The sequence below is a fragment of the Vipera ursinii genome (assembly GCF_947247035.1).
Source record: "Vipera ursinii genome assembly, chromosome: 1".
NCBI classification, from domain to species: Eukaryota; Metazoa; Chordata; class Lepidosauria; order Squamata; family Viperidae; genus Vipera; species Vipera ursinii.
This window is the reverse complement of record NC_139512.1, coordinates 65,462,877-65,607,055: the sequence shown is the minus strand read 5'-3', so window position 1 is coordinate 65,607,055 and position 144,179 is coordinate 65,462,877. Positions and strand designations below refer to the sequence as shown.

At 40.0% G+C, this 144,179-nt stretch overlaps 6 protein-coding genes across 11 annotated transcripts; 2 read left to right on the top strand and 4 right to left on the bottom strand.

The window, feature by feature from the left end:
• Positions 1-9,794: 9,794 nt before the first annotated feature.
• RAD51 (RAD51 recombinase) lies at positions 9,795-20,137 on the bottom strand. Its single transcript, XM_083350843.1, has 10 exons — positions 19,905-20,137; positions 19,472-19,579; positions 18,300-18,437; positions 17,117-17,234; positions 16,381-16,472; positions 15,092-15,186; positions 14,734-14,847; positions 13,558-13,687; positions 12,878-12,999; positions 9,795-10,537 (listed from the first exon to the last, which is right to left on the bottom strand). The coding sequence occupies exons 2-10, from the start codon at positions 19,556-19,558 to the stop codon at positions 10,414-10,416; spliced, it is 1,020 nt and encodes a 339-aa protein (XP_083206969.1). The 5' UTR covers positions 19,559-19,579; positions 19,905-20,137; the 3' UTR covers positions 9,795-10,413.
• A 6,527-nt stretch (positions 20,138-26,664) lies between these two features.
• On the bottom strand, positions 26,665-66,606 carry KNL1 (kinetochore scaffold 1; the record flags this gene model as incomplete). The annotated part of the gene is made up of 27 exons (XM_083349672.1): positions 26,665-26,724; positions 27,854-29,182; positions 29,305-29,427; positions 31,026-31,144; positions 31,969-32,078; positions 32,525-32,593; positions 34,197-34,297; positions 35,569-35,670; positions 35,762-35,801; positions 36,434-36,517; positions 42,390-42,477; positions 44,080-44,196; positions 45,885-45,975; positions 48,946-49,061; positions 50,676-50,774; positions 51,050-51,117; positions 52,641-52,788; positions 55,197-59,783; positions 60,721-60,770; positions 61,869-61,906; positions 62,304-62,343; positions 62,644-62,690; positions 63,261-63,322; positions 64,139-64,198; positions 65,473-65,512; positions 65,737-65,789; positions 66,418-66,606. 26 exons carry the CDS (start codon positions 66,604-66,606, stop codon positions 29,044-29,046), a joined length of 6,780 nt encoding a protein of 2,259 aa, XP_083205798.1. The 3' UTR covers positions 26,665-26,724; positions 27,854-29,043.
• Positions 66,607-71,366: 4,760 nt separating this feature from the next.
• On the bottom strand, positions 71,367-76,327 carry RPUSD2 (RNA pseudouridine synthase domain containing 2; the record flags this gene model as incomplete). Its single annotated transcript, XM_083358037.1, has 3 exons — positions 71,367-72,872; positions 74,319-74,615; positions 75,818-76,327. The coding sequence occupies 3 exons, from the start codon at positions 76,325-76,327 to the stop codon at positions 72,114-72,116; spliced, it is 1,566 nt and encodes a 521-aa protein (XP_083214163.1). The 3' UTR covers positions 71,367-72,113.
• Positions 76,328-78,522: 2,195 nt separating this feature from the next.
• On the bottom strand, positions 78,523-93,861 carry LOC310632302 (protein-L-isoaspartate(D-aspartate) O-methyltransferase-like; the record flags this gene model as incomplete). 5 transcript variants are annotated; one of them, XM_083349406.1, is made up of 9 exons in its annotated part: positions 93,391-93,861; positions 91,504-91,642; positions 90,589-90,693; positions 89,010-89,041; positions 83,749-83,853; positions 83,037-83,157; positions 81,931-82,016; positions 81,497-81,666; positions 78,523-79,948 (listed from the first exon to the last, which is right to left on the bottom strand). In XM_083349406.1, the coding sequence occupies exons 1-9, from the start codon at positions 93,499-93,501 to the stop codon at positions 79,816-79,818; spliced, it is 1,002 nt and encodes a 333-aa protein (XP_083205532.1). In that variant the 5' UTR covers positions 93,502-93,861. The 5 variants fall into 5 exon arrangements, with proteins under 5 accessions (XP_083205532.1, XP_083205533.1, XP_083205534.1 ...); XM_083349407.1 differs by having other exon boundaries at positions 91,504-91,640; positions 93,207-93,401; XM_083349408.1 differs by lacking the exon at positions 93,391-93,861 and adding an exon at positions 92,642-92,887 and having other exon boundaries at positions 91,504-91,640.
• Positions 93,340-107,044, top strand: CCDC32 (coiled-coil domain containing 32). Of its 2 annotated transcripts, none has more exons than XM_083349413.1 (4): positions 93,340-93,505; positions 97,527-97,785; positions 98,958-99,114; positions 106,531-107,044. In XM_083349413.1, exons 2-4 carry the CDS (start codon positions 97,539-97,541, stop codon positions 106,670-106,672), a joined length of 546 nt encoding a protein of 181 aa, XP_083205539.1. In that variant the 5' UTR covers positions 93,340-93,505; positions 97,527-97,538; the 3' UTR covers positions 106,673-107,044. The 2 variants fall into 2 exon arrangements, with proteins under 2 accessions (XP_083205539.1, XP_083205540.1); XM_083349414.1 differs by having other exon boundaries at positions 93,411-93,427.
• A 19,912-nt stretch (positions 107,045-126,956) lies between these two features.
• LOC310632493 (prolactin-releasing peptide receptor-like) lies at positions 126,957-128,522 on the top strand (the record flags this gene model as incomplete). The annotated part of the gene is made up of 2 exons (XM_083349713.1): positions 126,957-127,754; positions 127,996-128,522. 2 exons carry the CDS (start codon positions 126,957-126,959, stop codon positions 128,131-128,133), a joined length of 936 nt encoding a protein of 311 aa, XP_083205839.1. The 3' UTR covers positions 128,134-128,522.
• Positions 128,523-144,179: the final 15,657 nt, after the last annotated feature.

Sequence of the window (144,179 nt, the reverse complement as noted above, 5' to 3'; positions counted from 1 at the left end):
TAATAATAATAATAATAATAATAATAATAATAATAATAATACTTTAGTTACAAAAAAGTTTGCTTTTTTGTAACTTTTTTTTACTGGGATTATCAGATGTCCAACAAAAGGACATCACGTTCTCCTTTTTGTCTTCTGCCTGGCTGGCATAGATTGCTTGATTCCCAATCCATAACTGCAGAGGTACAAGCAGTGGTATGCTGATACACAGATGCAGTCAACGTTAAACAGCAAGAGATCGTTCTCTTCCCAGTCTTGCCCAGTGATGGCAGTCTCTAAGACTACAGCTGAATTCTAGTCTTTTGAGAGATTTGAGTAGAGATCATATAGCCCAGACATGTCAAACACAAGGCCCGGGGGCCGGATCCAGCCTACGAAGTGGTTTCATGCAGCCCGCGAAGCCATCCTGGAAACAGTGAGGGAACGGCCCCCACTGTCTTGGCCCTGGCCCAGAGACCCTCCTTCTGCCAGAGACCCCCAGATCTGTCCCACTCCTGCCCAGGCCCCCATAGGCACCCTTCATGTGAACGATGTAGAGCTGGCCACGCCCACCCAGTAGGCCATTTGCACTCTAGCCACACCCACCCAATAGGCCACGCCCACCCTGGCCATACCCACCCGGCCCCCTGAGGGCAACCGCAATGCTGATGCGGCCCTCAGTGAAATTGAGTTTGACACCCCTGATATAGCCTGTTCCCCCCCGCCCGAAAGACAGAAGGCTTCTCTAAGGGCAGCGCAATACAAAAACACGGTACATGTTCTCTCAAATCTTGCCTTTCGATACAAAAAAAAAGGTCACAGACACAATTGCCTTTACAAGAATCTCATACATTCTCTTCCTGCCATCTTGGCTGCTTCCTTCTTACAGTTTTCTCCTCTTCCTCGTAACACAGCATTTCTCCAGCTGGCCCGCTTAATGGCGAAACTGGTCAGCCTGTTATCCCCATTGGCCAAGTGTGTCAACCAGGGCTTTTTTTTCTCATAGAACGCTCAGAACGGAGTTCCGGCACCTTTTTTGGATGGAACCTTGTAGGATAGGCAAGCCAGGTTGTATGACATGTGTGAGTTCCGGCACCTTTTTCTTATACAAAAAAAGCACTGGTGTCAACCAATCCCAATTTCTCTCAGCCCTACAGTCTGCTTCTTCCTCTTGTGGCTGAAGGAAGCATGCCAAGCAAGGCACAAGAACAGGGGCTTCACATCTCTTTTTTCCTTTTACCTCTTACAAACAATGTGGCCGTATCCCATTATCTCTTACAGATGGTTTTTCTCTCTTACTTAAAAGTTTTACTCTCACTCTGTTTATCTCAGGCTACCTCTTAATTCCGGTTCTTTTTCCTATTTCCTTTCAGCAACTACTTCTATCCTTTGTGTCTGAGTCAAGCTTGTCTCAAGCCTAGTGAGGACTCTCTACCAGGTTCTTTGCACCCACAGTATTTACAGTATACCACTTCCCCTTTTCATATTATTTCTACCCTGTTGTAAAAGCCTTCTTGTTACTTGGTGCGCTTGTATGTTGTGTGTCCACTTCTGATTTCCTTGCAGGCTCTGTCTTGTTTGCTAAGCTTCCCATTATTTCTTCCCCATAAATCTAAACACCCAAATTAATATCCTTGCTTATCATGGCAACCCCCTGCCAATTATCCATTTCCCAACTCAACTACAGCTTCTCTGGGTTTACTCTGTCCCCAGCTGAAACCAGTCAGCTTCTCTCAGTTTCTCTTCTTGGCCCTTAAGCCACAATTCACCCCAGTTGAATCTGCTGAGTAATTTCCTCACGAGGGTCTGTGTGTGTGTGTGTGGGGGGGGGAATTCTAGCTTCTCTGGTTCTAAATTGCCTGAACTACTAAAATGACGGCCCAGAATTCTTTTACTTTTTGTCCTTTCTGCTTTATTTCTTGCTCAGATACAGCTTTTTTCTGCCAGCAAAGGGGGTGGGTGGGGGGAGGCACATCACAGCCTGGTGGATCCAGAGATTTCTCCTTTCTTATCTCCTTCTTCTGCCTTCCATACCTAAAGTTGTGGCCTTATATGTACTTCAGAGCCAGCTTTCCGCTTCCACCATAACAGTAGTTTCTTTCCCCTCCGTTTGGTCCCCCCTCCCTTGGCATGGCCTTTCAGGGCTAGTTTGATGTTAATCTGGAGCCAGCAAGTCTAGGAAGGACTTCCTATCTCTTCCCCAAATCTGTGCCTCTATTTACCTACCATCTCTGGGGATTCTTTTTCCTGCATTCTGCAGATTTTAGCTTTACAACATTGCAAATTTCTCTGCCTTCCAGCAATTTCCTGAACCACTGGGCTGTCACCCATATCATCTTAGTGTGCTCTCACCATCATTTTTGCACTTGCAGCTTTAACAAAACAGACATTTCTAAACATTCCAGGCTACTCTCATAAATAACTGGATTCCATTCTTTCAAATTTGCCTCCTCCCGGATGCATATCCCTCCATCCTTCATACTGCTGCTTGGCCTCGCACTAAAAAAAAGGAAAAGAAAGGGATACATACTTATTCAATTGATAATATCAACGTCCTGGTTCCTGTGGTTGATTATTTGCCATCAGGTGGTTTTCAGTTCCTAGCAACCACATAGATTCCTATAATGGCTGTTTTTAAATCTCACAGCGATGCACTTATCTGCAGTGAAGATGGGATAGGGTAATTGTCTCTAGAAAGCAAAGAAGAGTTTTTTAAAAGATGTGGCAATGTCAAACATCTCTAGTGGCTATTTTCATTGAAGGACAGATGACCAAAGATGAATAAATTAAGAGATGTATAAAGCTAGAGATAAATCTATAGCTACTCTTGTTGAGTGCATGGGGATGTCCATTTAGTTATCATGGGGACAACATATAAGTAGATTGCCGTTGCATGTTAAAATGTTGTATTTCTCTGATTTCCCAGGCTAAATATTACCCTGGGATTTTTCAATGTCCTCCTGTCCAGATACTAACCAGATCCAAACTGGCTTGGCTTTTTTGAGATCACACACTTTTGGCTAGATGCTGCCACCTATTGTAATAATCAAATGTATGCTTAGTATCAATTACCTGTAGATGGTACTGTTATACACTTTTTGTGCATGTTTATGTTTCTTGATTTATGTTTGCACAAAGCTAATGGACCAGTTGATTTAATACTTGTATGTTTCACTAACAGTGTTTAGACTTAAATTGTTAGAATTGTAATTTATTTATTTCAATCACATATCTGCATACAAAGTTAGGATATTTGTTATTTAAAAAACCCCAAACAAATGTCAAACTCAAACCCAACCCAACAACCCTTGAAACAAGGAATTGTTTGGGAAGAAACGATAAGGAGTTTTTGTTCAATTCTTTATTATAAATCATGCCTTTCAAGTGACTTGAGCTATAAAATGGATTAGTACGTGTACACATTAGGTACATTTGCGTGATACCTTGAAACAGATGGTGTAAGGATTCAGTGTGTCATGCAGACCCAGTGATCTGGTCATTTCTGAGCCAGGATCTTACCAAACTAATGCCAGTTTCCAAGGATAATCGCAAATTACTTTCCCTTAGCAAGGAACTTCTGTATTTAAGATAAGAATTATGTAAAGAATTAATTTTAGATGCAACCCTTTTTTCCATGTGCCAGCACAGAGATGGATATTATATCAGTCCAATCATATTGTGAGATTTCCTCCCTTTTTTGTAATGAAAAGGGCAGGGGAGCTAAAAGTGACTAAAAAAACTAGGATGCCATTGCATATGGTTGTTTCCATTTATTCCTGTAGGATTCTGTGTTCACTTACTACTGAATGACAAAGGACAACAGCCATCCAGGAATAGCAAGAAACTATGGAAAGACTAAAGAAAAGGCCAGCTAATATGTGGTCAAGATTTTAAAAAGAGAGCTTTTCATGCTTTTGTCTTTTTAAAAATCATATTGGTCTTTCTCTTTACATTTTGGATATTAAAAGATATAAAACAAGAGAGCTTTCTGATGTAAATGAATAAAACCAGAATCTAAATTAGGTACAACTGATGAATACCAAGAGATGTACAACTAGGGCTAATGTATCTGAACTGCAAGTCTGGACTATCACTAGATGGCAGCAGAGAGATACATATTTTTTCTCTATCACTTTGGTGCCATCTTGAGTTCCTCTATATTTTTGCAGTCTAATATTGCGGAGTACATTCAAAGGAAAAGAAGGGCTACATTTCTCAAATATTGTAACGACATAGAAATTCAAATCAAGATTTGACCATTAATTTTAAACTTACTTATAACTATTGCAGTAGTTGCCTTTCTTAGAGATGGGATAGGAGTGTATTCACTTAACTACAGCAATAAATAACTCCCAAACATATAGAAAAAAATAAATAAAATGTCCATCTGATCTGACCAAAAGACCATCCTTTGGCAAATTCTAGAGGAAGAGAATGGTATCAAGTCTTTTGAAAATTTATTCTGGATACACTTTTCCAGTCCTATCTTGGCAAACAGCAAGCTTTGTCTCTGTAAAACAGGGCTTGCACACTGTGTGTCCCTGGAGTATTCCTTGACATCAGGGAACATGCAACTGCAAAAATCAGCTGCTGTTTCCCACCATTTCCAGATGAAACCGTAGTCCCTTCTCAGTGGTGGAATTTGTAGTCCAGGTTGTCGAGAAGGATCAAACATCCATACTCAAAGAATAATTTAGGTAGGTACTTTGCTTCAAAGGGAACATCCTCTTTACCATCATTCCAAAGAGCTATAGGGAACAAGCTTTTCACTGGATTGTTGAACACCCGCTGGTAAAGGTAAAGGTAAAGGTTCCCCCGCACATGCGTGCTAGTCGTTTCCAACTCTAGGCGCCGGTGCTCATCTCCGTTTCAAAGCCTAAGAGCCAGCGCTTGTCCGAGGACGTCTCCGTGGTCATGTGGCCGGCATGACTAGACGCCAAAGGCGCACGAAACGCTGTTACCTTCCCACCGTAGTGGTCCCTATTTTTCTACTTGCATTTTTACGTGCTTTCGAACTGCTAGGTTGGCAGAAGCTGGGACAAGTAACAGGCGCTCACTCTGCTACGCGGCACTCGGGATTTGACCCGCCAGCAAAAAGGTATGCCAGCTTGGTCCAAAAGGGCCTTCCATGCCTCTAATGACATTCCCTCGATGTATTTGTGGGTCAGCATAGAGATTTGGATAACCTGCCAGAGAAAATAAGGACTTGCCAAGGGAAGAAGAAACGAAAATAATCTAAAAAAAACCAGGATGAAAAAATCCAAGCATCATTGCTAACTGCTACTTCAGAAGCATTCTGAGCCAAAGGAGGAAAGAGCTGTTTCTTCCCCACACGCCCACTCCGGGTGCTTTCCTTTTTCACCCTTGGGAGTTGCGGTGTGTATGTGTTTGTGAGGGAAGATGTGTTTGTGAGGGAAGATTAATCCGCTGTCGGTGCAGATTATTGCTGGCAGGAGGGCCTGGATTGTGACAAGATGGATAGCAGGGTTACTGCAGCAATGCCGTGAGAACCCTTGCGTGACTTGTCTGCCTTCTCCTTTCCAACCGCTTTCACCTTGGGACAGGCGGCCCTTAACTCTTTGCTGACCATTTGGAAGGGAAGGGAAGGAAGAGCCGGAGGGCCAAGCAGAGGCATGTCTCTCTTCTGAGAAAGGCAGAAAGGTGCCTGGAGCTTGGCTGTGCCACTGCTGGTGGCTTACAGGTGCCCGTTCTTGGCCTCAGCTGCCCATGTCATACGGAAGCACCAGCTCTCAAAACCAAGGAGCTGAGCAGCATAAAATCCTACCGTCTGAAAGCAATTTAAGGATATATGCATGTTTATGTTTATACATTCCTTCTTATTAGATCCACACACGCACACAGATCCAGTATATAAATATATAGAAAATGTGACCGGTGCCAGTACTGGCAGGAGTTAGCGCAGTATCTTCTCAGCTGTGACTGAGATTATAATTACACAACCCTGCATCTCTCAGTTTAAGACTAGTTTATAACTGCTCTGTAACAAGTTTGCCAAGAAAGCAAAAAAAGAAAAGAAAAAGATGTTCACAGCCCTTCTAAACTTGTGTGGAAGTTCGTTAAGCTTTTTCATGAACGTGTTTGTGAAGTCATCAGGAACTGACCTGGACTTGAAAATTTCTTTTGTATAAGGAAATACACACATTAAGCCATAATAGTATGTTTGGTCAATACAGTATCTCTGTAGGGAAAAAGAAACGGAAACCGCTCCATGCCTACAAAACTCCCTTTGCAGTTTCAAATTTTGGACCAGCTCATGAAAATAGGGCCAGCTCACTAAACTCATTTAAATGTTTTAACAACTTTGCCACAGAAGGGCTACAAAACTAATGATAAAACTATACCGATGGCCTTGAGAATGAGTGGCACAATCCATAGAATTCTATTAAATATGAATAGGGAAAAAAGGGAAAAAAATTGATCCAGGAAACTACAGACCTATTAGCCTGACCTCAATACCTGGGAAGATTCTGGAAAAGATAATCAAACAACAAATCAGCGAACACCTTGATGCAAACAAAGTCATCACTAAAAGTCAACATGGGTTTGTCAAAAACAGATCATGCCAGACAAATCTTACTACATTCTTTGACCAAGTGACAAAACTAGTGGACCAGAGGAATGCTGTAGATATAATTTACTTGGACTTCAGTAAGGCATTTGATAAAGTAGATCACAACCTACTACTTGATAAGATAGAAAAATGTGGGTTAGATAGCATTACCAACAGATGGATTCGTAGCTGGCTGACAGGCTGTACTCAGCGTGTGGTCCTCAATGGAACCGCATCTACATGGAAGGAAGTGTGTAGTGGGGTGCCCCAGGGCTCTGTTCTGGGCCCAGTGCTCTTCAATATCTTCATTAATGATTTGGATGAGGGGATAGATGGGGAACTCATCAAATTTGCAGACGACACCAAGCTGGCAGGAATAGCCAATACTCCAGAAGATAGGCTTAAGATACAGAAGGATCTGGACAGACTCGAACACTGGGCACTATCTAACAAAATGAAATTCAATGGTGAAAAAAGTAAGGTTCTACACTTAGGCAGGAAAAATCAAATGCATAGGTATAGTATAGGTGGTACCTTGCTCAATAGTAGTAACTGTGAGAGGGATCTCGGAGTCTTAGTAGACAATCACTTCAATATGAGCCAGCAGTGTGCTGCAGCTGCCAAAAAAGCCAACACAGTGCTAGGCTGCATTAACAGAGGGATAGAATCAAGATCAAGTGAAGTACTAATACCACTTTACAATGCTTTGGTAAGGCCACACCTGGAATACTGCATCCAGTTTTGGTCACCACGATGTAAAAACGATGTCGAGACTCTAGAAAGGGTACAGAGAAGAGCAACAAAGATTATTAGGGGGCTGGAGGCTAAAACAAATAGGGAACGGTTGCTGGAATTGGGTATGTCTAGTTTAACGAAGAGAAGGGTGAGGGGTGACCTGATAGCAGTGTTCCAATATCTCAGGGGCTGCCACAAAGAAGAGGGAGTCAAGCTATTCTCCAAAGCACCTGAAAGCAGGACAAGAAGCAATGGATGGAAACTAGTCAAGGAGAGAAGCAACCTAGAACTAAGGAGAAACTTCCTGACAGTTAGAACAATTAACCAGTGGAACAACCTGCCTCCAGAAGTGGTGAATGCTCCAACACTGGAGGTTTTTAAGAAGAGACTGGACAGCCATTTGCCTGAAATGGTATAAGGTTTCCTGCCTGAGCAGGGGGTTGGACTAGATGACCTCCAAGGTCCCTTCCAACTTTATTATTATTATTATTATTATTATTATTATTATTATTATTATTATTATTATTATTATTATTATTATTATTATTATTATTCAGAAGCAACATAAAACTATTGCAGAGCTTTTGTTATTTCAAATAGAAGCCGGGGATTGTCTCCAAGCTCTGTAATGCTTTTCCATTTGTTTGTATATTGTTACCTGGTGCTCAAATGTAGTGTCTCCCTCTCTCTCTCTCAACTATCTAAAACCGATCTAACGATCTATCATCTACGTCTCTAAAAATTCTTAAAATATTACACAACAGAATTCTGTGCAGAGAACACTAAGGGAAAATAAAAACATAAGGCGGCAGGTTGCATTTTTCAGATTGTCCAATAGAAAATGCCACACCTGTTACACATGAGCTGCATGTCTGGATATCCATTACATTATAGTCATATGTAAGCAAATATTAAACTGGTTGGTAAAACCCAGATTGTTGGCATGAAGTACCAATCTCTATTTTTACACAAATTAAGTTCACATATGGAAAAGCTTTGCATATGCTTCTGAAAATCACTTCTGTGGCCACACACGGTGATGATTTCAGCCAATTCTCTTCCCACAAATTTGTTACAAGATGTGGATTTTCTTTCCAAGAAAGAGATATTTCTCAACAACATAGGCTACCCATTTGTTCCTTCAACTGAGAGCCTGGCTCAGTTCCTCTGGCACAGCAGTTTTCCTCACATCACATATATTAGAGAGCAGCTAAATTTCTGTACAACATGCTAATTGTACAGCCCACTATGTTGCCAGTTCTCTTGAATATGTACAGCAGATGTGTTTGACCTCCACAAAGCAGCAGTGGGATGTTCGTGACTAGTAACTAAACCAGTGTACTGAAGCTGTTTGGGTCAGTTTAGGCAGAAGAATGCAGTTTCCCCTCCATCTCTCAATCTACTGTATTGTTTGAAGGAAGAAAAAAAACAGAAACTCATGCTCAGTTCATGGAGGGCTTATTAGTCAGACTTCCTCAGAACCTCTGCAGTCCTTAAGCATTAGTTATTAGTTATTTTAGATTACAGTCTGGAGCATATTCACTACATTTTGACACGCGATATTCAGCATTCAGATAACTACATCTAAATGTCAATTTAGGATATGTTCTAAGTGCTGAGTTGATATTTACATGTTTGTCTATATCCTGCCTTTATTATTTTTACAAATAAGATGGCAGACATATCCCACATTGCCCTCATCCTATTTCCCCCCCCCCCCAACAACCATTTGAGGTGGGTTGGGCTGAGAGAAAGTGAATGCCCAAGGTTACCCAGTTGGCTTTCATGGCTAAAATGGGACTGGAAGTCACAGTGTTGCCTTTCCAGCCTGGTGCCGTAGCCACAAGACAAAACTGGCTTTCTGAGCAAAGTTTAATCTTTGCTCAGTAGGTACCCAAGTCAACAAGAGATTTCTGTATTTTTTTTAAAAAAAAGATCTCTTGACCTTATGCACCTCTATTACATATTTGTAGAAGTGCAGATAATACTGTACTCCGTACTTGATAGCTCTGAAAGTTGCTGAGTTTGGTACTCCTTGCATTTTGATGTGAAAATTTTGTCCCAGTACTCATTGTTTATTCAGTACTTGGTGCACAAGCTAGAAGTTACCCTCGCTACCCTTTCCAGCCAAAACAGTCATGTGTTAGTCACATGGTTTGTTTGGCACTCATAGTACTCATCACTTCTCCAGGAATCAATTAATGACGACTACCGAGGTACCACTGTAAATAAAAATGGCCCAGTTTGTTTCAGGTGGTAGCTAAATTGAATAAATGAGCTACTCTAGTTTTTCCAGGTGTTTTCAAGTTTTTCTCTGTACCTTATTATCACCTGTAAGGAGTCATTAATTTGTGGAAATCACTAAGTAAAAAGTTGAAATGGAAATTACATTATTTGCATAATACTGCAGATAAAAAAAATCTTGATTTTTTTTTCCAGCTGAGATTTCCCACATTACCCATTCATTGTTTTGTCTCAAAATATAAATAAGAATCAGAACACAAATGTGGCAATCGTCAAAAGTGCAATCGTAGTATGATTAACTTTAATTAAATCAGCTATAATTATGAAAATATTTACAAATGGAAGACATGGAACATATCTTTAAAATGTTTAGTCTGCTTATAACAGCATAATAGCTAGCTCTTCTTGGCTGATACAACATTTCAATTTACAGCTGTGCAAGTATATATATATATTTATATGTATAAAGATACAACTCCTAGTTTGTCCTTGAAAAAAACAAAATTTCCAAAATTCAACAAATGCTGCTTTAATTTTATTAGATAGTTCCTTTACTGAACAAATTTCTTCCATTTTATTTTGGCTTCAGTCATAAAAATCAGAAAGTGTTGAATTGTTCACACTTGATATATCCATAAACTGCATAAATTCTGCAAACGTTATTTCTCAAGAGTTGTTGAGAAATATTGCACTAAAAAACAAGATCTTAGTAAGTTATCAGGTATGTTTTAGAAAGTCCAGGAGTCTTCTACAGCTTATCCACCATAACGATTTATGATTGTTTCTTCAGGTACTATGGCAGGAGTTTCATGAAGAACAGGATAATAGGGAACGAAATGCCTCTTTGGCCCAATCTTGCACCATAAATCAGAGAGACAAGTTCTTCAGTCTTTAGCATCTCCTATTCCGTCAGCATTAATAGCAAACATGGCTTCTGCTTCAGGGAGGCAAGGTGAATCGTAGATCTTACATATCCTAGTTTCACCACGACCTTTTCTCAAGTAAAGCCTAAGCAGACAAATTAATACAGTTATTAAAATAAAAAGTATTTATTCGACTTACATTCCATTCTATCAACCAGAGAATATTCTGGGCAATTTTCAATTAATTATTGGTGTTTTTAAGGTTTTTCTCATCTGTTACATATTATTGGAAACTCAAACAAAATGGTCAGGTAGAATAGGTAGGTGAGTTAAAGGAAAAGGCTATTGTGACAAACAGAAAAAAAATCCTACTTTATTAATACACAGTGACATAACCAAATCCAATGCTGAACACTAGTCTCTTGAATATTTTGCTGCTTTCTCTTACTCCGCACAAAGTGCTACAGTGAAGTATTGTCCCATGCCATCAGTCAAATAAAAGTTGGTTCCCTACAGAAAGTCGTGCATTTGACCTGATTGCCCCCAGCACAACAGCAGAGCACAGTATTATCCAAAATACTCATGTGTGTTTGAACATCTGAAAGGGCTAAAGCGACTGAATAAGTAGCCTTCTATTAAATCATAATAACGTCCACATAAGAACTTATATTTCAACTTACAAATATGCACATTCATATTAAATATACTTTTTTTGCTTTCAACTACTATTTTGCAATATATCATTATGACAAATTTGTAGGGTAATTTTCTTCATTATGTTGGTAGCTGAACATTCAAATTTAGCTTTATACTTCTAGAAGGTACAAATTGGAAGTCCATTATAGAATATAATCAGGTCCAAAGAATCACAGTAATTACTCCACCTGTTTTTGATCAATAAACTTTGGCTTTGTTTCTTTTACCATTCACAGAAACTGTGCCTTAGTGTAGGTTTCCACAAATGGGAAAACGATGGAGAACATTTTGACTTTGACTTGCAAACTTTCCTATGACTTATGTTGAGGGTTGGATAAGGTTGGACTAAAATGTTTCCATAGAAGAAAAAACAACATTTGATATGATCTTAAATTGTAACTCCTTTTAAATTATGCTGACTAGAGGGACTATGGATATCGGCTTCTCTCAACATTAATCAATCATGTGGGAATCTGCCAAAAAAGTTCATAGTGAATCTCAGCCCCTAAAAGGAAAGTTGCTATTCAGGATTCCATCCAGCCTAAAAAGGAAAATTTATTTGGAGTTCATGAACGGATTTCTTTCAATCAACAGAAAATATATATATGTGTGTATGTGTGTGTGTGTGTGTGTGTGTGTGTGTGTGTGTGTGTGTGTGTGTTTGGTTGTTAATTTCATCTTGCTCTGTGACCAAAGAGCTCTGGTTCAGCTCTTTTGTACCCTGAAAAAGGGGCAAATGTTTTACTGTCTTCATAATGTGAATTCAATTCCAGTACCCAATACACAATCTGTTAAAAAGCCTGAATAAATTAATTTCCTTCTCTTGTTTTATTTATAATTCAACATTTTATTGTTGAATTTCTCAACTATTTGAGGTGCTGAAAGACAGTAAGCAGGGCGCTTTAAAAAAACCTTCTCATATTAAAAATACTTTTCTATATAGTTAATTACTGTATTCTCCAAAGATTGCAGATAATTACTTCCCATTCATTTCCAAATATTTAATGAACATTTTGAAGACATCACATAACAATTGCTTATAATTATTATACAGTGTTCATAATCAGGACCACTTTTAATTAGATCTTCTGCAATTCCACCATGTAAGCAAATTGTAACACTTTCTGTCCTACTGGAACTTTATGACCACTGTTCATACTTGTAATTCTTGAGGCTATCATCTCTAGAACATCCTCTGAAATCTATGAAGTCTATAGACAGAGTGGACCTGAGGCCACCTTGTGGTGGAAATGAATTACAGGAAGCACAAAGATGATAGGTTTTGTACTACTTCTGTTTGTGTATCTGCTGTTTGTTGTAATTTATTTTTTTAATCTTAAATCTCTTGCAAAACAAAATGTACCTCTCTGTAATTTTTGTCTCTTAGTTACTGTAGATACCAGCTCTCTCCAACTTGATATCACAAACACAACCACCTAATTAAACTTCTGAATTTCTTTTATAAGACAAATGTAACGCACACCTGGAAGTTTTTTTTAACCAGTATGGCCTTATAAAATAAGCAGACTTTTAAAGAGATATTTAATAGCTTGAGAAGTATATTTTATATTCTGCTTTTTAAACTATTTAAAGTATTTTTGTGTTTTTTTATAAAAAGCATTCAGAGATGAGTTGAACAGACTACAAATCACCAATTTCTACAGTATATGGCTTCAGTTTCCGCAAAAAACTGACACCACATTGAAGCTTCGTCCTAATGTTCCCCAAATTTCTAATCAAATGAAAACATGAAAACTGTATGAATTAAAACTAGCATCTGCCATCCTACCTGGTTGTTGAAGCATGTGCAATAATATTCCCTCCAATAGGTTTCTTAGGATCTGCAGCAAACATTGCAGCTCCATCTACTTGTGCTACCACCTGGTTTGTGATCACAACTGCTACACCAAACTATTATGAAAGAAACATACAATAAATTTCAGCTTCTTCGCTATAAACTGGAAAAAAAAGAGGCATGCCAACCAAAAATTAGATGCCACTTTGGCAGATCAAGCCCTGGTAGTACCACTGGATGGGTTGAGCTCCCGTCACGTGTCTCTAGTTCCTGCCCAGCCAACTAGCAGTTTGAAAGCATTATTGTGACTAAATAAATAGGTACCACTTTAGTAGGAAAAGCTAGCTGTGTGAGAAGAACAGGAGAGGGCACTGGACCTGCCTGGACATGAGGCGAGATCAGCAGAAGAGGCCACGGATGATGTCATCAATCTGAATGCTGCTAGATGGTGCAAGTTAATTCACCCACCCATGGCGTGCTGTGGATAAGCATGCAGGCACAAAACCAAACAAACTAGCAATGAGGTTGTCAGGACGACTGGTGTAAATCTCCCTGACAAATATACACGAGAATGAATGAATGAATAAATGAAGAAAAATCCCCAGGTGGCTTGGGATTACATATTGCTACAAGGGTCTTTATGCAAAACGTTGCAAAAGGAACTAATGATTTACCTCATCTGCAAGTCGAAGCAACATGCGCAGGAATCTGGCTAAATGCATCTGCCTGGCCGATAATTCCCCTCGGCCAGAGTAGTCTGTTCGGTAAAGAGCTGTGGCACTATCCACTATCAGCAAAGCATATCTAAAAGAAAAGAGCAGAACACTTTTGTGTACCGATTTTAATTCTTGCTCTCCAAACTTCCTTTCTTTTGTGGATCGTCTGGCCAATTTTTAGCATACTTCAACTGAAGTACCTCAAATGCCAAAGAAGGAATACATCTTTACTGCTCCTCCTGAGCAAGGCAGAGCCGTGTTAGCAATATTTACTTACCAGGATGAGAACCAAACCAGCTGATAATTTGAGCACTGAGAACAATTTTTATTTCCTTCTTGGTATCCATTCAGTTTCACGCTAACTAAGTTGTTCTGTAAAACAGGCTTGCCCCCAATAACAACAAGCAGCCTCTGTACGGCTGTCCGTCATCTCTTGCCAGGATAATGTGTGGGAGTCTTTTGAGTTTTTTGAGTACCACCTGGACTAGTCCCTCCAGTTTTCCTGGCAAGATTTCAGAGGTGGTTTACCATTGCCTCATTCTTGCTAAGGTTAAGAGAAAGTGACCGATCCGAGGTCACCTAGATGGCTTACGCCTAAGTGAGAGTAGAATTAACTGTCTCCCAGTTTCTAAGCTGCTGCCTTTAATCACAACACCAAACTGGCTCTGTCAGGATGATACTGATAAAAACACAGTGATAATTGGTTAAAAATATCCTCACATATGTTAGAATTAATATCAGAAAATGCTATAAATAAAGGACCCATATTTCCTTGAAATATGACATGGGGGAACAATAATAAAAGGCGCTTTCATGCAATTCAACGTATGGTGAGGAAGAGTGTATGAAATTTATCAAAGGAATGCAGCTTGTTAACAAAGCTTCTACTGAACTATTGTAATACATAGTGTTTTGCCTTTAGCTAAGATTCCTAGAAGCAGGCAAACCACAGCTTATTTTGAAAGGCAATTTTATGAGCAGAACTTTCATAGGGAAAGAACCGAAGAAGGCTCTGATGTCATTATCTTTCCAATTTGTGTAAAATGATGTTTATCCTAAATTGGATGTCTTTTACATATAAACATTTTAATTTGTTAAAGAAGAAAACTCTGTTTCCTTGACTTTTTTTTTTACCTTGATTCAGTCATCATAGCAGATGCTTGATAAAGCAGCTGGGTTTGATGGTCTGTATTAAATCCTCGTGCATAAGCCACATTATCAAGTACATCACTACCAGATAAACCATATCTAGGGAAATAAAGCAAAGACAATCTCAGATTTGAATAAAAAATTAGCAATCCCTTTAGGCCAGAGAAAACATTTACTTTCTAAGCAAACATGACATTTTCAAAAACATATTTATAAAAAAAAAGATCAAATTTTACCAGAGTAGAAACAAATACATTACTTAAATACTGCCAACAGATGGCTCTATAATTCCTGTATTCGGAATTATATGCAATACCAATAATTTCCAGATAGAAGTACGGACCTCTCAGCCACTGCTAGCAAACGCTCCGGACGGAAAGTGCCTTCTGTGTCTATGTACATAGCCTTTCCTTCACCACCGCCTCGATCAATAGGAAGCTTGGGGGGAAAAAGACCAATTCAGTTTACATGTGAATTAACCAGAAATTCTTTCTATGATATGAATATTCCACACATCGTTTTTCCATTGTTATGCAAGGTGATCCTCTCCCAATCCAGTTACTCATCCCTTCTCTAAATTTGATGCTGAGGATCCCCCAATCTTCTAGGGCCAATCTGAAGTATGCATATATGATAAAGAAGTAATCTGCCCCATCAGTGAACACACATTGGATGCAATCCATTATATTTGGGTGTTGGGGAGTTGTCTTATTATCATCTAGAAATACAAACGGGTAGCCAAACAAACCAAAGTGTATTATTTTATTTGTAATTCTTAAAAGAAAGAATGTATTAATAGGTTTATTAAAAGGAAAATGAGGAAAGGGGTAACTGAAGAGACTAATTTAAGATAAACTTTAAATGGCAACAATCAAACTATTAAAATATCTGTAAGCCATCCAATAATGTATAGCTTATATACCAGAACAAATATTTATTTCCTTGATGCACTGTATGGGGCAAATTTCACCAGATAAAACATTAAAGATAATCGAGGAATACTAAATTCATTCTAAGAGCCGTCAGCTGAATGATGATATAGCAAATGAACCCACTGTTGTGGAAAGGGGGCATACCAGTAGAAATCATAGTTGTAGAAATAATTAAGAACCATTTTCCGTTTTACTTAAATAATTTTTTTTTCAGAGCGTCTACCAAGCCTACGAGTTCCCAATCCTGGATCTGTTATCAAGTATCTCATTTAGCTTTCAGCTTCTAGAACAGGAGTGTCAAACTGCCGGCCTGCAGGCTGGATGCATCACAGCAAAACCGTGCCCACCCCATTGCCGGCAATGGCAAAAAAGTCTTGATACATTGCGACACATCACGTGACATTGCGAGCTTGACACCGCTGTTCTAGAAGGTCCTTGTGCTTAATCTAAAGATGTCCTGCCTAACTGGCGTATTTGAAGAACTGCAGCATTCTCCACCTCAATGAAACCAAGACTTCCAAATCAGGGTCTTCAACCAAAGACCTAATTTAGCCTCCACAGTCAAAAGGACTACAGAATTCTAATCTTACTGCATAATCTTCCCAGTCATGAGAATCATGTAATTTAAACATGCGGAATAAAATAAATTCTAAAGATTTTTCTGCACAGTATTACACAAAGAGGAGTCACAGTTGCTTACTTGACAGGTTACAGCCAGAGTGTGACATAGCTGAGTTTTTCCTGTGCGGAATTCTCCAAACATCTCTGTTATTGACCCAGTTTCTATTCCACCTGGACAAGAAGTACAAATTTCAGGCATATCACAATAACTGTAGACATACAACTATGCCTACATTATCTATCCTACATTTAAACATCTGAATATCTTTCTTATTTCTGCAAATATATCCTATATTAAACAAATTGACTTCTGAAATTCAAAAATGTTTACATGTTCATTACAAGATACGTAATGAACAGAATTTAGATGGACATTATTTATTAAATAAGCCATACTGCACAACAGCTTTATTTTGATTTCTTATGAAAATTATTTAATATTATTCAACAACTAGATAAAGATTTCCATATGGCCTTACTAGGACGCTGTTATTATTCCATTGTTGAATGAGAATATTTTTGTAGCAACTCTTTTAGGAGAAATTAAAGTATGACTGGACTTTAAGTAGCTTGGGAAACAATCTCTACAATTTTTTAGCAATGGTTTACTATTTTGTCAGAAGTAAACTTCACTGTATTCAGTTTGCACAGCACTATAATATAAATATGAAATTCAAGGTTTATTAGACCTCAAAATACGCTTTATAATTAATGCGAGAAGCAGTCCAAAACCACTGTGTATATTTATGCCATCCGCTTTTGATTTATAACATATAATAATGAGTTCTGGACCAATTGTAAATCAAATGTTATACCTTGAAGAAGCTTATCAAGTTCCTTGGATCCAGTGGTAATTTGAATTATCTCTGAGCGCCTTTGATGAAATTCTGTAGCTGTGGTGAATCCCATTGGAACCAATTTTGCTGCTTCAGCCTGTGAATCAGTGAAATAAAAAGATTGTGTTAAAACTCTTGCATATTTTGCTATAATCTTTTTTTAAAAAATTACAATTTCAAAAAGTATATGATAGGATGAGCATGCTCTAGGTTCTGTCTCTTAAATGTCACCTAATGGGGACCCTGTAGGTGCTCTTTCTTGGTGGCTACCCCAGCCCTTTGCAATAGCCTCCCATGTGAGATTTGAGGGATCCCTACCCTTTTAGTCTTCTAGAGTAGAGGTTATCAACCTTTCGGACATCAGGGACCGGTTACATGGAGAGAGGTTTTTCCATGGCCCGGAGGGGGCGTGGTTTTGTGTGCTGCCTGCATCCTGTGGATGGGGCTTTCCTTGTTTGTGTGGCCGTTGCTGGCATTCCGCAGCCCGGTACTGGTCCATGGATAGGGGGTTGGGCACCCCTGTTCTAGGTCTGTGAAAAGCCGGCCCTCCATCATTAAGCTAGGATGGGGTTGAGCTGGGAGGCTGTTTGATCTAACATCCTGGAGAGAAGGGCATTTCTGTTCTATGGATTGTTATAAGCCACCAAGAATCATTATATGAAGTATAGGGCCATATAAGTCCAATCAGTCAATAACATAATACAAATAATACTCAGTATTGCATAAATACAGGTAATCCTCGACCTGCGACCACAACTGAGCCCAGAATTTATGTTGCTAAGTGAAAAATTTGTTAAGTGAGTTTTTAAGTGAGATTTTTACAACTTTTCTTGTCACATTTGTTACGCGAATCACTGTGGTTGTTAAATTAGCAACCTGGTTATTAAGTGAATCTGGCTTCCCCCTTGAGTTTGTCAGAAGGTCGCAAAATGTGATCACATGACCCCAGAACGCTGCAACTGTCATAAATACGAGTTAGTCATCAAGCATCCAAATGTAAATTGCATGACCATGGGGATGCTGCAACGGTCATAAGTGTGAAAAATGGTCATACATTACTTTTTTCAGTGCCGTTGTAACTTCAAACAGTCACTAAATGAACTGTTTTAAGTCAAGGACTATCTGTATACATCCTGAACATGTTTAAGCTGAGCAAGATTACCAGGATTTTATCTGCTTTAGCTTCACTGATGCCTTTAATATTGAGCAATTCCTTCTTTGGTGCATAGGCCACAGCTTCAACGGTATGAAAACCAGCTTCTTCCAATTTCTTCACATCATTTGCATTTATTCCACATTGCTATAGAAACAAATACTGTTATATAACAAGTTTAATGTAGAATTCAAAGAGTTCTATACATATCAGATATAATGATCCAAATGAAATAGGTAACAAAAACAAACAACATAATATTCTAATGTAAGAGAGAGCTCCACTGAACTCTGAGATTTATTCCTGCACTCTGCAAATAGCAGCTGATATTTATAAGGGTTTTAATGGGTTTTACATTGTGATTGTTTTATTGGGCAATTATTTAATCCTTTTTTAACTTTTGTATTTCTATTTATATGCCCTGTTCACCACCCTGAGTCCTCCGGGAGAAGGGCGGTATATAAATTTAATTAATAATAATAACAATAACAACAACAACAACAATAATAATAATCAGCTTCGTCCATTTCAATTATTTCCATCAATTTAAAGAAAAATAAAGCTTTAAATTCTTTAGCAAGTATAGTTTTTAGTAAAAATATATTCTAATTTTTGAAAATAAAACCAGCTAATATTTTTTTAAAATATATTTTGCATAATGAATCAATACCTAACATTGTCTTCCTTTTTGTTGACAAGCAAAAAGAAATACATTTAAGATTTATTTATCCATCACATTTATATGGCCTCCCATTTTGCAGGAGCAACTCTGGGTAATTTACAATAATCAATAAAAGCAATATGTAAAAACAGTCATTATAAAAGTATAAAATCTTTATTAAAATAAAAATACATTATTAAAAAATGCAAGTTATTTCAATAACACTAAGAGTTGGAAAATATAAAGATTTGGATGACGCTTAAGTCCTTTCTCAACTTCTTTCAAACCTTGCATAAAAAAAAGAAACAGATTAACTTTTGTCAAGTAAAATATTTTATAGTATCAGTACTGGTGTGGCAAGGAGCTTTATTTCCTAATTTTTTTTAAAGCTAGTATGTTTTCATTGAAACTTTCACTGAAACAGTATGAAACATTTGAAAATTATCAATAAAGAATATAAGATGGGACTGTAGACATGACTCCAAATAGTGTTTCACATTAATATAGGTTAGTTACATACCTCTAAACGGGAAATAGGCTGAGGCCCAAAGCTTTCCTCCTCCGTTGAGATATCTATGCTCTCATCACACTGCATTTGCATAGCCATGGTACAAAGTATTCGATATTCCTATCAAGAGAGAAAACAACTGAAGTTTGAACAAAAGGCACAAAATTACGTCAACGGTGTACAGCTTTTTATAATTAGCCTTTAATTTTATAAGTCATACGGTAATTAATAGCCTGTGTGTTTTCATACGTTTCACTGAAAAGTAATCCTACCTGAAAGACAACCCTCAAATACAAACACTGTAAAGGTTACGCATTTCTTGGAATACTGCGTAATTGACACTTAACAGGAGGGAACGTGAGGCTGATATTAAATAAGCGGCCCTCGATTTACTCCTGGTCGGAACTAAGCCCCCCCCGCTCCTTTACAAATCCCCGAAGAACACCTTTGGGTCCCCAAGTCTCTTCTTCCGACACGGCGGGAGAGGCCCAAAGGGAGACGGTCGATTCCCGACAGCCTGAGGCCTCCAACAGCCGCCTTCCGTGTGGAAAGTTGAACCAAGCTCGATTCCTCCGTGGAGCCCTCAATCGAACCGCCGAGATCCTTCGGCCCTCGAGGCCGACCCGCTTGCTCGCTCGCTCGCTCGTTCGCTCGCTTCCTCCTCCGCCTCCCGATTCAGATTAACCCGCCACAGGTCACATGACCGACGCACAGGCGCAGAGACGTCGCCGCGGAACGCGGGCTGGACATGAAAAGAAGAGAAAGGTACCTCTTACGCATGCGCGGTTTCTAGCGGGCTTGGCGGAGTGGAAGGAAAGCGTCTGATCCGCCGAAGAGTAGTCTTTCCAAGTTGTTGTGTTTTTTTTAAAAAAACACACACGCCCTATCTTGTTTATTTTGATTGGGGTTCTTTCCTTATATTCGCGGTGTGCAGATCGTTTATGTAGAGAGCCATAATTTTCAAAATGCCAACTTCAACCCGAAAGTTTCCCTTTGTGATTATTCATGTATGCCTCTTGCATCTGGATGGGTACAACTTCCTGAAACTTTTAAAATACATGTGGGAAAGTGAAGCAGGCTAATACGCGATGTATATTAATATTATAGGGGGTAGAGGAGAAAAAAATGTTTGTTTGTTTGTTGTTTAATTTCTATACCGCCCTTTTCCCGAAGGACTCAAGGCGGTGTACAGGGCAATAAAAATACAATATACAAAAGTTAAAAATAAGATTAAATAGAACTAGCCCATTACAATAAATAATTAAAAGTTACTAAATAAAATACCCCAAACCCATTAGACCGGGCCGGCTTGTTCAAATAGGTAAGTTTTCAGATCACGGCGGAAAGAGCGAAGGTCAGATAGGGGGTTTAATGTCTACTTGAAGATTTCCCCTTCCCCCCCCCAAAAAAAATACTGCATGCCCACGGAGATTTTGGAATGAGAGTTGCTCATGGGTCCGTAAAAAGATATTCCCTACCAAAGCAAGAACATTTCCTGTATTTAGTTACTTCGATAGACGGCAGATCCTACTAATTGAACATCTTATCTTTTCCATTTGAAAATTGCAGCAGGTGGGGACACAAAGCAAACAAGTGCGAATTAAGACAGAATTTCTTTTTTTTTTTAGATTTTTATCCCGACTTTATTACTTTATAAGTAATTCAAAGTAGCCCATATACACAATATTCCTTCCTCCTACTTTTCTCCACAGCAATCACCCTGTGAGGTGGGTTGGGCTGAGAATGACTGGCCCAGTTACCTAGCTGTTTTCGTACCTAAGGTGGAACTGGAACTCAAGTCTCCTGGTTTCTAGCCTCATGTCTTAACCCCCAGGTCAGGAGTAGGCAACCTCGGCTCTTTTATGACTCATGGACTTCAACTCCCAGAATTCCTGAGCCAGCTGGCTCAGGAATTCTGGGAGTTGAAGTCCATGAGTCATAAAAGAGCCGAGGTTGCCTACCCCTGCCCCAGGTTAAACTGGCTATTTTACTCTTGTGTCCTGCTTCCCCCCCACCCCCATGAAGGTATTTACTGAATAAACCAGTTCTTGTGAAATGCACGTGGTTGCAACTTGGTTCATACTGCCTTAATATATAGTTCTGCTTAAGCCAGTGTTTTTTCAAGGTTTGGCAACTTTTTAAGATGTGTGAACTTCAACTTCCAAAATATGCTAGCCAGCTTGCTGCTTGGGGAATTCTGTAAGATGAAAGCCACACATCTGAAAAATTGCCAACTTTGAAAAACACTGGTTTAAGCTCACTCTGAACCAGGAATCTATGACTGGATAACTATGGTTTGTAGTTTTATCTTGCAGAAACCCAAATAGTGATTTATTCAATAAACTATAGCTTAATACAGTGTGTGATTATTTCTTTTAATATGAACCATCTTCTTAAGGTAGGGAAATACTTAACTGTCCACAACTGTACTTCTGAAAAACACTTGGTATACTGTTAATTAAGGGACGCGGTGGCTCAGTGGGTTGGGACGCTGAGCTTGTCGATCAGAAGGTCGGCAGTTTGGCGGGTCGAATCCCGAGTGCTGCGTAACAGAGTGAGCGCCTGTTACTCGTCCCAGCTTCTGCCAACCTAGCAGTTCGAAAACACATAAAAATGCAAGTAGAAAAATAGGGACCACTGCGGTGGGAAGGTAACAGCGTTCTGTGCGCCTTTGGCGTCTAGTCATGCCGGCCACATGACCACGGAGACGTCCTCGGACAAGAGCTGGCTCTTCGGCTTTGAAACGGAGATGAGCACCGGCCCCTAGAGTCGGAAACGACTAGCATGCATGTGCGGGGGAACCTTTACCTTTACCTTTATACTGTTAATTACAAACTTAATATGTGTTTGTAATGTGTTGTAAAACTCAATATCTATTACAGAAGGCATTATTGTAGTTTCTGGCTTCCATCCTCTGGAACATCATGGCCCCAATGTGTGATCCACACTCACCCTTTTGACCTTCCAAAAGAGACTGAAGACCTGGCTCTGCCAAGTGGTTTGGGACCCCAATGGGGGGGTCTGTCATTCTAGAGGTAGTTAACAGACTAAGAGAAGACCCCACCCTCCTCCCTCTGGGCATCTTATTTATTATTTATTTATTAATTTTATTTGTATACCGCCCTTCTCCCGAAGGACTCAGGGCGGTGAACAGGGCAGCACATGTTAAAAGACAAAATACAAAAATTAAAAAAGATTAAACAAAATGCCCACAACTCTTACAATAAGTTAAAACACATTAATAAAACCCAACCCCATCCCATCTTGCTCCCTTCCATTCCAGGAAAGGAATGGGGGGCAGACACGGACTACATTTTGATGCAATCTACAGTGAAATACCCCTTCATGGATTACTGCCTTGTTGTGGCGAAGGGGCTTGCGTAATTCAATGAAGCTATGAGCTATGCCGTGCAGGGCCACCCAAGACGGACAGGTCATAGCAGAGAGTTCTGACAAAATGTGATCCACTGGAGAAGGAAATGGCAACCCACTCCAGTATCTTTGCCATGAAAACCCTATGGACAGTACCAAAAGGCAAAACGATATGACGCTGGAAGATGAGCCCCTCAGGTCGGAAGGCGTCCAATATGCTACTGGGGAAGAGCAGAGGGCTAGTACTAGTAGCGCCAGAAAGAATGAAGCGACTGGGCCAAAGCCGAAAGGACGCTCAGCTGTGGATATGTCTGGTGGTGAAAGGAAAGTCCGATGCTGTAAAGATTTTTTCTCCATAGGAACCTGGAATGTAAGATCCATGAATCAAGGAAAGCTGGACGTGGTCAAACAAGAGATGACAAGACTGAACATCGACATCTTAGGTATCAGCGAACTAAAATGGACAGGAATGGGTGAATTTAATTCAGATGACCATCAGGTATACTACTGCGGGCAAGAATCCCTCAGAAGAAATGGAGTAGCCTTCATAGTCAATAAAAGAGTAGGAAAAGCAATACTGGGATACAATCCTCAAAATGACAGAATGATCTCAGTTCGAATCCAAGGCAAACCATTCAATATCACAGTAGTCCAAGTCTATGCCCCAACCACCGGTGCTGAAGAGGATGAAATTGACCGGTTCTATGAAGCCCTACAGCACCTTATAGAACTAACACCAAAAAATGATGTCCTTATCATCATGGGGGATTGGAATGCTAAAGTAGGAAGCCAAAAGATAACCGGAATAACAGGCAAGTTTGGCCTTGGAGTACAAAATGAAGCAGGGCACAGGCTGATAGAATTTTATCAAGAGAATACGATGGTCATAGCAAACACTCTTTTCCAACAACCCAAGAGACGGCTCTACACATGGACATCACCAGACGGTCAACACAGAAATCAGATTGACTATATGCTCTGCAGCCAAAGATGGAGAAGCTCTATACAGTCAGTAAAAACAAGACCAGGAGCTGACTGTGGCTCAGACCATGAGCTTCTTGTTGCAAAGTTTAGGCTTAAACTGAAGAAAGTAGGGAAAAGCACCAGGCCAGTCAGGTATGAATTAAATCATATCCCCGTTGAATATACAGTAGAGGTGACAAATAGATTTAAGGAATTATATCTGATAGACAGGGTGCCTGAAGAACTATGGACAGAGGTTCGCAACATTGTACAAGAGGTAGCAACCAAAACCATCCCAAAGAAAAAGAAATGCAAGAAAGCAAAATGGCTGTCTGAGGAAGCTTTGCAAATAGCTGAGGAAAGGAGGGAAGCAAAAGGCAAGGGAGAAAAAGAAAGATACGCCCAATTGAATGCAGAATTCCAGAGAATAGCTAGAAGAGATAAGAATGCCTTCTTAAATGAACAGTGCAAAGAAATAGAAGAAAACAATAGAATAGGGAGGACCAGAGATCTTTTCAAGAAAATTGGAGAGATGAAGGGAACGTTCAATGCAAAAATGGGCATGATAAAGGACCAAAATGGCAGGGACCTAACAGAGGCAGAAGAGATTAAGAAGAGATGGCAAAATTACACAGAAGAACTATACAAGAATGAGCTTAACGTCCCTGATAATCACAATGAGGTGGTCACTGACCTCGAGCCAGACATCCTAGAATGTGAAGTGAAGTGGGCCTTAGAAAAGCTGAGCAACAACAAAGCTAGTGGAGGTGACAGTATTCCAGCTGAGCTATTCAAAATCTTAAAAGACGATGCAGTAAAAGTGCTACACTCAATTTGCCAGCAAATTTGGAAAACTGAACAGTGGCCACAGGATTGGAAAAGATCAGTTTACATTCCAATTCCAAAGAAAGGCAGTGCCAAAGAATGTTCAAACTATCGCACCATTTCACTCATTTCTCATGCTAGTAAAGTTATGCTTAAAATCCTACAAGCTAGACTCCAGCAGTATGTGGATCGAGAACTACCAGAAGTACAGGCAGGATTTCGAAGAGGCAGAGGAACTAGAGATCAAATAGCCAACATACGCTGGATCATGGAGAAAGCTAGAGAGTTCCAGAAAAACATCTACTTCTGCTTCATTGACTATGCTAAAGCCTTTGATTGTGTGGATCATAACAAACTGTGGCAAGTTCTTAAAGAGATGGGAGTACCAGAACATCTTATTTGTCTCTTGAGAAACCTATATGCAGGCCAAGAAGCAACAGTGAGAACTGGACACGGAACCACTGATTGGTTCCAAATTGGGAAAGGAGTCCGGCAAGGCTGTATACTGTCGCCTTGCCTATTTAACTTATATGCAGAGCACATCATGAGAAAGGCAGGGCTAGATGAATCAAAAGATGGAATTAAGATTGCTGGAAGAAATATCAACAACCTAAGATACGCAGATGATACCACTCTAATGGCAGAAAGTGAAGAGGAACTGAAGAGTCTCTTGTTGCGAGTGAAGAAGGAGAGTGCAAAAGTTGGGTTGAAACTAAACATTAAGAAAACCAAGATCATGGCATCCGGCCCTCTCAATTCCTGGCAAATAGATGGGGAAGAAATGGAGGTAGTGACAGATTTTATTTTCCTGGGCTCCAAGATCACTGCAGATGGGGACTGCAGCCAAGAAATTAAAAGACGCTTGCTCCTGGGGAGGAAAGCCATGGCAAATCTAGACAGCACACTAAAAAGCAGAGACATCACCCTGTCAACAAAAGTGCGTATAGTCAAGGCTATGGTCTTCCCAGTTGCAATGTATGGCAGTGAAAGTTGGACCATAAGAAAGGCTGAGCGCAAAAGAATTGAGGCCTTTGAACTCTGGTGCTGGAGAAGACTCCTGCGAGTCCCTTGGACTGCAAGGCGATCAAACCGGTCAGTCCTAGAGGAGATCAACCCTCACTGCTCTTTAGAAGGCCAGATCCTGAAGCTAAAACTCAAATACTTTGGCCACCTAATGAGGAGGAAGGACTCACTGGAGAAGAGCCTAATGCTGGGAAAGATTGAGGGCAATAGAAGAAGGGGACGACAGAGAATGAGGTGGCTGGATGGAGTCACTGAAGCAGTAGGCGTGAGCTTAAATGGAGCCCAGAAGATGGCAGAGGACAGGAAAGCCTGGAGGAACATTGTCCATAGGGTCGCGATGGGTCGGACACGACTTCGCAACTAACAACAACAGTGAAATAAGTAGAACATCTATTGTGTTATATACATTAAGTCTGCAAAGTAGCACTTGCTTCATTAGTTGAAGTTCAATCATTGTCAAATTAAATATTATAATTTGAGGACACCTTGATCTCCTGAATTATATATATATATATATATATATATATATATATATATATATATATATATATATATATATATATATATATATATATATATGTATGTATATATATATAAAATTTTGTGATTTTGGCTTTCAAGTTTAAGTTTTATACACTCTAGTATTTGCTTGTTGGTCATCCTTGCTGTCCAAGGAATGCATAGGAGTCTCCCCTGACACTATAGCTCAAACAAGTTGATTTTCCTTCTAATTTTTTTCATGGACCAATTTTTGTTACTCTAAGTAGCTATGGGAAATATAATGATGTGGATTAATCTACATTTAGTTGGCAGGCTGATGTCCTTGCTTTTCCATATTCAGTGTATTCAAATTAAATAAGGGTCAATTAACTTTCATTACAATTTATTTTTAGGGACATGTAACATCCTAGTATAAATTAAAACTATTGAAAACAGTGGGGGAATAATAAATAGAAAAGATACAAGAAAAACAGGCAAAAGCATTATCTGAACAGGACACGAATAAGAGGAAAACACAGGAAGTAAAGCAGTATATAAAATTATACTGAGTATTTAAGATGAAAGGAATTAAAAAATATTTACTTACCCGTATATACTTGAGTATAAGCCGACTCGAGTATAAGCCGAGACCCCCAATTTCACCCCCAAAAACTGGAAAAAGTTATTGACTCGAGTATAAGCCGATCCGCCGTTCTGCAAGCCTCCGCCGCCGGCGGAGGCTGGATCCGCGCTCTGCAAGCCTCTGCCGCCAGCAGAGGCTCGATCCGCCATTTTGCAAGCCTGAATACACAGGAATACCCTGTGTGGCCGCGGCTCTCAGGGAAGCCCTTGCTATCCGCTTCCTCGCTCCACGCTGCCATTCGGGGCCCGCGCGTTTCCCGGGCAAATCGCGGCACCCAGCAGGCGAGGAAACACGCCCGCTCCAGTCGCCCCCCCTTCCCTCAGGAGACGCGAAGCAAGTGACCGCCCGGAGCTTACCGAGGACTTGCACGCGGCCGAGGCTTCGGTGCTTCCAGGATCGCGCGCACCTCTCCCAAGCCGCCGCCGTCCGGAGACCTGCCGAAGTTTGGGGAGGTTTGGGGAGGTGCGCGCGCACCTCCCCAAACCTCCCCAAACGTCGGCAGGTCTCCCGACCTCCGTGCCCTGCCTGCCTGCTTCTTTCCGCTGCAGAAAGAAGCAGGCAGGCAGGGCGCGGAGGTCGGGAGACCTGCCGACGTTTGGGGAGGTTTGGGGGTGCCCAAACCTCCCCAAACGTCGGCAGGTCTCCTGACCTCCGCGCCCTGCCTGCCTGCTTCTTTCCGCAGCGGAAAGAAGCAGGCAGGCAGGGCACGGAGATCCGGAGACCTGCTGACGTTTGGGGAGGTTTGGGGGTGCCCAAACCTCCCCAAACGTCGGCAGGTCTCCCGACCTCCGCGCCCTGCCTGCCTGCTTCTTTCCGCAGCGGAAAGAAGCAGGCAGGCAGGGCACGGAGGTCCGGAGACCTGCCAACGTTTGGGGAGGTGCGCGCGCACCTCCCCAAACCTCCCCAAACTTCGGCAGGTCTCTGGACGGCGGTGGCTTGGGAGAGGTGCGCGCGATCCCGGAAGCACCAAAGCCTCGGCCGCGCACAAGTCCTCGGTAAGTTTTTTTGTTGACTGGAGTATAAGCCGAAGTGGAATTTTTCAGCCCAAAAAGTGGGCTGAAAAATTCGGCTTATACTCAAGTATATACGGTATGTTTTCAGATTTGATTCTGAATAAGAAAAATGCAAAATCTATAAAAAGTAAAGTTTTATACTATACTATATTAATCTAGTTTTTGTTTCCTATAATAAAAAGTGTAAGTATTATTGAATACTGGACCACAATGTTTCTATCACATATTCTGTTAACCTTTCTTAATTTGGATGCATAGTTCAGTCCTACTTATAAAAGCATTTCTAGAATATCTTATTTTTTCTTCTCATAAAATTGGTGTGAAATAAAGGTAGCTTAACCCAACATTTTAAATGTTAACAGAAACATTCGAAACAAATAACAAAATGTCATTCAGACAATTTAGAGGGAATAGGTTTTTTTAAAAAAATAATAATAAAATATATAAAGCATTTTTAATCTTATTAAAATAAAAAATGTAAAATAAAAAAACGAAAGAAATAACATAGTAACATAATATTGAATATAAGCGTTGGCAGGTTTTTTTTCCATTTCTAAATCACTTCCAAGATGGTAAAAGTATTGTTGTAAACTTTATTAACACTTTCCTTTTTGACAAAATATTAAAGTTAAAAAACACTCAAACATCAAAAAGCATTTAAGTATGCAACATTTTACATATAAACATAATTTGTCCACCAACAAAATATTAGACAAGGAAAAAATGCTATACATTTTGTTGTAAGAATGTCAACATTACAGGTACGAAATGAGCCTGCACAAAAATGCATGCTACTAATAATGTCTGCCGTCTTCACTGAAACTGAAGACTTTCCTCAGTCAGTATAATGGAATAAAATTTTAGTACATCCTATGACCATTTTAAAAAATTGCTGATTGCTGACTGATCCAGTATTCTATATCCAACATTCAATAACTTAAGTGCTTTATAGATAGGACTCAAAAGCTCCTCTTATCCTAGCATCCCTTCACTGCAGTACATGTTTCAAAATTACATCAACTACAATATGCTTTATTTTGTTGTAAAATAGTCTCTCAGAAATAAAAGGCAGGGCAAAGCACTAGTGGAAAATACCGCAAAGAAATTAAAAAAATAGAGGAACCACATTACAGTTTTGCACTACAGTTTACAGAAGAAAGGCAAACTATTTCTGCTTTTTTATAGTTTAAATAAAGATGTAATCATTTTAGTACTGCGTGATAGTTGACATAAGATTTTTTTCCCAAGTATTCTAGAAGAACAAACTATTGGACAGTTGCTCTTTTATTTTTCGGAATTGCTGAAGGATATTGGAGTAGATTACAACTAATGTGACTGACCATTCTCTTCAAATAGTTGGCTCCCACTGGAACGCTGGACAAAACCACCGAAATTTCCTCATGGCTGAGAACAGAAAATGCATAATATATATATATATAAGCTGATTAAGAAAACATTTCTGCTAAACTTTTTTACAGAAATGAAGCATATATCATAACCCAGACATTCATCTTTGTTTTACTTACCCAAGATTGCCTGTGCATTTTTGGATAGTGAAAGCTAATGGAGTCGTTGGATAATTGGCAGATAAAGAGAGTTCGACTTCAAACTTTGCAAGAGGCATAGAACTGGAGAACAAAAGGCTTATACTATATATGAAAAAACAGATACATAAAATTAATAGTTAGGTAGGTTACTATCCAAACAAACCCATGTGAAAGAATTGGGAGAAACAATCGGATTTACAATGAAAAATTGTGAACGTGGATAACTTTCTCTTTCACCTAAATCAAATGATAATCTGAACTGGAATCTAAATTAATAACTTGATAAATGGAAACTAATAAAAGTAAATTCAGCCTATTTTTCAGTAACTTCACCATGTAAACCAGAGATGGCAATTAATTTTCCCAAGAGGCCACATGAGAATTTGAGACTGTTGTGCAGGGCCACTACTTGCTTCCGCTTTATCTCTGGAGACATTTTAAATAAGTATGAAATTACAGAGCCATAAGTAGTCAGAAACTTAATAAAATTCCTTAATAAATATACCTTGCAGATACTCAGATATATTATTGTTTTAATTGTGTTTTTATTGTTGTATCCCATTATATCCATCCATAATTCAATGAGAGTTGGTATACAAATTATCATCATAAATGTTAACAAAAACACTTATTATATGTTTTTCTCACAATAAACCCACATACATAAATTATCAGTATCAAAATCTTTAAACTTTTTACTACTTAAAAAAACCTGTCAGAACTGCCTGTTTGTGCTTGTTTTTAAGTTGGCTGTCAAATTTTATGTTCTAACTCTTTTTAGTTTTTATTTTGTTTACTATTTATTTTAATCTGGTTCTGGAATCCACTATTTGAATATTTCTCTGTTCTTTTATTTACTGTGTTTGTATGGATTTTGTAAAGTTTATATCATATTAGAAAACTGTGCATTTTTGTTTCTTATTACGCTCCTTGAATTCTATTTAGCAAAAATTGTTCAACTTTTTTTTCTGTCTTCAGTAAAACAGATTACGACTCCTGACAATTGCCTGGACGAACCATGCAATTTTCTTGGGTGTAATTTCAGAAATTATTTGCCATTGCCTTTGTATTAGACCAGACATGTCAAACACAAGGCCTGGGGGCCACATCTGGCCCACGAAGTGGTTTCATGTGGCCCCCGAAGCCTTGAAACAGTGAGGGAACGGCCCCCGCTGCCTTGGCCCTGGCCCAGAGACCCTCCTTCTGCCAGAGACCCCCAGATCTGTCCCACTCCTGCCCAGGCCCCCATAGGCACCCTTGATGCCAATGATGTAGAGCTGGCCATGCCCACCCAGTAGGCCATACGCACTCCAGCCATGCCCACCCAGTAGGCTGCGCCCACCCTGGCCATACCCCCCCGAGGGCAACCGCAATGCTGATGTGGCCTTCAATGAAATTAAGTTTGACACCCCTGTACTAGACTGAGGGGCAGGGACTGATTTTTACTTGGCTGACTTTGTGCCTAAGGCAGGAACTAGAACTCATAGCCTCTTGGTTTCCAGCCCTGGGCCTTTAACCATATCCAAACTGCCTCTCGTTTTAAAATCCACCATTGTAAAACTTCAGTGTTGTCAGTTAATCATACAACTATGGAGTAATTTGGTTGAATTATAACATATATTTACAAAGTGGGGAGGCATTTTTTCAATTATTTGTATGCACCAAGCACACAAATAAAAGTAGATTAAACAATTACTTACTTTGTGTCATTCACTTCAGTCTTCAGCAAGTAAAATTTTCCACCCCATTTGTTCAGAAACTCTATCTCTTCTCCCAGAAGTTGACAGCGGTTCACCACAAGAGACAGATCATGCAATATCTGGTTGAACAATCAAAATGAAAGTAATCACGACATCCTAATATACACATAGATTTTCTAGAAAATATGGTTTATCAAAAATGAACTTTTCATTAAAAAAATCTGGTGATTCTAGTCTCCAGTCTCCTCTCATCCTCACCACCAACATCTACATTATCTGGAATCCATGGAAGAAAGTGGTAGAGGTGCAGGGGATTGGGAACTAAGAATTGGCTAACCCTGCCCCCCTCCTAACTGACAGCAGTTGTCTCTTGGGAAAATAAGTGGCTGGAACCAATCCATTATGAGTAATATATGGCTCAATGTATTGTAAAGAAAGGTATGACTTTTCTATGCCAGGAGCTCCCAACCCGCAGCCCATGGCCTGCTACCAGTCCGCAGCCCGTTGGGAACTGGGCCATGCAAGCGGCAGGTGCGTGCATGAAACCATCCCCTCCCCCCCTGCCACCACCACCATTGCCGGTTCGCAGAGCCGGAAAGATTGGAGACGTCTATACTAAAAGCAGCATGTAGAACAATAAAGCAGACAATAAGAAAAAAATGCATTACTTAGCTTCTTTAACTAAAGGCAATCAATTAGCCCAGTGTTACTGCTACTAAGCCAAAAAATAATATGCTAACCCATACTCATTAGAGTAATATCCAGATTTTTTTCCAACAACGTATACGCTTCATTGCAAATTTCTAACTTCTTTGTTCAACCCATAAGCATCAGGAAAATGAATCAGCAAATAATAAATTTGAGAAAAGTTTTAAGAGCTTATTGTCATGTATGCTTTATTTTAGTGTACAAATTCTAGACTTCCTTATAATTAGTTCCTTACCTGAGAAAGCTGATACACTGTTGAGCATTTCTCTTGCCATGAATTTTGACTATCAATAAACTGAAAGATCAGCTTATGCACTAGTTTTGCAGTAGGCACTGCTTTTGTTTCTGAAAAAATAGCAAGTAAAAGTAAAAAAAGATTATTGTCAAAAATTAAGTTATATTTAAATCATTTTGTACTATTTTAATTATTTATTAATCACATTTATATGGTTGTCCATCTCACACAGAGTGACTCTGGGAGGCATATAACAATTGAATAAAATAACAGATAATTTCAGATGTTTTAAACATTAACACTCCATGCACATATCTACTATGTATAGTTTTAACAAAGACCTATGCTTTATCAGAACTTATAAAATCCTCCATTTCCCAACATCTTTGACTATTATTTTCCTAATGCAAAGAATATACTGCAGAAGAAATAAAAATATAAATTAGGAAGCGGATTCCTGGTATCAGCCTGTATTCCCTATTTCCTTCCATTTCAACATTATATTTCATATGAAGCACTGGGAATTCCTTAAGATCATAAAATATTGCAATCTTACCATCCAATAATGATTCAAAATTCAGACTAACAATTTCCCGGTAGAACTTGTTTTTGAAGGTAGCGTCATCTACAAAAAAGCACACACAGTGTGAAACACATCTTTAAAGTGAAGTTTGTGTTACTACATTTCTAGTAATGTATACAAAAAATATGACTTAGGGTGATGTGTGAATCAAATTTATACACCCATGAGTAAACTGAATAACCTCCTATGCATATTTCTGATACTGAGGAATATTTGTATGGAAAGCCAACTGATCGTATCAGCCCCTACCTTAAAGCTGCCTTGTTTAGACAAATTCAGTATTTACAACCAACCTTCTAGTGCAAAATGTTCCATTACAATAATTTATTTATTTATTAATTTATTTTATTACATTTATATACCGCCCTTTCCCGGAGGACTCAGGGCAGTTTACAGGGTAATTAAAAACCAAAAATACAAAAGTTAAAAACCAAGTTTAAAAAAGATTAAATTTATTCCTGTACAAATAAAACCCCAATTAAAATAAATTAATCCTCAGCCTGGGCCAGAGAGCTCGAAGAGCCAGGTCTTCAGGCCCCAGCGGAATGAACGGAGGTCGGGGGCAGTCCTCAGCTCCACTGGCAGCTGGTTCCAAAGGGCAGGCGCCCCCACTGAGAAGGCCCTATCCCTGGGTGTTACCCGCCGGCAATCTCTTACCGGTGGCACCCTGAGAAGACCCTCCCTGTGGGAGCGCACTGGACGAAGGGAACCTGATGCCGGCAGCAGGTGTTCCCTCAGATATCCCGGACCCAAGCCATGTAGGGCTTTATAGGTCATCACCAGCACCTTGAATTTCACCCGGAGGGCAACCGGAAGCCAATGCAGCTCGCGGAGTAGAGGTGTTACGTGGGAGTATCGGGAGACCCCCATTACAACTCGCGCGGCCGCATTCTGCACCAGTTGAAGCCTCCGAGTGGTCCTCAAGGGCAGCCCCATGTAGAGAGCGTTCACAAGCGCATGAGTGACTGTGCGTAGGGCATCTCGGTCCAGATAGGGTCACAACTGGCGCACCAGGCGAACCTGGGCAAAAGCCCCCCTGGTCACGGCTCCTATATGGTCTTCAAAATTGAGTCGTGAATCCAGGAGGACGCCCAAGTTGCGAGCCCTATCAACGGGGGGGGGGGGAACACCTCACCCCCCATCGTCAGAGATGGAATAGTCTGGTTGACCCGAGATGCCAATATGCACAGCCACTCAGTCTTGGCGGGATTGAGACGAAGCCTGTTTCTCCCCATCCAGACCTGGACCGCCTCCAGGCACCGGAACATCACGGCGAGGGCATCGCTGGGTTGGTTCGGGGTGGAAAGAAAAAGTTGGGTATCATCAGCGTACTGATGATACCCCACCCCGAAACCACGAATGATCTCACCCAGCGGCTTCATATAGATGTTGAACAGGAGGGGCGAGAGAACCGACCCCTGAGGAACTCCACAAATGAGAGGCCTCGGGGCGGATCTCTGCCCTCCCGTCAACACCGACTGCGAGCGGCCCAGGAGATAGGAGAACAACCGTAAAATTTCACACAATACTGGTACCAAACGGCGAAAAATAGCCACAACGAACAGTTAAATTCAAATAATTCTAAACATTATTTATAGAAGTGCCATAGAAGGCAGGTCAGAGTTCCTGCTATTTTGCAGCTTACCTAAGGGACATTTAAACCCCACAGTGAGCTCAACAGAATCATAAAGGAAAGTAAACACTGCCTGCTGATCACTCCATTCGTTTATTACCCACTCAGAGAAGCTGCAAGAAAAAAACATTACACAATCACAGTTTAATTAAAAGAGAAAACATTAGAAAGTTAAAGACATGCACACACATTAATATTTGCTGTTAGTGCTCTTTCCACTTTTGAAAAGTGGTGAAGTGTTTCTAGACTAGGCTGCTGGTGCTACTAATACTAATCAGTTTCGTATTTCTTTCTTTAAAATACTTTTTTCCTTTGGGAGAAAAAAATGGGTTCCAAATGGAAGACGACTCTTCCTCCCAGAAAGGAAGCAGAATTCTTTCGTCAAAGCCTTGTGCGGAAGCTCCAGAAGAAAACTCAGACTTTCACAGATTATGAGAGAACCTCTAGCAACATCAGTGTCTCTTTTAATTTTAAGATTAAATCAAATTAGATTGGTCTGGTGGTTAAGGCATGGGCTAGAAAGCAAAGGATCACGAGTTCAAGGCCCATCTTTGTTATGAAAGTCACTTAGGTGACTTTGGGCATCTCATTTCAACCCACCTCACAGGTTGGTTTTTTTTATTATTATTTTAATTCCATTTATATCCCGCCCTTCTCCGAAGAATCAGGGCGGCTTACAATCTAAAGCACAATGTGCTTAGCAATAGCCTTCATTCTATGTATATGCCTGCTTATTAGGGCTTTCACACACACCCCATGCGGCATTATTACAAAGTCAGCTTATTGCCCCCAACAATCTGGGTCCTCATTTTACCTACCTTGGAAGGATGGAAGGCTGAGTCAACCTTGAGCCTGGTGGGATGCGAACCTGCACTAATTGCAGGCAGCTGGTGTTACTTAAGGAGGCATTAGCCCACTGCTCCACCAAGGCTCTTTTTATTGTTGTTGTGGGGAAAATAGGAAGAGGAAGGTGCGTTGAATATGTTTGCTGCCTTTTGTTATTTGTAGAAATAATAAAGGCGGGATACAAATAAATAAAATAAAATAAACTCTGTCAGTTAACGTCAAAACCATGCAGAGAGTTGCCTGTGCACACATCCCCTCACAAATACTGAAACAGGGAACTTGGTCTTTCAACTATTATTGGAAAACTCATGAGTTTTATTTTCCTAGACAATTTTATCAACATCAGATAGTTTTTTAGAATGGGTAATTATATTGTCATCCCTCAATAAGAATGAATAGTAGTCATGAAATAATCAAATTTTAGACAATTGTCTGTCAATTGAGACCATCTCCAGATCACAAGGGACAGCACACATTGGGGACAGTTCTAATTAGAGGATGAACGGCATTACAATAAAATCCTCTTTAATTTACTTACTTGTATTTCTCTGTATGTTCTTGGCACCTTCTTATGTCTCTTTGAAGCTGGTTGATTTCAGAAATTATCTGTTGTTTTTGACCTCTGAGATCTGACTGATCTCTGCAAAAATGCAAAATGTGAATAAAATAGTGTTGAAAACTGATATATTTTATAGGTTGCAAATATGGGGTATTTTGGTGATAAATATTACCTTTGAAGATTATCTTCTTGGGATTTGTAATTTTCAAGTTCTAAAATTGAAGACAAATACATTTAAAATCTGGCAACAGAATACAAATATAGCTAATTATTCTAATTAAACACATCCAGTTCTATTTTTCCATCCAAGTTACTGGTACTTCCACAGTGCTGTAATTTTCATTCCACTCTCCAATTCTTCAAAAGCAGATGATGCTAATATGCAATTGTGTTCACGGCTGCCAATTTTGCACAATACTAAGAATATCTTAAGCAGCTTCAGGACCTCGAAAGAAAAAGGTTAATTCACTTTCCCCACTCCAAGGGAACTAACTTAAGTAAAATGACTTGCCTATCCTTACTTCATATTGTATGAGTTTATCTGGTCCTCTGCAAAAACATATTCTGAATGGTTATTAAAGGGTGGGAGGAAATATGCAAATCCTGAAAGATGAAGACAACTGAACTTTAGAAGACAGTGAAATGACAGTTCGTGTAAACAGGAAATAGACCATCCACAAACTCAACAGAGCTGCAACATTTCAAAGGAAATATTAATTTTGCTATATTTAAATACAATGCAGCAAAGTCAGAAATAAATTAGTTCAACTGATCAAGGCAACCAACATCTAATGAAGATTAATTCCAAATCTTTTATCTCATTTAACTAAAAAAGCCTACTTACCACTCTCAATATGTTTCAGTTTGGTCTCATGTCCCTCCGTGGCATAATTAGCACCCAACTCAGAATCATCCAGAGTAGCGGTTTCTAAAAATCAGGTAGTATTTAACAAAGTCATGTATCCAAAACCATAACATATATATCAAACAATTTAGTAGAAAATGCATTTTAAATGAGTAAGCTTCTAATTTTAAAGTTTATATCCCAGAAATTTAGTAGTTTTATTTAAAGAGAAAACAGAAATGCTAAAATGGTTCTTGTAAGTATAAATTATAGATACAGCTTTTATTTTTACTATATTGTGGCTACAGTTTGATACAATTCCGATTAAAAAAAAGCAAAACTTCCAAATAGTGATCGTATTGCATTAGTTTCGGGAGGACTGATGAACACTTACCGTATATACTTGAGTATAAGCCGACTCGAGTATAAGCCGAGACCCCCAATTTCACCCCCAAAAACTGGAAAAAGTTATTGACTCGAGTATAAGCCGATCCGCCGTTCTGCAAGCCTCTGCCGCCAGCAGAGGCTCGATCCGCCATTTTGCAAGCCTGAATACACAGGAATACCCTGTGTGGCCGCGGCTCGTCGGCAGGTCTCCGTTCCTCCTGCCGACCTTTGGGGAGGTTTGGGCGCCTCCCCAAACCTCGGCAGGTCTCCGTTCCTCCTGCCGACCTTTGGGGAGGTTTGGGCGCCTCCCCAAACCTCCCCAAACCTCGGCAGGTCTCCGTTCCTCCGCGCAGACCTGCCGACCTTTGGGGAGGTTTGGGCGCCTCCCCAAACCTCGGCAGGTCTCCGTTCCTCCTGCCGACCTTTGGGGAGGTTTGGGCGCCTCCCCAAACCTCCCCAAACCTCGGCAGGTCTCCGTTCCTCCGCGCAGACCTGCCGACCTTTGGGGAGGTTTGGGCGCCTCCCCAAACCTCCCCAAACCTCGGCAGGTCTCCGTTCCTCCTGCCGACCTTTGGGGAGGTTTGGGCGCCTCCCCAAACCTCGGCAGGTCTCCGTTCCTCCTGCCGACCTTTGGGGAGGTTTGGGCGCCTCCCCAAACCTCGGCAGGTCTCCGTTCCTCCGCGCAGACCTGCCGACGTTTGGGGAGGTTTGGGCGCCTCCCCAAACGTCCCCAAACCTCGGCAGGTCTCCGTTCCTCCGCGCAGACCTGCCGACCTTTGGGGAGGTTTGGGCGCCTCCCCAAACGTCCCCAAACCTCGGCAGGTCTCCGTTCCTGTTTGGGGAGCTTTGGGCGCCTCCCCAAACCTCCCCAAACCTCGGCAGGTCTCCGTTCCTCCGCGCAGACCTGCCGACCTTTGGGGAGGTTTGGGCGCCTCCCCAAACCTCCACAAACCTCGGCAGGTCTCCGTTCCTCCGCGCAGACCTGCCGACCTTTGGGGAGGTTTGGGCGCCTCCCCAAACGTCCCCAAACCTCGGCAGGTCTCCGTTCCTGTTTGGGGAGGTTTGGGCGCCTCCCCAAACCTCCCCAAACCTCGGCAGGTCTCCGTTCCTCCGCGCAGACCTGCCGACCTTTGGGGAGGTTTGGGCGCCTCCCCAAACGTCCCCAAACCTCGGCAGGTCTCCGTTCCTGTTTGGGGAGGTTTGGGCGCCTCCCCTAACCTCCCCAAACCTCGGCAGGTCTCCGTTCCTCCGCGCAGACCTGCCGACCTTTGGGGAGGTTTGGGCGCCTCCCCAAACGTCCCCAAACCTCGGCAGGTCTCCGTTCCTGTTTGGGGAGGTTTGGGCGCCTCCCCAAACCTCCCCAAACCTCGGCAGGTCTCCGTTCCTGTTTGGGGAGGTTTGGGCGCCTCCCCAAACGTCCCCAAACCTCGGCAGGTCTCCGTTCCTCCGCGCAGACCTGCCGACCTTTGGGGAGGTTTGGGCGCCTCCCCAAACCTCCCCAAACCTCGGCAGGTCTCCGTTCCTGTTTGGGGAGGTTTGGGCGCCTCCCCAAACCTCGGCAGGTCTCCGTTCCTCCGCGCAGACCTGCCGACCTTTGGGGAGGTTTGGGCGCCTCCCCAAACGTCCCCAAACCTCGGCAGGTCTCCGTTCCTGTTTGGGGAGGTTTGGGCGCCTCCCCAAACCTCCCCAAACCTCGGCAGGTCTCCGTTCCTCCGCGCAGACCTGCCGACCTTTGGGGAGGTTTGGGCGCCTCCCCAAACGTCCCCAAACCTCGGCAGGTCTCCGTTCCTGTTTGGGGAGGTTTGGGCGCCTCCCCAAACGTCCCCAAACCTCGGCAGGTCTCCGTTCCTCCGCGCAGACCTGCCGACCTTTGGGGAGGTTTGGGCGCCTCCCCAAACGTCCCCAAACCTCGGCAGGTCTCCGTTCCTGTTTGGGGAGGTTTGGGCGCCTCCCCAAACCTCCCCAAACCTCGGCAGGTCTCCGTTCCTGTTTGGGGAGGTTTGGGCGCCCAAACCTCCCCAAACAGGAACGGAGACCTGCCGAGGTTTGGGGACGTTTGGGGAGGCGCCCAAACCTCCCCAAACAGGAACGGAGACCTGCCGAGGTTTGGGGACGTTTGGGGAGGCGCCCAAACCTCCCCAAAGGTCGGCAGGTCTGCGCGGAGGAACGGAGACCTGCCGAGGTTTGGGGACGTTTGGGGAGGCGCCCAAACCTCCCCAAACAGGAACGGAGACCTGCCGAGGTTTGGGGACGTTTGGGGAGGCGCCCAAACCTCCCCAAAGGTCGGCAGGTCTGTGCGGAGGAACGGAGACCTGCCGAGGTTTGGGGACGTTTGGGGAGGTGCCCAAACCTCCCCAAACAGGAACGGAGACCTGCCGAGGTTTGGGGACGTTTGGGGAGGCGCCCAAACCTCCCCAAAGGTCGGCAGGTCTGCGCGGAGGAACGGAGACCTGCCGAGGTTTGGGGACGTTTGGGGAGGCGCCCAAACCTCCCCAAACAGGAACGGAGACCTGCCGAGGTTTGGGGACGTTTGGGGAGGCGCCCAAACCTCCCCAAAGGTCGGCAGGTCTGCGCGGAGGAACGGAGACCTGCCGAGGTTTGGGGAGGTTTGGGGAGGCGCCCAAACCTCCCCAAACAGGAACGGAGACCTGCCGAGGTTTGGGGAGGTTTGGGGAGGCGCCCAAACCTCCCCAAAGGTCGGCAGGTCTGCGCGGAGGAACGGAGACCTGCCGAGGTTTGGGGACGTTTGGGGAGGCGCCCAAACCTCCCCAAACAGGAACGGAGACCTGCCGAGGTTTGGGGACGTTTGGGGAGGCGCCCAAACCTCCCCAAAGGTCGGCAGGTCTGCGCGGAGGAACGGAGACCTGCCGAGGTTTGGGGAGGTTTGGGGAGGCGCCCAAACCTCCCCAAACAGGAACGGAGACCTGCCGAGGTTTGGGGACGTTTGGGGAGGCGCCCAAACCTCCCCAAAGGTCGGCAGGTCTGCGCGGAGGAACGGAGACCTGCCGAGGTTTGGGGAGGCGCCCAAACCTCCCCAAACAGGAACGGAGACCTGCCGAGGTTTGGGGAGGTTTGGGGAGGCGCCCAAACCTCCCCAAAGGTCGGCAGGTCTGCGCGGAGGAACGGAGACCTGCCGAGGTTTGGGGACGTTTGGGGAGGCGCCCAAACCTCCCCAAACAGGAACGGAGACCTGCCGAGGTTTGGGGACGTTTGGGGAGGCGCCCAAACCTCCCCAAAGGTCGGCAGGTCTGCGCGGAGGAACGGAGACCTGCCGAGGTTTGGGGAGGTTTGGGGAGGCGCCCAAACCTCCCCAAACAGGAACGGAGACCTGCCGAGGTTTGGGGAGGCGCCCAAACCTCCCCAAAGGTCGGCAGGTCTGCGCGGAGGAACGGAGACCTGCCGAGGTTTGGGGACGTTTGGGGAGGCGCCCAAACCTCCCCAAACAGGAACGGAGACCTGCCGAGGTTTGGGGACGTTTGGGGAGGCGCCCAAACCTCCCCAAAGGTCGGCAGGTCTGCGCGGAGGAACGGAGACCTGCCGAGGTTTGGGGAGGTTTGGGGAGGCGCCCAAACCTCCCCAAACAGGAACGGAGACCTGCCGAGGTTTGGGGAGGCGCCCAAACCTCCCCAAACAGGAACGGAGACCTGGGGAGGTTTGGGGAGGCGCCCAAACCTTCCCAAACGTCGGCAGGTCTGCGCGGAGGAACGGAGACCTGCCGAGGTTTGGGGAGGCGCCCAAACCTCCCCAAAGGTCGGCAGGAGGAACGGAGACCTGCCGAGGTTTGGGGAGGTTTGGGGAGGCGCCCAAACCTCCCCAAAGGTCGGCAGGAGGAACGGAGACCTGCCGAGGTTTGGGGAGGTTTGGGGAGGCGCCCAAACCTCCCCAAACGTCGGCAGGTCTGCGCGGAGGAACGGAGACCTGCCGAGGTTTGGGGAGGCGCCCAAACCTCCCCAAACGTCGGCAAGTCTCCGTTCCTCCGCGCCCTGCCTGCCTGCTTCTTTCCGCTGCGGAAAGAAGCAGGCAGGCAAGGCGCGGAGTTTGGGGAGGTGCGCGCGCACCTCCCCAAACCTCCCCAAACTTCGGCAGGTCTCGGACGGCGGTGGCTTGGGAGAGGTGCGGGCGATCCCGGAAGCACCAAAGCCTCGGCCGCACAAGTCCTCGGTAAGTTTTTTTTTGTTGACTGGAGTATAAGCCGAAGTGGAATTTTTCAGCCCAAAAAGTGGGCTGAAAAATTCGGCTTATACTCAAGTATATACGGTACGTCACTGCAACTAAGTTTAATAAGCAACGGTTGCTATCACTTTTTAATGTGTGTATGGCCTCAAAGTGTATTCCGAAGACTGGGAGAAATTGTTACTACACCTCAAACAGAAAGATTTAAAAAATGGAAATCTCAAGTAAAACATCTTCATAAATGGATAGAACCGCTTGAGGAGGTGCCTGAAGGTGCGGTGGAGGAGTGGACAGACTGGAGATGTTTAAACAGACTGCATTTGTCTGGCTAAAACTAAAGATCACATAGGAAAATGTGAGTTTCCTCCGTGAAGATGAGGATGTTCACTGCGAATGTGGCACTATTCAGACCAGTATCCATCCTTTACAGTGCCCTCTGGGATCAACTTGCACACAGAGTGACTTGCTGGTCAGAAATATTTCTGCCATTAACATGGCCTGGTACTGGGCTAGAACTATATAAATCCATATATCATTAAAGTTTTTAAATATTAAATTAATAATTTCTCCTTTTCTAGTTCCTGCATTTCAGACACAAGATGAGAAATTAATTTCACAAAAAGTTCCATTCATAAATAAGGTAGTTCACCTATCATTAATAATATTCAGAAAGGCCAAAGGTGATATAATCAAAATGTTCATTTTGCAGATCAGCATCTAGCTGCATATATCCTTTTATTGAATTCCTTTTATCTTTTAAAAACGATATCAGTTGGACAAATTATTAAAGAAAACCACATTGTAGTGTCTGTCAATCTACCTTTAACTTTCATGAGAACACTGAAAGTTAACCAGCATACTCCAACTCAGATTAAATAAACTGAGGTTATGATTTTTCAATTTTCTCATTAGATAATTTGTTTAAACTAAGTGCTGCACCTGTGGATAATCTCTGTAGCATATCAACAATAAAGTGATCAGAAATTCAGAAACAGTATTTTTGTCATGCTTAAGTTCCAGACTAATTGTAAGTATCCAATACAAACTTGGGATGAGATTAAAACATCAAATTTATAAGGAATGAAAGTCCTTCAAAATCTATTGTTATTCTTCTCTCCACTTGTTTGTTCACTCTGCTTGGGGTAGAAATGAACAGTGTCTAAATTGTTCAGTTCTGAACCAGCCAAATATAATTTTATAGAGTCATAACTCTTTTGTCTTCTCTAGCTGATAAAGAAAATATAAACAAGGCTAGGGCATAAACCTTATGGAAACCATAGGTTGCCAAATTCTTGTAATTTTTATTGTAATAGAAGTTTGCCTATAAATTGAGGAAAGCAAGCAACTTATACTAACTCAAGAAAACTGAACTGTCTAAAATTTTTTAAAGTTGTACCTTTCTCCAGAGCAAAAAGACAGCTATCCATTTCTTTCAGAAGTTCATCCATTTTAGCTAATCTTGATTGTAGTTTTTCACATTGCAGCTTATATGATAAAGAATATTTAGAGCATACTTTTTATTTGTAATGTAATACTTATAGTAAATCTAAAGTTAATATTGACTTTGTTGTTAATTGCGAAGTCGTGTCCGACCCATTGTGACCCCATGGACAACGTTCCTCCAGGCTGCCATCTAATAAAGTTTGGTTGCTAATGTCAAAATAAAAAAAAATGTAATCATATTCAAATATTACATAAAGTATTGGGTGAGGTAGCAACCAAAGGACAGATCTGACAAACATACTGTATTTAATGGCTGCATAATCAGGCTCTTGTCTATTCATCATATGTCAAATGAAAATGGTAATGTCCATCATGGAATATGCTTCTTACTGACGTATTAAAAATAAAGAAAACAAAGGATTTGCTACACTTTTTGTTATATTATTTATAGGAGATTAAAATGGGTTTTGTACTATTATGGGGAGAGAAAAGGTAACAATGAACAATGCTAGTAACCATGTTAGTAATCGTAGTAGGCCATCCACATTATATCTTTGTAAGTTTCAATTTAGATGGAAATTGTATCCTGCAATCCAGCTACATGAATTGTGAATTCCTATTTTATCGTTTGTTAAAAATGTTTTAAAAGATATTTAAAAAGTAGTAAAGAAGGGACTTTTTATCATTTATGGTGGACATGTGATAAGGCAAAGAAATATTGGAGTAGGATTAATGGAGAAAATTCTTAAAGTGAACATAAAGATTAAACCAGAAACTTTCCTTTTGCGTCTAATGGAAAGAGAACGGGGGGAAAAAAATTGCAACTCTGATTTTATATATGGCAACGGCAGCAAGATTGCTCTATTCACAAAAGTGGAAGGATGCCTCGATTCCCACCATGGACAAATGGTTACAAAAGCTGATGGAATTAGCAGAGATGGCCAAATTGATTGTGCCGATAAAAGAAAAGAACATAAGTACTTTTGTTTCTACTTGGAAACCACTTCTGGACTTTGTGTTTGAAGTGGAAAAAAACGATATCATGATTTTGGGTTTTAGACTGATTTGCCCATACAGAAATGGCTAGTGCATACTACTATAGAAATATAAAAAGTTGAGATTTGATTTTAATGTCTAATTTTACTGCAACAGAGAGAGTTGGAAGTCAATGCCTTTTGTTTCTTCCCCTCCCTTTCTTCACACCTTGTTTTCCCTTTTTCTACTGTTGTCCCCTACTATTGGCTTTTGTATTTTCACATTTCATGTTACAAATGAATACAACTAAAAAAAAGAGTAGTAATTCCAATGAGAGAATATTGAGCTATATGACTTATTATTTGCAAGTTCAGAATTTACTCAAGTTACATTTTATTTGGGACAAGGTAATTTGAATTCAAATCCCTGTTCAGATATAAATTTCATTTTGGAACAGTCAGCAGCTCGGATTATACAGAATGTTAGGCCACAATGTACTTGGCTTGTTTTTCTAGGAACAAGCTACTACATTTCAGACGACCTTATAAAATTGCATCGTAAAGGGAAAAAAAGACAGCTAATAAGGAGGGCAGGTCACAAAAATAGTAATTCTTAATTAATTAAAATTGTCAACAGTTCCATCTCATTGGTTACCATAAATAACTTACCTTTGCCTGCTGCACCAAGTTCACATATAACTTTGCTTTTCCTTTGTGAGCAAGAACTTTACTTTTCTTGGTGAAACAGGATTTCATTTTGTTCAGCTCCGCACCAAAACCTCTCAGCTGCAATGAAATTAATTTTTTCGTTAGTTTAGCTCAGGGGTAAGCAACCTTGGCTCTTTTATGACTCGTGGACTTCAACTTCCAGAATTCCTGAGCCAATGGCTGGCTCAGGAATTCTGGGAGTTGAAGTCCACGAGTCATAAAAGAGCCAAGGTTGCCTACCCCTGGTTTAGCTGATAATTCACTAGCAGCATGCTACAGTCACAATGGATTGAATTCAAATTTTGGCCACACCAAACAACGATCGGAAACAATTTTTCTTATCCATCTCTTTCCAAAACACTTCCTTTGAATTTACAAAAGTAGCATTCCATGAACTGGTAGAATCTGCTGAATTAACTTTATCACGTAGACGGAAAGAAGAGGTCCATCACAAGCCTCTGTTCAATTTCTAAGGATACCTCCACCCTCACTTCAACATCTCTATCCTGTTGAACAAACTTCCTGTTTTGTTTTGTTTTTCTGGAAGATTTTGTGAAATTGGTAAAAAACATCTGCTTCTGCAAGGCCTACTAAGAAGCATCCAAATTTACATCTGTTGAGCAATGAAAGTACAGGTAGTCTCTGACTTACAACAGTTCACTTAGTGACCTTCAAAGTTACAGTGGCACTCAAAAAAGTAACTTAGGATCATTTTTCACATTTACAACCATTGCAGCATCCCTTTAGTCATGCGATCAGAATTCAGAAAGTTGACAACTGGTTCATATTTATGACAGCTGCAGTCTCCTGGGGTCATGTGATCCCCTTTTGCAACCTTCTGACAAATAAAGCCAATGGGGAAGTCAGATTCACTTAACAACTGCGGGCCTAACTTAAAAACTGCAACGATTCACTTAACAACCGTAGCAAGAAAAGTCGTAAAATGGGGCAAAACTCAATTAAGAAATGTTTCATTTAGCAACATAAATTCTGGGCTCAACTGTGGTCACAGATCCGGGAATACCTGTAAAATGTCTAATACCTTTGGAAAAAAGGGATTCATTTTTGTATTTACAGAGCGTTGTAATACCATTCCTTCTGAAAAGAGGTTTGAGAATAGTTTCTTTCAAAGGCTTTCGGTAATTAATAAGTATACAGGTTTAATTTAATCTTATTGCTACTTCATGCCATAACACTTTTGTTGTATTTAAACATATCACAAATATACAAAATCTGGTCTTACATGCTACAGTTCCAGATTAATTGCAAGGATAAATGCACCTTTCCCCAGTTAAGTAGGTTACTTTGTAGTGTTTATTATATTGATTCGGGCACTACATTCACATTACTCTTCACCTGGCTCTTTCCCAGATGTTCCCCTTCTACGTTATTAATTTTACTTATTCATCTATTTTAATTATTTAAAATGTATACTCCCAAAGAGAGTTAAGAGCCTCATCTTTTTAATGCTCTAACAAGCTTACTGAAAATAAAATGTCTTGACGCATTTTAACTTTTTATTTAAAGTTATTCAATCTAAAAGAATAGTCCATTATCTACTAAGAGTGAGCATAGAGTAACTATCTGTACATTATATTTTTCTTATACTTTCTATCTATATACTTTTTCATTTATGTAAAATGTTTTTTTAAGTGTGCATATATAAGCAATTACCATATAAAGTGCCATGGAAAAACAGCCAAATATTCATAAATTAAAATAAATTATTGACATTTCTCAATTAAGCATAAGTCAGTTGTCAATACCTCTTCGTTTGAACAAGTTTTCATTACTTCCCAAAAACTTTTATTCATATTCATCAGAGGTTTATCTTGGTCAGCTGCATGAAGTTTTAATCTGAAAAAACAAACAAAAACAAACAACTAATGTCTGTACTAGCCTGCTGATAGAAAGCAGAAATACTTTGGCTGGGATCGAGTAAAACAAAGGGTGGCTGTACCAGCTTTTCCTGCGACGGTGTTCACCTTTGGGAATGTCTATTAAATAATAGCCTATTTAAAAGGGACGCGGTGGGTAAGTGGGTTAGGATGCTGAGCTTGTCAATCAGAAGGTCGGCAGTTTGGAGGGTCGAATCCAGAGTGCCTTGTAACAGAGTGAGCGCCTGTTACTCGTCCCAGCTTCTGCCAACCTAGCAGTTCGAAAGCACGTAAAAATGCAAGTAGAAAAATAGGGACCACTACGGTGGGAAGGTAACAGTGTTCCGTGCACCTTTGGCATCTAGTCATGCCAGCCATATGACCACAGAGATATCCTCAGGCAAGCGCTGGGTCTTCGGCTTTGAAACGGAGATGAGCACCAGCCCCTATAGTCGGAAACGACTAGCATGCATGTGCAGGGGAAACTTTACCTTTACTAATAGCCTATTTAATCTATAGTTTATTTGGATCTCTCAACTTTGTGTCACACAGATCTGCTGGCTTGCACTCATAATGTTTAATGATAATTACCTCTATTTTCACTCACTTCTGCTTTGCCTACATGTCTAAATGCAAAAAAGCTGTAGAACTATTCACAGAACAGAACCGGGATGAATATTAATAAACACATTACTCTTGTAGTCAGCTCTAATCTTGAAAATTTCTATAAATCCCTCTTTACTGGATGTCTTCTATACAGCAGGGTTTTAGGGGGCAGCATGTTTGTGATTATGGAATATGTCTTTAAAAAAAACCACATATGTCTGATATCTGCATTACAATTGTTTGATTTTTCTCAGGGATTTTGTCTAATGCCATAGTGCAGTCGTCCCCAACCTTTTGGGCACCAGAGAGAGGTTGTTCTGTGGACCGGAGGGGGCATGGTTTTGCATGCTGCCTGCATCCCACAGATGGGGCTTCACTTGTTTGCACAGCCATGTCCCGGTGCCGGTCAATGGACCGGGGGTTGGGGACTCTTGCCATAGTGTGTTACACAGTGATTAATCTGTAAGTGGTAAGTAATTTACAGTTCATATCTGCTCCCCTTCTACCCTTATCAGAACTTTTCTCTAGTCACAGCTATGGGATAAAAAAAAGCTGAATATACAGGTGAGTCCTCAACTAAACCATTTGTTTAGTGACCATTCAAAGTTATAATGGCATTGAAGAAAGTGACTTATGACCAGTTTTCACACTTAGATCATTGCAGAATCTCTGTGGTCACGTGATCCAAATTAAGATGCTGGGCAACTGGCATGTATTTATGACTGTTGCGGTGTCCTAAGATCATGTAATCACCTTTTGGACCTTCCGACAAGCAAAGTCAATGGGGAAGCCAGATTCCCTTAACAACTGTCTAACTAGCTTAACAACTGGAGTGATTTGCTTAACAGCTTTGGCAAGAAAGGCTGTAAAATGGAGCAAAACTCACTTCTTGTTTAGCAACAGAAATTTTGGGCTCAATTGGGGTTGTTAGTTGAGAGCTACTTATAGAGAAGAAATTGTCTAAGTTATGCAGAAAACCCCAGAATCTTCATAACAGAGATGTTATTCTATGCACAAAATATTCCATGCACAGAAAAATATGGTCTGTGTGGTCCAAGTCCAAATTGAAACATGTGTTTTGGATACTTTGGTCTATATACAGACTGAAAACAAGAGTTGTTTTGTTCTGGATTTGGACTGAAATACATTTTTTTTCAGAAATGAAAGCCAAAATCAAAATGTTTTCTTGGTGATATGTGTGGACATCAGTGGCAGCAGCTGAAGAACAGCAGGAGCCAGTTCTTACTGCTTAAATACCTGAATTAAGAAACAGGTTAGTATACAGGTAGTCCTTGAATTACGACTATTTATTTAATGATGGTTTGAAGCAGTGCTTTTTTTGTAAAAGAAAAAGGTGCCGAATTCACACATGTCATACAACCCGCCTTGCCTACGCTACAAGGTTCCATCCAAAAAAGATGCCGGAACTCCGTTCTGAGCGTTCTATGAGAAAAAAAGCCCTGGTCTGAAGTTACAATGGCTTCAGGAAAAGTGACTTATGATCTATCCTCAAAGTTACGATCATCGCACCAGCCCTGTGGTCACATGATCACAATTTAGTTGCTGGCAACTGGGTCACATTTATGATGGTTGCAGCATCTTGTAGTCACATGATCACAATCTGCCACCTTCCCAATCAGCTTCTGAAAAAAGCAAAGTCAGTTGGGGAAGCTGAATTCGCTTTAGGACCACGTTGATTTATTTAACGACCACACGATTTGCTAAATGACTACGATAAAGATGGTTGTGATATTGGGTTTGGTCATGTGATGACTCATTGAATGACCACATTGTTTACGGACTGAAATTCTGTTCCCAGTTGTGATTGTAAGTCAAGGACTACCTGTGCCTGTTTAATATACTGGCTATAAAGCGATGCCTGAAAAAAACAACGCAGAAGTAGCAGAGAAAACAAAGTTGCTGGAAAGATCAGTGTTCAGGCAGGTGAGTGGGACAAGCTGCGCTGGCACACTGGCAATGCCTGAGCTGAGGCAGGAAAAGAAAAGCACTGTGAGGGACGTGCGCCAGCCTGGCAGTACTCATCCCATCAAATCAGCCAGGATCCCTTCGGATAGTGTAAACTACAAAAATCAAAACATTCCAAGGCTTCAGATGGTCAATCCAAAATGAATAGAAGTAGAACTTTATTTGTGTCCAGAAGTTTCCATTTTATGCACAGCTTTACTTTGCAATCTTTTTTAGAAGATTTTGTAAGAATTTCTGAAAGAATTACAATGCACACATTAAAGTGATCAACTGATGTCAGTAATGTTGCAACTCATATCAACTTTCAAGTAAATGTTAATACAAATAAGGTCTGAAAAAAAACCTGAAAGTATCTTACTCTTCTATTATCTTGTGAAGAGTTTGACAATCTTCCTTATAAACCTGTAATTTGGGACGATAGACGTAGTGGCTGAGAATCTCATCTGCTGGAACAGATGATGTGTTGACCGTGTGCTATAGAGAGGGAAAAAAAACATGTATTCCTTAAAGAAGGAATCTAATCGACCATGGTATCCTGCTGCGGCGTCTCAGGGGGTTGGGAGTGGGAGGCACCGTTTTACGGTGGTTCTCCTCCTACCTCCAGGGCCGCTCGCAGTCGGTGTTGACAGGAGGGCAGAGATCCACCCCGAGGTCTCTCATTTGTGGAGTTCCTCAGGGGTCGGTCCTCTCGCCTCTCCTGTTCAACATCTATATGAAGCCGCTGGGCGAGATCATTCGTGGTTTCGGTGTGGGGTATCACCAGTACGCTGATGATACCCAACTTTTTCTTTCCACCCCGAACCAACCCAGCGATGCCCTCTCCGTGATGTCCCGGTGCCTGGAGGCGGTTCAGGTCTGGATGGGGAGAAACAGGCTTCGTCTCAATCCCGCCAAGACTGAGTGGCTGTGCATATCGGCATCTCGGGTTAACCAAGTTATTCCACCTCTAACGATGGGGGGTGAGGTGTTACCCCCCGTTGATAGGGCTCGCAACCTGGGCGTCCTCCTGGATTCACGGCTCAATTTTGAAGACCACATAGGAGCCGTGACCAGGTGGGCTTTTGCACAGGTTCGCCTGGTGCGCCAGTTGCGTCCCTATCTGGACCGAGACGCCCTACGCACAGTTACTCATGCGCTTGTGACCTCCCGTTTGGACTACTGTAACGCTCTCTACATGGGGCTGCCCTTGAAGACCACTCGGAGGCTTCAACTGGTGCAGAATGCGGCCGCGCGAGTTGTAATGGGGGTCTCCCGATACTCCCATGTAACACCTCTACTCCGCGAGCTGCATTGGCTTCCGGTTGCCCTCCGGGTGAAATTCAAGGTGCTGGTTATTACCTATAAAGCCCTACATGGCCTGGGTCCGGGCTATTTGAGGGAACACCTGCTGCCGGCATCAAACGCCCTTCGCCCAGTGCGCTCCCACAGGGAGGGTCTGCTCAGGGTGCCGCCGGTGAGAGATTGCCGGCGGGTGACACCCAGGGATAGGGCCTTCTCGGTGGGAGCGCCTGCCCTCTGGAACCAGCTGCCGGTGGAGCTGAGGACTGCCCCCGACCTCCGATCATTCCGCCGGGGCCTGAAGACCTGGCTCTTTGAGCTCTCAGGCCCAGGCTGAGGAGAAATTTTTAATTGGGGTTTTAATGTATACAGGGTAATTTAATATTTTTTAATTGGTTTTTTAACTTTTGTATGGTGGATTTTTAATTCCCTGTAAACCGCCCTGAGTCCTCAGGGAATAGGGCGGTATATAAATGTAACTAAATAAAATAAATAAATAATTAGAATTAGAATTTTTCTGTTTAGAATTGAGAAAACAAATATGCACAAAATTGAACTGGAAGCAATACTAATTGCTTCTTTCTTAATACAGCAATTCCAAAGAGGCCAAATTTGCATAAAACTAAATTAAACTTTGGCTGAACTGAATGTTAAAAAAGATATTTATAACGGCTGAATGAGACCTATAGTCCAACATGGATACTGATGAATCTTAGATAATCTCTAATATAAAGCATTAGGCTTGTTTCACTATTAAAAGCAAATACTCATATCACAACATTGTGGCTAGGACCTTTTACACATACACACCTTGAGCGGAAGTTGACTTTGGCGAGGCCTCTGTATTAAAACATGGACTTGGAGAAGTGTGAAAAATTCACGAACTGTGATGGTACCTTCCAGCAATTTCTAAAATGGAAACGTTTAAGCATAAGCGTTGGTTGGGAGTCACAAGAATTTTATTATATTTTTTAATAAACCCATTAAGCTATAATCAAAATTTAAGAATAAAAATAAATTTAGTATATTAAAGCATTATCTAAGATAAAGGATCAACAGACCCAATTTCAGCAAAACAGCAAAATCTAGTTAATAAAACATTATGAAAAATCGGCTAGATTACAAGAACATTCATTATATATCATTATATGTTTTGAAAGAAAAAGGTATAATTTAATATATACCTCTTGCAAATTTTGTTCACAAATACTGTCCATGAGAAGCTGAGCCTCCAGCTCACTGTTCTTTTGAACTGGAAGAAAAAAAGTAGGTGAGAGAAGTGAGAAAAATATCCCACATAAAATTATATCACTAACAATTAACATTAATTTACAGCCTAAATGATTTTTATTTTTACTTTATTTGGCATAAAGTTTTGATTTTTCCCCCTTATTTAATATTCTGATAATCTTTGAGATGAATGAGAAGAAACACCTTATTTGTAGGACATGACATAAATAATATAGTGAGGGTGAAGAAGTAATTCTACAGAAGTATTTAAATTTAAAGTAATCTAGCTTCTCACCCTGTGTTTCTAAAAAATACAACTGCCAATGTACGGCAGCGATGGTAAACATTTTTTTTATCACCAGTCTGCATTCTTTTTTGTATCCTGCGTAGAGGCCACAGTGGGCATGCTCAGTGAATGAATGAATTATTGTCAAAAGTACAACCATGTATACATTGAGATTGGCTGAGCCTCCCTTCGTCGTCCCCTCCCCCAACTCACAGTCACAAAAAACCCTCCATCTTGTTACACCATGTAAGCTAACTGCACAACACACCGGCCTCGCAAGTCAGTCATACATAAAATTATAAAATTATTTCCCGTTCAAGAGCCTAACAGCCCATGGATAAAAACTGTTCTTCAGCCTGTTGGTACGGCTGGCTATTGATGTCATGACATCCTCAGAACAGGCAGAACCAACCAACTAACCTTCCCGGTTTTAAGAATAAAATTAACCTTTAAGCCTTTTCAGTTCTCTTCTCAAATTCTTCAAAACTTGGTCTGAAAAATTCAGTCCCACCCATTTAAGAAAACACAATAATCAGTTTGCCCACCCAGATTGATATTATATTATCAAACATATGATATACAGTAAATTAATAGAAAAGCTATAGAGAGAATGTGGTTTGGATTCAAGGGCAAGGCAACTTTTAAAAAGTTAATAATGCATTCTCTTCCTCCACTTTCTGACTGTCTGTGTCCATCCTCACTATTGGTATCTCCAATAATATGTATATGTCTTTTAACATATACTGCCCTGTTCACCGCCCTGAGTCCTTCGGGAGAAGGGCGGTATACAAATAAAATTAAATAATAATAATAATAATAATAATAATAATAATAATAATAATAATAATAATAATAATAATAATATCCCTTGAAAAATGATGTGCCACAAACACTTCCCTTGTTCCCTTGCTAGGCTTCAATTAAAAAAAAAGTTTATTACCTGCAGTGCTTATTTGGAACTGTATCTATTTGGGGGGGGGCAGTTTGGAGTATCTTATATGGCAATCAATGTTCTGAAACTGGCATGACAAGTACAGCAGTAATTTTATGAAGGAGCAGGATCACTGTAGGTACTTTGCAGCAAAATTCCACATATAGAGGAATTGTCTATCTAGTAGATAAGCTGCCTCTGAAATAAGCTTGAATACCTTCTGCCAACTGAAGGAGAAACTTCCATGGCATATACAATACTGCAAAGTGCCTCTACAGTATTTCAGTCTGTTATCCAAGTCATTAGTTTGGCTAGAAAGAAATCTTACCATTGCAATCTGTATCAGCCTTAAATGAATCAAAAAGGTTGTTCTTGCTGCTTTGTTTCTTTTCCAGTTTTGTGGCCACCACGTCTGAAATATACTTATTTTCATCTGTTTCTGTGTTGTTATGAGGCACCACTGTGCTATGAAGGGTCTAGAATTAAAATAGTCATTATTCATAAAATATCGCAATATTACAAATACTTTACAGGTTTGAATTTTTTGCTATATATCATCATATAAAGCAAATACACTTGCCATGGAAATACATTATGTATACAGTTGTTTGAAATACAGGGATTAGTTAGGTTTCCTAGGTTATTTTTCTCAGTAGAAGAAAATAAACTGCCTTTCGTTACATTATAATGGAGTTTTAAAATATACTGCAGGTCAATTGAAGTGATATACTGGTAGTCCTCGAGTTAAAACCATAATGGAGCCTGCCTATTACAGTTGTGGGTTGGGTTACATGTTAGCTCAAGTAATGATCAGCCGTCCCTGCTCTTCCCAGTGCAATCATTAAACGAATGTGTGGGTCGCTAAGTGGAGCATAGGGTGCTTCAGAGGTGGAGGAGATGCTGGGAGGCCTAGTGCCTTGGGCCTTCGCCACCCTCTGAGATACCCAATGCTCTACCTCTTAGGCAGTGGTGGGATTCAAATACCTGAACAACCCATTCTCTGCGTGGATGCCGCTTCCGGAAGTCTGTTCTGGGCCTGGGCCTCCGAGGATCAGAACGGACTTCCGGAAGTGGCGTCCACGCACTTTCAGCAGTCCGTTCTGGGCCTTGCGAAAAAGGGCTAGGGCTTCAGCCGATTCGCCAAAGTCAACAACAACAAAAAAATAGCTACTGGCTCTGCCAAACCATTGCAAAGCAGTTGAGTCCCACCACTGCCCTTAGGGTTTCACATGCTCCTCCCTCACCTCGGTTGCTGATCGTTATTCTTTAACACAGACCACCTTCTGGAAGCTCAGTTGCAATGGGAATGAAAGCAAGCTGCTCTGCTACACCACAGGGCTGCGGCCTGGAAACAAGTGCCATTTTCAGAGTAATCGTAATGACTTATGGACCCTTCAAAGTGCTGGTTGCTTCCAGAAGAGGAGGAGGAGGAATGTGGCCTAGGAGCTAGCAAGAAACGATAGGGAAGGAAAACATTTAGCTCTCCTGCCTTTCCCGATTCTACTGCTGCCCATTTTTCTGTAGAGGTGCCTCTGCCTTTCAGGGGCAAAACAAGGACCAGTTCCTTAGCTTTTCAGAGCTTTCTTCTCCGATTGGCTGGCCACTGGTAGATACAAACTCTTGCTACATTTTGGGAAAGCTGCAAAGGCAGCAGCTTCTGGACAAGCTTCTCAAAAATCTTTCCCTTGCTTTAACCGCATCTCTCCCCAAGAAAGCCCCATATTTTTTTCCCCAATAAACAAACAAACTAACAAAAAAGGCTGGGACAGATCTTTTGTTGATTTTTCTCTCCCCCCCTCCTCCCCAAATTAGGTGCCAAAACTAAACTCTCTGCCTCTGCCCTTTAATCTCTGTCCCTTTTAAAAACCTCATTTGCTAAATTACTGCATGTCTGGAAAGAGGGTTTAAAAAAATCCGACTCCAGGAAAGCAAGCAAGCAAGCAAGCAAGCAAGCAAAAAAAAAAAGCCTTTCTGCAGCCTTCAGGATCTGAAGAAAAAGCTGGAAAGCAAAAGTGGCTGAAGCGGAAACTCGTAGCAAACGGCCACGGCAGAAGCGGGATCCTAAAGAGGGGTTAGATAGGCAGCAAAATCCTTGGAAAGATTTTCTTTGCTTGCCTCATGATGACAGATGATCTCACCTGCAGGTTTCCTGTAAGATGTCAAACAGGAGTGGAGACTACGTGGCCCTGCCTGGAATCAGCCATATAGGAAGAGAACCGGCACAATACAGCGCCACCCACTCCTAACCGTATAGTCTTTCCGACCTATAAAACCTACGCTTGAGTGCTCAGATGTTGCTTACTTTAGAAAACGCTTTATTTAAATAGCTTTATTAAAAAGCTACTTCATAAAAATTTAACTCAGCTATGACTTAATACAAACATGTCAAAATGAAGAGTACTCAGCCAAAAATATGATCACTCCTTACAATCCTAGCAGTCAAGGTAGCAACGTTTATTAGTTATAGTTAGCATAACAGAAAACTAGTGAAAGAAAAAAGAAAAAAAACCACTTCTGATTAGCCTTGAAAGCTACTTTTAATCATCTAAATTTCTCCACAATAAAAAAGATCATTTTCTTCTAACATACAGATAGCCTTTATGTATGGGTAAGAAGTTAAAGCGAAGTTTAATGGTTCTGTATCTTTAAAATTATACGTCTTTTTAAATGTTATATAACCTATTCATTATCACCATTTTTGTTAGAGCATTTTTATCCTCAATGTACAGGTGCCAGCATTACAACTGAAATAATGTTTTCCGGTATTACCTAGCTAATTTGTAGCTACTACTGATTTTCTTTAAAATAAAATCTTATTGCTGGGTAACTATTTTTCAATCCACAGACTTGCAATAACCCACCAAAATAGCAAACTTTTACCAACCTCCTTTTGTTCGGCAATATCATGCCAGTCCATATCTTTCTTGAACTTTTTTTCTTCTTGAATGTCCTCATTTTCTTGATTTCTAGCTCTCTTTAAGTTTTGATTAGTTTCAAACATTTCATTATTAACAATTATTTTTTCATTTATCTCATCTGGACATTTTTCTGGCACTTCATGACATAAAGATTCATTAGAATCCATTTCCTCTGCATAGGAAGGAAGCAGTTCTTCATCTATGTAAAATTTCTGGGTTATTTTTTCTGAGGAACTCTTTGTAGGTAAAGGGACTTCGGAATCTTGAATTTCTGAGGTTTTATCCAGTTTGGCAGCAGTAGCTTCTACGTTGGAAAGTGCAGATTTTCTTTTATTGGGTAATTTAGGTGGGAAGATAGCCAAGGGTATTATTCTTGTTTTACTGTTATCTGTATTTAAAGGTACATTAAGAGGAATACCCACAGTAGAACTTATATTTATCCCTGCTTTAGAAGCCACTCCATTGGATTCAGTTCTTCCGTCTTCTTTCAACTTCAAGGAGCAATCTGGCTTCATTATCAGCTTGGGCAATTCTTCACTAAAATTGGACACAGCATCACAAGAGAACAGAACAAGTTCTGGTTTCTTCTCAGCATCTTGTAACTTTGGACAATTGCTGATAACGCCAGATCCTTTATTTAAAATGACTGGGTCTTCCACTGGAAGCATATTTACGAGACTGGATTTCAAGTCATTATGTTGATCTTTTGAAAAGCTTCCCCATTCAGGTTTCGTTCTGATTTTGTCATCGTATGGAAGAACATCCAATGCTTTTAGAGTAGCATCATCTAATTGTCTTGACTGAGATAATTTTTTAAGGTCATCTTTTTCCATTTTGTTTTTCTCCGACAGGTTTTTCTCTCTGTTTAAATCAAGGACAATTTCATCAGATAGGATTGGCACTAGAGAGGACTTTTGGATAGGAAATATAGGTTTGTTCTTTTCATTTGAATCTATATTTGATACAGTTTCCTCCATATGATTATTAATTTCAGTTGAGCAAGACTCTAGTTGTCTCTCTTTTGTATTCAAAACGTTTTGCTGTACTTGGACAATGGACTTTTCAGATGTAGTTTTGTCAATATTTAATTTATTTTCACAATCAGCTATTGAAGCAGAGAATTCCGCATTAGATATAGCAAGGGAATGTAACTGACATTCATTTCTATCACTCCTAAACATCCTTTCAATTCCTGTTGTATAGTTGCTAGTTATCTCCATGTTCCCATCATCTGAAAAGGCAACTGTTTTCTCTTTTGGCATCCTGGAGGTGCTTGGTATCTGTTTTTCAACAGATAGCACATAGCAGTTTTGTTCCTTGTTGCCAATTGTGTTTTTTTTTATAAATTCCAGATCATTTGTCTTTTCCTTGTGATTCTGTTCCATATTTTTTTCTAGCATCTCTTTCTTAAATTTCTGCAGATTCCCACAACTTATAGTATCAGAGTGCAAACTAGTAGCTTCTGTGCCATCCTGATAAGATGTGGTTGCATTAGTCTCACTGAAAGGAAAAAGTTGCTTAGTTCGGCTAGACACCTGGCAATATTCAGTTGTTTTGTTATCACACAGTACTGTGTGCATATTAGTACTTACTGGTTCATTGGCTGTTTGATTTGAAGAGGACTCCCATTCAGCACTCTTTTCTGGTTCAGTCTTATTCTTATGAAAATTTTCCTCAGGATTTTTAGCAAATGTAGGAAATCCTGCAGTACTCATATTATCCTGAGCAGATATTTGCAGAGTCTTTTTGTTATGGAAGACATCATCATGGTTAACTAACACCGTGTGGCATTTTGTAATCTCCATTTCATTATGTTGTTGTGCAAAAACACTAGTATTAACTGGGTTTACTAAGGTGGACTCACAGTTTAGATTTCTTTTCTGTGGCAAAGGTTTTAGATTATTTTTGAAAATTTCAGCTGATAAAGATTTTGTCATTTCCATATCATTATTGCTCATAATCGTGTTTTCTGCAGGAACAAAACTTGAGTATTTACTTATTGTTTCATAATTATTACGTACAGACATACTGGTTTCATTTACACCATCTAAAAACAATTTCTGAGGGGCTGTCTTAGCTTGTTGGATATCATAGTTTACTGCTACTGTATGACTTCTTGTCATTTCCATCTCATTTTCATCCAGCAAACACACACCAGTTCCTTCCTTGGCAGATTTCACTAGAATTGCTTTGCCATTTTCTTTGTTTTTTAAATGAAGAGTCTCAAAGGCAGTATCTTTGACAGATGTCGTAGTGACTGGTTTAGTGATTTCCATGTCGTTATTATGCACAAACATTAGAGTTTTATCTGCAGGAACAAAAGACATGCTTTTATTTACTGCTATATTATTTGATCTATTAATGTTTGTATTCTCTTCAGAAGATGAAGTTTGTTCTTGAGTTCTTTCTACTGCCTCCATGAAGCTCTTTCTACACTCTGGTTTACTGTTAGCAATCAAAAGAAATGCAGCAGAAGGATCACTATCTGATTCAATTCTTTTCCTTCCAGTTCCTGCATTCTGCTTTGGCACATTAAGTAAGTCAGGTATACTTCTAAGAGTTTCACTTGCCATAGGATTAGTTATTTCCACATCATTATTTAATGTAGATAGCAGAGTTTTATTTGAAGGTACAATCGATAGGACAGGGCTATCTTCTGAACAGGTGACAACATCATGGTTTAATGCTACTGTGTAGCTTCTAGTAATGTCCATTTCATCCCCGTCACTGAGGGAAAACACAATAGTCCTATCTTTGGTTGATCTAGTTCTACCAGATTTATTTTGCTTTTGCATAACCTGGGAACCAGAATTTTCTAGATACTGACTTATTATGCATGTTACGGGTTTAGTTTCATCCATATCATTATACACATTAGTAGTTTTGTCTACAGATTCTAATGGAAACACTTCAGTGGGTCTGTCATACTGCTGCATGTTGTAATTTACTGGCACCGTACAACTCTTGGTAATCTCCATTTCATTGTCTTCACTCAGTGGCAATGCCACAAACTTATCAGAATCTGAATCAGTTATGCTTTTGCTAATAGCACCTGTCAACTGCTGTGGTATATCCCGGAATGCAATAGGCTTCAGAGAATTATGTCTTAAAGATCCTACAGCTTTACTTATTTCCATATTCTTACTGAAAGTGAAGGTATTTTCATGTTCAGGTATTAAAGATACTACATTGTTTGAAAGCCCAAATGTTCTATTAATTGTACTATCTGCTACTGCTGAGTTAGTCCATTTAGTGATACCACTAGTAGTATATGGCATTAATGGAGTCTCTATCTGCTTTTTAAAATTCTTGGAAACTTGACTTGTATTTATGTTTTTTGCAGAGGTAAGATTTACTCTTTGGCTTAAAAGTTCCATGTTACCATGATCAGTTTCCTGATCTGCAGCAGTCATCTTACTGACTGAGTTAGAAGGCTGCATACTGTTTACATAAGAATTCATGGAAACATGATTTTTTGTAATGTCCATATCAATCTCTCTAAAATTAGTTCTGTCCATTAGCTTGAAAACATCATTTCTCTGATTTTGAACTAAGCCATGAACAGGGCTATCTGTTCCTTTAGAATGTACTTCCCAGATTAAACCTGTACAATTCTTGGTCATTTCCATATCTTCAGAGAAATTAGTTTTATCACCATAGAGAACAGGTAGAGAAGTAACAGAAGAAAGGCACATGGGTTCTGTAATAGTTCCAAGACTAGTTTGTGAGGGTAAAGTGTCCTTGCTAGTTATCTTGATAGCAGAATTATGGTTAGTGTTTGCTTCCTTGTCATTTATATTTATTTCAGTGGGATACCTATTGGTCTTTTGCTGAATACCAAGCTGATAATTTGAAGTCCTTAGGGTACAGCTAACTGTGCTATGAGTAACCCAATTATCCTTTCCAAGATTCTGCTGTTGATTTATCATGCTACTTGTGCTAGTTCCAGATGGCAATAGTATTTCTATATTGGCAGTAATTGCATCCATTCTTTCAGCACATCCTAGTTGCTTTGGAGCAGAAAGAAAGAATTTTTCAGTAGATAGAGCAGAGGTTTCACCGCGTTGCCTATTATCATCAAGTCCTCCAAAGACAGTAGTCACATTGCAATTTTCTGCTTGCAAATAAGAACATGCATTTTGTTTGGAAGAATAAGTTTTTCTTTCTGAAGCTGCTTCACCTGAAGGGATAACCTCATTACAGGGAGCTGAAAATAATTTAGTGGACTTTAAACTTTCCAAAAAGTCTCCTAAATTAATTTTGTGTGTCTTTTCAGTATTTGTTTTCTGGTGAGATAGATTACTTTTGTTCATTTTTACAGGGCTATATGAGAAGCAGGTTTCAGTAACTTGTGAAACTTTTTTTCCAGGTTCTATCTCAGACAAAAATGATTCAAAATTTATTTTCTTGGGTTTGTCAGTTTCTTGGCAGACTTTAGTGTCGTGGGTAATCAAGACTGTGTGACCAGATGTCATATCCATTTCATTTTGTTCTGAAAAAATCAGTGTTCTATCCATGATGTTCAACTCTTGGATAGGGTTGGCATCAAGACACTATAAAAAAAGAAGAAATTGCTGACATTTTAACTACTAGTTATATTTAAGCTACGTTTTACAAATCTATGTTATACTGAAAACCAACACTTAGTCTTTTATATAAATAAAATTAAAATACACTACTTATTTTAAATTCATCTTTTGAATTTCATAAATATGGGAATGGTTTGACAATTTTGGGTTCAAATGTGATTGGTTTTAACTGAAAACTGTTACAAAAAAGAAAGAACCCTGAATTTTGAAATTAAACAGTTATTATCTGCAATAAATGAAAGGGAGATAAAAAGGAGGCATCTGCAGAATAGTTCAGATCAATTACATATATTTATGTATTAATTATGTCTCAGGTTTCAAAGAAAAGATAATAAGAAGTACTGGGAGAATTACAAATTCCAAATGCTCTCAACAGTCATTCTTATAAAGTTATTTTAAAGAAAGGAGAAAATCTTCAAGATATGTTTACTGGCAGAATCGTGTTTAAATACATTACATGAAGGCAGAGAAATGAAGAGAAAGTTTGAGGACTTGTAGATCAAGAATATACCGGTAAACTGAAAAATATGGAATTAAAAATCAGTGTGGAATCTAAATCAGAATATTGAAAATGTTTAAATTCGTATTTCTCTTACGTATAAACAGACCTTGTAATTTGCAAGCCAAAGCTTTCCAGTTAAATCTTCTGTTCAAGCAATTTAAATGAAATAAACTATCATCCATTTAAATAATTGCTTAAAGTATTATTTGAGTTGCTGCCAAAATAAGCAACTATGAAAGGAATGTTGACAGGGTAGTTATCCTTCAACTCAGGGAATTCCTGGAAGCTGCATTAGCTTCTTTTGGAAAACTTCTAGTGATGTTTATAGGTGTTTTTAAGCATTCCAATAAATCTTATTGATATGATAGATTACAAAGATTAAAAATTGGTGCATTTTACCTCCATTTGTTGCAAAGTGTGAATAGGAGCATGAAGTAAAGTGTTCATCCCTTTGAGGAAGAAAATAGGATTAAATCCTTCTGGTTAGCATTTTGACATGCCACATACTTCTTATATATATAAAATCAATCTATTCACTGCCCTAACCTAGTGCTAGCAAAAGATTAAATTTTCTAGATGCAAGAAGTTTCTTCATAGTATTCATCTTGTATCCCATTTGGTTTCCATTCTACTTTCTATTGTTCAAGCAGCGGTGCCCATTACAAGCCACAATGATATATCCATACTCAAGATAAATTATATAATTATTTGATTTTTAATTTTTTTTATCTTGCCTTTATTATTGTTTATAAATAATTCAAGGTAGCAAACATACCTAATACTCCTTCCTACTCCAATTTTCCTGCAAGGTGGTTTGGGCTGAGAGTACTGTCCCAAATGTTTCATATCTAAGGCAGGACTATGTATCATATGTATCTTTTTTTTGTTCACCCTGCAAATGACCATGCCCTCAAGTCTTATTTTTCACTTGCATCTTAATGTAGGGTTACATTGTTCCCTATATGAGGATCCACGGTGGCATAATTGTAAAAATGCAGTGTTGCAGGCTAACTCTGCCCACCTACTGCCAGAAGTTCGATCCTAACTGGCTCAAGGTTGACTCAGCCTTCCAAACTTCTAAGATTGGTAAAATGAGGGCCCAGATTGTTGTGGGCAATATGCTAACATTGTAAATTGCTCAGAGAATGCTGTAAAGCACTATGGAGCAGTATATAAATCTAAGTGCTATTGCTAATACATTGCCTAATATTGACCCTTGATTTAGCTCTTTTTTTCTATACAATTTGTTCCACCATTTTTTTCATATATCCAATTTATCTGCAATTCAGAAAATTAGCAGTTTTCTTCATTTTCTCAGAAATGAGTTACTACAATATATTGATTTTAACAGCCTCACCATATAATCATTTGATGTGAACCTATCAGGATTCAGAAGCTTCTCTGTCACAAATTCAATATATTTCATATTACTGCTTAGCAACTACGTTTTTATGAATCACAGATAACAATAAAACTTTGAATATTTATTGGGTGGCCATATAAATTGAAATCCTTGCACAAGTAAAAAGTAATGAAATAAATGTTACCAGTTATTTCATATTTGGTAGCTTCTGGTTCTTCATTTCTAGGGAAAAAAACCTGTCTTAAAATTAACTTTTTATTAAAAGGCTTCTTAAGCAAAGCAAACAGGAATATAATTCGAAATTGTAAATGCTGGAGTTAATGGACTGTTTCTAAGAAATTTAGCATTTAATAACAAATTCATGGATATTGTTTAGAACACTGATTTGTCTGACAACAACTTATTAGTGAAATCCTTCTAGCTCCAATTGCAAATATGGAACCCTTTCTTTAGTCATCAGTTTTAGAATTGTGAACTGGAACACTAATAACATGATAAAGATGAATTTATTAAATGTACTAAACAAACAGTCCTGATATTAGTATGAATGCATACAAAACAGAGTGATGGGGCCATTTTAAAAGAAATTATCTGACATTCTATTCATTCAATAACTTACTCATTTAGCAGATTTTGATTTCTTGCTTCTTTTGCAGGTTCTAAAAAAACATTGTGAAAAATGACCAAAGTTATAAGAAACATATGTGGTAATCATAGTAATGTAATAGAGCAGTCCCCAACTCCTGATCCATGGACTGGCACCGGTCTGCAACATGCTAGAAACCAGGCCTTGCAAACAAGCAGGATGCAGGCAGCATGCGAAACCACGCCCTCTCCAGTCCTCAGAAAAACTTCTCTCTGTGGAAACAGTCCGTGGTGCCCAAAGGTTTGGGGGCCGCTGATGTAGCACATCTATTTTATCTGTATCTACAACTTAAGAATAATTAAAAAGTTCTTACCTGCATGATTTAATTCGACAAAAGTTTGAGGATCATGTGGGAAGACCCTAAAAGCAGTGATAAATTTAGTATACTTAGAATATAAATTTAGAAGTAACTATCTTTAACGCAACAGTATTTTTATTTCACAAGAAATACTGACACACAGATCATACACTTTGCTAACATACAAAAAAAATTTTTTTTCTTGTAGTTAGTCCTGATTTTGAATTAACCTGTACTGTGTTTCAAACCTGGTTCTATTTAGTGCCTGGAAAGTTGCTCTTACCGAGCAGTTTCTGGGCATGAACTGGAGACTCTTTGCAAAATGCCGCATCTGCTTTTAACAGATGTACTGCATATCCTAATATACATACTTTATTTCCTTTTGGATTGCTAATATTAAATGTATTGACTTAAATGTCAGCAAACTAGATATTATAAAATATCTCGAAATGAAGACAACGTATTCTTATTTAGTACTTAAGAAATTCCTCAAATTAAGTAATATTTATATTAAAACAATTGAAACATCTCTGTACTACTTCTTGAAGAATATTCTGTAGCCTCTATATCATATATCGTTCTTTATATATTGGAATGCATTTATATTTGAAGTGCTTTTCCAACAAACTCACCTTATGGTCTCTGCAAAACTCACCCGCCTGGAATTTTTCTGACGTTTCTCAACATTGTATTCCTGTACACACAAGACAAATTAAATTCAAAGGCAAATTCTCTTTTGACTAGAACATCCAAAATGGGTAAGGTGACATATAACTTACTGCCTATATCTGAACAAACTTTAAGGGATAGGTGTATCTGTGGTATTTAATCACAGGTAAACATGGAAGAAAAACCATGAACATGATTTGATTTCCTCTCAGTCTTGGCGATGCAGCACAATTCTACAGTAATAGAATTGATTCTCAAGTGAAAGCCCTGATAAGCAATACGTTTTAAAATTGTCTTGGCATGGAAATGTACTGTGTTTGCAGTACAGTTCAGCAGGAATGGACAAAACACTATGTTCAAGATGTAGAATGTTTAATTTTTATTCCATAACACACTGTTCTGACTATTCTGAGAATGGCCTGCAATTTTCTAAAAGCACATCTTCCAAAACTGGAAATGATTCACTGTGATCTATATGTCTGAAGTAAGCCAAAAAATTATATGCTCTCTCAATTTGGCACTTTTCAGGAGAAAAATTGAATTTTCTATAGCACTATAACAGTTTTTTTTTACAGATAATTGCAATCAAGGTACATGCTTACGGTCCATGGTCTGTGACAGAATACAATCCTAGTTATATTATGGAATAACATTGTGTAATATTCCCAGAACGTTGCAACCTCATCCTAAATAGACTTCCCTGGTATTATATTTCACTGTCTTCAGTTGGATTTTTCCCACATAAACATGTCACATTATTTTGTTTTATAGTTACTATAATCTATAAAATATGAGGTTTTTTAATGAGACTATCTTCCAATCAATAAATGCTAGTGGTTACCTGAGTAAATTCATTTCCTATGCCTAAGTCAGAAAGAGGTGTTCGGGGAGCTTTTAAAATCTAAAAAGAAGATAGAGTTCAGAAAATAATGTTCACATTGCCAAAAGTTAATTTCTGAAGGAAGCAGTTGTTTTCATAATGATAGGTACATTGATTTTAACATATAGTACTTACCTCTATTATTTGGCCTCTCTCTTTTCTAAGACTGAAAGCATTTATCTGCAGGATATTTCTTAAATAGTCCAATTATTGTAATCCAAATAGCAACCCATTTTGGAAAACCTCAAAGAGTAGATTCAAAGTGAATTCTAACATGCCTCAACTATTTAAGAAATGTCCTGAAGGTCATGTCTTGTAGATACACGTAAAAACAAGATACTAATTCACATCTGATTAGTAACCATATAATAATCTAAACATTTCAATATCCAAATAGTACATTCTATTGAGCAGATTATGAAATGCAATAAAATATGAAATCCACACTATTGTAGCATTATTTTCCATAGCTAGAATTGTAAAATACTAAAACAAAGTAACCACTTTGGTATGCAACAGTTACAAAAACCTGACTGAATATTCTGTAAAACATTTTTTGCCTTGCACAAATATGAAAAAATTTCTCTTTATTTAAAGCAAGAAATTAAGTAGTCAGCTTGAGGGCACATCATTCTGGAGAAAAATCTGTGTGGTTACTAAGAGTTGACACCACTTCCATGATACATAATAAATCAATTAAAATGCCAGGATAAAAAAAATCAATCACTGAGAGGGCTATCATACAGTTGACTGTTTCAGATCAGAAATTATCATAATAGCAAACTATATTCAGCTAAAAATATTTTGTTTTTTTTAGCCACCCATGAAAGTAGTCTTCCATGGTTGTTCAGTAAGTTTGTTTATATTCTGCCTTTATTATTTTTATAGATAACTCAAAGGTGGTGAACATAGCTAACACGCCTTCCTCCTATTTTCCCCACAACAACCCTGTGAGGTGGGTTGGGCTGAGAGGTGGTGACTGGCCCAGTCACCAGGCCTGTTTTTCATGTTTAAGGCAGGACTTGAGCTCATGGTCTCCTGCTTTTTTGCCTGCTACTTTAACCCTTAGGCCTAGGAAATAATATGTCTTTATGACAAAACTTTCTAACATAATAGAATAATATACTGTAGTGTATCTATTAATTCAGTAGACATAAGACCTAGGAACATCAGTTATAACATCTTTTTGATAAATTGTTCGTGTTATAAAGAAACACTTTTGTTAGATCACTTGTTATAAATAAACTACTATTACTTCCTTCTACAAAGAAAACTACTATAAGTTATATACTTACTGATGAAATTCTTCTTTTATTCGTGTCATCTGTAATGTCTCTAAAATAAAATGGAAAAAGAAAACTACATGAAAGCTAATATCCATTTATTACCAACAATATGTATAGGGATACGTGTATATATTAGATGTATGCATACAATAAAAATAGTTACTATTTCAAAAGGTAAAATAAAAACAGCATTTAAAACTTAAGAACAGCAATAACTGCATTACTGTATACCACATAGAGTAACAAAAACCTATCACTGTAAGCTCAACTTACTTCTCCTCATTCATCTCAGAGTATATTCTGTCCGTTTTGGAAGCCTCTGGTATCTGCAGTATTAGCAAATCAAAACACAATGGGACATTAGTCAATCAAAATACAATGTCAAAGCACAAGCTACCTTTGGGAACTTTCCAGGTTGGAAACAATATAAACACACCTTGTCATAAAATGTAAATGAGAAAATATTTTTGGTTGTCAATGACGTAGCAAACAAGACCCTGAGAGAAAACTTAAAATACTGAAACAATTACTTGAATTGAATTTTAACGCGTGATCATTTCAAGCATGGATCGATACAGTACTGGTAGTCCTCGACTTATGATCACAATTGAACCCATTTTTTTTTCTGTTAAGTGAGACATTTAAGTCAGTTTGGCCCCATTCTATGACCTTTCTTGCTACAGTTGTAAAGTGAATCCCTGCAGCCAATTAATTTAATAACCCAGTTGTTAATTGAATCTGGCTTCCTCATTGACTTTGCTTGTCAGAAGGTCACAAAAATCTGTGACCTTGGGACATAGAGTCATAAATATGAACCTGTTGCCAAGCATCTGAATTTTGATCGTGGGGACGCTGCAAAGGTTGTAACTGTGAGAACCGGTCCTAGGTCACATTTTCCACTGCCACCGTAACTTTGAACAGTCACTAAATAAACTGTTGTAACCCGAGGACTACCTGTACTTTGAATGGGATGCCTTCCAAGTGTGAACCTGAGGCCAGGGATGAACTCTCGCTGCATGACCCTTGTTCCCAGAAGGGAATCTGGAAGGCCCAGCCACTGAAAGTCTGTCTCCAGGGCGGCGGCCTTCCCCAGAAGGAAGGGACCACTAAGTAAGTACTTCTGCTTGGACCCGGACTCGCCATGGGGACTGCTTAGGGCAGGGGTAGGCAACCTTGCAAGGCGATCAAACCGGTCAGTCCTAGAGGAGATCAACCCTGACTGCTCTTTAGAAGGCCAGATCCTGAAGCTAAAACTCAAAATCCTTTGGCCACCTAATGAGAAGGAAGGACTCACTGGAGAAGAGCCTCATGCTGGGAAAGATTGAGGGCAAGAGGAGAAGGGGACGACAGAGAATGAGGTGGCTCCGGGGTAGGCAACCTTGGCTCTTTTATGACTCGTGGACTTCAACTCCCAGAATTCCTGAGCAGCATAGCTGGCTCAGGAATTCTGGGAGCTGAAGTCCACGAGTCATAAAAGAGCCAAGGTTGCCTACCCCTGAGGTGGCTGGACGGAGTCACTGAAGCAGTAGGCGTGAGCTTAACTGGACTCCAGAAGATGGTAGAGGACAGGAAGGCCTGGAAGAACGTCGTCCGTAGGGTCGCGATGGGTGGGACACGACTTCGCAGCTAAACAACAACAAGGCAACCTTGGCTCTTTTATGACTCGTGGACTTCAACTCCCAGAATTCCTGAGCCAGCCAGGCTGGCTCAGGAATTCTGGGAGTTGAAGTCCACGAGTCATAAAAGAGCCAAGGTTGCCTATCCCTGGCTTAGGGAAACATCCGAGCAGAGAAGAGACAAGCCTAGCCCTTCGGCATTTCTGCATTGGTTTGCCCGGGAGCTTCTCCCTGGCAAAAGAGGGGGCCGCGGACTCCAAAGGCAGGGAAGAGTTCCGGCGCAGGAGAAACGCAGGGTCGTGGACGGAAGCCGAGCCTGCAGAAGCTACCTACGGTCAAGCCTCCCTGACGAAGACGAGGATTCTCGCTCGGGCAGAAATGAAGCCCTCTTTCCTCCCCTCCCCACTTACAGCACGAGTCACGGCTCCTCCGCGGGCCGAAGAGGAGCAGAAATCTTCCGACAGAAAAGGGGAGGGAAAGATGGGGAGGGGGAGGTGAGGCCGTTTAGAAGTTCCTAAGAAAATGGAGTCCTCGGCGGCGGGTCTCCGGCTGCCTTCCCCCGGCTAGCCGTGAGGAAAAGTAGCTTCGCGGGAGGGCGTTGGTTCGGGAAAAGGCTCGGTTCGGACGAGACTTGGGGAAACCAGCCGCAAACCCACCTCACCTAACGCAAGAACTGGCGCTGCCCTTAAGTACCACACACTGGCTACTCAGGCCAAGGCTCCGTTCCCGCTTCAGGTGAAATTCGGGTCCCTTTTTCGCCGTCAGGATCGGTCGACTTTCCCGGTCATTGCTGCCCCTAGCTGCCAAGACTGAAGCCGCCAAGCCTTCGGATTCAAACTAACCGCCAGGCTTCGCGCATGCGCCGCCGCCGCCTTTAATGCTCCTGAAGGCTCCTTTGCATCATGGCGCTTTCCTCTTGCCGTACAACGTCGTGCTCCACCCCCACCCCACCCCCGCCAAGTGGCCACGAATGTTCTACGCCAGGGGTCTTCAAACTTGGCCCTTTTATGACTTGTGGACTTCAACTCCCAGAATTCCTGAGCCAGCATGGCTCAGCATGGAAACCTCTCCATTTCTCCTCAGCATAGCTGGGTCAGGAATTCTGGGAGTTGAAGTCCACGAGTCATAAAAGAGCCAAGGTTGCCTACCCCTGTTCTACGCCGAAGTAGTGTGTGCGGGGAGGGGGGCGGGGAGAAGGAGGAATAGCAAAAAAACAAACAAAACCCGAGCAAATAATTTTTAGAATCCGAGCGATTGTCGTATATCAGCGCAAAATTCTACGTTTTGATTTGTCGCTGCTTAGAAACGAAAGCCTATGCGTGAGGAAAAACTGAATGGGAGACAGCCATTGGTGGGAATTGATTCTTATAAGGTTGGACAGAGGCTAGGATTCCGCGACGAGGTGGCCGAGTGGTTAAGGCGATGGACTGCTAATCCATTGTGCTCTGCACGCGTGGGTTCGAATCCCATCCTCGTCGTTGTGCTTATTTATTTTTTACTGCGTCTGTTTTTTTTAGAACAACGGATCTTGTTATAGGTTTTTGATGATTGCTGTTAGTGTACAACTTAACAAAAACGAACACTGCAAATAACCCTCACCAATGCAAGTAATATAGATGAAGCTGAATACTGGAAATCAGAAATTTATTCGTTTATTTGCTTTAACGCAACTTTAAATGACTGCTTCTACACCTAAGACTCAGGGAAAATATGGACTAAATTATTCTGTTTTTCCATGACATCAATAAAGAGTCTTTTCAAAGGCTGAGAGTGTATACATTTCATCAAACTTTCAGACATGTAAATAAATTCCATATTTTTAAGAACATAGCTGATTGATTTATTGTTTTAGCCACCCAATTTAAAACAATTCTGGGCAATTTACAACAAAACTAAATGTCAAGTCACAAACATCAACCTCTAAACAGAACACATTGCAGCTTAGGGTCAACATCTTCATAAAGCTAATTAGAATTATTTCAGCGCTATGAGTGTTTCATGAGTTTCGGATTCCTTTCGAGAAAGCTCTTGCTAGTAGATCCAAGGTTCATTTTTAGTTTTAAAATACAATTCATTCTACTTGCTCCACGTCTTAACTAGCTTAAGCTAGCTAACAGAGTTTCTGTTGGGATAATTTGGTTTTTTTTTTGAGGGGGGGGAGATTGCTCAGGATCCTGGCCTGAGGGGGCAGCTGATCTTCATTGCCTTTTGAAAGCCAACATAGTCTGGATCAATTTTGGGGGGAAGGTGGGTGGGTGGACTGTTCCATTAGGAGTAGGCACATTTTCTGATCCTATCAAATGCCGTTGCTTGACTAAAGGAAACCAAGACACAGCACAACTGCTGAGAGCTGAGGGGTGGCCACTCCCATTCTGAACCTTTCAGAGGTGAACAGAAATGCAATCACTGCTACCTTACTTCTACACACGTAAGTCCCAATCTTTACTTAAAGGATCATATAGTGTAATCCGTTCCCCCCAGAATCCTTTGAAATTGCAACTAAACCACTTTCTCCAAAAAGGGGATGTTAGGAATTGGACGATTATCCAGTATCCTCTGTCATCAAGGGTGCCTTTTCATTCAAGGACAAATTAACCACTTGCTGGCCCAACTCCCAACAACACTTCTCGGGCAGGCCTAACAGAGCAGGATGGACATGGAATCGACGGTACAAGTAGCTGAGTTTACAATTCAAAGGAGACTGTTTAGGGCCTTGGAATAAACACCTCCTAGATAATATATCCAGATCGTGGCTCACTCAGTCAAGTGCATAGAATCTAGAGTCAGAATCCAACTTCAGAACAGATCTGAGCAACCTTGTCAGAAGTTGCCTTGAATGCTGCTGCAGATGAATAGACCCGAAGATGGCCCTCAATTTTTTTTTCTCCCTAGGAGGATATGGCCCACCCAGAACAGAGCCAATTTTCTGTGATAAGAGCAGAAAAGTAGTAACTTTTCCCCACTATTATCGCCACAGCGAATGGACTATGAAAGAGGGAATCTTGGAGCCTGACCATTCTATAAACCTGTAAAGTTTGTTAAAATACTGTAACATACAACATCCTTGTTGGAAGTATAAAATGCATTCATTCACATTCATTTCCCTGTTTTTTCCCCACAGACTAAAAAGTATCTTCAATAATCTATTAGGGTTCCCCAAACTGTCCAGCTTTGCAGACTGGTGGTGTGTGTGTGTGGGGGGGGGGAGTGGATGGTTCCATGCAAGCAGCTGGCAAGCACATGCAAGCCCACCACTTGCGCAAATGGAGCGCATATTCACCCACTGCTTGTGCAAGTGGTGATATGCGCACGCACTCGCTCACCTGCTGCTTCTGCAGCCCAGTTCTGAATGGCTCATGGCCCAGTAGTGGGCTGTAGCCCAGCGGTTGGGGACCCCTGATCTATTAGTATCACTTATTAATCTGCATTATATACTTAGAAAAATATTCGATTTGAGTATTTCTAACAAGTGATTATATTCCGTAAGATACTACGAACAAATGTATAATACATCGTACTTTTGTAAATGATAGCCTGACCTGAAACTTACTTTTGAACTTGTGTATTCCCAATTTTTCTATCTTGTGAAATTCATGCCAAAGTCAGAAATTACTAGCTAATAATAATAATAATAAAGTTGGAAGGGACCTTGGAGGTCATCTAGTCCAACCCCTTGCTCAGGCAGGAAACCCTATACCATTTCAGACAAATGGCTGTCCAGTCTCTTCTTAAAAACTTCCAGTTTACACGATTTTTTCCCTATACTTACCTTCATACTTGCCAGAGCTGAATGTTATTTCTAGCCATCCAGAGATTTTCAGCTTGCCTTCAGTTTTACTGAACTGAATCAATTACATATCTTAACTCCATTTTTGCCATGTCATTATATATGAAAGTGATCACAGCCACTCATACGAATATAAATCTGCGTGGGATTCCTGGTTTTCTGTTGGAATGGTCAGACTGAGTAGAACACTTGTGAAAAATATTGTGAAAAATATCTCACATTGTGTTTCTCCTGTTGAAGTGAGGGTCCATATTTACACTTTTTGCCTGCAGAGCAGAGTGCATTTTTCAAACATTTGGCATACTCTAATAATTCCATTACTCAAAATATATTAAACAAAATTGGTAATTAACTGGCTGGCATTTCCCGCATTCAACAGGAAATATTTGTCACTGGGAAAATATGATTCCTCTAACCCTAACTTTTCACAGGTATTACAACTGTCTACTCCATTTTGTTCAGGGCTGGAATTCAGCTCTCCCATTATCCATGCTTCAGATATTTTAAATGTCAACTTTGCACAAGTAATGAGCAACAGATGTTTTTAATGTGTGTATTTATTGGAAAGAGCTCAGTTTCATCAGCTTTTTGGAACCAATGATTGCTCCTAGGAAACTGGAACAGCTTTATTATTACACAGCTTTTTAAAAGCAATGAAATAGGCAGTACAAGCTCCCCATAAGACACATTAACTATGATTGCAGCTGTTTAATGAGCCCTTTTATTAAGTTAATTTATTGGAGACGCTATGCAGCTCTATTAAGGAACAGAGCAGCTGAGCTGCAGTTATCATAAAATAGATGAGAGTACAGAAATACATAGTGTTGAAATAGAGGCCCAACTGGTTGTGAGGACCCTAAAGATGGGAAGCAGAGCATGGGCTATTTCAGGGGTGGGGAGAGGCCTGGGATGGTCCTGTACTAGTCCCTCAAGGGTCATCCCTGAGGCATCCCATGCACACTTAACGACCTGCACATTCGTTTCACGAATGCACTGGGGTGAGCAAGGATGGAGCTCATTTATCCCGACTCCAATTGTACCATAATGGGTAGGTTCCAATATTGTTGTACGGTAACTTATGGATTACTTGTATATTCTTACTTGGTAAGAAATATTGCTTCTCCAAATTATTTCATTTTCTTGCGATAAAAAGAAAATTTTGCAACAGTTTCTTCACACATACCGACTCTTCTTCCATTCCATTTCCGGAAAGTTTCTCACCCGCTCTTCACTTAATAAAATAAGATTCAAGTCTCTTCCCAATCATCCTGGGCCCAAGCAGGCATTTTGGAACAATATTCAAATTCCATTCCTTTATAGCGTAAGGCATGGAGATACATCACTAACTCTTTGGGTGATGGATCAGGCCTTACCATTTTGCATTCTTCACATAATGGGTCCACCTCATTGTGGAACTCGGTTAAACACATTTCTCTACTTTCAGTTTTGTGTTCATTTGCTTGAGGGCCAGAATTCAGAGAAAGCATCTTTTCTTTCTCTTCTGATTCTGCAATGTTGTCAGAACGATCAATTGCGGTAGAGACCTGCAGAGGCTGAGTTCTATTTTCTGGAGTTTCCTGCTTTTTATTTCCTAAAACTGTTTTCAGGTCCTCCTCAACAACGTCCAAGATTCCCAGACTCTCTTTTGAGACATATTCTTCCGCAAAAGACTGAAGCAATTCGTCATCAGTTTTATTAACACTGCCTCCTTTACCCTTTTCAGGGCCCCATATTTCATTATTGTAGATAGGATCATTGACAATCGGGTACCCCAAAAATTGTAGATGGACACGGATCTGATGGGTACGGCCAGTATATGGGAAACACTTTACCACACTAGTCTTGCCGTTGTAACTGAGCCGCTGGAAGATAGTTTTACATGGCTTGCCTTTGGGATCCACTCGACACAAACCCATTTTGTAAGACACAGACAAGATAGGCTCTTCACAGATCACTTCATTTTCTGGAAACTCTCCAACCACACGACATACATATTCTTTCTCCAGCTATTAGAATTGGGGAAAGAAAAAAATAATAATTTGAATGTAGAATGTAGAAGGAATGTGTATTTCAGAGCATCATTTATGCAGGTATGCAGTTATATGGCCATCTACCTCACAACAGTGTATCTGGATGGTGTATAAAAATTAATATCCAACAATTAAAAATGACTGCTTGAGCAATGACACCTTCCATTCATAAAAATCCTATCAATAGGGCTAGTCCAGGGGTAGGCAACCTCGGCTCTTTTATGACTCATGGACTTCAACTCCCAGAATGCCTGAGTCAGCCACGCTGAGGGGAAAGGGAGAGGTTTCCAAGCTGAGCCATGCTGGCTCAGGAATTCTGGGAGTTGAAGTCCATGAGTCATAAAAGAGCCGAGGTTGCCTACAGTGTATCTGGATGGTGTATAAAAATTAATATCCAACAATTAAAAATGACTGCTTGAGCAATGACACCTTCCATTCATAAAAATCCTATCAATAGGGCTAGTCCAGGGGTAGGCAACCTCGGCTCTTTTATGACTCATGGACTTCAACTCCCAGAATGCCTGAGTCAGCCACGCTGAGGGGAAAGGGAGAGGTTTCCAAGCTGAGCCATGCTGGCTCAGGAATTCTGGAAGTCCATGAGTCATAAAAGAGCCGAGGTTGCCTACCCCTGGGCTAGTCCAATATCCCTGCTCGAATGTCTAGGGAACCAGCTTGGTCTTTAGAGCCCAAAGGTTAAGAGCCATCTGAATCTACAAGGGAGAAACTGTTTGACATCTAGTTAATCTACTAACCATGTTCTGTATTGAGGCTAAAAGTGTATCAACATTACGGTGGAGAGGAAGCAAGCTTGAAGCACCTTCAATTGGCTTTAAAGCACCTCAGAAACTAGAGACTGATATTCGTTTACTAGCTAAGGAAACATTTAAATTGCCAGAACTTGTTAAATTTACAGCTCATCTACCAAAGAATGCATGGTATCAGATATATGGCTTCTTAGCCATTTCCAGATTTTTTTTTGTGCCTTTAGTTCAGTGTTGACTCCTGGCAATTTCCTGGACTGGTCACTGCAATTTTCCTGGAAAGATTCCAGATGTGAGTTATCTTGCCTGGTATCTAGAGTTGAGCGTGAATGACTGATCCAAAGTCAACTATTTGGCTTGGATGTAACACAGGACTAGAATTCATGGTTCCAGTTTCTGGCCTGATGCCTTAATCACTACCCCAAACAGGATCTCCTCAGGAATGTACCAAACACATATAGAGGTTGAAGTTCTCGTCCTGGAAGTCCTATTAGAATTTTTGTTTGGGTAATGAGGTTCACTGAGCATGCACTGAATCTCTCTCAGATTAACCTTCTTGCACTCTTACTCTAAAGATGGTGGTTAAATCTGTATATCACACAGATGCTGTTGGAGAAGTATATTACAAATATCAAGATATCATTAACAAAAGCAATTTGACCTGTCGTTGTCGAACTTGTTCATCAATTCTCTTGGACACTTCTGCAGACTTGGCAAAGATGAGGACACCTGATGTCAGGCGATCAAGCCGATGAACAGTATGCAGCTCTTTCAAGTTATGCTCTTTGCCCAAAATGAAAATGACAGTGTTGTGCCGAAATCCACCACAAGGGTGAACAGGTAAAGAAGAGGGCTTGTCTACAACCACAACTTCATCATTGTCCTCTATAAACTCTATTGTTTGTGCTGTAACTGGAGGTTCATGGCGATGTATGGTATTCTCCAGAAAGTCATTATTCTGCAAACAAAACAATTATTATACATTAGTTTAGCTAAATATTTTTTGAAACAGTTAGTATGCAAAGTATGGTCATAGCTTTTCATATCATTTTTCAAAGGAACTACCTGAAAATAATACCAGTATGTCTGCATTCAGAGACTGAACTCTAACAATTAAGTGGCACTGATTTTTAATCTAGTAAACATAAACTATCATCAAATTGTAGACCACAATCCTTTGTATGAAATCAGCCGACACTGAATCATTCTTGAGATGCAAAAACCAAACCTAAAGCACAGATCCTTGTACTTTCACATGGAACAAAAGTTACATTGCAAATGGCAGCTGTCCTCCCAGAATGAGTCATGACACATCTGTAACAGTTTGGGGCCTCGCTGTGGTGCAAACCACGGAACACTGATGGGCTATTTTTGCACACCTGATTCTATGATATATGCACACATATTCAAATATCCGTCACTGCAAAACTTACAGGCTAGGTCAGGGGTAGGCAACCTCGGCTCTTTTATGACTCATGGACTTCAACTCCCAGAATTCCTGAGCCAGCCAAAGAGCGAGAAGAGGTGGCACTATATATTCATCAACAGCTGGGCCGATGGATTTTGTTCTCTGCCACCGGTTATAGCGCTAGTCAAGTGACACTATCACATGTCTTTAATAAAGCTTGCACTATATCACCAGCTTTAATCATATCTTTGTCACATATTTCTTGCTAATGCAGTAGTAAGGGCAGTAAAAGTTGGTTTAGGTTCATTTGGGTCACTGTGCTGCAAGTGCGAATAAAGCCCACTTTTAATTCAGATTAACCTATTCAAATTAGGATGTCTGGAGCACACTAACAACAGACCGGATAATCCAGGTGTAGGCAACCTCGGCTCTTTTATGACTCATGGACTTCAACTCCAAGCTGGCTCAGGAATTCTGGGAGTGGAAGTCCATGAGTCATAAAAGAGCCGAGGTTGCCTACCCCTGGGCTAGGTGCTTGTAAAAAAAAAAGGTCTATATTGAAAAGGGGAGGGGAAGGAGAGACTACCAAGACCAGAAAGCGCTGGCTAAGGGACTTGCCCGATACCTTCGCAAACCTGACTTGGCTTTTTTTCTCGCTGCGTGGACCGCAATTCTCCCACCGGACGCTCGCCGCGTGGGCTGGGTCCAAGGCAGGAGCTTTCGGCATTTCGCCTGACGCCCGGCTTCCTCACCTGGAGTACGACGCTGAGGTCTTTCAAGGGGTGTTTGTTGAGCAGCAGACGTCCGGCTTTGGCTGCGGCCAGATAGTACTCGATGGGCCGACCCCGGAACTCGGAGTGGAAGACGTCCAGAAGCGTCTTTCCCACCCAGCGCCCCTTGCAGTAAGTACTGTAGTCGAAGTAGTACGGGCGCACCTTGCGAAGTCCACCTTCGAAGTAGTAACTCGTTTCGGCGAAGTGGGCCTCTCCGAAGCTGACGCCGGTATTCCGCTTCTTTGGCGGCGGCACGTACCGCTTCTCACCCTCTACGAGCGGCCCCGGCCGCTTCCCCTGCCCCTTGGACAGCCGCCTCTTCTTCGCCAGCGGAGGACAGCCTTCCCGCTCTTTAGGCTCGGCGATCGGCTTCCCCTCCATGGGTCTGCCGGGCACAAGGTCGGCTGGAAGACCCAAGGAAGCGCGCTCCGCCTTCGGCCGGGTTAAGAATAAACGGAGCAACGATCTCCAAAGCGGCGCGGGTCGCATGCAGGGGAATGTAGGCGGACAGCCAACCACGTGGCGTTGCCGAGCCCCGCCCGCGCGTGACCGCGTAACCTTTACCCAATCACGTTATTCTATGTCTCTGACGGATAAAGTAAGCGACGGAACGAACGTGCTGTCTGCTACAAATGCGGCAGTGATTACGGAAGGCCGCGCGTTTTGTTTTGCTGAACTCTGGAGGACCAAGCAGAGCAACGCTTGGGGCATGTTTCCAATGACTGGATTGAAGCGATTATCCCAGGGGTAGGCAACCTTGGCTCTTTTATGACTCATGGACTTCAACTCCCAGAATTCCTGAGTCAGCTATGCTGACTCAGGAATTCTGGGAGTTGAAGTCCATGAGTCATAAAAGAGCCGAGGTTGCCTGTCTTGTTGTCTTGTTAGTTGCGAAGTCGTGTCCGACCCATCGCGACCCTATGGACAATGTTCCTCCAGGCCTTCCTGTCCTCTACCATCTTCTGGAGTCCATTTAAGCTCACGCCTACTGCTTCAGTGACTCCATCCAGCCACCTCATTCTCTGTCGTCCCCTTCTTCTATTGCCCTCAATCTTTCCCAGCATTAGGCTCTTCTCCAGTGAATCCTTCCTTCTCATTAGGTGGCCAAAGTATTTGAGTTTTAGCTTCAGGATCTGGCCTTCTAAAGAGCAGTCAGGGTTGGTCTCCTCTAGGACTGACCGGTTTGAACTCCTTGCAGTCCAAGGGACTCGCAGGAGTCTTCTCCAGCACCATAGTTCAAAGGCTTCAATTCTTTGGCGCTCAGCCTTTCTTATGGTCCAGCTTTCACTGCCATACATTGCAACTGGGAAGACCATCACCTTGACTATATGAGGTTGCCTACACCTGGATTATCCGGTCTGTTGTTAGTGTGCTCCAGACATCCTAACTTGAATAGGTTAATCTGAATTAAAAGTGGGCTTTATTCGCACTTGCAGCACAGTGGCCCAAATGAACCTAAACCGACTTTTACTGCCCTTACTACTGCATTAGCAAGAAATATGTGGCAAAGATACGATTAAAGCTGGTGATATAGTGCAAGCTTTATTAAAGTCATGTGATAGTCTCACTTGACTAGCGCTATAACCGGTGGCAGAGAACAAAATCCATCGGCCCAGCTGTTGATGAATATATAGTGCCACCTCTTCTCGCTCTTTTTAATATAATTTTTATTGACAATAATACTAAAGGAGAAAAAGAAGTAAAAAATGAGACTAAAAGCTAAGACATGCATAAAGGAAAAAAAAATAAGAGGAAGGTAGAAAAATAGAAAAAAAGATATCAAAAATAAAAACTGGCTTCCAATCTTCACAGCATTATATTTTAAGCTCTCTAAGGTTACCTCGTGACTGTAGTGTATCCTTTCAGAATAATACATGCTCATTTTTTCTTTATGCAAAAAAACCACTAAGGTTTTGAATCACTAATAAATATAAACATTGTCTTTTTCCTAATCAGACAAATTTAGCTTTTCCAGAAAGTTCTGTCATCTTTAACCATTCCTCCATTGTAGGTATTGCTAAATTTTCCAGCTTTTTTTTACACATCCACCAAACATGATAAAATGACAATAAAAGGTCAATGATATAACCTTGCAAGACCTGGGGAAGATGGCTCCACATGGCCAGCATCTTCCTTATGAACATGAAGTGCTGTCATTTTATGCATCAGCACTCAAAACCTGTCAAATGATGGGCTCTGGTTTGTGCTTGGGACTCAGAAATACAGACTAATTTCCTTTATTAGTCTCTCACTTGATGCATAGATGTTCCACTTCTACCATTCCCATTCCTTTTTATCTTTTATAACCTTGTATGTTTCATACAATATTTTATATGGCTCTTACATAAGTGTTAATAGCTTGCAATGATCATATTTTTATGTTTCTTCTAACAACCTCATCTCTATATGTTGGGACTATAACAATAATAAAGCTTTATGATTTGCTGTATTGGAAACTAATGTAAAGGAAGTAAGTGGTAAAGAGAATGAATTAACCAATGAAATGAATAAGGAATCACTTTATGTAATATTTACAAAAGTAGTGAATGAAGTGTTCTGATGAAGGCTAATTTTACACACATACATACAAACACACTGAATGTTGTGATAATTGATTAAGGTGCTGGACTAAGAATAGGGAGATCTAGGTTCTAGTCTTTCCCATGAAAAATGATAACAATATGTTTTTTTGAAGAAATGAATGTTTATTGAAATAAAATAGCTGTGCACAGGAGCATATATCTGTCCACTTTGTTATATAGAAATGAGAGTTGGGAATGTTGTAACAGTAAATTGAATGAACTGAATAGGAAAGTATATGTAGTAAAATGAGGGATGCAGGTTAAGAATGAATAAATGAAAGTGGATTGAATTCAAAATTGAGTGGCATAAAAGGAATTTATTGAGGTGGTTAGTTTCTACAGAAAATGAATGAGGATTCTGATGGAAAACAATATAGATAAAGAATGACTGGGTTGAGAGGAAGACAAAGTGTGAAAGAATTGTGAACAACAAAAGGCAATGTGTGTAGTGTTGTATGGGCATAGTAGTATTGGAAGAAAAAACTGGTTCATGTCTCAGTCGGGGCGGAGGCTAAATCATATGAGGAATGGTTGCTGGAATTGGGTATGTCTAGTTTAATGAAGAGGACGAGGGGGGACATGATAGCAGTGTTCCAATATCTCAGGGGCTGCCACAGAGAAGAGGGAGTGAAGTTATTCTCCAGAGCGCCTGAAGGCAGGACAAGAAGCAACGGATGGAAACTAATCAAGGAGAGAAGCAACCTAGAACTAAGGAGAGACTTCCTGACAGAACAATTAAGCAGTGGAACAATCTGCCTTCAGAATGCGCCAACACTGGAAGTTTTTAAGAAGAGACTGGACAGCCATTTGTCTGAAATTGTATAGGGTTTCCTGTCCAAGCAGGGGGTTGGACTAGATGACCTCCAAGGACATCCAACTTCTTCTTCTTCTTCATCATCATATTATTATTTTTATTATTTTTTATTATTTTTATATTATTATTATTATTATTATTATTATTATTATTATTATTATTATTATTATTATTATTATTATTATTATTATTATTATTATTATTATTGTGTTTCTGGGGTGGCTGACAAAATTACCTGATGAGTACGTGAATTTTTATACCATATGTGTATGAAGATATGTCAGATTGTTGCTCTCTCTTTTGTAAGGTGTTATGTCCTGTCTTTGAAGGTAGATCGGGATATAAATTCTAAGAGTCTTTCTTCCTGGCTAGGCAGAGGTGTAAGAGTATGGACACAGGTGTTAAAACTGCCATGCCTTTTAAATGTTGATTCCAGGACTGCCTGTCAGCCTGTCAGCATTTTATTGCCTTTAAGAAATGATTGTATTTTATTAGTTATTAGTAAAGATGGGTTTCTCTGACTTCAGATCATAAGGCTGTTAAAAAGGGGGGGGGGAAGAGAGAAACTTCTATCATTAGAACTAAAAATAGTTCGTAAGAAAAGAAAGATATAGAAGAGTACAGAGGATGGTATTATATAAACCAAATTCAGCGATATTTCTTTTTCCATTATTTCTTACTTCTTTTCTGTTTTCCACAGTATTGTTGCTTGTCCTGAAAGGGTATAACATGATACATATAAGGTATGTAGAATTAAGGTATGTCTGGACAGATTGTGAACAGAATTTATTGTCAATATCATAACTGAGATTGCAGTCACATTATACAAAAATCTGTTTCATTCCCTACTCCCATTTTTCCTTTCTACAGTCTATGGGTGAAAAAAAATACCTAATTCTTTCTTGTCAAAGAATTGGGAATACAGAAATACTAGAATTTATTTATATCTACACAGAATCATAGAAGGAGCCATTTAGCTCATCAAGTTCATTAAGTATAGTTATTCACTTTTGGTCAGGACTTGTTTTGCTGTATCTAAAACCAAATTCAATATAATCAAGCAAGATTGTTACTGTTTTCTGCATTAACAGGATGTATGAAAAATACTTTCCAAATATTAAATCACAAATAAAACATTTCTTATCATATTTATAAAAGTCACAGAAAGCGGCTCCACTGTTTATTCTACATTGGTACAAACAAGATTTATTGATAATTGTGAAATGTGTTGTTATTCCTGAATCAACCAATTTGCCTTGCTTTGTTTCCAAATTCCATCCAAGTTCTTAAAAGTACAGGTCAAATGTTACTTTCAAAGAGGATAAATGAGCATTCATATATACTGTACTGCAAATATCAATTTTTCCAATTACAGTTCATAGATTTTCAAAAGGTCCTTTATAAGCTATTTAAATCTTTCAAAGTTCACCCCTAGAGAAAAAGAAATAATTGACTTTTATTATATCAGACATTCATTCTTTCTTCCTAAAACCCAATGCTAATATTTGGTTGTGTCACTAAAAATACTACTAAAAGTGGCTGTTTAGAGTTATATAAGTAATCAGAATACTGAAGATTCTGAGTAGTAAATTAATACTAAATCATGCTTTCCAGTTTTAGATTGAACAATTAATTGTGATTAGAGCATAAATAAGGAAGAATGGAAGGAGGGGCAAAGCAGGAACTCTAACTCTTTTGTTTTGCTTTCCAGCTACAAACTGATTTTATCATTGTTAATTTTAATTCAAAGAAGTGTATAGGAATAACTGTTAAATTTTGGAGTTACAATACGCATAATAAAACCCTTTAGAACTATTAAACCAAAGTATATGTAAATTCGCACTTATAAATACACCTGCAATCCAGTCACATGGATGGTTTTGGGAAAGCAAGTTCCATGAAGCTTAATAGAACTTAACTTGCAGTTTCCATGCACTCATAGCATTAAATGTTGGAAAATTAAAACTGTAACATATCCAGAAAGATACAAAGAGATTCTGAAATCATTATCTGGAGTAACATTTTTAAATAGTGGTTTTGGCAAAATTGTAATGAGCTCAAACTCCAAAATTTCATTTTGTTTTCTAAGATAGTCATTCCTTGTCTGCTTAAGCGAAGATAATTCTAGTTTCTATAGTGGTCTTCTTAGAGACACCACTCTCATATTAGTAGCTTTACTTTGCCTAGCAAAAGCCAACTAGGACACCAATTCACTATTCTGCGGTAACTTTACAAAAGAAAAAAAATGTTTTAATATTTTACCGAGGCCATTGTTTTTCTTTGTCTGTCAGAGGAACATATATCACACCCATCAGCTGCTTTTTCACAATCTCGCCATCCATAGTTTTGTCAAATTGCATCATAACCTGGTTTTCATTTTCTGGCCCTACTGGCAAAATCAGTCGTCCTCCAGGTTTCAGTTCATTCAGCAACTGGTAATACAGAAAAATTATCAGTAAATATGGCAAGGCAAATTAAAGACTATATATATAGTCTCTCTCTCTCTGTGTGTGTCTCTGTCTCTGTGTCTCAAAGTGTGTGTGTGTGTGTGTGTGTGTGTGTGTGTATTCTTATTCTATCTGGGGCTAATCTTCCAACATGGGTCACAGTTCCACAGCACTTATTGCACCTTGGAAAACAGAAGATAAGATTATTGTTTATTAAACAGAACTGAGTTGGGTCCTTCTGTATCCTACCTCCATTGGCACAGTGGGTGCAGCTGCTCCAACATGGATGGCATCATATGGGGCTTCTTCAGGATATCCATTCCTACCATCCCCAACTGTGGAGAAGGAATGTGGGCAGTGAAGGTTTTATAAGAAGAAGAACATTATTTTTCTCATTTACAATCCATTTTCAATGAACCCCCCCAAGTGACTGAAAATATAGTGTCTAAATTATAGAAACTCTATGTGTAATACAAAAACACAAGACCTACAGAGCAAAATGACAGATAAAGAACAAAATATATGCAAGCTGATTAATCATCAGGGGCAGGCTTCATTAACACAAAGATTTCCTGGAAAAAAGGGACCTATTTTGAAGTAGAAGCATTACACTATGGATATCACTAAATAAAAAGTTCCATTCAGTATTATTCGGTTCAGTATAGTTTAGTTCAGTATACAGTTTAGTCTCTTATTTTCCAATTATTAGGAGCTTTAAAAAAGATCCAGTAAAAAACTTCTGGGTAAAATGAAAAAGAAGTCATATGGAAAGCAGTGAACATCAAAACATTCAGATTTTCCAATTTACCGTAAAATAATTATTATTATATAAAGGGACGCGGTGGCTCAGTGGGTTAGGACGCTGAGCTTGTCAATCAGAAGGTCAGCAGTTTGGCGGGTCGAATCCCGAGTGCCGCATAACAGAGTGAGCGCCTGTTACACGTCCCAGCTTCTGCCAACCTAGCAGTTCGAAAGCACGTAAAAAATGCAAGTAGAAAAATAGGGACCACTACAGTGGGAAGGTAACAGCGTTCTGTGCACCTTTGGCATCTAGTCATGCCGGCCACATGACCACGGAGACGTTCTTGGACAAACGCTGGCTCTTCGGCTTTGAAACGGAGATGAGCACCGGCCCCTAGAGTCGGAAACGACTAGCACACATGTGCAGGGGAACCTTCACCTTCACCTTCACTTCAATTATTATATACAGATAATTCTTTAGAGACAACTCACCCCTGTAGCTTTGAAAAATATATTTTAAGAATTATCTTTCTAGAATGCTTTCTCTACTGTTGAAAATACCAAGCACCTATCAAAACAGAATTAGTACCATAGCTACAAAACAGATAACTTACCGAAAAGTTTCACTCGTCCAGAACTAAGCAAGTTTGGATCATCTTTTCTGACGTTCCCAAGGGATTCATGAACCAATTCTTCTATGTGCTCAATACCTATTGCCTTGCCTGTGGGGCCCACCTATAAAAGGAGTCATGTATAATTCAAACTCTATTACTACTTCAAGTTCATTATTATAGAGAAAATAGAATTCATTAAAGAAATCATTATGAGTTTAATTTAGTAAGGATTCATTAATTTTAAATAGAATTTTAGAATTTTTTAACATTGCTTATGTAATTTAAAGTTATACTCACAAGCAATTTATCTGCAACTATCGCACAATTGCATCTCATTCTTTCTTCCAGTTCAAATGTAAGGAAAAAAAATGTGTCATTCATATAAATCTAGCCACATAGCAAAATTCCACCATATTAAGTGGAACTAACTTTTTGTTTATCTCTTTGCAGTGATAAAAAATTATATTGCCTGATAGTAGTGGAATAATTAAAGAATGTTCTGTATGGGGTTTTGCACACACAGAGAGATGCAAATGATTTTTTTGTGTTTTCCATTTAATTTTTCAGAGTTTAAGTTTTGTAATAGCCAGACAGCAATTTCACCAGATATATCAAGTTGACAGAATACTAACTACAAAGAACACACATAGGTATGCCTTCTCATCTGTAGCAAGAAGAGATATTTTTTTTGCAAAAAATGCTTTTTGCTTACCATCCTAGCAAAACAAGCAGTCAGATAGCCACTTCCTGATCCTACATCCAATGCCTTTGCTCCTTCTACTAGCTGGTCCTTCAGTAACTCAAGGGCGTGAGCATGCTGTAGAAACAACCATTATACATAACATTACACATTTTCTACATAACTTATTTTCACAGTTTTTAGCTCAGTCTTCCCCCATTTGGGGTCTTGAGTGAGATGTGTTGAGTGACAATTTCTCTTACATCAAACCACCAACCGTGCAGGGCTGAGAAAAGGTTGCAGTCCAATACATTTCGACTGCATCAAGGTGAAAATAACAATTCTTCTTTTTAACTAGATTCTAGCACCATTTTTCAAGCAAAAGAGGAAACAAGTTAGTTCTCACCAACTTAGTTCCTGGCAGACAAGATTTCTGTAGTACAGGTAGTCCTTGACTTACAACAGTTCATTTAGTGACCATTCAAAGTTAGAAGGGCACTGAAAAAATGACTTATGACTGTTTTTCACACAACCATTGAGGCATCCCCATGATCACATGATCAAAACTCTTGGGTGATTCTTCCAGGCACTTAGCAACTGACTCATATTTATGACAGCTGCAGTGTCCCAGGGCCATGTGATCACCTTTTGCCACCTTCTGACAAGGAAAGTCAATGGGGAATCCAGACTCACTTAACAACCGTTACTAAATTAACAACTGCAGTGATTCATAGCTGTGGCAAGGAAAGTCATAAAATGGAGCAAAAATCACTTAATAAATGTCTCACTTAGCAACATAAATTTTGGGCTCAACTGAGAAGTTGAGGTTTACCTGTAGTTTCATGCATTTGTATTGATTTGTGTCATATACAGTCATGGCCGAAACTGTTGGCACCCCAGAAATTTTTCCAGAAAATCAAGTATTTCTCACAGAAAAGTATTGCAGGAACACATGTTTTGCTATACACAGGTTTATTCCCTTTGTGTGTATTGGAACACAACAAAAAAGGGAGGAAAAAAAGCAAATTGGACATAATGTCAAACAAAACTCCAAAAATGGGCCGGACAAAATTATTGGCACCCTTAACTTAATATTTGGTTGCACACCCTTTGGAAAAAATAACTGAAATCAGTCACTTCCTATAACCATCAATAAGCTTCTTACACCTCTCACCTGGAATTTTGGACCACTCTTCCTTTGCAAACTGCTCCAGGTCTCTCTTATTGGAAGGGCACCTTTTTCCAACAGCAATTTTAAGATCTCTCCACAGGTGTTCAATGGGATTCAGATCTGGACTCATTGCTGGCCACTTCAGAACTCTCCAGCACTTTCTTGCCATCCATTTCTGGGTGCTTTTTGATGTATGTTTGGGGTCATTGTCCTGCTGGAAGACCCAAGATCTCAGACGCAAACCCAGCTTTCTGACACTGGGCTCTACAGTGCGACCCAAAATCCTTTGGTAATCCTCAGATTTCATGATGCCTTGCACACATTCAAGGCACCCAGTGCCAGAGGCAGCAAAACAACCCCAAAACATCATTGAACCTCCACCATATTTCACTGTAGGTACTGTGTTCTTTTCTTTGTAGGCCTCATTTCATTTTCGGTAAACAGTAGAATGATGTGCTTTACCAAAAAGCTCTAGCTTGGTCTCATATGTCCACAAGACGTTTTCCCAGAAGGATTTTGGCTTACTCAAGTACATTTTGGCAAACTGTAATCTTGCTTTTTTATGTCTCTGTGTCAGCAGTGGGGTCCTCCTGGGTCTCCTGCCATAGCGTTTCATTTCATTTAAATGTCAACTGATAGTTTGCGCTGACACTGATGCTCCCTAAGCCTGCAGGACAGCTTGCATTTCTTTGGAACTTGTTTGGGGCTGCTTATCCACCATCCGGACTATCCTGCGTTGCAACCTTTCATCAATTTTTCTCTTCTTTTTTTTTATTTAAAAAGTTTTACATTACATTTTAACTTTAATCCCCCCTCCCCCACCCCTATCTAACCCTCCCTATCCCTCTCCCCCATTCCCTCCTCCCCCCCCCCGACTTCCCAGAGCTAAATACAGGGTATAAAAAAAACAAACAAACATAAGCATCCATATGCTATCACAATAAACTATTAATTCTATCGCCCTCTAGCTTATGTAAAATGATTACAAACAATATTACTATTACAGATAAGAAAAAAAAGAAAGAAAACAGAAAAGGAACTTTACTCAAATACTAAATAAAATTTCTTAATCCCAATCCTTATTCATATTAATTTCAAAAAAAGAAAAAAAATTTTTATCTACTATTTACATTCTCCCACATTTCTCTAAACTCTAAACAAATTCTCAATTACGCGCCAAAAGCGCCTATCTCTATTAACCTTATTAATCTCCAACCAAACTGATCTATGATCAAAAATAGTTCTTGCATATATCACACCAAATGTCTCACAGTTCCAGATCATCCATCTATACATCTAGGACACCATTCTAATCTCCAATTAAAATAAAATAAAAAATTTTAATTTTTTTTAATCCAATTAAGTAACCTTTATATGTAGTAAGTTAAAAAAAAACTTGTTATTGATTAGGAGCTTGCGTACCCAATCTTAAATTCAATAAATACTTTTAGTCCATAACCCTAATATACGTTTCTTGCAAACAAATAGCATCAGTCTTAAATTGTTTTAAATATTGAAAAACTTTCTTTCTCCTCTATGATAAATTTAATCCATAGACATTCTAAATTAGATTTAGTCACCAATCTTGACGCTCCAAAGCTTTTGGAGCACGTCTGAGATGACCCCTGTATCTTCTTTGGACCGCGCCCTTCCCACAGCTTCACTATAAGTACGCTTTGGAGGTTCCATAACTTTCTGCTTGTCTTGCTCTTGCTCTCGTCTCGCTCGTCTTAGGGCGGCACGCGTCATCCTCTGCTCTCCAGCAGCAACCGATAAGGCTGTAACTTGATCCCCTCCAGCACCGTTCTCCTCTGTCTGTCTATCTGCAACATCTTGAGGCTTTCCCTCGCCATGTCCCTTTGCAGCTTCCAAAAGTGATAGGGGGGTTGCTTTTAACACATTGCTATAAAAATCACGTGCCTGGGCCACAGTAACCAGACGATGTCTTTTACCTTCGTGCATCACCACCAGTCCAACTGGAATCTCCCATCTAAACTTCATATCACATTTCTTAAGTTCCTGTACAAGAAATCTTTCCTTCTCCTTAAAATCTTTGGAGGAATCTCTTTTAAAACCAAGACTTCTTGCTCAGCAACTACCAATTTAGTATCATAAGCAGCTTGAATGACTTCATCTCTAATTACTCTCTTTGTAAAATAGACCACCACATCTCTGGGTAACTTCCTCTGTCTTGCAATCCATGAATTTACACGAAAAATTTTATCCATACTTCCCTCAATTTCAGATGCTGGCTGGCCCAATACCGGTTCCAAAGCCTCAGAGATCAGCTGCTTTAAATCTTCTTTAGAATTCTCCTTTAAACCCCTAATTCTAATAGCATACTGCATCTGTTGGTACTGAACAAGGCTCAATTCTCCGTCCATTCTGTCCCTTATATTTTCATTCTCTAATACCTTTGCTTCTAATAGAGTTCTTTTGACTGAGATCCTCCACTTTTTCACCCAGCTGTTGCACACATTCAGCTACACTTTCAATCATAGACAACATGTCTACCCTCATTGCTCTAAACTTCTCTTCCATCTTCTTCTCCAATTTCTCCTCCAGCTTTTTCAACTTTTCATCCATCATATCAGACATTAACCGTGAATGCTTTTCAAGGGCATCTTGTAAATCCTTAAGCGTCAGTGCCGGAGGAAATGCAGGAGGAAGCAAAGCTTGCAACGAGGTCTGTTGCACCGGGGAAGACCCCGCACTCCGAAGAGCTTTAGAAGTCTTGGCCGCCATCTTTCCCCACTTTCACTTATTGCGCACTTTCACTTTAAAGCTATAAAATCCATTGAGCTAGAGAGTAAAGCTAAAAGTCCACATCACCTTGACCTCCTGTACCGCTCTGCCTGCATCTTGATACTCAAAAGTATTTCCTTTTGGCAGGGGTGGTTGCTAACGCCTGGCTCTGCTCCAAAAATCACAGAGCAGAGACGCTGCGCAGCTCGGAGCAACCCAGGCTTCGGGGGGGCTCAATCCTTCAGCCGCCCAAACTCTCAGCTCAGGCAGCCACGGAGAGCTCAACCCCTACCTGGGGCCTCACCCCCTCCTCTTCTCCCGAGGAGGGGGCTTCAAATCCATCTAAACAGCTGATCGGCGCTGTTTACGATGGAAAAAACACAGCTGCGGAGCGGGCAGCCCAGAGACGGCTGTCTTCGGCGTCGCGTCGCCACCGGAAGTCATCAATTTTTCTCTTCTGTCCACGACCAGGGAGATTCGCTACAGTGCCATGGGTTGCAAACTTCTTGATAATGTTGCGCACTGTGGACAAAGGCAAATCTAGATCTCTGGAGATGGACTTGTAACCTTGAGATTGTTGATATTTGTCCACAATTTTGGTTCTCAAGTCCTCAGACAGTTCTCTTCTCCTCTTTCTGTTGTCCATGCTTAGCGTGGCACACACAGACACACAATGCAAAGACTAAGTGACCTTCTCTCCTTTTTATCTGCTTTCAGGTGTGATTTTTATATTGCCCACACCTTTTACTTGTCCCAGGTGAGTTTAAAGGAGCATCACGTGCTTGAAACAATCTTGTTTACCCACAATTTTGAAAGGGTGCCAATAATTTTGTCCGGCCCATTTTTGGAGTTTTGTTTGACATTATGTCCAATTTGCTTTTTTTCCTCCCTTTTTTTGTTGTGTTCCAATACACACAAAGGGAATAAACCTGTGTATAGCAAAACATGTGTTCCTGCAATACTTTTCTGTGAGAAATACTTGATTTTCTGGAAAAATTTCTGGTGTGCCAACAATTTCGGCCATGACTGTACCTCAATAAGAGATGTACTAATATGGAACTCAAAATTATTCAGAAGATGTAGATTAATGATGTATATAAGACACAAGGAAGGGTCTCATATGTAATTCAATGGCAGTGTATATGGATACAGCCTTAGGTCAAATCATCTGGGCACTTTCTGTAGTTATAAGTTACAAAATTTCATTTTCTTCTATTACAAAAAATATCATATAGCAATGCCAGAGTAAGCTGCATGGAAATAAACTGATAATGCAAATTATAAAGCCTTACATTGGCGGTCTCTCTGCTTTACTGAGTAAATATTTTTCAATGCAAGAATGTCTTCATATACTTTTTAATATAAAAATCTGTCTTACCATGTGAGGTGCACTGATGGTAGCCTTGTATCCTGAAATAAAACCATCAATAAAAGGGGTTTTTCCCCATGCTAAGAACCATCATTCAAGCAACATTACAAACCCTTCATTTTCTCAATCCTTCCAGGCAATTAAAAGTGTAAGATAGCGAGCAACTTTTAGTTCAGGTATAATAGTTTTTAAGAAGGCAAGGACTACAAAGGGCAGGGTTTTTGTTTTTGTTCTCTCAGGCTTTTCACTGAATCATATAGGGATTTTAAAAAAACTCTTTGAAGCCCAATCTATATGAAGCCCAATGTCTGATTTTCAGCTCAAAGTGGCAGATAATCATGCCACTGATCTTTAGATCTTTCAGAAATAACTCTGGAGCTACCCAAAGTAGATTTGGGAACTATGGACACTCCTGAATTAAGGTTCTTGTTTAAAGTCTTCATATTAACTTATGTTCTGGAGATGACCACTTGATTGCTAAAGTGTATCAAATGTTACTTAAGATGAATCTGGAAGATGAAAACATTGAAGCCTGTATGGTAAAATGGGTAAAAAAAATATATGGGTATAACATAACGCTAGTTAAATGGGAGAATGTATGGACTAATGGACTAAAATTTACCTTAAATTATAGCTTGAAAGACATTTTTTATAAAATGATGTATTGTTGGTATTTGACTCCAGATAGACTAGCAACAATGTATAAAGAGACTTCTAATAAGTGCTGAAGATGTAGTCAAAATCCAGGTTCATTTTATTGTATGCGGTGGCTTGCAAATACGTGAAAACATACTTCACAAGCATAACATATATAAATGTAATAAAAAAATTAAAAATTAAATTAACAATGACAATACAGAAAATATTTAAGATACAAATATTAATGGAACCTGAAGCTTGTCTTTTAGGTATTATGAAAAACAATTTGGAGTGCTAGTCTTTCACATGGTGATAGCTGCAAAGATTGTACTTGCCACGCACTGGAAGGAAAAAGGGACAGATGAAGAATGGATTTAAAATTGACTGAATTAGCAGAGATGACGAAATTAACTGCTTTGATCAGACAGCTTTATAAGAGACTGGAAACCGTTTGTGTACTTTCTACACACTAAATACAATAACAGATAGTTAATAGAACAATTTGAAGATTAGTGTAATGTTTAGTTTAACCTGTTGACCACTCTTTCTTCTTTTATATACATATCTTTGTAAAAGGGGAGAATTTACTGTTTTTTCTTTTTTTCAGCATCCAGCTGGGATGGATTCTATACTGTATGTTAGATGTTAAATTTATTTGGTATTCGGATCACCTTTTTCTCTTTGTTTATACACCTTTTTTTCTTTGTTGTTAGAGTTGGACATATGTTTTTTTTCTGTTTTATATTTTATCTTTTATGATAAAACAAAATAAATATACTTAATAAAAAGTCTTCATATTCCCTTTAGTACCTGTAGAATAGTCTGAATGAAACCATGCTTTTTAGTGGCTTGGGACAGATATGAGGTTCCAAGCAAGAAAACAATATATAATGTGGTCTCTAATATATGCAATATTTCTTTATTAACTGACAGTAGTTTGTGATCTTACCAATTGACTGAGGAGAATCCATATATGGAAAATAATTTGTATAGTGGGCTCTATCGGTAGCCAGCATCGCAGCATAAACACTTTGAGATTTAATCACACCATTTCCTACAGGGAGAAATGAATACAAGTTATTATGCAGTATAAACTTCATATCTGACCAGCTCAAGGCAGCTACAGGTCAGATATAGATCATATTGCTTGGTATATAGCTTATGTTAGATTTTATAAAAAGCTAAGAATACTGAATTATCTTAGTTATAAGTCAAACTAAGAACATAATTTAGTTTTCTTAATTTCTTAGCTTAACATCCATCAATTATATATCAAGGAATATGATCTATATCTGAAATCCAGTACCCTACAAATAGTACAATTCAGCTTCAGATTTTTCCTCTATTTCATAATATTAGAACTAGCATAAGATTATTTTTTGTGTAGCCTTAGATAACTGGAATTCATTACAAAACATAGTAACAACTTTCAACTTGGATCATTTAACCCTAATTAAATGTCAATAGATAATAAAGTTATCAGTACCATTATTCATGATAGTTACATATTATCTTCAATATTAATTATTTGGAAAAACATAAAGATATATTATCACCATTTGGCCACTGTAAAGGAAAATAGGAAGTCTTTTTGCCTAATGTCGTTAGGACTTTCTGTCCTTAAAAAAAGGTTGGTGGGAAAGAATTATACTGTACACCTTAGAATGGAAGTGGTGGGTTGTCTACCACTTAACTACCCCTAGTCTAATTAAGATTTCAGTATTGTGGTGTTCCATTTGATATAATTGTTAAAAGACATCCTTAATTTACCAGACCACCAGAATCGTTAATTATGAAAAATGTCCAGGTACTTCAGCAGTGTTTTAGAAGTCTGTCCTAAATGTAAACAGCTGTTTGTACTCACTATACAGATTGTTGATCAGTTCAGCGTGTGTCTTCCCACTTGAAGTCCAAGCCATAGTTCTCGTTGGCAACAGTCCCATTAGTAAAACAGAAAAAGGCAGCAAATAGCTCATTGCACATAAATGTTCCCAATCCTTCCTAGCCAGTCACAGTGGGGTTTTTTTAAAAAAAGGAGGAAGCAAAAGATGTTTAAATAAAACTTTATAGAAACAAAATCCTACATCAGCCAGAAAGCAGCCAAGATTAAGAATAGATGTCCAGAGGCATGCATAAATAGAAAACACATTTGCTGCTAAAGTTTAAAGTAAGTAGAGAGTTTCATATTACCAGAGAGAGACTGGCAATAAATTCAGAAGCTTATTCACTTGTAATCCTTTGGTTGGTCATACCATATCAATCTAACTCTGAATTTTAGAATTAACGTCATTATAATAAAGGATCTTTAGCACCATTTCATTTCAGCAGGTATTGTGCAATTTTATAAATGCAACTTAACAATTTTTATGCCAAACAGCTGTGGAAGATAATTTGAAAGTTCTAGCTCCTCACCAACACACAGATCCCTCCCCAAAATCATTCCCTTGCCTTTCAGCCTCAGCTTCCAAACTCTGCTTAAATTATTTTATCTGCTTTAGAAGCCAACTTCCCGCTGATACCACTTCTCAAGTCAAAGGCATGTGAGCCTTTCTCAGTTTTCCTCCAGCACAGCAGAAGACTGTTTAGAGAAGCCCCTTCCAGGACAACTCTCCTAGCAACTAACTCCCTTCTGCAGGAAACTTCATCTGCTGACTTTATAGTATTCTTTAAGCCGGCATTGCTGAAACTTAGCAACTTTGACATGGGTGGAGTTCCACTCCCAGAATTCCCCAACCACCCATGGGGAATTCTGGGAATTGAAATCCACCCAATCTTAAAGTTGTCCAGTTCAAGCCTTCCTCCTGCACGACAAAGCAGGCCAATTTATTTTAGCACAGCAAACTCAAAACTATATACTGAATCGGGAAGCTGTTGCTCTCGTGCCACACTTGCCCACGATGAACTCAACTAAGCTAGTTCTCTGCTTTCACACCACAACGCTGAACCAGACTACCCCCTTCGCCAAGTGGTCCAGAGCAGTTAGGACCTCTCAAAACACCCACCAGCACGAAGCGACAGGGAGGATTCCTCTGTGCAAACGCAGAAAACGCATATGCCCCACCCTCTCCAGTTTGTTATGTAACACTCGAAGGGAGGAGGAAAAAGCTACGGCTCGTGTCTCAGGAATTCCAAAACGTAGTTAACGCAAACACCCCAAGTAATGCCCGGTTCCAAGATGTCGCCTTTAACTACATGGAGAAGAGGCTTCGTTACTCTAAAGCAGGGGTAGGCAACCTCGGCTCTTTTATGACTCATGGACTTCAACTCCCAGAATTCCTGAGTCAGCATAGCATAGCTGACTCAGGAATTCTGGGAGTTGAAGTCCATGAGTCATAAAAGAGCCGAGGTTGCCTACCCCTGCTCTAAAGAGATAGACTAAACATATGACGTTTGCCACTTCCGTTGTTCTTAGTCGTCTCCATATGCGGGCTGAGGGCTCTGAAGCAAAAAACAAGCGAAGTGAAGCTCCTTAAGCAAGATTAAAGGACTCAACTTTTTCTGCGAAATAAGTCCGGTCTTTTCCTCACCTCCTTATGTCTCCCTGGATATAATATGCTCTCTTCTTACCTATGGGAACAGCGCTCGGATTTAATGTTTCCCCCAACTTTCTTTGAGGTCTGCCTTTCCAGCGCTCCTCTCCCGCACATGGACGATGCCACAACGGGGCCATACGGAACCGGAAGTTAAAGAGGAATGCCAATCGACCGCGATCCATCTTGAATCGTTGGGCGATCGATGGGTTTTCTTCCCTCCGTCCTCGCTCTCTTCGCCAATTGGCCAGCGTGGAGGTGAGAGAGACCGGCTCGCTCAGTTCCTTTTCTCTTGGCGGGTTCTGACTCCCACCAGGAGCAGGTTTATGCATCCAGGTAGGAAGAGTCGGAGCCGCCGATCAAGTCGCGCGAGGGGGTGGGGGATCGGGCAAAAACCCATTGCGGTGCAGAATGGGAGGGATCCCTCCAGCGATCACCTGGAAAGATCCTTGTTGAAGGCCTCCCGTTTCTGTGTCTCGAGACTGGCGCATCAGTGCTATTTTGGCAGTGCAGCTCTCTTGGTAGGTGGAGCACGCGATGTGTCTGTATCATGTTTTTTTTTATTGCCCAAGTCATTCAGGGTTTTCAAAGTCATTTTTTAAGCTGAAAGGCTTTTACTTTCTCCAGGTTAAGCAACACGGTCTCCAGCTGTTCTGGATTGCAACACTGGGAATTCCCGGTCGGTGTGCTTGGGACTTGCTAACCGTATCGGGAGGACTGTAGCTTGGAAATTAGGGAAAAAAACTCAACACTGTAGGAGTGAATTGCACAGCAAAACCAAATTCCTGGGGGAGGTGGTGAACTCAGGTTCTTGGGAATGTTCAGGTGGGTTAATAGAGCCATCTGCTGGGAATCTCCAAATTGGATTTCTGCATGGAAGAGAAGCTGAAATTGATGGCTTAAAGGGTCCCTTCCAATTTTATGGCAGCAATATCATTGAGTACTCAAAACTTTCAAAAATATTCAATTGAAAGCATTTAACAGCTTGCCACAGTTCATAAATACATATTTTATAAGAAGTTGGCATTTGATTTTGTCATAATCTATGATACATTACAGCAGAGGTTTGTCTTGGAAGTCTCTGGTGCAGTATTTTGCAACTTTAGCAACTTTAAGATGTGTGGATTGGGGAATGCTGGTTCATTTGCTAGCTGGACAATTCTGGAACTGAGGTCCACACAAGTTGTTGTGGTTGTGCTATGCCTACAGATCATATATAAAGATAAATATAAGTGCATATCAATTTAAAGTTCAGATTGAATCTGTAAGTTGCACTGGGAGGGCAATGCCAGCATTCTTTGCAGCTTTGGAGCTGACATTTTCCAGTTTGCAGTAAGCCATGTACTTTGTAATTCTTCCTTTTTAATCTTTTAAGCATATTTTTAAATTATCATTTTTCTCCAAGGAATGTACATATTAGTTTCTGGCTGTTCCTCATTTAGGTAATGATCAGCTTATTATTATTATTATTATTATTATTATTATTATTATTATTATTAGTAGTAGTAGTAGTAGTAGTAGTTCTGCTACCTACCGTATGCCAGTGAAACATGGACACTAACCTCACGATCGATACAAAACTGGGGTTTTAATTGTATTTTTAATTGTAATTGGGTTTTTATTTCAAGGTTAGTGTAATTATTTTAATTGTTTTTAATTTTTGTAACTTGTTGCATTGTTTTAAAAAACCTTGTGAACCGCCCTGAGTCCTACGGGAGAAGGGCGGTATATAAGTTTAATAAAATAAATAAATAAATAAATAAATAAATAAATAAATAAATAAATAAATAAAAGCTACAAGTGGCACAAAGAGCCACGGAAAGATACATGCTTGGCATCACAAGACAAGATTGAAAGACCTGCATATGGAATAGAGAACAAATGCAAATATACAATGCGATCAAAAGAGTAAAAGAATTGAAATGGAAATGGGCTGGTCACATTGCAAGAAGAATTCATAGCAGGTGGACTAAGGCAGTCCACAAAAGAGACCCATAACAAGATGGATCAACGACATCAGCAAGTATTGCAGGCCCAATTGGCAAAAGAAAACTCAAGACCGTATTGGTTGGAAACGTGGAAGAGGCCTTCATCCAGTATTGGATAGGCAATGGCTAAAATTGGTAGGATGGCATGCTTTAGTAGGATGGCATGCTTTCCTATGGTATGGGAAGAACAAAATTCATAAATACTTTCAAAACTGCTAAGTAGGAAATGCACTGCTTTTGACATAGGAAAAGGTAAAATCAAGAACTTGCATGAAAATACCAGGATGGATTTCAGCAATGGAGGCATTTGTGCACCCAAACCTAATCAATTATGAGAAACTTGTGACTTATAAAGATATTTTGAATACTGATGGGACACTACAAACTAAACAAGAATTAGAAGTTTAGGGCATTGAGCTATCATGGTGGCCACACCTGCAAATGCAAATGAGATATGAGAAAGATGCAAAAATAAATGGTTTTTACAAAGACCAGACAACGTTAGACTAGATACTATTGTCATCAGATGACAAATTGATTAAGAAACTGTACAGTTTTCTGTTAAATTAAAAATAGAAGATGAACAAGTTAAAGAAACAATGATAACTTGGGCAAAAAAACTTTGGGCACATGTAAAGTTAGAAAAATGACAAAACCTATGGGAAAGAAATTGCAAAATAACAAGGGCAGCTAACTATAAAGAAAATTTATATAAAATGTTCTATAGATGGCACTTACCACCTGCAAGATTAGCAAAAATGTTTTAAAATGTGTCTAGCAATTGTTGGAAATGCAGACAAAATCCAGGCACGTATTATCTTGGGTGGACATGCCCTAAAGCAAAGAACTATTGGTCAAAAATACATATGTGGCTAGAAAAGATGATAGGAGCACATGTAGACTATAAAGCACAATTATTTCTTTTAGGCATAATTTCAGAAAATTATGATAGGAAAAGTATATACTTAATATTACATATATTAACAGCAGTGAGAATTATATTTGCTCAGTACTGGAAAAATGAAGAAATACTATCTGAAGAAGACATAATTAAGAAAATTTTGGACTGTGGAGAAATGGGTAGGCTCACATTGAAAATGAAGGGGAAGCAAGACTCAGAATACTTTCAAACATGGGAAATTTTTTTATAAATGGTTAGAAAAAATGGAATAAAGGGTAGGAATGGAAATTGTATTACTATTAATCTTAAATACATAAACCCAGGCAGCGTGTTGCTTATTAAATACTAAAGACTGTTACTGTAAAAAATTAATAAAAGGTACATAAAAAAGCAAATATTTTTTTTCACTTTTTCATGTCCACTAATGTTTTAGAAGGGATGCGGTGGCTCAGTGGGTTAGGACGCTGAGCTTGTCGATCAGAAGGTCGGCAGTTTGGCGGGTCGAATCCTGAGTGCCGCGTAACAGAGTGAGCGCCTGTTTCTCGTCCCAGCTTCTGCCAACCTAGCAGTTCGAAAGCACGTAAAAATGCAAGTAGAAAAATAGGGACCACTCCGGTGGGAAGGTAACAGCGTTCCGTGCGCCTTTGGCGTCTAGTCATGCCGGCCACATGACCACGGAGACATCCTCGGACAAGCGCTGGCTCTTCGGCTTTGAAACGGAGATGAGCACCAGCCCCTAGAGTTGGAAACAACTAGCATGCATGTGCGGGGGAACCTTTACCTTTACCTTTAATGTTTTAGATAGACCCAATCTGGCCTTTGGACCATCTTGTTTTACCAATGAAAGTTATATATGAGTTCTATTAGAAATTTGAGAACAACAAATACAGCTTGGTCTAGTTAGTAGTTAAGGCACCAGGCTGGAAAGTTCTAGTCCTGTTATAGCCATAAAAGCCAGCTGGGTGACTTTGTGCCAGTCACTCTCTTTCAGCCGAATCCACCTCATAGAATTGTTGTTGTTGTGAGGAAAATAGGAGGACGGTGTATTGGATCTGTTCACTGCCTTGAGTTATTTGTAAAAAAATAATGAAGACAGAACACAAATAAATCTTATTATGCAGGTAATCCAGCTCTAAAATGGCTAATTTCCTGTGGAGTCATAAATATTGAAGAATTTATTTTCAGTTTATAATATTTTCTACCCAGATGTTTAAAGTTGAATCTTTTTCTGTAGAAAATTCCCTGAATATTTTGATTATAAACACTTGGAAAAAAGTAAGAGTCAGCAAAGTTTTGTATGTACTACAGCAGATAAATTGGCACCAAGAAAATTTAAACATCTGCTTTTTAAAAAAGTTACTCTACTTCTTATCCCAAAGTAAAACAAACAAACAAACAAAAAGATATATGTCAATATGATGTTATATACCTGGTAACTTACTCATCATTTTCTTTCTTTCTTTTTCAGAATTGCTGCATCATGATCATGATTGAAAGTGTTGATTCTCTGGTTACTGTTTCCAGCCAGGACCTCTGGACTGAAATTTGTTCATCTCTGCCACATCCAGACCTGAATGAAGAATCCAATAATGCATTTGCAGATTCCTTTGCAGAGTCTTATGTTCACGTGATGGAGAATCAGATGGACGCAAAAGGCCCCACTTTGCAAATGAATGAGAAGCCCTGGGTGCCACTGAAAGATTCAGAACTCTACTTGGCATCTTTAGGTCAGTATGGAAATATTTTCTAATCTAGGCTTATTCACAGAATACTTTCCTCAGCCTGGAAGTGTGAGACTTTGAATCCTATCATCCCAGCTACAGATAACGATATTGTTGGGAGGATCATTTAGAACTGAGGCTTGTGAATCCACCCGTATTTAAACTATCTTTTTGAACACATATTTGTGTATAATTTTAAAGCAGTGTTTTTCAAACTTGGCAACTTAACAACGTGTGGACTAGAACTTCCCAGCCACCATTTTGGCTGAGGAATTCCGGGACTTGAAATACATCTTATAGTTGTCAAGCTATAAAAAAACCACTGCTTTGAAGGATTATGGTCGAAGTCTTTAAGCTTGATACAGATGCACTTTTTAAAGAATACATCTGTGAAGTTCATCAGTTGCATAAGTGATTATTGTAGTTTCATGTTTTTCTGGATGTTGTCCAATATTCTGTGATGACAAAGATTCCCATTTTATTTTTAAGATTTGTGACAGTAAGATATATCGTATTTTCCTACCTGAGATTTTACAGAGATGTGAAAGAAATATCACTGTCCATTTTGTCTAATTTGTTTTTTTGAATGAAAATCTGTGAGAAATATAACTGAAGTTATCATTTTTTTTCAATAATTTACCTGTTGAAAAAGAGAAATCTAACCTATCTATCAGCCAATTGGGAAAAAGAGGAATGGGTGTTTTTCTTCATGCAGATGAAATTCCTAAAGATTATAAAGATTTCTATTCTAGTTTTTTTCTTGCCTGCTCTGCATATAATCATCTGTCAGTTTTCTCATCTCATATATTTGTAGGAGTAACTGTGAGCCATCATCCTTAAGGGGAAGTAAAATCCTTTCTTCTTTAAATATAAATGTCATTTTGGCGCACAGGTTTCTCAATTCATATTTTAATTTGGATTTGGGGCAGTAAAAGAAAAAAATTTAAACAATGGCTTGTTCCATGCTGATATTTTTTTTTAATCCAATCCCCAACAAAATAAAGCTCTGACATGAAGCTGTGACATTAAAAGGCCCTGTCAGGGTATACACATTGTAAAAATTGTTATAATTTATACAAAACCTCAAGAGTTGAACATTTTCTTGCTTTAACCTGACCACTGATTTTCATTTCCCTACAGGGTGCATTCTTCCCTCATTAGTTTATTTCTTTCCTCAGAGAGAAGATTAATGAGAATAAAGGGTTTGTCTCAGGAAGTGACATCCAAAGATATCCTTCATACACTTTCTCAGGCTAAGAAAGAAAGTTGGGACAGGTTTCTGCAAGAGAAGTCCGAGTCTGACTTTTATATGGAGGGAATGGATTCTGATGAGAGGTAATGCTATGTAATAAAGATTTTATACATAACACCCCTTTGAAATATTTGTAATATAGAAATGGCAAGTAATGTGGGAGAAAGAATATTCTGGAGCATTTATTTATACTCTAGGGCAGGGGTGTTAAACTGCCGGCCGGCAGGCTGGATGCTTCATGCCAAAACCGCCGCCCACCCCATTGCCAGCAATGGGAAAAAAGTTGCGATATGTCGCGACATGTCATGTGAAGTTTGCGAGTTTGACACCCCTGCTCTAGGGGCTTTTGATGCATCTAAAGATGTTTTTAGTGATAAAGATCAGCTCAAAATATGCTTGGAAGGCACTCTAATTGAATTCAAAGAATATGTCTTATTTATCCCAACCAAAAATGTCTACCCATCTCCACATGTGCAAGATTAGGACTAATATTTGTAGCTAATCTGGTGCAGTGACGGCATGTGTTTTGGATACTTTGTGAGTTAGATGCCATTAAGTCAAGCTTGACTCCTGGTTCATCAGGAGTCTCTGTGGACAAATACTCACCATCTCACTATGTCTCTGTATAACCTGTAGCTCTACTATGTTTTTTGATCCTCTTCATCCACCTTATGTGTAATCTTCCCTTCAAATCAGTAAAGCATATTATTTAGTTCATTGTCTGCTTATAACACAAGTCCAAAAGATTATAGTTTCTGCTTGCTGGTCATTGATTCAAGGTGACTAGCAAGTGATTAATTGCTTCTTGTTGCAATCCAACATTCTCTTAATTATTAATTACAAATTTGTAATTCAAAACTATCTGCTTCTTTCTTTCATTCTTTCTCAATGCTCAATTACTAGAAAACCTTTGAAAAGACTTGTTTCAACTCGGGGTTTCTCATCCTTAGCAATGTGCAGATGTGTGGACTTCAACTCCCAGAATTCTCCAGCCAGCCTTGGCATCTAAACATTGCTAAGGTTGAGGAATACTCTTTTAACTGTTCTGATGTTTGTTTTCAAAATATCCTTATCCTTCATTAACTGGGTAAGTGTTGTTGCCTTTCCCTATAGGGTTAGTCTCCTACTTTTTTACTTTAGTTCTATACATGAAGTCAAGATTCCAGTTTCTCGGCACATACAGAATCTGCTATTCTGCACTTCTCCTAAAACAGGAGTGTCAAACTCGCAATGCCTACCCCATTGCTGGCAATGGAAAAAAAGCTGCGATACCTCACGTGACGTGTCGTGACGTGACGTATTGCGGCTTTTTTCCCACTGCCGGCAATGGGGTAGGCGCGGTTTCGCTATGACACATCCAGCCTGTGGGCTGGCAGTTTGACACCCCTGTCCTAAAGTCCTTTTTAAAAATAAAAAAAACATATCCACTTAGGTATACAGGTAGTCCTTACAATTCATTTAGTGACTGTTCAAAGTTACAACGGCATTGAAAAATGTGACTTAAGACCATTTTTCAAAGTTACGACCTTTGCAGCATCCCCATGGTCACGTGATCAAAATTCGGATGCTTGGCAGAAGGTTCACAATTATGACCTTGGCTGTGTCCCAGGGTCACGTGATCCCCTGTTGTGACCTCCTGACAAGCAAAGGTCGAAAAATGGGGCAAAGTTCACTTAACAAATATCTCGTTTAGCAGCAGAAAGTGTGAGTTCAATTGTAGTTGTAAGTCGATGACTATCTGTATAGCTTACATTTTTGTTTACATAGTTTGCAAAAACACACCTACCCCTTTCATTCCTTTCCCCCCAGCTTTCCTGAATACATTGCTGGCTTTTCCATGTTTCTGGCTTCTTTAAAATGGCTTCCCTACTGCTCTTCCTCAGTCCTAAGCAACTAGGTCGATATTTCTTCGTTTCAGTCTTGGTTAGAAGTCTGGCTAGTATTTTTAAAACCAGTGAGACTGTTTGTACTAGCATGTAATAGCCAAAGTTGTTTTGTTTTATTGCTGTTAGGCATATGGTGTTAGCCTACAATGTTGGGTTGAAAATATATTAACCATGATGTTATGTCTTTAAGAAGTTAATTGGCCAATGGGTGTGTAAGTGTTCTCATGGCCATAAGAGGAAGCTAGGAACGTAGCTTCTCTCTCTCTCTGAATTCACTGCTCTCTACTGTTACTTTTTTTGCTCTGTTACCTGAACTGTGTATTGACCTCTGGACCAGTAAGAAGACTTTGTATTTTGGATTGCTACTTGGACTGTTTATTTTGTGTGACTCTTACTGCTCTCAGTACCCTTCCTTGTCTGTGCAACTCTTTGGTAGCACAAGGAGACCTCTGCACAACCAATTCCTTAACAATTGCATCCTTTCGTCTTTCTGAGAAAATCCTATATGGGTTTAGAAAAATGGCCCTGAACTAGTGAATAATAAATTAGAGCATACTATTGGAATATATCATTCCCTACGTGTCCAATCACACTTGGCCAATAAAGAATTCTACTCTATTTGATGAAACCTGCACATTTTCAACTTGCACTTTACATTTTGAAGTTTTTGTTCAGGAAAATTGAAATAATGAGCAAGCAGTTACCTTCTAGTTTGCAAAACAAAAAACAAAACCCCAGTTCTATATTTTCTCTTTGATTTTGTTAAGCAGTTACTGTGTCCCGTTACCTGGTAAATCTGGTTTCAAAAGTAAATGTTTTCTTTTTCACTTTTGTACAGACTTGTACAGTCCTATAGGAGAGGCATCTTGATTTGGCTCTTGACATTTCGTATGTTTTTTTGAATGTTCATGGCAGAGACTTTATTTAAATAGGAAACTAAGTTGTTATTATCCATTGTGTGTGTGTGTGTGTAAAATCTGTTATGAATTCTACAGGGAGTAAGCGTGGGGGCTCTGCTGCCATGAGACTTTGCAGCAGCATAAACAAGATTAATATCAAGCCAAAGCCTTGATAGTATTTGTCAGATCTTAGTGCTTGTCTTATTTCTAGTGTTTGTCTAGCTTGAATCGAAAATCTGTGAACCACAGTGTTTGAAAAAGACATACCCCAGTGGAAATGGTAGTTTTTCTTTTCCTTTGAAAAAAATACATTTAAAGACTTGCATGGGAAAAATGTATGCGTCACCACCCCCTGGGGGGAAAATGCACAAAATAGTTTGCCAGACCAGACTCCTGTCCTAATAATATAAATCATAAAAGAGCTTGGATTTTAATGGCACTAGGGAGAGTCTTCAAGGGAGACATCTTTCTCTAAAGAAAGAGGGAAATAGAAAGATAAGCCTGTTCTCAAGAACAGAAAAGAGAAACATGACAAGTGAAGAAAGAAAACGGCTAGGAAAAAAGCCAAGCCAGTACTAGTTATGAATAGATGCTCACTTGTAGTTAGATCAGAATGCTTATCTTTTGTCCTTCTCGGCAACTGAGCCAATTATATGCTTCCTAATCCCTTTCCTTACTTGTAGGAGTTTTTTGTAATCTACTTTGAGAGTCCCTTCGGCTGAAGAAAAATTCTTTAAATAAGTTTAGCTACCTTTAAATTTTTGCTGCATTCTTGTCAGCCATTTGACAACTAAGTTTTATGAAGTCAGATGCCAGTGGCAACAGACAGGCAGTGCAGTATCGATTTAATCTTCATTCAATTCATCCTTCTTGACCCTGATTCTCAAATAAGTTGTGCTTGTAACTTGTAGCTTCAAGATTTAGCTATAGATTCTTTGGTTCCTGTTCAATAAAAGTGTCAAAACACAGTGTGCATCCGCTGTAAAAAAAAGGCCCAACAACATGTTAATAATAAGAAATGTTATTGAAAAATAGAGATGCTAATATAATTACGCCTATGTATAAATGAATGATGTGACTGCATTTGGAATATTGTGTGAAGTTCTGGTTACTGCATCTAAAAAAAAAGATATAGAAGAGTTACAGAAGGTTCAGAGATCAAAAGGTTGGAGCAGCTGCCCTATTTGGAAAAGTTGTGGCATTTAGCACTTTTAGTCTAGAAAGGTTGCGACTGTTGAGGTTTACAAAATTATTCATGGTATGGATAAAATGGGAAAAGACAAGCTCATTTCCCTTTCCAAAAATGTTAGATTCAATGCAACTGAATCCTGGAAGAATCGGAACATTATCTCAATATGTAATTAAACTTTGGAATACGCCACCAAAAATATGCTGCTGGCTACCATCTTGGCAGGTTCCAAAAAGAGACTTGGACCAATTCATGGAAATCATGGGTTCCCGTGGATACTAGCTTTGATTTGGGGGGGGCTGCTTCTGAAGGTCATCTTCTGGAAGACCATGAGGCTTCCTAGTGCAGTTGGTTGGACACTGTAAGGATAGACTGCTGGACTAAATGGTCCAAGGTATAATCCAGCAGGCCACTATTTTATTATTTTCTCTATTTCCATCAACAAACTAGCTCTCTAAAAGCTGAAAAGAATGAGTACCGCACAGATTTTCCATGGAGGTAGAAACCAGAAAAACAAAGATCAATCTTGATGAAATAAAAAATGTAGAAAAAAAGAACATCCAGAAGAAAATTCACCAATGCAGTAGTTGCTCAATAGCTTGGAATGCTACTGATTTTTCCATTCTTAAGCCCGCTTACTCCTGGTCATATTATGACCCACAGTTGTCCTGTTACAGTGTTAAGGGATTGGAAAATTGCTAAAGCTATATTTTACATGATTTTCCTATCTTGTTTGTTTATTTACAGTGTTTACACTTACAGCCTGCCTATCTTCAAAAAGATCAAGGCTTTTAATGTGCTTCTCCCGATTGCATTCTCACAATAACCCCGTGAAGTACAAGTAGTCCTTGAGTTACGGATGTAATGGAGCCTGCCCATTCCACTCGTAACTCGAGTATTCATATCTTGAATAAGATCACTCCCTGCTTTTGCCCACACATTCACTAATCGAATGTGTGGGTGAATGCGCGGTTCATTAAGTGCGCATGAGGTATCTCAGGGTGGGGAAGGACACAGGGGGCCTAATGATGGAACAGGCTCCCAAGGCCTCCCCAACCCACTAAGATACCTCATGCTTCCCCCTCCTCTCCTGCCATTATGGACTCACTTATCTTAAGAAGATCTGTCCTCTCTCTGCCACGGTTTCTGCCTTTGAGGGAGGGGAGAGTCAATGGAAGCTCCTGGAAGCTGTAAAATCACGCGAGTTCAGGCACCCATCCTCTTTTGCAGAGAATGGGTACCTGAACTCTCACGAGATCACGGACCCCAGAAACTTCCATTGTCAGTGCAAACTCTGTGCCTCTCTCCTGCTCCCCTCCCCCAAGTCTTTTCCGCCACTACTGGAACACTTTTATCCGAATGGGGAGATGGGGAGTTCCGTCTGTAAGCAAATGGGGCGGTTGAAAATGCAGTGAATCTCTGCATTTTCAAGCGTTCCATTTGCACACAGACGGAGCTCCACATTTCCCCAAGGTCTCCGTTTGGATAAAAAGTGCTTGAGCGCCTAGGGGCTCTTGGAAATGCAGCCAATCGCTGTGTTTTCAAGTGTTGCACTTGCACACAGACGGACCTCCCCAAGCTCTCCATTCGGATAAAAAGTGTTCTGGTGGCGGCGGAAAGGAGTTGGGGGGAGTAGGAGAGAGGCACAAGAGTTTGTGCCCAAAATGAAAGTTTCTGGAGTCTGTGATCTCACAAGGGTAGCCATTTTCTGCAAAAGAGGATGGGTGCCTGAACTCGCATGATATTACGGCTATCCAGGAGCTTCCATTGACTCTCCTCTCCCTCAAAGGCAAAAATCGCAGCAAAGAGGAGACAGATCTTCTCAAGGTGAGCCTGGCTTGGCAGGAAGGGAGGGGGAAGCAGTTATGGGGAATGGTGGGGGGGAAGAGTGAATGTTGCAGAGCCTCTGCAGTTGTTCGTAAGGGCGAACAACTGTGGTTCTGCAACATTCATAATTTTGGGATTTTCTCATAAACACTAGGGGGCGCTTATTGCGTAACTTCGAACGAGCATTAAGTGAACGCTCGTAACTTTGGGAATTATCTGTAACTTGTATTGCAGAAGTTCACCAAGTAGTAATCTGCTTAATCATATTATTAAGTATGCTACAATTACTGTAGCAGGCATTGTGATAAGTTGCTAACCATAGTTTTCAACCCCTAATGGCCTAATTCTCATAATCTTATCATGGTTTTCCATGCTTCCCATGGTTTCCAAATGGGAATTCCACTGGATTTTTTAGAGAAGGTATCTTTCAGAAACAGATTCTGCCCTTGCAGAAAATGAATAATCATTGCCTGTTTTGGGGGTAATTAGTCTTTCTCAGTTACAGATCCATTTGAAGCTTGAAGCAAACCTGGTAGTCATACCTGGTGCTGGTGATGACCTATAAAGCCCTAAATGGCGAGGGTCCGGAATATTTGAGGGAACACCTGCTGCCAGCATCAAGTTCCCTTCGTCCAGTGCGCTCCCACAGGGAGGGTCTCCTCAGGGTGCCGCCGGTTAAAGACTGCCGGCGGGTAACACCCAGGGGTAGGGCCTTCTCAGTGGGTGCGCCTGCCCTGTGGAACCAGCTGCCTGCGGAGCTTAGGACTGCCCCCAACCTCCGTTCATTCCGCCGGGACCTGAAGACCTGGCTCTTCGAGCTCTCTGGCCCAGGCTAAGAATATTTTTAATTTTAATTTTAACTGGGTTTTAATTTTCTCAGGGTTCTATTTTTAATTTGTTTTAACGTTTGTATTGACTGTTTTTTAAATGCCCTGTAAACCGCCCTGAGTCCTTCGGGAAAGGGCGGTATATAAATCTAAATAAAATAAATAAATAAATAAATAAATAAATATTCAGAAAATAACTGCCTTCAGAGATTTGCCTACTGACAAAAATGGACAGTCACAAACCATCTTTTTCCCCCAGAAAGAAACTATCTTTCTATGATCTTTGTCAGACCCTGACCTGCTGAAGCATACTAGCAACTTAATTGTTGTTTTGTCTGCTTGTTTTTAAAAACTGGTGGAGGAAGCCTGATGGACTAATCTAAAGTTTTTATTGGTGCCTTCGGGCACCATATTTTCTATATCTGTCTTGAATAGAATTAGAATTAGAATTAGAATTAGAATTAGAATTAAAATTAAAAAATAGAATAGAATAGAATAGAATAGAATAGAATAGAATAGAATAGAATAGAATAGAATAGAATAGAATAGAATAGAATAGAGCTGGAAGGGACCTTGGAGGTCATCTAGTCCAGCCCCCTGCTCAGGCAGGAAACCCTATACCATTTCAGACAAATGGCTGTCCAGTCTCCTCTTAAAAACTTCCAGTGTTGGAGCATTCACCGCTTCTGGAGGCAGGTTGTTCCGCTGATTAATTGTTCTAATTGTCAGGAAGTTTCTCCTTAGTTCTAGGTTGCTTCTCTCCTTGACTAGTTTTCATCCGTTGCTTCTTGTCCTGCTTTCAGGTGTTTTGGAGAATAATTTATTTACTGTGAATTGCTCTTGTAACCTTTTCTTTTCTGCTTCTTGTCAGTACTTTGGAATACCTGAAACGTTGGCTTCAACCAGAGAAGGTGGCAGTCAGCAGTGAGGAGATACAGTATCTGATTCCCCTTGGAGCTGCTCCTGAGAAGCAGGAGGCCGAAGAAGATGAAGAACCTACACCTGTTGAATAGTGAATGCCCTGGGTCCTTGTCTCCAGCGCAGATAGATGTCTGTTGGCAGATTGGGACAAAATACCAAAAGAATGATAGATTTTGATTGAAATAGACCTTGTGGATTTGTCTCTCCACCAAAGTTTACGATGTACAGATTCTGGTTTAAAGTCATATAATGTTGCAGATTTAAATTAATTGTGCATGATTTGTTAAGACAACAAAACGTGGTAGAATAACTTAATTTGGCAAACAGGTTTAAATCCTCTTCCCTGAACTGCGGAGAAGATTTTGCACTTATTTAAATGACCATCTATGGAAAGATGCTTAGCAATACTTTCCTCGCAGAATGTAATTTCCTCATTCACAACTCCCCCGATTTACCCACGGGTATCTTTTTCCCCAACTTGGAAAAAAACAACAACAACCCCATACCTGAAGACCCGTACCTTTTCCCCCGGGAAATGAAAAATGTCTACCACCCTTGTTTTTGGCTAAAGCCAAGCCCACGCCACTGCAGAGTTTCATCCTTCGGTAGGGTAAGCACTTCCTAGCAAAAACACAAGAAATTCTGGGTGGGGGGAAAAAAAACTATTTTGTGCAGCTTTTTTCTGTGGTGGCCATTTCTTTTCTTTTGTAACCATTCATTTCATCTTAAGGATTGATGTTACCACCTTTTCAAATATATTTTTTTTGTCTGTCTGGGCTAATAATTATTCACCTTTTTCTTCCTCATTTGTTTTGCTGCAAAAAGTAAAAGACAATGCATAATGAAAAAAACACAGAGCTGTCAGTTAAATGAAGAAGACAAAATTTTGATAGGAGACCAGAGCAGAAATGTGAGTTTTTGTACTAACCCAACATGTCCCTATTTCATTTTTATTTTATTTTTTTGACCGGGGTGGGGGAAGACTGATAGCAGGTAATTCTCCCATTCAATGCCATAGCATAGCTTTGGTCTACCTCCCCCGTTTCATCACCAAGCCTTTACAATTTTTGCCTCCAATGCCTCTTATCATAGGTTTGCTGTCTATTATAGGCTGTTTTGGAGATTTTTTTTAAAATTTGCTTTTTTGTTTTTCTTTTCTGTTTACATGGAAATTATCATTAACAGCTGTGTATGGAAAGAACGGAGGACAGGAGCTATCTGAATTTCATTTATCAATTGGCAAAGTTATGTAGTCAAATCTGAGAGGCTACATGCCACATTAATGGGTCTGAGAAAGCAGCAAAACAACTTTTTTTTAAAGAATGCAAGAACTCTTTGTGTTGATTTAACAGTAAGACAGTACATAATTATATTGGGGCAGTGATACAATACTCCCATTGTGGGGTTTGGGTTTTTTTTTTTTGCACTGAAATTCTCAACTGGACATTTGGATGTCTTTTTAAATACGTGTCATTGTTATTTCTTCTCCAAAATTGTAGTGATACTTTGTTTTACTAAACAGATCAGGAAATAAAAGTTCACCAAATGTGTTACAAAAGATGTTGAAAACTTGAGAAGTTTACATATTACTTCTTTACTGAATTGATTTCAAATGTAGCCTAAATGGATTTTCTGAATCTGGTATTATAATATGAATAGTGGATTGTATATTTTGGTTTTGCTTTGTCTGTAGTCTAAATATTGTCTACTTGTATAATTAAGTCTATTTGAAAGTTGATTGTGATGATTTCCATTCAGGAAATATATATATCCTTGTGTAAATGAATTTGGGGTGATTTGATAAATATTTTAGAATAGAGATGGCTCACAAAACTATTTCTCCACAGAGAAGTAGGTGCATTTTGGTGGAAAAGAGCAAAAGTGAAGCATGTAAACATTTGTTTAGGTTATTAATCAAAGAAAGAAACCCCAATGCACAAAGTATAAGAAAAACTCTCCCTTTTTGCTAATGTCATTGTGTCCATATAGCTTACAGTCATCAAAAAATATTTAACAAAAATTGAGAGGTGATTGCCCTGGCTATTTATGAATCATATGCCTTATTTTATTTATTTAATTTATATAGTGGTCCATCTTACACATGTGAATCTCAGTGGCATACATAATCAAACCACAAAGCTAAATAATCAACATAATTCAAACATAAGCATTGAAACAGTTTAAAACCCTAATAATCAAAATACAGGAGAAGGTGCATTCAAACCTTTACACAATGCAATCAGATAACAGGCTCCACACTTCCATGGGATCCTCAGGCCCGATGGTAAAATTGCATTTTGCCAATAGAATTGGGGCCAATCTTAACTCTGGGGGAATGATATTAGTAACAATAAAGTAATCATGGTATCACAGAATGTCCCAAAGGTGCTTTTTCAAGAGGCAACTGGAATGTCTTGTTTCGCTTCTCATCCAAGAAGATTCTTCAGTTCTGAGCTTCTTGGATGAGAAGTGAAATGTTTTCAAAGAAAAACAAAAGTCTAGTTGCTTCTTGAAAAAGCACCTTGGGGACAACCATGACCTCGATGACTGAGAATCTCTATAGATGTAATCATAGAATATTGACTTAACTTTGATAATGAAGTAGTCCTACGTTGTCCTGAGTAAGGTAAGTAAGGCATACAAATTTGAGATTAGAATATTCTCAAATTGGTCAGTTAAAATTTATACATACAGATATTTATATAAACTTACAAATAATTACATACCAAGCCCGCTCCCGCCCTGATGCAACCAACATGCCTGTTTCCTCTTTGCTAAGACATAAATTAGAGCAACATAAGCACAACTTGCTCTCCATTTCTTTATAGAGTACAGTTTCTGATTTTTGCAGAAATCAAGAGTCTCAACAGCTAGTTAATTTTCCTTATACCTGGAAAAGCTTTATAAAATGTTTTCCTTCTGAATTCTTTGTATTTGGCGCATCCAGAACTATAATAGAGCTGTTACTTTTCTAGTAGAATTATAACTAAAATATAGCAGTACACTCACTGGACAGTTACTATGTTGGTTATGGGAAACTCATTGCTACTTGAACTCACGTGAACCAGCCAATGTTGTGCACCTTACATGAATCAGAAACTGGCAAAGGAAAAAGGCACCCTGGCATCTTTGGGCTTCTCATTTCCATAATCAGGAAAATTATCATAGCATGAAAAGCTCTCTGAAGTATAAACACACTACTGCAGATGGCTTGTGTGAAAAATATTTGAGACTTTGTTCCATACGTCCATAAGCAAAAAGGAACAGAACAAGGTCCTTGTGCCCCAAGTACTCTTAAATGGTTAGGACATTTAGTAATTGCAATTGCCTCACAAGGTTTGTGCATGATTTCCGGCTAAATGTAAATGGCAGAGCAATTATCTAAGCAATTTCCAAATTCGCTGGGACATTGTTATCTTTATTGACAAGTCAATTGGGACTCATTCAAATGATGAGTGGGGTATGATTTAAGATATAAAGTTAGAACTAATAACAGCAATTAAGGCAGATTGAAAAGAAATATCCATCAAAATCCCCATGTGGATTATTGTTGATGGATGTTTTGTACCTTCAGAATTCTTGATAATTAGCCAAGAATTTTAGAAAGTGGTTAAAAAGACTCAGCTGTCCTGATATTTGCCAGCCAGAAATATTTAGAAGTATATTATTTTTGCAGTTACTACTACAGGTAGTTCTTGACTTACTGTATAACCATAATTGAGCCTGTGATTTTGGTCATAAGTCATGATGGTTGTTAAGGAGGTCACCGGGCTTTGCAATCTTATTGCAGTAGTCATTAAGTGAACACCATAATCATTAAACAAGCCCATTGTTTGCTGTAGGGCTTTTTTTTGCTGGAAACCAGAAGTAAATGTTGGCTTCCAAGAAAAGCATCATAAATTGTGATCCTGTGACTATGGGATGCTGAAGATAGCCACAAATGTGGCTGGTTGCCAGTTGGCCAAAATGCGGTCATATGACCATGGGAGGGGGGTTAAATCTGGGTTATAAGTCCCTTTTGGGAGGTCTGTAATAATTTTGGACAATCATTAAGCCCTGGTCAGCCTGTAGTGATTGTAGAAGTGCCTGCTCACTAGTTAGAAAAAGATGACAAAAATCTGCCTAATTTCCTTATACATCCATCAAAAGATATTTCAAGTAACTGGGAGTGAAATAAAGCAGTGGGTAAGGCCAGAAGAAAAAGAAGTGGGAACAATTTTCCAATACTTTTCCTCATTTCATTCCCAGGAAAGAGGGAGTGACATCTCGCCAATGCTTTGAACCCATATCTTGTAACAGGTTTTAGGAAAGAGGCTGCTGTTGTTAGTTGCAAAGTCGTGTCCAACCCATCGCGACCCCATGGGCAACGTTCCTCCAGGCCTTCCTGTCCTCTACCATCTCCTGGAGTCCATTTAGGCTCATGCCTACTGCTTCAGTGACTCCATCCAGCCACCTCATTCTCTGTTGTCCCCTTCTTCTCTTGCCCTCAATCTTTCCCAGCATTAGGCTCTTCTCCAGTGAGTCCTTCCTTCTCATTAGGTGTCCAAAGGATTTGAATTTCAAGAGGCTGAGAACTATGCAAAATTGGCAGGAGGCTTGTATCCTCTGTTTGATTGTATGAAACATTAATCATATTGATATCCATGCGTCTGCTTTGAAGAGCCCTTTGTTCTGTTGAAAGGGGAGGCAAAGGAAACTATTCTGATTTATTTAACTAATATGTATCAATCCTAATGCAGATCTGTAGAACAGGGAAGGGCAACAGTCAGCCTCAGGCAGAGGAACAGAAGACTCGCTCTGCTTTAGTCCCTTCTGAGTTGAGAAAGAGTATTTTCTTAAAGAACCCCACTGCTTCCTTTTTATTGATTTCTATTTTACTGTCATTATTACCCTTGATGTAGCCCCCATTACATTTCCTGAGATCTTCTGGGGAGCGGGCATGACAATGGACTTCCTCTATGATCATCCCCATGCTTTGAAAAATACCCATTTCCCCCCCCCACCTCCCACCCCCCAGAATTAGCCTTTCCTCATATTTGTCTGAAATGGTATAGGCCAGGGTTTCCTGCTTGAGCAGAGGGTTGGACATGAACATCTCTAAGGTCCCTCCCAACTCTGTTATTCTATTCTATTCTATTCTATTCTATTCTATTCTATTCTATTCTATTCTATTCTATTCTATTCTACGCTACGCTACGCTACGCTACGCTATATTTTTCCACAAAACCCCTAAGACCCTTTTATTCCACAGTGCATTTGATTCTGATTTATTCTGATTCTGGGTGGCCATTAAAAGTAAATAGATTTTTATTTTTGCATTTCATTATTGCTTTTTCTTTAATTTTTAATTGCTGCTTGTCGTGAAAAATACCCAGAATCTGCATGGATTCTAGCAGCTGACAAATGTCTTCTAATAAATCATTGTTTTTGTATAAATGGCAAATAGTTGAAAATTGAAACAGTAATGCTCTTTATATTATGCAATAAAAAGAAAGCAAGGGGTGAGAATACTGTTTGCCATTTCAGTATTTCATGAAATGAGACAACTTTCCAATAACAACATCAATTAACTGTTATGCTTAGATAAACTGAGGCTATTTTGTTATTTATTCATCATGTCAAATTATCTTTAGGTAAACATGTTGATGCAGTTGTACTCTTCCAAATAACAGCTATTTATCCTCCTGAGTACACATGTGATAAAGATTGACTTGAAATGGAAGCTTTCAATTTTCTCCTAAGGTGCTTTTTAATGAAATTTAAGCAATAGGAAATGCTGATTGCTTTTAAAGAATATGGATTACCATAGAAATCACCTGCATCTAAAAGCTATGCAAATTAAATGTTTAATTGATAAATGTATTTCAGTATATGAAGGGACGCGGTGGCTCAGTGGGTTAGGATGCTGAGCTTGTCGATCAGAAGGTCGGCAGTTTGGTGGGTCGAATCCCAAGTGCTGCATAACAGAGTGAGTGCCTGTTACATGTCCCAGCTTCTGCCAACCTAGTAGTTCGAAAGCATGTAAAAAATGCAAGTAGAAAAATAGGGACCACTACGGTGGGAAGCTAATGTTGTGATTCAGGGTCAGCCTGTGGGTTCGGCAGTTGGGTCGGACGACTCAGAGGAGGAGGGGGGTGTTGAAGACCTTGCTGAGGGGGTTGAAGATCTTGCTGATGAGAGCCCTCAGCCAGGCCCCTCCCACTTGGTCACCACGGAGACCCAGCTGTGTGAGCCTGACAGTGTGGATGAAGATGACCCACAGCTGGCCCTGTTCAAGTACGCCCGACGCAGGAGGCAGTCAATTAGGAGTAAACAGAGGAAGGCAATGGGGCTCCTCGGAAGGAGGCAGAGAGAAGCCACGCCCTGAACTCTATATAAGGGGAATGTGTGGGAGGGCTGGTTTGCTGAAGGCAACCGCTTGGATAGTTCCTGTTTCTTAAAGCTCCTGTTTCTTGGTTTGTCTTGTTCCGTTTGTATTTGTGGTAATAAATTTGGCAGGCGTAATTCCAGCCTCTTGCCTTCTTGTAAAAGGGGTTGTCTCTGCCTTTTCTGCAGGGCCGGTAGCAGGCTGGTATAGAACAGGTAACAGCATTCTGTGCGCCTTTGGCATCTAGTCATGCCGGCCACATGACCACGGAGACATCCTCGGACAAGCGCTGGCTCTTCGGCTTTGAAACGGAGATGAGCACCGGTCCCTAGAGTAGGAAATGACTTGCACGCATGTGCGGGGGAACCTTTACCTTTACCTTATTTCAGTATGGACTAATTTTGTTTTTGTGTTTTAACATAGGGAGAAAGAAATACAAGCATGGATTTCCCCATGCCTATTGTTCAACTTCGTATTGCTTCCTGCAATTCCTTTAAAAATTTCTCGGTTACATTTTACTGAAAGGTAGACATTTTTCGAAGGTCTTCTTTGCCTTTCCTCTCTTTGATTTGGTTCGAACTGTTTCATAGTCAATGAATTCAAGCATAATAAAATCTCAGCAAATTTAGTGGAAAAGTCAAACATATCTTGTGATGTGTGGATGTGGGTGTCGGGGGGGAGAGGGAGAGACACAGGCACAGGCACAGACAGACAGACAGAGACAGACAGAAAGATTCCTTGTCATCTCTATGGGTGTGTCTTCCACAAACTTGAGTGCTCTACAAGAATCCTAGGAATTTCAGGTTTCTGTGCAATATCTTAGTTCAGGGGTGCAATCATATTAGGGATGGTTATGGACTGTATTGTATTATCCAAGGAATTAATTCAGGCTTTATTGCTGAGTGTGAGTTCATACACAGTTGAGTCTGGATATTGTAACAGCTGTTATCCTATACTGCGGTGAAGAAGACTGCAAAATGAGAGACTTCAGCTGCTAAGTCCCACTCTTGCCATCTCAAAGGATTGTGGCCGCAGGCCAAAAGCAAAAATAGAAAATTCTTCTTGAAGGATCTTGGCATCACATGGATTCTGTGTGCTGACACAGTGGTTAGAATGCACTACTGTATTGCAGACTAACTCTGCGTACTGCCAGGAGTTTGATCCTGCCTGGCTCAAGGTTAACTCAGTCTTCCATCCTTCCAAGGTTGGTAAAATGAGGTCCCAGATTGTTGGGGGCGATATGCTGACTCTGTAGACTGCTTAGAGAGGGCTGTAAAGCACTATGAAGTGGTATATAAGTTTAAGTGCTATTGTTATTGCTATTTTGACAGTGATATTACATCTGACTGCAAGTGTACTGGTGACTACCATCTTCCATTCTCCTGTAAGAATGAGCATGGACTGAGTTACTGGAATTGTTTTATGGATGCAAAGTTTAAATACTAACAGCTCTACTAAGATGGTAGAACTTACTCATGGCCAAATTGACTGCTTAGAGAGAAGACTTTGTTTAAATTTAATGATGACTAAGGTAAAGGTAAAGATTCCCCCGCACATGCGTGCTAGTCGTTTCCGACTCTAGGGGCCGGTGCTCATCTCTGTTTCAAAGCCGAAGAGCCAGCGTTTGTCCGATGACGTCTCCGTGGTCATGTGGCCGGCATGACTAGACACCAAAGGCGCACGGAATGCTGTTACTTTCCCACCGTAGTGGTCCCTATTTTTCTACTTGCATTTTTACATGCTTTCGAACTGCTAGGTTGTCAGAAGCTGGGACGAGTAACAGGCGCTCACTCTGCTACGCGGCCCTTTATTAACATTTTTCAGAAAACAGAAAAAATGAAGTTATGATATATGGTTTTGATTATTAGGATGGAAATAATAGATAATGGAAAGATATAAACAATGTTGCAATCATAGAGTAAAGTTAATTTACATTTATACTTATAACTGCTTCAAAAGAAAAAATGGTACTCACTTCCATTTTTCTTTGATTTCTGCACATTTGTCTTTGCTTTTTGCTTTTTCCCCCTTTTTCACTTTAAATATTCTTGTTAGTTTTTATTCTGTTTTCAAAATTCTAACAAAGCTTATGGGAAAAAAACCTAACCACTTTCATTATTTGAATATATGCAAACCATATTCAGTGCATACCAGACTCAATATGTCTTTTGTTCAACATTCTGCAAAAGGAAACAAGAAACAAGCATAAAAGGCTTTACAGCTAATACAAAGAATTGCTCCTTTACTGAATCGTTTACTAGAGTTGTGCTCTGACTTTGGCAAAAGCCTAAAACAGAGTGAGTCATATTAGTTAGGCATAGATATTGTACTTATTCAAAGGAAGTCAAATCATTGTTCTATCCTTATTTTAAAAATGTACAATATTTGAATAAATTACCACAGTTGGCAGATCCACTAGATTGTTATATCAAATATGGTGGGAATAGGGAGGATTGGGTTCCTATTGAAACTGAAAGGACCATCCTTACCTCAGAGTGATAATATCAGTTATGGATTCAAATTATTAATGCAATTCCTACTGAGTCATTATAACTGAATTTTGAAATAGCACACTACAGTTTATTAAGCTATAGTCTGGATTATGTAGGATCTACTGTTTTGAGAAAGGCTCAAGGGTAAGTCAAAAGAAGCAGATTGCTAAATGAAGATAAAATAAACTAGGAATTTGGGGATAAAGGAAGTCTAAAGGAATGGCACACAATTGTTTGGAACCTTTATGTAATACTGTATGCTAGCCCACACTGCAAAAAAATGAAATAATAAAATAAAAAATAATGCAATAAAATGATAATCTATGTAAAAGAAGTGAGTAAGGCTATGACAAGCTTCATCAAATGAGAAAGCATAACGATTTATCAGATGAAATAGAGGAAGAATTGCTGCCCAGAGTCCGTTGAAGTTGAGTGGTTTATAAATTCAAATAAATCAATAAAATAAAAGAAAAGAAAACAATTTTCCATAAAGAATATTATCAGATCCAATGGATAAGGCTAATAAATAAAAGCCATAGGCACTATGGTTATTTTTACAAGGCTGAAGCTCAGAACAAGCTTTCAGGTCCTCATAGAATACACACACACACACACACACACACACACACACACGCATTAAGAAAAGAGAGGTATTCACTTTAGGTATGTTATGTTTGCATTTGTTTTTAATTATATGTTTTGCAAGATGCTCCGAGTGCCACTGTTAGAGTGGAGGTTGCTTAACAGACAAGTAAATAAATGAGAATAGATTTGTTTGGCTTACGTACAATTCTCATAAACTGTAGACTGGATAGTCACAATTGTAGGACCATGGGATAAGACAATTAGGTTATCTTCTTAAAGTATTCATTTTATTGTTTTCCATGAAGGGTTGCTTAGCCACCTAGGAAGAACATACAGAGTGATAAAAGATTGAAGTGAATTTCCATTTCAACGTGGGTGGATGACAATATGCCACCACAAGACAAAGGGAATGAAAAAAGTTCACTTTTTTCAAATGATGGCAGATGTGTCTCTTGACACTCTCATAGAGATTGATTCCTATACCTCCAGGTCTAGACTTATGGACAGATCAAGTAAAAGTAAAGCAGAGGAGCAGAGGTTTTAAATATCCGTCAATTTAATCCATCTGATCCATCCATAAATTTAATAAATCTATACCCTGCTTCTGGAATCATATATTCACAAAGTAATATATACCCTAACCTCCACATCAAACAAATTTTCATTACCTTGGGACAAAACATCAGCATATTCTAAAATACCATAAGGATCCTAATAAGTAAAATATACAACCAGCTGCAAGAAAACAATCCCAAGAAAAAGCAGTCTATGAAATAAATGTTTTAATGATCTGTTTGAAAAACTTTGATATAGTATTTGTTAAGCATAAGCTGTTTAGATTGCTTTTCCATATCCATGAGACCTCCACTAAAATGGATTTATATATTAACTATTTTTACTGAGCTTATAAACAGTTCCATCAAAGCCAAGTGCTGAGTGGCATACATCTTAACCTATGTAAATTGTAAAACCAACAGTACACATTACAATAAAATGACAGCAACATAAGACAGTAAAAATAGCACATTTCTCATATTTCCATTCTAAATTTTCTTGATTATGCTCCAAAGTTCTTTCCAACTGTGTTATTCTGTTATTGATGGTGGACATACAATCAAAATCTGTGAAGCTGATTATGAAGAAAACTTCAATGGTAAAAAGATATTCTAGAGCACACATGTCAAACACAAGGCCCGGGGGCCGGATCCGGCCAACGAAGTGGTTTCATGTGGCCCGCGAAGCCATCCTGGAAACAGTGAGGGAACAGCCCCCGCTGCCTTGGCCCTGGCCCAGAGACCCTCCTTCTGCCAGAGACCCCCAGATTTGTCCCACTTCTGCCCAGGCCCCCATAGGCACCCTTGATGCCAATGATGTAGAGCTGGCCATGCCCACCCAGTAGGCCATACACACTCCAGCCATGCCCACCAGTAGGCCACGCCCACTCTGGCCATTCCCACCTGCCCCCCCCCCCGAGGGCAACCACAATGCTGATGTGGCCCTCAAATTGAGTTTGACACCCCTGTTCTAGAGAATGCTAAATGTTGGTGGATACAAACCTTAATGCAATCTAATTTTTTATGCTTCAGCATGGGTTATGATTTATCACAAAGATCTCTAAAATCCAATTATTTATTTCATCAGTTTGCCAAATCCAGACTTTAGGCTTACATAAAAAATGATTTTAATTGTTTTACAATGAGAAGTATTTTCTCTTTTCATTTTTCTAGAAGCTTGATAAATTTTTTATAATGGCTGAGGGCTTATCTGGCAATGAAAAGTGATGTTAGTAGGTAGTCATTTGTATTTTAATATGTCAGAAATCAGAGGGTTTTGGTTTTTTTTTTAAAAAATGATCATTTGTACATGAAATATATCTTTAAAATTTTGCCATGTATTTTTTTTAAAAAAATTTTATTAGGTTTTATAGGGTTAAGGAGGGGGGGGTAAGGGGATGGGAATTAGAGTTAGGGTACAGGAAAGGTTGGGGGTGAGGGTTGGGGTTTCCCCCAATAACATTCAATATTTGGCAAACAGCATATTGTCTGGGTAAATATATATAAATAAAAGTAATAAAGCTAATAATTGATAACAATGATAGGTATAATAGATTATCATAAACAATACTAAGTTTTCAATGTATAGTATGTTTCTTACTCAGATAAATTCAAAATTGCATATCACATTCCTTTCTCTCTAACTCGCTTATCTAGCCATTGATAGAATTTATTCCAAGTTCTATAGTAAACTGAATGCTCTATCTCTTTAATCTCTAAAGTTAATCTATCCATTTCTGCACAATCCAATAGTTTCTTGATTAATATTTCTTCAGTCGGTAACTTTTCATTTTTCCAATATAGGGCATACATAATTCTCGTTGCTGTCAATACATGTAACATTAAGTGTCCGCTCTCTTTGTCATAGTTGGGGCCTATCATTCCTAACAGAAACAATTCTGGTTTAAATTCTATTTGTTTTTTAATCATCTTCTCCAACCATAAGTGTACCTTAAACCAAGACCTTTTAGCTTTAGGACATGACCACCAGATATGGTAATAAGTACCTGGTCTTAGGTTACATTTCCAACACACATTTGAAGTATTTTTAAACATTTTGGCTAGTCTCACTGGTGTCATGTGCCATCTATAAAACATTTTATACAAATTTTCTTTATATGGTAGAGCTTTGATTAATCTAATATTTCTATCCCATAACTTTTCCCATTCTTCAAGCTCTATAGTATGTCCAACATTTTTTGCCCATATTATCATTGTTTCTTTAACTTGTTCGTCCTCCATCTTTAAGTTAAGCAGAAATCTATAAAGTTTTTAAATCAGCTTTTCATCTGTTTTTAACAGTATAAGATCAAGTTCTGTCTGTTCCTTATAGAGCCCCATTGTTTTCATGTCTTTTTCATATCTTGATTGGATTTGTAGGTATGGCACCATGATAGGTCAATACCTTGCTGTTGTAAGTCTTGTCTAGATTTCAATCTTCCTTCATTGTCCAGTATCTTTATATGTTACAAATTTATCATAGTTAATTAAGTTTGGGTAAGCAAAGGCTTCCATTGTTGAAAGCCATTCAGGTATCTTAATATAACTTTTTTCTTTTATTTTTTCCCATTCCAAGAGAAGTGCATTTCTTATAGCATGGTTCTGGAAATATCTATGTGCTTTATTCTTCCCATACCACAGAAAGGCATGCCAGCCAATCTGCAGGTCATGCCCCTCTAGGTATGGTAGTCTTTTGTCTCTAAGTGTTATCAATTGTTTAATCCACGTTAAAATAGCTGCTTGGTAATATAACTTCCAGTCTGGGAGTCCAAATCCTCCCCTTTCTCTAACGTCCTGGGACAATATCACTTTAATTCATGCTTTTTTCCCCTTCCAAATAAATTTCAGTATTATGGTATTCAGTTCATCAAAGAAGGCTTTTTCTAATTTTACTGGAATAGTTTGAAATAAAAAAAGTATTTTCGGTAAGATATTCATACGTGCAGTGACACATTTTAATTGTAGTTATTCTCCCCAGTATTGACAGTTGGAGATTTTTCCATTTTTCTTAGTCCAGTTTTATTTGTTTTAATAATTTTGTATAGTTGTCCTCTTTTACTGTTATACATCTTGCTGTAAAGTAAATCCCCAAGTATGGTGGACATACAATCAAAATCTGTGAAACTGATTATGAAGAAAACTTCAATGGTAAAAAGATATTCTAGAGAATGCTAAATGTTGGTGGATACAAACCTTAATGCAATCTAATTTTTTATGCTTCAGCATGGGTTATGATTTACCACAAAGATCTCTAAAATCCAATTATTTATTTCATCTGTTTGCCAAATCCAGACTTTAGGCTTACATAAAAAATGATTTTAATTGTTTTACGATAAGAAGCATTTTCTCTTTTCATTTTTCTAGAAGCTTGTTAAATTTTTTATAATGGCTGAGGGCTTATCTGGCAGTGAAAAGTGATGTTAGTAGGTAATCATTTGTATTTTAATATGTCAGAAATCAGAGGTTTTGTTTTTTAAAAAAAGATCATTTGTACATGAAATATATCTTTAAAACTTTGCCATGTATTATTGCTGTAAAAATGAAATCCACAAAGGTTGTTCATAGGGAAAGAAGGGTATAGGTAGTCCTCAATTTACAGTAGTTCATTTAATGACTGTTCAAAGCTACAGAGGCACTGAAAAAAGTGACAATTTTTCATACTTACAACTGTTGCAACAGCCCAGTGGTCACATGACCAAAATTCTTTTGCTTGGAAACTGTCTCATTTTCATGACAGTTAAGTGTCCTGGAGTCATATGCTCACCTTTAGTGACCTTCTGAAAAGCAAAGTCAGTGGGAAAGACAAATTCATTTAACAACCATGCTACTAATTTAACAATTGCAGTGATTCAGTTAACAATGGTGGCAAGAAAGGCCATAACATGGGGCAAAACACACTTAACAACTGTCTCGCTTAGCAACATAAATTTTGGGCTCAATTGTAGTCATAAGCTGAGGACTGCCTGTATAGGCAAATTATTAGCACGATAGAAAGCAGCCGATGCCTGTCAAACTTTTTGGACTGCAGCCCCTATCATTAATAGCCAACAGCACCATGATGGGATGACAGAAACCAATTTCTCCTGAGGGCACCAAGCTGGGTCAAGGCTGCCTAGGGAAAATGTTAGGATGAAGTGATCATTGTAGGAGTTTACAACTTCCTCGGGAGCATTTATACTTCATACAATGGGCAGAAGGAGTTCCAGCGTAAGGAGATGAAATGGGAGGAGAAGGGGAGGGGAGTTCATTTGACTCCTTGTCAAGTAGGCGGCGGGGGTGGGGGTGGGATGGAGGAGGAGATTTATCCGTCTCTATATATACTTCTCAGAGTAAAGGAGGGTCAGCGCTTAGATTCAGCACCACAAACCGCGGACAGTTCCAGAGCTTTCCTTCCCAGCTTTTCCCCGGTTCTTGGGAAACCCAACTGGAGCCGCGCCGGTGTTAAGACTTCTTCCTTGCAGCTCAAGCACGGCGAATCTCAGCGAACGAAGCGGGTCTGGCCACTTTTGGCCTCTCTCACCCCGTCTCCAGCTTTCCCCCATCTCGTCGATTCGGGAAGAAGAAAAGAGAAAAACGAAAAGCACCACAGATCGTAAGAAGGTCGAGCCGAAGATCTTTTCCCCACGATCTTCACCGACTCCTTCTACAAGCCACCCAACAAATCCCCCGCGATAGCGTTGGAAACTCGAGCAAAATGTCAAGGCTGTATTCTTTCTTTCTCCCTCAGTGGTAAGTGTTGAAGTGCTGACGGAGCGGGTGTATGGCGGGATAAAGTAAGGTGGTTCTTGATCGTTCAGTCCCTAAGAACAAGCAAACTTCAGCGTTCTCGATTCGTCCAGGACAGTCACTTCTCTTAATGTTGCTCATTTTTCCCCACTGATTAACGGGGGTCCCACAATGGAAATATATCCTCCAGATATGCTCGGACTTCAGCGCTTGGAATGTTCAGCCAATATTGTTAACAGAAACCCATTGGGTGTGGGGCAGTTAGGAATTGGAGGGCTCTGGGATGTAAAATATAAAATATTTAAAATAAATATTAAAATATTATCAATACCATTATTGAAATCCCCTCTTCAGTGATTCACAATTGCATTGCTGAAATTTAATCATGTTGTCATCAATTTTGGTGGCATAATTTTAATGACGTGGATCGTCCAGCTGGGTTTGTAGATTTCTGTCAACAATCTCTCAGATGTGGAAGCATTCAAAGGCTGAAATTCTATACACATTTAAAAACAAGGTGTTATACTATAGAAAGCCATAATCTCTTCTGTTTGATTCTGGCTTAGTGTGTTGTGTGAATCCAAGTATTGTAGATTGTAAACCACAGTTTAGGGCTTAGCAAACCAAATATGGCTTATTTAACAATGAATGAATTGTATAACCTGGATCTACCAAGGAGACAACATCCCAGGGAATCTTGGAATATCCCATTTTTCTTCCAGAATGCCACAAATCACTTCTGAAAGATTTACTTTTAGAAACCTATCATCTCATCCAGAATAGTGAAATGATGCATTCCAGATTATAACAAGAAGAACAGAATGTCCCAGTGTTCATCAGAACTGTTTTCCCTTGGACACAGTGCAAATCACTATTAAGCAAGCTGGGGTGTAGCATGACCATGAGCCGTCTTGTATATAGCTGTGTAGAAATCTGAGAGTACTGTTGATGTTGCCTAGTTTGGTAATGAAACATTTGCAAGAAAACCACCAAGCTCATAGAGCACCAAGGACATCATTGTATAGAGAGCTGGATACAAAAGGCAAAATGTGATTCAGAGTGACTGTGGACATACATTTCTCACATTTGTTGGGAATTCCTTAAAGCAGCCACATTTTTTTTCTGAGCTCTGTAACTGCCCTCCACAGCTGACTCATGATCTTGGAGATTGATGCATTTGGTACTGTTCCAATTTTGGCCTTCAAATCTGAGTCTCTACTCACCCCTATTGAACACACTGAGTTAAGAGAATGTATCTGCAGCATATTTTATGCTATTTGATAATATTTTCATCCCATGTTTAAATGTTAATAAACTGACTGTAGACTGTCTATAGTTTCCCAATCTTCTTCCTAGTCACATTAACACAGATATAGACATGATAGAGATGGAGTCAAAACCAAATTCTATATGGATAGAGAACAAATATTAAAGAATGTCCAGTTCAGAAAAGAGTCTGCTGGCGGCAGCAGAACTCCTAGGGTTAATATTTTCATCATGATGAAAAAAGGAAAAGAAGAAAAGAAATGTCAAAAATTAAAACTGAGTTGAACTGGTACTTTAAACATGGTTTATAGCTTACAGTTTTCACATATAACACAATCTGCAAAAAGGTAGCAATACAGCAATAGCAGGCTCTGGGCAAGACACCATTTGGCCTTAGGTGGAGCATGGAAAAGCGATCTAGACTGAGACCCCTTGTAGTCTGGGAATGAGAATGAATCTGATACATCAGATTGTCACTACTTTTAAAACAGGAACTACTCAGTAAATTCTTCCAGAGTTAATTCTGCCATTAACTTGAGAAAAACGTATTCTGCTATCTATTTTTCACCTTCCAAACTAGATGTTAATCAGAACATGATTCAGGTTTTAGAAAAGCCTCTTACCATCGTGTGTAAAGCTCCCTACTACATGCTGACAACATACTGAGATTTGAGTCATCTAACTAATTCCTGTGGACAGACAATTGCAGATTAAATCCCAAGGAAATAAGTGGGAATTAGAAGAAGGAACAAACTTATTTTCTGTTACATTAATGAATCATGATGATAGCTCAATGAATGCAGATTGTAAGAAAACAGTTTTCAGTTTGACATTAGAAAAACCTCTAATGGTACATCTTTCTCTCCACTAGACGTATGGCTGTATGTGTAGCTAAATCATAGAATGGATCAGAAATATGCAATTAATGCAAGGCTACTAAAACAAATAAAATTGATTCTGGGAAAGTGAAAAAATTACAGCTCTCAATACTGGGGAGAATAGCAACAGTGAAAATGAATATTTTACCAAAAATAGTCTTTTTATTTCAAACAATTCCTGTAAGGCTGGGAAAAGCCTTTTTTGACGAACTGAATACAACAATACTGAAATTTATCTGGCAAGGGAAAAAAAAGCTAGAATCAGACTGAAAATGCTACAAGAAGTGAAAGAAAGTGGAGGATTTGGACTGCCAGACTGGATGTTATACTACCAAGCAACTATTTTAACATGGCTTAAAGAATGGATAACGCTTAGAGACAAATGACTATTATACCTAGAGGGGCATGACCTACAAATTGGTTGGCATGCCTTTCTGTGGCATGGGAAGAATAAAATACATAGAAATTTTCAAAACCACTTTATAAGAAATGCATTTCTTTCAGAATGGGAAAAAATAAAAGCAAAAATTTATATTAAAATACCTGGATGGTTTTCAACAATGGAAGCTTTCGCTTACCCAAATTTAATTAATTACAACAAAGTTGTGACTTATAAAGACATTTTGGACAATGAAGGAAAATTAAAAGACAAGATTTACAAGAACGGGGTATTGATCTATCATGGTGGTCATATCTGCAAATTCAAACAAGATATGAAAAAAATGCTAAAACAATGGGATTCTATAAAGAACAGACAGAATTTGATCAAATACTATTAAAAACAGATGAAAGGTTGATTAAGAAACTCTGTAAATTTATTTTAAACTTAAATATGGAGGAAGAACAAGCGAAAGAAATGCTAATATGGGCAAAGAACTTAGGATATAATGTAGAATTAGAAGACTGGCAAAAGTTATGGGAAAGAAATGTTAAATTAACTAAAGCAGTGGCATATAAAGAAAGCTTATATAACATGTTTTACAGATGGCATATGACATCAGTGAGATTGGCAAAAATGTTTAAAAATAGTTCAAACAAGTGTTGGAAATGCAAACAAAGACCAGGTACTTACTATCATATTTGGTGGACATGCCCTAAAGCAAAAAGATTTTGGATAAAAATACATTTATGGTTGGAGAAAATGACTAAAAAACAAATAGACTTTAAGCCAGAATTATTTTTGTTAGGAATAATAGGAGCAAATTATGAGAAAGATTGTATATAATTCTACATGTACTAACTACAGCAAGAATTGTATTTGCCCAACATTGGAAAAATGAAAAGTTACCAACTGTATACCAAGTGTTAATTAAATTTTTTTTAGAGTGTGCAGAAATGGATAGATTGACTTTAAAGATAAAAGAGAAAGAAGACTCAGTGTATTTTAGAACGGGATAATTTCTATCAATGGCTAGAAAAAAGAGTTGAGAGAAAGGAATATGATATGTATCTTTGAATATATATTAGCAAGAAGAAGATAATTGAGTGATTAATTAACATATTGTTTATGATAATTAACTATTATCTATTATTTTTTGTTGAACACATGAACCCAGACATTATGCTGTTTGCTAAATATTGAGTGTTATTTGGAAAACCCCCAACCCTAATCCTAACCCTAACCCCAATCCCAATCCCACCTCATTCCTAACCCTATAAAAATAATAAAATTTATATATGCAATTAATGCTTCTAAGAGTTTTGGTCAATGGGACACATGCAATAGAAGTAATATCTATCTATCTATCTATCTATCTATCTATCTATCTATCTATCTATCTATCTATCTATCTATCTATCTATCTTCTATCTTCTATCTTCTATCTATCAATATGGTTCAGCGGTTGAAGAAGCTGAGAGAGCCTGGGTTCAAGGCCTGAGCTATGTGCGATGGGGTGAAGTTCCATTCCCCCACCTCCGTGCCATCACTCTGCTAAACAACTAATTCCTACAACACTGTCAAAGCTGTATTACTATTATTCTCCTCATCTTTCCTATTACCTATTCTTATCTTCTTATAACTATAACTTTGTTGCTTGTATCTTACAGTTTATATTGTTTTATTTAGTATCCTAGTATGATTTATGTTGTTTGCTTAGCTAGTATCCTATGACTATCACTAAGTGTTGCATCTTATAATTTATGATGAATGTGTTGTATTTTATAATTTATGATGAATATATTTTTATGTTGATTTATCAGTATTGCTTGTATACTGAGAGCTTATGCACCGGAGACAAATTCCTTGTATGTCCAACTACACCTGGCCAATAAAGAATTCCTATCCTATCCTATCCTATCCTATCCTATCCTATCCTATCCTATCCTATCCTATCCTATCCTATCCTATCCTATCCTATCCTATCCTGCTCCTAGCAGTTCAAAAGCATGTAAAGGCAAGTAAAATAAATAGATACCACTTTGGTGAGAAGGTAACAGCATTCAGTGTGCCTCAGCATATAGTCATGCTGACCACATGACCAAGGAAATATCTTCGGACAATGCTGGCTCCCTCAGCTAAGAAACAGAGATGAGCACTGCCCCCTAGAGTTGAATATGACTGGACAGGGGAAACCTTTGTCTATCCTGGTGTTCGATTCTTTTATTTGCTTTCTAACATGCACACACCCAGGATTCGTATTTTAAATGTAATTAAAGATATATATCTATATGTCTATGTCTATATCTATATCTATATCTATATCTATAGATATTAGATAGATATAGAGCTAGAGATGTATATGTTATAGATGATAGATATAGACAATAGATATACACACCTAGCTGAGGAATTAATAAAGTAGTAATTAACATTAACTGATATGTGGAAGCTAGCATTTTAGAAAAACGAACCTTTAAAATGCAGTGTTGTTCTTATCAAATCCTTTAAGATAATGTTTTTGGAATTATTCCCTATTGCCATTTATTTATGTTTATGCAGGTCAGTGTGAACAAACATGAATGAAGATGCAGTGAAACCCATAACTTCATGCAACAAGTGAATTTTAAGTAAAGTTTGACGTAAGAATTGCCCAGTCTAATTGTCAAGCTCAGATTGATTTGCCATCCAGGATTAATCAGAGAGAAAGGCAAAAAGCAGAAGTAATCCAGAGGGAGAGACTGGGGAAAAGGGCATGTTTATAGCTGCCAATAAAAGTATTTCAGAAGCCTTGGAAAATCCTTCTGAGGGGAAGAATACCCTTAGAGGAAGTCTAATGAAATGTCAAGAAGTTACAAGCGATGAATTTTAAAGAGTTCCTAAGAGTGCTAGAAAATGAAGTCTGAGAGCTGCAACATCTTCAACACAGACGAGAAATTATTTTGCACCCTCTAGGTGCGAAGGAGCTGTTTCCCTTCTACGCTTCCCCATGTCTTGGTGACCTACTGAATAAACAGAGTCAGGCATTTCCACAAGAAAGGCTAATTTCTCTCTCTCTCTCTTTTTTTTAAAAAAAACAATTTCCCCCTTTTCTTTTTAATGTAAAAGATCCTCGTGATCAGATTCTGACATGGCGGTCCATTCCCAGCCTTTGAATGACTCCTGTTCCAATAGTTCAGATCTCTTATTCACTGGCCTGGATCTCCTCTTTGAGCTGAAGCCGCTTTTCATTCCTCTCTATGCTCTCTTAGTGACAGTGGCCTGCACAGGGAATCTCCTCCTCCTCTGTCTCATCAGCTTCACCAAAAAGCTGCACAACACCACAGATTTCCTGATTGGGAACTTGGCAGCTGCCGATCTGATTATGTGCATTTTCTGCGTTCCACTGACCGCCGTGTATGCCTTTGAAAGCCGAGGCTGGCTTTTTGGAATGTTCATGTGCTACTTTGTCACCCTGATGCAAGGGACCACGGTGTCTGTGTCTGTCCTGTCACTTACAGCCATTGCCGTTGATCGATATATTGTAATTGTGCACCCCATTCGCCAAAGGGTGAGATGCAAGTCCTGTATCTATATTGTGGCTGCTATTTGGCTCTTATCTCTTGTGGTTTCTCTACCGACCTATTTACATACCCATTACCTAGACCTCAACAGTATTGGCCATGACATGATTATCTGTGAAGAAATCTGGTTGCACCGGAAGACAGAGAGACAGCTCTACTCTTGCATGATGCTCCTCCTCTCTTACATGCTTCCACTTTCTGCTGTGTTGTTCTCTTCTTGTGCCATTTCTTATCATCTCCAGAAGAGAAAGATCCCGGGAGCCGTATGTCAGAACCAAGAAAAGTGGACTACAAAGAAAGAAAAGACCTTCCAGATCCTGCTAATTTCGATTCTGTGTTTTGGTCTTTGTTGGCTCCCCCTCCAGGTGGTTAATTTGATTAGAGATATGGATGAAGAATTTGCTATCCTAGACAAGCGATATGTGAATGTCATCCAAGTTTCATGTCATGTGGCTGCCATGAGTTCAGCCTGTTTCAATCCTTTCATTTATGCTTCCCTCCATGAGAAATTACGACTCCATATTGGGAACTATTTTTATCAGAGAAAGAAGTCAAGCCTCACATCCCACAAGGCCTCACGACTAAATACCTGTTTTACTTTGGCAGACAATAATCCTGCGGGTATCTCAGAAGAAGTTGAGCTGCAAACAGAACACAAACACCGTTTCTTTGAACCAATACCAAGAAACATGTAATGTGGCTGCTTTCCCATTCCAAGACTGGATCCCAGCTCATCCCATATAATCCTGTGATCATGACAAAAGGGATGAGAAAGGATGGACAGCAACAGTTTTCTTTATTTATTTTTTTCCTGAGGAAGTCAAATGAGAAATAAGTAGTTCTACCTTCTATCTTCATTCAAAATGAGTGGATAGATTGCATACTTGTTGATTTATGTAGTGGAACAGGGTATATTTTGAACACCAAACGTAAGTGTTAGGTTAGAATTGTCTTGTATTCAGCTGCTTTGCTCTTTATTCTTTCGTGGAACTTTGGTTAAGATTAACCTTAACTTATGTTTGTTTTTTTCTGATGCCTCTGTTCACCAAAGATGAAAGTTAGATGTGGCTGCACATATTGTACTTTTACACAGTATATTTTTACATTTGATGGCAGTGATTAAAATTTATAAATCAGAACTGTTTTCAGGAATAAGTGATATACAGTACATGGGAATGTTTAAGATTAAATTGTTGAATAAGGTAAATGCTTATGCCTATCAGATTTGGATGGCCTTGCTTGAAATGTTTTTGTTTTTGTTTCATTCAGGGCTGTGTGCTTAGCCCCTACCTGTACTCTTTATACACTTATGATTGTGTATCATCTGACCCATCCACTGCGATAATCAAGTTCGCAGATGATACAACTGTGGTGGGTCTTATTACAGGTGGGGATGAGACAGCATATAGGGCGGAGGTACAAAAACTATCCATATGGTGTAGTAACAACAACTTGCACCTAAACATCGGCAAGACGAAAGAGATGGTGTTAGACTTCCGGAGAAAAAAGGAGGAACCTGCCCCACTTTATATCGGGGAGGACTGTGTAGAGAGAGTTTCCTCCTTTAAATTTCTGGGAGTCTACCTCTGTGAAGATCTGACCTGGAAAGTTAACACAACCCAGGTGGCTAGAAAGGCCCAACAGAGGCTTCACTTTCTTAGGATCTTGCGGAAGAACAGGGTAGAACAACAGCTAATGACCCTCTTTTACCAGTCTACCATAGAGAGCATCCTCTCGTATGGTATTGTGGTTTGGTATGCTGGTCTGACAGCCGCGGATAGGAAAGTATTACAGAGGGTAGTGAGCACAGCACAAGACATTGTGGGCTGTTCCCTGACACCACTGGATGACATCGCCAGGGCTCGTTGCCTTGGAAGAGTGAGGAAGATTCTCAGGGATGACTCGCACCCTGGACGGTATCTCTTTACTCTCCTACCATCCGGTAGGAAATATAGGAATATAGCCAGCCGTACCAACAGGCTGAAAAATAGCTTTTATCCGTGGGCTGTTAGGCTTTTAAATGGGACATAATCTTATGCAGAATTGACTTGGGAGGCCGGTGTGTGGTGTAGTTGGTTCACATAGTGTGGTGGGATGGAGGGTTTGTTGTCACTGTGTGTTGGGGGGAGAGAGCACGGGGGGAGGCTCAGCTAATCTCAATGTACACATGTACTTTGACAATTATTTATTTATTTGTAATTGCTTGGAAACAGTGATGTCATCAGGACAACATTACTAGCCAAAGTTTAGGATTCTTAATCCTGGAGCCCCCTCCCCCTCACCAGAGATAGATAAATAGAGCTACAATATTCTTCACCCTTATCATATTGTCTTGATCCCCCCCCCTTTTTTTAAAAAAAAGTAAACATAGAACATTGCACTGTAGATTTGCCTTAAAGTGTACCCAAACTCTTGAAAAAAAAAAGAAAAGAGAAAAAAAAGTGCCTGTGGTATGTCCAGGTAAAGAGAAAGGGGCAGAAAGAACAATAAGCATGAGGCTGGTAAGAAGAAACACACAGAAAAAAAATCAAGAGGAATGAAACGGGTGGGGTGGGAGTAATAGATAAATTGAGTAAATTCCCCTGAAGGCGTGGAATTCCCACAATTCTAAAGTGCTGGTGTAGAAAATCCTTTCTAAATATACTCACACAGTATTAGATATATCAGTGGTGGGATTCAGCCGGTTTGCACCACTATGGCAGAACCAGTAGCTAATTTTTTTTTTTGCAGAATGGACTTCTGGAAGTGGCATCCACACAGAGAACCGGTTGTTCATATATTTGAATCCCACCACTGAGATATACCCAAAAACATCAAAATGAACATAACAGTAACTAATGGTAACATTTGACTTAAGAAATATAGTAAAACACAATAATATAATTTTAGGAAAACAAGAAATAATAATAATAATAATAATAATAATAATAATAATAATAATAATAATAATAATAATAATAATAATAATAATAATATGTAAGGGACCTTGGAAGTCATCTAGTCCAACCCCCTGCTCAGGCAGGAAACCCTATACCAGACATGTCAAACACAAGGCCCGGGGGCCAGATTCGGCCCACGAAGTGGTTTCATGTGGCCCGCGAAGCCATCCTGGAAACAGTGAGGGAACGGCCCCCACTGCCTTGGCCCTGGCCCAGAGACCCTCCTCCTGCCAGAGACCCTCAGATCTGTCCCACTCCTGCCCAGGCCCCCATAGGCACCCTTGATGTGAACGATGTAGAGCTGGCCACGCCCACCCAGTAGGCCATACACACTTTAGCCATGCCCACCCAGTAGGCCACACCCACCCTGGCCACACCCACCTGGCCCCCTGAGGGCAACCGCAATGCTGATGCGGCCCTCAGCCATTTCAGACAAATGGCTGTCCAGTCTCTTCTTAAAAACTTCCAGTGTTGGAGCATTCACCACTTCTGGAGGCAGGTTGTTCCACTGGTTAATTGTTGTAACTGTCTGATGTGTATGTGTATAGGATCAGATTCAACGGTGGAATTCAAGTATGTGAACAACCGGTTCTCTGTGTGGATTCCACTTCCGGAAGTCCATTCTGGGCCTGGGCAACAAAAAATAGCTAACGATTCTGCCGAAGTGGTGCGAACCGGCTGAATCCCACTACTGAGTCAGATTATTCATTACTCTGCTGATTGCTTTTGAATGGATCTGAAAAGATGCTAATGATAATTGAACTTATTTTACAGAATATGAAATCTACTTCATAAATGTAGTAACTTGAACTTTTCTCCAGTTTAATCATTGAATCCAACCATTTACAGAACTTCAGATTGACACATTCACAGCAGATGTCTTCAACTTTGTCCAGTCTCAAAAGTGTGATAATACTCCTGCTCAATTGTGTTGTTTTTTCCCTAAACATCTCTAGCTCCCTCAGTCACTTATAATATCAATGATCAGCCCCCCTGATCATCTTCATTGTTCTAACTTGTATCTATTCTAGTTTGTTCTGGGGCCCAGAGCTGGACTCAGAACTCAAAGGAGGTTTGACTTATGAAGAAATTGTGGAACTGTATGATAGAAGATCCTTCAAGGTGACAGGGTTTAAGCAATAATCCTCTTTTCCTTTCAATGAAAGAATCCAAGATGAAACATTTTCAGTTACCCCAAGGAAACGTTAGTTGTTTCAAATTTGGAGGAATTTTCTGTGATCTAATTATTGGCTGGATGAGTAAAGACATTATCATTACAACCTACGTCAGTCAGTTGTGGGTCAAGCTTTTCCTAACAACAATCTTACAGAAGATGTTTACAATTACAAGTTACAATCATTTGTTTAGTGAGGACTACTGTAATTTAAAAAGTATTGCCAACAACACTGTTCAGCAGTTCTGAACTGGGCAACACCGCAGAATTCATAAAAAGAAAACAGCATCTTTTAATTTCAGACATGATATTGTCTGAATGTGTGTGACTAGACATACTGGATATTTGTAAGTAGAAATGCCTATGCCCCAAAATTATTTTTCACTCCGAATGGAGATTTATCTTGTCTTTACTAGGCTTTGCAAAATAAATTCTGTTGAAAAAATCATGATAGAAAATGGTTATTAGACAGTTAGATTTTTCTGAGAGCTTATTGTAATGTAGTGGGTCCGACGCAAGGAAGAGACGCCAGCCGGAGTACGTGTTCAGCTCTTTATTGGGGGGGGGAGCGTACTACCAGAACAAGGGCTACCTGGCCTCCTTAAATACCCAGCCAGGTAGGTGACCAGCCAATGGGGTTGGCCCTAGGTTTCCTGCCGAAACTAGGTTTCCCGCCAAAATCGTCCAGGCCAACGCCCCCTGGTAGCTGTTGCTATGCAGATGACTTGGATACATAACATTTATGGCTAAGACTTCGTTAACAGAACTGCTATATATAATGTTAAATGTAAAACTCTGTAGAATGGACACATGGCACTAGAGGCAGAGAAAATGGTGCCATCCTGTCGCCACCTGGATTTATGAAATTCAGATATGGTAGCCCTAACCTGTTTTACTACAGTATGACAAGCTGCAATGGCTAGATTCATGCAAAACACTAAGCAAGCAAGCCATATTTGTGTGTGATGTACCAGTCCATCTACACTACGTTTCAGGAAGCCCTCTTATAAAATGATACATCCTCATAAAAGAGAATGCTGTGTTCACATATTATACTAAGCCAAAATATAATCTGTTTGCTTTGGATTAAGGACAATGTGTCGTCCAAGCTATAACTGTTTGTAAATAATTTGTGTGAATTCAGCCACTTGGAACTTTCTCCATAAATCATGGCTTAACAGGTGATAACTGAAAAAGAGAAGAGAAGAGAAAGAGAAGGAGAAAGGGGGTAAAAAAGAAGGATCTTAGTGTTCTAATTCTGCCATTACAGAATTATTTTTCATGATTTCCAAAGATCAAGGCCTAGATTTATTTTTCAAAAATTAAAATTGGTAATATATGAATTTCACAGGGAGCACAAATCATTAGCACAGATTTTAGTACTTAGCATTTTCATGTACAAGTAGCAGAGATTTTAATGCTTAATAAAAGAATAGCTGCACAACATAATTTTCACATGGTTAAATATTACTTGTAAAGGACTTAATAGGAAGATAATGAATACTATTGCTTATTTGCTGGTCTGAAAACCTCATTAGAAATTTATGACCGTAAATTGTTAATTAAATAAACTATCAGCATACTACAAAAGAATATGGCTATTAATTTGATTAAAAGGTCTGTGCCCCTTTATAACAGCCAACTAAGACAGCTAATTTCTATATATTTAAATGTAAATTGCCAATGAGATGCATGATCAGATTTTGCTTTTAGTAAAATTAGTCTGAAAAATAGTAGTACTAATTAGTCTAAAAAGTGTGATAAGTGAAAGACAACAATGTTGTGTGGGGATATCTCAGTGCAAAATATGCTCCCATATGCTATGCCTTGATTTTGCCAACTAAACCTTTCTGGGAAAATCATTTTTCAAATTAGGAATCAGTTGATTGCTTACCATTGATTTGGGCTGACTCAGCTAGAATCCTGTTTTACTTCTGTAAACCATAATTATTTCTGGTTTTCTAATTACAAGGAAAGCAGTAGAAAGATAGATCAGGGATGGCTCAGCTCAGCTTAGCTGGTCCTTAACAGTTATAATTGGGACCAGCAATTCTGATGTTAAGCAATGCAGTTGTTAAGTGAGACACCACTTTGTGATTTTATTGATGGCTTCTTTATTGACTCTGCTTGCCAGAAGCTTGGCTGTGAATTGTGCAAATGATGATCACATGACTGCATGGACCTGCATTGTTTATTTATTTATTAAATTTGTTTGCTGCCCATCTCACTGCAAGATAACTTTGTAAACACCTGCTATATGTAAAGCACCTGAATCTTGATTGACTCTACAACAGCCATAAATATGAGGACAAGTCATAAGGTTACTTTTCCAGTGCCATTGTAACTTGAAATGGTCACTAAACAGGGCAGCAAGTATTACCTGTATCTGCATCTCAGGCTCCTGAGAATCAGTCATGTTTGGGAATCAACAACTTTCTTCTTTTAATGTAGATCCAGCTCAGACCTCTCAGATTTCATCTATCTGTAAGCCAAGAATGCATGGCCTAATACTAAATAACTATGTTCATAATTTACGGTAAGCTGTTCTTGTCTTATGCTTGTGATGGCTTGACTATAAACTGGCTTAAGAAAATCATGGGCTTTGGGGGCTGTTTAGGAGTGAGGCTAAACTCCTACTTGGAGAAATGGTGTCAGTGCAATGGTAGAATTGTATTAGTTTTAAAAAGCATAAACAATAACATTGTTATACTGTAGTTATTAAGACAGAGCACAATTAATATTTGGCATAGTGCATTACTTTTGGCATCCATCAGGCTTCCTGCATCATCTGATTTTAATTTTTTTAAAGCTTAATTTTAAGAAAGAAAAAGCTGGCATGTTGCAAAGCAAATATAAAAAACCACTATTTACAACTTTATTAATTTTGTGATTAAAACAGACACATTTGCTGTAATCACCAATGAGATAATATGCATATAGGATGAAATAATTGTGGCTTTTGTGTGTAGGAGAGGGCCCAAATTATAAGTTTATATAAGAGCAAATTATCCATGGGTTCTATAATTGATTAACAGATTACATGCCATCAAGTCTTGTTGACTCTTAGCAATCACACAGATTTTTTCCATGTCCTGTAATAAGCAGAGTTATTAATAGTATGTGCATTTGAACAATTGCATAAATTGCACTATTTCTGTTTCCTTTCCAAACATTGTAAGCATCACTATAGGAACAGATTTAGATAATATATTATAGTGATGTACAGTGACAATTTGATGGGTCTTTAACAAACTTCAGTGCCCATCCTCAATGCCTGTTATCAGGGGATGATGGGAATAATAATTCATCATAACTGAAGGATGCCTGTTTGGGAAGCACTAAACTGAATTTCAGGTAAGGGAAACCCAAGGTAACTGCAAAAAATGGCTGATAGCAGTTGGCAATCTTAATGAGTGCCAACATGATTTCACTGGATGCTGGATCTCCATTCAGATGAAAACTTCCAGTTGGTGTGTGCATGTTTGTGTATGAAAATTATAGTCTGCATAAAGTAACTTCATTTTGAATAATTAAAAACTAAGCCTTGACAGCCAAAATGAAGCTGGTCATTTCTCAGTATAAAATTAATATATATTTTTTCTCTCCACTGAAGGCTATCATTAGGCTGCTTTTTTTCTGTCAGTGCATGAGGGAAATGTTTGGCAGCAATGTCCCATTCAGCATCTTTAGGCTATGTCAGTGGTGGTGAACCTATGGCATGTGTGCCACAGGTGGCACGCAGAGTTCTCTCTGCGGGCACCCGTGCCATCGCCCCAGTCCTAGGCCTTCAGCTGGGTTTTATAAAACCTTTTCGCTTTAGGCCTCTGCTGCCGTGTGGGGAAAAATGGTTCAATCAATTTCAACTTCTTGCAGGAAAAAAAAATCTCACAAATTTGGAATTGATAGAACTTTTTAGTCCCACCCAGTCTGCCGTTACGACTGTAACCACACCCACCCAATTGGCCACATCCACCCAATGGGCCACACCCACCCAATGTTTGGCAGCAATGTCCCATTCAGCATCTTTAGGCTATGTCAGTGGTGGTGAACCTATGGCATGTGTGCCACAGGTGGCACACAGAGTTCTCTCTGCGGGCACCCGCGCCATTGCCCCAGTCCTAGGCCTTCAGCTGGGTTTTATAAAACCTTTTCGCTTTAGGCCTCTGCTGCCGTGTGGGGAAAAATGGTTCAATCAATCAATCAATTTCAACTTCTTGCAGGAAAAAAAAGATCTCACCAATTTGGAATTGATAGAACTTTTTAGTCCCACCCAGTCTGCCATTATGACTGTAGCCACACCCACCCAATTGGCCACATCCACCCAATGGGCCACACCCACCCAATGAGCCACACCCACCCAGTGGGCCACCCCCTCACCCACGCCGGCACCCGACGATACATAAAGTGGGTTTGGGGTTGCAGTTTGGGCACTCGGTCTGTAAAAGGTTCGCCATCACTGGGCTATGTGCTAAAGGTAGGTTTGGGAGCATAGGCGATGCTGGATGCAACTGCAGAGCACAATTGATACTCTCCAGGACTATATCAGGTCCCATAATTCCCAGATAGTGTTAAATCTCCACCATTACTATCAAGAACAACACTTTCTACATGACTGGCAAATCCAGATTCAAAAGATGAATGGTCAAATCCACCAGAAGCCCTTAGATGTAGCAGAAATTGATAAGAACCCAGCGGAATGTCCTATTAAAGACAAAGTAAGGACAACAGGTAGTCAGGCATCAGGAACAAGCCATGCCTGTTGCTTTTCCTTTTATTGTACTGCTTTGTTTTAAGCCAGAGATAACCCTTTGCTTCTGCAAGTGCTGCTCTTTTTTTTAAGGACAGAACAATTACTGCTGCACATTGACAAGGTATAAAAAGAAATAATCCTGGCTGAGAACGTTGCTTTCTTTCAGCTGAAATCACAGCCTGTGTCAGCCTGTGGGCTTTATTAATTTTTTTGTTTTAATGACATAGAGCACAGGTCTGCAACCCGCGGCTCCTGAGCCGCATGCAGCTCTTTCAGCCGTCCCCTGCGGCTCCCAGTCCTCTGCCATGTGCAGTCAAAAAAAAAAAGTGGGACTAAAAAAGTTCAATCAATCAATTCAAATATGCAGGGTAGGTGCATATCTCGCCTTGTCTCCACTCTTCAGTCAAAACCTGTTCTGCGCATGCGTGCATGTATGCGCGTGCGCACATATTTTTGTGGCTCCCAGGTTTTCATTTTGTGAGGGAACCGGTTCCGAGTGGCTCTTTCACTGTTTCAGGTTGCTGACCCCTGACATAGAGTAATAGTTGGAGGGGACCTTGAAGGTCTTCTACTCCAACCCCTTGCTCAAGCAGGAGACCCTTTACCCAGTGGTGGGATTCAAATATGTGAACAACTGGTTCTCTGTGTGGATGCCGCATCCGGAAGTCCATTCTGGGCCTGGGTAACAAAAAATTAGCTACCGGTTCTGCTGAACTGGTGCGAACTGGCAGAATCCCACCGCTGCCTTTACCATTTCCAGACAAATGGCTGTCCAATCTCTTCTTGGAAGCCTCCAGGGATGGACCACCCACAACTTCTGAAGGAGATCTGTTCTGCTGGTTAATTATTATTATTGTTATTGTTAATATTATTACTATTATTATTAGTAGTAGTAGTATTAGTATTAGTATTAGTATTATTATTTGGATTTATATACCGCCCCTCTCCCAAGGGACTCGGGGCGGTGTACAGGGCAATTAAACACTATAAACAACACATAATATGCAAAAATTAAAATGAAATTAAACCATTAGCCCTAAACAATAAAACACATTCTAAAATTTAAAATTTTTAAAATTTAAGATCTAAAATCCCAGTCCCTCAGTCCAGGCCGGCAAGTTCAAATAGCCAAGTCTTCAGGTCGTGGCGGAAGGAGCGAAGGTCGGGAGCCATCCGGAGCTCAACAGGGAGCTGATTCCAGAGGGCAGGCGCGCCCACAGAGAATGCTCTCCCCCTGGGGGCCGCCAGTCGACATTCCCTGACTGACGGCACCCTGAGGAGGCCCTCTCTGTGGGAAAGCACAGGACGATGGGAAGTTAACGCTGGCAAAAGGTACTCCCGTAAATAACCCGGACCCATGCCATTTAGGGCTTTATAGGTCATCACCAGCACCTTGAATCTCACCCGGAAGACAACTGAAAGCCAATGCAGCTCGCGGAGCAGAGGTGTTACATGGGAGTATCGAGAACCACTCATCACAACTCGCGTGGCCGCATTCTGCACCAGCTGGAGCCTCCGAGTGGTATTCAAGGGCAGCCCCATGTAGAGAGCGTTGCAGTAGTCTATCCGAGAGGTCATGAGCGCATGGGTGACTGTGCGTAGGGCATCTCGGTCCAAGTAGGGCGTGCTCCCGAATGTTGATGCGACCCCCCGTACAACCATCTGTTGCCATTCCCAATCGTCGTGGGGATCCGTAACCCCACCCCTCCTTCCAGAGACCCGGAGGCGCCCAACCCAAGTCCGATCCCACCGCGACCTGTCACAAGCCTGGACTGAAACTCGGTTGGTGGAAGCCCCCCAGATTCCAACCCAAACCGCAATCCAACCCTCCCCCTTAACCCTTCAAAAATTTTAGCTAAAAAACGGATCAGGGGTCTCTTCCTAAAAATAAACCGGAGACCCCAATCCATACCTAGCCATACCTAATTGCTCTCACCAGGGCTTTTTTTTCCTCATAGAACGCTCAGAACGGAGTTCCGGCACCTTTTTTGGATGGAACCTTGTGGGGTAGGCAAGGTGGGTTGTATGACGTGTGAGTTCTGGCACCTTTTTCTTTTACAAAAAAAGCACTGGCTCTCACTGTTAGGAAATTTCTCCTTAGTTCTAGGTTGCTTCTCTCTTTCATTAGGTTCCATCCGTTGCTTCTTGTCCTGCCTTCAGGTGCTCTGGAGAATAGCTTGACTCCCTCTTATTTGGGGCAGCCCCTGAGATGTTGGAACACTGCTGTCATGTCCCCCCTAGTCCTTCTTTTCATTAAACTAGACATACCCAATTCCGCAACAGTTCTTTTTATGTTTTAGCCCAAAGATCCCCAACCTTTTGGGCATCAGGGACCAGTTACATGGAGAGAGACTTTTCTGCAGACCTGGGGTGGCGTGGTTTTGTGTGCTGCCTGCATTCTGTGGATGGGGCTTTCCTTGTTTGTGTGGACTGGTTGCTGGCATGCTGCAGCCCGGTACTGGTCCACAAACCGGGGGTTGGGGACCCCTGTTTTAGCCTCCAATCCCTAACCATCTTTGTTGCTCTTCTCTGCACTCTTTCCAAAGTCTCAACATCTTTTTTATAATACGGTGAGCAAAACTGGATGGAGTCAATGGCACTAAAGCCATCTGGAGTCCCATGCTTGGCAGCAGCTTTGCTTGATGCACATACTTATTTCTGTTCTCACAGCAGGTTGGATGATGAATTAGTCCAAGGAGAAAAGTAAATGGTATGATGCGGAAGATCCATCCTAGAGATGAAGCTGTGAAGACTTCAAGTAGACTTCTACAGATATGTGAGCATAAATGGCAATTCAATTGTCACCTATCAGCAAAACCCTGTCCCATAGCCAGGCACAATGGATGACACCCCTGATAGCCTTGGCTGATTTTGAAAAAAGCTTAGCAAGATCAGATCTTGATGCTATTTGGAAGAGGATCCACCAGGAATCTTCAGATCTTAGACCAGTTTGGGAAGTTATAAAAGCATACCCCAAAGAAGGCAAGGGTTAACCATTTCCATATTGTCCCAAGTGATGTTATTTGAATTTATAATGTGGCTCTTAGACAAGTTAGCGTGGGAAAAACTGAGAAGTAGAAAGTGGGATGGAGAGGACCAATATGCTGAGACATATCCTTCTGTAGTGCATGGAGATTATTCTTCCTCCTGTTTGGCTCCCCACTTTACTGGGAGGAGGACCGGGATCATCAAGCATCTGGTGAGAATGTTGCTCCTTCATCTTTCTGAATCAGCTGTCTTGTCCACCATATTTCACTTAAGGTAAGCAAAGAGATGTTTCTGGGCTAGGGGGGAAAAAACACCGACGTCAACTATGAGCTAGACAGAACGGGCTAAATAAACACTTCTGATTATTCATCTACAAGAACAAGTTGTTTATCTTTTCATCCTCAGCAAAAATTGCACATCATAATGAAAGGAAATGGTCAGAGTTTTTGTCCATTATTTCTGAAAAGGTGTATGTTGTCAAAGGCTACCACAGACTAAATTTTTTTAGGCATTTACTGGATGATGTCAGCAGAACCCAAATCAAGCCATGAGGAGGGCTATTTAATTTATTATTTAGGGATGGTATGGATGAAGGAGTTTTCAGCTCATTTGAGGGAGTTTTTTTTTTAAAAAAAATTCTCTCTCCCTCCTGCTATAATAAGACAGCCAAACCCATTATATTATGTGTAATTTAGGACAAATTGTGCACTCTAATCATTACTTGCTGCTTAGGGGAACTCATTTTGTATTGTCATTTTCTTTTCCTCCTTTCTTGCAATTTTAAGATAGCCTTTGTTATGTACTGGGCTTTTTAAGGGAATGCCATGTGGGTTGCTGGAGCAGCTAACGGCTCTCCAGCAACCCAGACTACAAATCTTCTGTGCTGCAATTGGCTATCTCCAGGCGGCAATGGTTGATTCAAACCTATTGGCTGCTGCCTAGGGGTTAGACTATATATTGCGGCTAGTCGCAGCCATTTCCCCAGTACAGTTTCTGCATGAATAAAACTATGAGTTACACTGTACTCCGTTCCACGTCTTCATTCCTGCACCAAAGAACCCGCTATTTAACAGTGGTGACAAAGGTGGGATCCTGCTTCACTGGATAAAGAGCTGAAGTCTACGAGGGAAAGGCAACACACGCAGGAGGGAAGAGGCATTTCTCCCCTCTCAAAGTCGGCTAGCAAGCTACGCTAGTGACCTCGTGCTCAGTGGACTCATTCCGTGAGCCTGAAGCAGGAACTGGAAGAACGCAGGAACCAGCAAGAGAGAATGCCGAAGGCTGACAAACTGTGAGAATTCAACGTGAAACACCCGGAGGAATGGCCATCATATTTATCGCAAGTAGAAAACTACCTCAGATCCAATCAGATCGCAGAAGAAGGATTGAAGGCCACAACGCTACTCTGCATGTGCGGCCCAGCAACCTTTGACTTAGCAGAGAACCTTTTTGCGCCGGCACCAATCGAAGCGGTCTCCTATGCAGATCTCAAAAAGAAGCTAACTGGGCACTTCCAGCCCAAGATGTCTGAAATGGCTTGGCGGTTCAAGTTCGACCAAAGAGTGCAGCAGCCGGATGAATCAGCTTCAGAGTTCATAGCGGGCCTGAGGCAGGCTGCATGCCTTTGCAAATTTTCAAATTTAGAAGAGCGTCTACGAGATCAGCTCATCTGCGGCCTACGGGACAGAACGCTTCAGCAGAGACTATTTGCTAGGCCAAATTTAACATTTTCTGAAGCACAAGATGAGGTGATGGGCGACGAAGCTGCTGGGGGCACCGTGCAAATAGTACAGCCCGCCAAATCGACAAAGTTCGAAGAAACGGTCCACCTTGAGGACGCCAAATGCACCAAAGAATCTTCTGAGGAAGAACCTGAAATCAACCAACTCCAAAAGCAACCCAATGTGCAACACCGCAACAGCCAGCAGCGAGAGGACAGTTAAAAGTCAGTTCTCTTACCGAGATGTAAGGGTGCGGCGGCAACCATTTTCACGTCAATTGCAGATTTCGTTCAGCCATGTGTAGAGATTGCGGAAGGACAGGCCACATCACGGTGGTTTGCAAAGCCTACCAGAGAGACCGGCCACCCAAACACCAGTCAGAAGAACAGACTAGGAGAGGTACTGGGGCCCAGGGTCCAGTTAGTGTGGGATTTTTCAGAAGCCATAGAAGCGTATGCCACACCGGGGCTCGATGCCCACTCAAACCCAAACTTAAGCTCATGGTAGAGCTACAAGGAGTTCCATGTAAGATGGAATTGGACTCTGGCTCTGCAGTCTCAATTATTTCTCAAGACACTTTTAACTTTGTGTGTAGGCGCAGTAACAATTGGGCCAAACTAAAACCCTCTGATATAATCCTAACGGACTTTCAAAATGCTCAGGTTAAAGTTAAGGGAGAAACCACTTTGTTGGTTAAGTTTAAAGGGTTTTGGGGGCACCTGGATGTAATAGTAATAGGGGGCCAGAGAACGAGTCTTATTGGACTTGATTGGTTTGATGACTTAGGTATTCAGATTACTGGCATAAACCGGACACAAACTGCAGACCTTGCGTCAGTGTGCGAGGAATACGCGGATGTTTTTGATTCAACACTTGGAACATACACAGGCCCGCCTATCTCTTTTAAGCTAGATCCCAACGTAGTTCCAATCAGGGTTAAGCCTCATAGGGTCCCCTTTGCCTTTAAATATAAAATTGATTCAGAAATTGATAAGCTTGTAGAACAGGGCGTGTTACATGCTGTTGATGGCGGGGAGTGGGAAACTCCTATAGTCACTCCACTTAAAGCCAACGGGGCTGTTTTACAGAGGCTTCGCGAAGCAGGCCTCAAATTAAAAAAGAACAAATGTAGTATTGGGGTTTCTTCAACAGAATTCCTGGGTTTCTGAATTGTTGCTAACAGCATTCACCCCACTGATTCTAAAGTGAAGGCCATTAAAATGGCTCCTAGGCCCAAATCAAAAGGAGAGCTACAAGCATTCTTGGGTCTCCTAAACTTCTATCACACATTTCTACCTCATAAGGCAGCAATAGCAGAGCCCCTCCACAGGCTTCTTGATAAGAAAGCTCCATGGAAATGGACTAACTTACATGAAAAAAGTTTCCAGGAATTAAAAGCATTATTGTCAGAAAAGTCCACTGTAACTCACTACAAAGAGTCTAAACCTGTATTTCTTGCATATGATGCATATCCCTATGGGGGTGGGGGCAGTTTTAAGTCACATAGGAAAAAATGGGAAACAGGTTCCTATAGCATTTTACTCAAGGACATTTTCTTCTGCTGAGCGCAACTATACTCAGATTGACAAAGAGGCCCTGGCCATCGTTGCTGGAATAAAAAAAATTCCATGATTATTTATATGGCAGGGATTTCATGGTCTACACTGACTACAAACCTCTGTTGGGACTTTTCACAACAGACAAACAAAACCCCCACATACTATCTCCAAGAATGTTGAGATGGTCTATTTTCCTATCTGCATACAATTTTAAATTAATTCACAAACCGGGCAAGGAAATGGGCCATGCTGATGGCCTCAGCAGACTACCACTGCCACTAATGGATCCTGATCTGGCTCCAGCTGCTAGAATATTGTCCATAGAGGACATACCTGAGTTTCCCCTCCATGCAGGGCACATTGCTCCTGAAACTGCCACAGATAAAATACTTAGTATAGTGTTGTCATGGGTATACATGGGCTGGTTGGATAAAAGCCCAGGCTCAGAATTTCAAAGCTATTTTGTCAGGAGGCATGAGTTATCTGCTCATAAAGGGTGCATATTATGGGGAAACAGAGTCATAATTCCCACTTCCCTAAGAGACAGGGTTTTACAATCATTACATGAAGGCCATCTAGGCATTGTCAGAATGAAAGCTTTAGCTAGAGGCTACCTCTGGTGGCCTGGCCTTGATAAGGACATTGAGGCTCAAGTCCATGGTTGTTATACATGGCAGCAATCTAGGCCTGAAATGCCACAGGCTCCAGTTCACAGGTTGGAGGAAACGCACACTCCCTGGTCTAGGGTTCACATAGACTACATTGGGTTTTTTCAGGGACAGCTCTTCCTTATAGTAGTGGATAGCCACTCCAAATGGCTGGAAGTAATTTCAGTTCCTAACATGACTACTGCTAGGACCATCCAGGTGCTGAGAAAACACTTTGCCACACATGGGTTGCCAGATGTCTTAGTTTCAGACAATGGGGCCCAATTCACTCCTGCTGAATTTCAGGCCTTCCTTAAAGCTAATCTCATCAGACATGCAACGTCTGCGCTGTTTCATCCATCTTCTAATGGTCAAGCTGAATGCATGGTGAGGACAATGAAGGACTCACTCAAGTGCATTGTCACAGGTGACTGGCATCACAGATTGGAAGATTTTTTACTCTGCCAGCATTCTACGCCCTGCACTGCCACAGGCAAAAGTCCTGCAGAACTACGTTGGGGGGCGGCGTTTGATCACTAAACTGGACAGGTTGCATCCAGATAGAGTGGCAGCAGAAGCCTCTCGACCAAAACCCCTGAGGGGGCTGCACATGGGCATTTGGGTTTGGGCCAGGAACTATGGTCATGGGAATCTGTGGGTTCCTGGTCAAATTACCAAGGCATCCGGACCCCTATTCACTCTCAAGGAGCTTTTCAAGGCCATTCACAAGATGGAGGTTTTTTTTGTTGTTGTTTTTTAAAGTCAAGATGTGGCTCTGATTGCATGCTTGCTCCGGTGGCTCATCCTGGACAGAATGAATCAAAACAGACCTTATTTTGGCAGCTAAAAGTAGAATCAGTGGCAGACGACATGTCTAAAAATAATGCAGTCAACAACCTGCATTTAGCTGCTAACACCTTACTTTTCTCTTAAAAGCATTTAAGGGCAGGTATTCTGTGTGGAACAGAGAAAATTTGCTTTCCTAGGATTCATTTTTAATGCCAAGATAAAG

Coding starts and splice junctions, on each gene's coding strand:
- RAD51 (XM_083350843.1), bottom strand. CDS start 19,558: ATGGCTATGCAAATGCAGTGTGATGAGAGCATAGATATCTCAACGGAG. Junction 16,473..17,116: donor ACTTGATAAGCTTCTTCAAG/GTATAACATTTG, acceptor CTTCTTGTCCAG/GTGGAATAGAAACTGGGTCA. Junction 15,187..16,380: donor CTCTGGCTGTAACCTGTCAA/GTAAGCAACTGT, acceptor TTTCCCCCCAAG/CTTCCTATTGATCGAGGCGG.
- CCDC32 (XM_083349413.1), top strand. CDS start 97,539: ATGATCATGATTGAAAGTGTTGATTCTCTGGTTACTGTTTCCAGCCAG. Junction 97,786..98,957: donor ACTCTACTTGGCATCTTTAG/GTCAGTATGGAA, acceptor TTCTTTCCTCAG/AGAGAAGATTAATGAGAATA. Junction 99,115..106,530: donor GGAATGGATTCTGATGAGAG/GTAATGCTATGT, acceptor GCTTCTTGTCAG/TACTTTGGAATACCTGAAAC.